This window comes from Rana temporaria, chromosome 8, assembly GCF_905171775.1.
Source record: "Rana temporaria chromosome 8, aRanTem1.1, whole genome shotgun sequence".
In the NCBI taxonomy this organism is placed as follows: domain Eukaryota; kingdom Metazoa; phylum Chordata; class Amphibia; order Anura; family Ranidae; genus Rana; species Rana temporaria.
The window spans coordinates 70,764,834-70,909,012 of NC_053496.1; the positions used below are offsets into that span (position 1 = coordinate 70,764,834).

Here is a 144,179-nt window from a genome sequence, read left to right on the forward strand (position 1 = left end):
AGCAATGGACAGGTAATAATGTGTAATAATAATAATAATGATTATGTAAAGGAAATAATGGATAAGTAATAGTGTGCAGGTAATTATGGGCAGAAAATAATGGGCATGTATTAATGTATAAGCAATAGTATATAAGTAATAATGGACAGATATTAGAAGGTAACAATGTGCAGGTAATACCTGACAGGTGATATTGTATAGGTAATAATGTACAAGTAATGTAATAATGGGCAGCTAGCTAATAGTGTATAGGGAATAATTACAGATAGTAATGTGCAGGCAGGTACTAATGTAAAGGTAATAATAGACAGTCAAGAGTGGATGGGTAATAATGGGCAGGTAAAAATGTATAGGTAACAATGTAAAGGTAATAGTGTATAGGTAATAATGTAAAGGTAATGGTGTATAGGTAATAATGCAAAGGTACTAGTGTATAGGTAAAAATGTATAGGTAATAGTGTATAGGTAATAATGTACAAGTTATAATTTAAAGGTAATAGTGTAAATGTAATAGTGTATAGGTAATAATGTAAATGTAATAGTGAATAGGTAATAAGGTAATAGTGTATAGGTAATAATGTAAAGGTAATAGTGCATATGTAATAATGTATAGGTAATATTGTAAAGGTAATAGTGTATAGGTATGGTAATAATGTAAATGTAATAGTGTATAGGTAACAATGTAAATGTAATAGTGTAAAGGTAATAATGTACAGGTAATAATGTAAAGGAAATAGTGTATAGGTAATAAGGTAATGGTGTATAGGTAATAATGTAAAGGTAATAGTGTATAGGTAATAGTGTAAAGGTAATAGTGTATATAGGTAATAATTTAAAGGTAAGAATGTATAGGTAATAATGTAAAGCTAAGCGTGTATAGGTAATATTGTAAAGATAATAATGTACAAGTTATAATTTAAAGGTAATAGTGTATAGGTAATAATGTAAAGGTAATATGTATAGGTAATAAGGTAATAGTGTATAGATAATAATGTAAAGGTAATAGTGTATAGGTAATAATGTAAAGGTAATATGTATAGGTAATAAGGTAATAGTGTATAGGTAATAATGTAAAGGTAATAGTGTATAGGTAATAATGTAAAGGTAATATGTATAGGTAATAAGGTAATAGTGTATAGGTAATAATGTAAAGGTAATAATGTAAAGGTAATAGTGTATAGGTAATAATGTAAAGGTAATATGTATAGGTAATAATGTAAAGGTAATAGTGTATAGGTAATAATGTAAAGGTAATATGTATAGGTAATAAGGTAATAGTGTATAGGTAATAATGTAAAGGTAATAGGTAATAATGTAAAGGTAATAGTGTATAGGTAATAATGTAAAGGTAATAGTGTATAGGTAATAAGGTAATGATGTACAGGTAATAATAGACAGCAAATAGTGGACAGGTAACACTGTATAGCTAAAAATGCACAGGTAATAGTATACAGGTGACACTGTATAGGTAATAATGTAAAGGTAATAGTATATAGGTAACAATGCCCAGGTAATAGTTTACAGGTGACACTGTATAGGTAATAATGTAAAGATAATAGTATATAGGTAACAATGCACAGGTAATAGTATACAGGTGACACTGTATAGGTAATAATGTAAAGATAATAGTATATAGGTAACAATGCACAGGTAATAGTATACAGGTGACACTGGACAGGAGATATGTGAACCTCCATGACCCTTCCACCTGTTCTGCTGGCTAGTTTATATCTTTCCCTATCCAGAAGGAAAGTCCCACATGAAACCGGGGGGGAGGGTGAGTGTCATTTTCGTCAAGCCGTTCAATACTGAATGTATTGGGTTGGTACGAAAATCACACATTAATGACATAAATGACTATAACGATTGGTAGGATTTTCTCTTCTCTCGGAGCTCCCAGTAATCACCGCACAGTGGTACGGTCCGCCTTGTGGGAGGCGGGGCCTCGTGTGTCCTGCTGAATCCAAGGAGTGGGTGACGTCACCGGGACAATGGAGCAGACGGAGCTCGGAGGGGAGCGGCGCCAATTTCAAATGTTCCGCCGTAGTGAGCGTTATCGGGCCACCGTGTCCAAGTGTTCCGCCCTGGAGATGGAGATCAAAAGGAAGAAGATCCGGGAGAGCGCCGTCTTTCCTACACAGGAAGTGAGTGTCTCCTGCAATCTGACCTGATACAGCTCCGTCTATTATTTATTATTGTTGTGTGTGCAGTACAAGGAGCCCTGTATACATCATGGAAGCCTGGCATCACAATGGCATGCTGGGGGTTGTAGTGCCACACTCTAAGGATAACCCCCTCCTCCACCCCTTTTCCTTGTCTTAGGTTTGGATAGAGTGGTGAGAGGTTGGAACCCCTTTATTGTCTTTTGCTGTCTGTCCCCATTGTGACCTTTGCACACTGTATTCAGAGGAATGAATGAATAAAGAATGTCTTCACATGAGGGGGGGCAGATTCATGTAGATACGCTGAGGTTGGGGTGTACATACAGACCAATGTCCTCTGTGAGCTCCCTCCCTCCCCCACACACAGAGGTGCTTTTGCATCTACACATCACAGGAACACCCATGTATTTTTCATACAATGCACATACGTCAGCCCATTAATGTAAATGAGCTGCCCCTATGTGCCACAAACGTGCCAAAGAAGCTCTGGCACCTTTCTGGGCATTGCAACTTGTGCATCATTGCATGAAACATGCATCTGCTGGCTGCATTTGGGGTGCCATTAACCACTTCAGCCCAGAAGATTTGGCTGCCTAATAACGGCCCATTTTTTGTGATTCGGCACTGCGTCGCTTTAACTGACAATTGTGCGACGTGGCACCCAAACAACTCTGTCCTGTCTCTAGGCAGAATAGGGAAATGCCTTGTTTACATGGGCATCTCTCCATTCTGCAGCTCTGTCACATGATCGCGGGACGTGGAGTCCACGGGTTCCGCTGGCACGGTCACAGCTGCTTTGTCTATTGACGTCCTGCAGGATTACATGCCGGGGCGCGCGGCGATCGGTGATGCGGGTGTCAGTCTGACACCCTGCATCTTTACCACGTGATCAGCCGTGTCCAACCACGGCTGATCACGATGTAAACAGGAAGAGCCGTTGATCGGCTCTTCATCATTCGCGCCTGACAGACGTGAGTAGAGGAGAGCCGATCGGCGGCTCTCCTTATCAGCGCAGCCCCCCCTCGGATGCCAACACTGGACCAACAGGGAGTGCCTCCTGGTGCTTAAGAAAAAATAGGCACAAAAAAAAAACAATACAATTTTTTTTTAACACAATCTATGCCAATCAGTGCCCACAAATGGGCACTTACTGGCAACATGGGCACTGACTGAAATGATGCCCAGCAATGCCATCAGTGCCACCCCTCAGTGTCCATCAGTGACACCCAGTGTCCATCAGTGCCACCTCTTAGTGCCCACCTATCAGTGCCCATCTGTGCCACCCATAAGTACCCATCAGTAGTGCCGCATACCAGTGCCGCCTATCGGTGCCGCCATATCAGTGCCCATAATTGAAGAAGAAAACATACTTATTTACAAAAAAAATAAAAACGTAATTTTTTTTCAAATTTTTTTCGTTGTTGCGCAAAAAATAAAAATCGCAGAGGTGATCAAATGCCACCAAAAGAAAGCTCTATTTGTGGGAACAAAATTATAAAAATTTCATTTGGGTACAGTGTAGCATGACCGCGCAATTGTCATTCAAATTGCGACAGCGCTGAAAGCTAAAAATTGGCTTGGGCAGGAAGGTGCGTAAGTGCCTGGTATGGAAGTGGTTAAACTTTACATATTAAGTACATTTATACACCACACTTTTGTTAAGGTTATTATCCGATTAATCGAAACAATAATCGGCAAACCAATAGATTATGAAAATCGCATAAATGGGTTGCACTTGTAGGTAAGCCAATAACGAGGCTTACCTATTAGTAAGCGCCTGTACCCAAAGCCAATTGATAAATCACAAGCACATATCGGGAATATGAAATGTTGGGGTAATACTTTAACGCTGAACTCCATGCACAAATACTTTCATTTGAGTACCCTCAATACCCACAAATTAAATAAATCAATTTGGTGTGCACCCAATGGCTTTGCAAACCCAGATATTACCATTTAAAAGTAGCAGTGACATCATCACTGTGCTGTACAGACCGCAGAGCTGTGGGAGGGACCCAGCAGGCTCCACCCACTCCAGGCTGCCTGCAGAAAACTACAAGCGGTGTGGATACAAGATCAGTCGCACTGCACGAGGAGAGAGCAGCAGTGACCGGTCTGTATTTGGGCCCTTTCACACAGGTGCGCTTAAATCCATTTAAAATTTTTATTATATAATTTTCATTGACAAACAACTATCATTGACATAACATTCTTACACAATATATACTAACAAACATGTCACAACACATACATGGTCTCCTTACAGTCCCTTTATTTTGGTCAGGATATAGTGCCCCTTCTTTCGCTCCCTAGACCCTTCCCTATCCCCATCTCCCGCTTCACCCAGATACACAAGGGCAACCTCCCTGGGAGATACACAGTCTGACACGACAGATTCCCTGATGCAAGTCCCCCTAGAAAGAACAGGAGAGTAGACAGAGGAGAAAAGAGAGGACGGAGAGAGATAGAGAAATAAAAAGAGAAGAGAAAGAGAGGAAAGAAAGAAAAAAAAAAAAAAAAAAAGAAGCCCTCCCTGTTTTTTACTATATCTAAAAGAAATACAGGTGCGCTTAAAAATGCTGCATGTGTTTTGCAAATTTTTTTATTTTTACCTGTTTTTGTTTTCTCATTCCCGACTCCCAGCATCACCTGTGAAACTTGGAAATGTGACATAAAAAAATACAGAGGCTGCATTTTTGATGTGTTTTCCATTTAGTGGGGTATATGTGGTGCACTTTTTAAATCTTCACCAAAAATGCAGCATGCAGGACTTTTAAAAAACGCACCTCGTCTGCAGCGCATTGGTCTGAAGAGTGCCATAGGATTTAGGGGATATATTTTTCATGCGTTTTTTTGTTTTGTTCTGCTTCTAAACCCCAAAAGTGCTCAAAAAAAGATCCGCGTGAAAGGTCCCTTACATCGAATGCACAGAGGAAAAGCTGTACACTGGATTACTGCACAGATCTGGAAGGAATACACAAAGCACGCCGAGATTCTAACAAGAATACACATGGCTCTTGTATTTAGACAATATTTGCTTATGCCGGAGTCTAACTTTAATTACTTCAGTTTTGTTATCATGAAATGGAGGTAATTATTTTTTTTGAATTTTGTGCAATAATATTGCTGCTTTGGTCAGAAGAACTGAAAGGATAGGATTATCTGGAAGTTCGCTTATATGGAATTTATTGTGTTTTGCAAAGATGTTGATACAAAACTTGTTTTTGTTTTCATGTTTGTTTATTTTTTTTATAACAAAAGCTTCTTTGTATTTATTTTGAGACACAGTTGTTACAGATTTATAGGTACATGTTATACAGGATTGCACAGTTTGGAACTAAAGGCACTTTTATGATCAGGGTTTCACTTTATGCACATCGTTTTATCGTTAATTATGTTTTACCTATATGTACAGCATAACTGATTATGTTTCTCTAGCACAAGAGTTCTTGTATGTAAATGTTTTATTGAATTTCCCTGATTGTGTGCTGGCTGGTGTATGTTGTGTACAATATGTGCAATGTTTTTCTGCACCTTTTCTTTATGCATCTGACCCCAACTTTGCTCATTCTAATAAATAAAAAGCTAAGCAGTTTTTTTTTTTTTTTTTATACATGGTGGTGTGAGCGAGCCATAACAGAACATATGTGCCAGACTTCTTGTAAGGAGAACAGGTGTGTTAATCATCAAGCATTTGCCTACCTCCCATCCGTACGTTGTAGTTAACCTCTTAATGACCGCACATGCATATAGGTAAATCTGATTCCTCTTGTGTTCATTGATGGACACAGCTCTTCCATAATTCTTGACTGTAGTTACAGTGCCGCCTTCAGGATTGGGACATAAAAAAAGAACATGGCAATGCCTATGGGCAGTCCTAGCTGGTCGTCAACTCCCTGTCTGCTATAAACCGCTCTGTTTTATTTTTTTCTGCCTAGTGTAGGAGTAAGGACCTATAGGTGGATTCAGGTACAGTTACGCCGGCGTATCAGTAGATACGCCGTCGTAACTCTGAATCTACGCCGTCGTAAATTTAAGATACGCTTAAATTAGGCTAAGATACGAGAGGCGTAAGTCTCCTACGCCGTCGTATCTTAGGGTGCATATTTACGCTGGCTGCTAGGTGGTGCTTATGTTGAGTTCGACGTAGAATATGCAGATGACTAGATACGCCGATTCACGAAGGTACGTGCGCCCGTCGCAATTAGTTACACCGTTTACGTTCGAGATACGCCGGCGTAAAGATAAAGCTGGTCTCTAGGTGGCGCATCCCATGCAAAGTATGGACGTCGGAACAAGCGTATCTTTTTACGTCGTTTGCATAAGTCGTACGCGAATAGGGCTGTGCGTAAATTACGTTCACGTCACAGGCATTGAGCCGAAGTATCTTTGGGCGTAAATATAACGTGATACTGAGCATGCGTGCACATGCGCCGTTCGTTCGGCCATGCATCTACATGGGGTCAAGCCTCATTTAAATACAACACGCCCCCTACAGCCTACTTTGAATTACGCACGCTTACGCCAGCCCATTTACGCTACACCGCCGTAACTTAGGAGGCAAGTGCTTTGTGAATACAGCACTTGCCTCTCTAAGTTGCCGCGGCGTAGCGTAAATACGGTACGCTATGCCCGTGCAACGTAAATCGGCTGTACGTGAATCTAGGCCCTAGTCTCTTGCTGGAAGCTGTGACTCCATATTTTTTTTCCCTCCCTGATTTTTCCTGCAACAATCTTCAATGGCTGGGCGACAGGCTGGATTATCTTGATCCAGTATTCGCTGCAGCCTTGCCAGGCAGTGCATACAGACCATTAGCTACGCGCTGGGTCGGCTTTGACAGCCCTATCCTGGACTGGGACGCCAGCATGTTAAACGTCTTGAGAATTGAAGAAATGACCACACACCACTGTAGATCAAAATTATTTTTATTTGGACATCCCAAAACTAAAAGAACCAGAATGCTGGATAGACGCGTTTCACACACTTCACGGGCGCTTAGTCTTTACACAGGTACAGTTAGGTCCATACAGTGATGAAAATAAGTATTTGAACGCCCTGCTATTTTGCAAGTTATCCCACTTGGAAATCATGGAGGGGTCTGAAATTGTTATCGTAGGTGCATGTCCACTGTGAGAGACATAATCAAAAAAAAAAAAAATCCAGAAATCACAATGTATGATTTTTTTTTAACTATTTATTTGTATGATACAGCTGCAAATAAGTATTTGAACACCTGAGAAAATCAATGTTAATATTTGGTACAGTAGCCTTTGTTTGCAATTACAGAGGTCAAACGTTTCTTGTAGTTTTTCACCAGGTTTGCACACACTGGAGGAGGGATTTTGGCCCACTCCTCCACACAGATCTTCTCTAGATCAGTCAGGTTTCTGGGCTGTCGCTGAGAAACACGGAGTTTGAGCTCCCTCCAAAGATTCTCTATTGGGTTTAGGTCTGGAGACTGGCTAGGCCACGCCAGAACCTTGATATGCTTCTTACAGAGCCACTCCTTGGTTATCCTGGCTGTGTGCTTCGGGTCATTGTCATGTTGGAAGACCCAGCCTCGACCCATCTTCAAAGCTCTAACTGAGCGAAGGAGGTTGTTGCCCAAAATCTCGCAATACATGGCCCCGGTCATCCTCTCCTTAATACAGTGCAGTCGCCCTGTCCCATGTGCAGAAAAACACCCCCAAAGCATGATGCTACCACCCCCATGCTTCACAGTAGGGATGGTGTTCTTGGGATGGTACTCATCATTCTTCTTCCTCCAAACACGGTTAGTGGAATTATGACCAAAAAGTTCTATTTTGGTCTCATCTGACCACATGACTTTCTCCCATGACTCCTCTGGATCATCCAAATGGTCATTGGCAAACTTAAGACGGGCCTTGACATGTGCTGGTTTAAGCAGGGGAACCTTCCGTGCCATGCATGATTTCAAACCATGACGTCTTGGTGTATTACCAACAGTAACCTTGGAAACGGTGGTCCCAGCTCTTTTCAGGTCATTGACCAGCTCCTCCCATGTAGTCCTGGGCTGATTTCTCACCTTTTTTAGGATCATTGAGACCCCACGAGGTGAGATTTTGCATGGAGCCCCAGTCCGAGGGAGATTGACAGTCATGTTTAGCTTCTTCCATTTTCTAATGATTGCTCCAACAGTGGACCTTTTTTCACCAAGCTGCTTGGCAATTTCCCCGTAGCCCTTTCCAGCCTTGTGGAGGTGTACAATTTTGTCTCTAGTGTCTTTGGACAGCTATTTGGTCTTGGCCATGTTAGTAGTTGGATTCTTACTGATTGTATGGGGTGGACAGGTGTCTTTATGCAGCTAATGACCTCAAACAGGTGCATCTAATTTAGGATAATAAATGGAGTGGAGGTGGACATTTTAAAGGCAGACTAACAGGTCTTTGAGGGTCAGAATTCTAGCTGATAGACAGGTGTTCAAATACTTATTTTCAGCTGTATCATACAAATAGTTAAAAAATCATAAATTGTGATTTCTGGATTTTTTTTTTTGATTATGTCTCTCACAGTGGACATGCCCCTACGATGACAATTTCAGACCCCTCCATGATTTCCAAGTGGGAGAACTTGCAAAATAGCAGGGTGTTCAAATACTTATTTTCCTCACTGTATATATTTGGATACAGGCAATTTTTTTTTTTTTTAGGTATTTACCAAAACATATTCAACCTATAGTTATGTAATGGATATAGGCTGAAAGTGCACACTCTCAGGCTTAATTTGAGTGTATGTACATTTAAATCAGAGGAAGGGTTTAGGAATTGCAGCTCTTAAGAATAGCCATTCCCCCCCCCCCTTTTTAAAAGGCCCAAAAGTAATTTCATGACCAGGTGTGGGATACTCCTTCCTTATGTCTTCATCAATTAAGCAGGTAAAAGGTCTGGAGTTGATTCTAAGTGTGATATTTGCATTTGGCCTCTATTGCTGTGAACCTACATTGTGCGTTCAAAGGAGCTATACATGTAAGTGAAACGGCCTATTGTATGGCTTCAAAAAACAAATCCATCAGAGAGATAGGAGCAACATTGGGAGTGGCCAAATCAACAGTTTGGTACGTTCTGAGGAAAGAACACACTGGTGAGCTCAGCAACATTTAAAAAGGCCTGGACGTCCATGGAAAACAATGGTGGATGATCGCAGGATCCTCCTATGATAAAAAAAAAAAAGCAATACACTACATCCAGACAAGTGAAGGACACTCTCCAAGAGGAGAGCAAATAGAGAGGGTGCATATACAAGGTGCAAACCATTCATAAGCCTGAAGAATAGAAAAGCCAGATTACACCCGCCAAAAAACATCTAAAAAGCTAGACCAGTTCTTGAAATGCATTCTTTGGACAGATAAAACTAAGATTAATCTGTACCAGAATGAAGGGAAGAAAAAGTGTGGAGAAGACCTGGAACAGATCATGATCCAAAGCACACAATGTCCATCAGTAAAACATGGTGGAGGATGGCATGGGCATGCATAGCTTCCAGTAGCCCTGGGTCATTGGTGTTTATTGACGATGTGACAGACAAAAGCAGCTGGAAAAATTCTGCAGTGTTTAGAGATATACTGCCAGCACAGATTCAGCCAAATGCAGCAAAGTTGATTGGACGGTGCTTCACAGTACAGATGAACAATGATCCAAACACACTGCAAAGCAACCCAGGAGCTTTTGAAGGAAAAGAAGTGGAATATTCTGCAATGGCTGAGTCAATCACTTGATCTCAACCCAATTGAGCATTCATTTTACTTGCTGAAGGCAAAACTAAAGCCACAAACAAAGAACAACTGAAGACTGATGAGGTTAGAGCCTGGCAAAGCATCAGAAAATATGAAGCCCAGTCTTTGGTATTGTCCCTGGATTCTACACTTCTGGCAGTCATTTGTCTTGACAAAATATAAACATTTTATTTATGATTATATTTGTCAAATTATTTTTGAGCCCCTGAAAATGGGGGGACTGTCCTGTGTATAAAAATGTTTGCAGTTCCTACAATTTGTACTTGATATTTATGTTCAACCCCTTGAATTAAAGCTGAAAGCTTACTTCAAATTCATTTGGATTGTTTGTTTTGTGTTTTAATTTTATTCTAGTGGCATACAGAGCCATAAGTATGAAAATTGTGTCTATGTCCAAATATATACCTAACTGTATGTTGGCAAAACAATTCTTATATAGCCCCACCTATGACAAGTATCACCAGGTACTAATTAGACTTTCCTGTTACATAGAATGTGAAAGAGAAACCCATGAATATATAATTATATTGTATATAAACAAAAATGTGTGTGTGTGTGTCAAAATATTGCTCTATACAACTGAATATAAAAACATTGACATAAAACACCATATGTGTCAACCCGTATCCTTATACTATAAGACCCCTTTCACACTGGGGTGCTGTGCTGGCAGGACATAAAAAAAAAAGTCCTGCCAGCAGCTTCTTTGCAGTGCTTTAGGAGAGGTGAATACACCGCTCCTAAAGCACCCCTGCCCATTGACATCAATGGCCAGTGCTGCCGAACTGCCGGCAAAGCGCACTGTAGCGGCACTTTTTCACCCTTTTCCAGCCACTAGCGGGTGTTAAAAGCACCCCACTAGCGGACGAAAAGTGCTGCAAAAACAGTAATGGGCTGCTAAAAATAGCAGCGTCTTACCGCCGACACCTGATCGCTGTGAATGTAAAAGCACTCTAGCAAAAAGCTAATAAACGACTGTTCCTCCTCCCACTCTAATAAAGTCAACAATCAATATATACATATCGATAGGGGGGGGGGGGAAATCTCCTAAAATAGGAGTGGGAAAAGGCAAATGGCACAAGACACAAAAAAAGACAATTGATACAGATATAATGTATATTGCAAAACCCATGCATATGCAATACAGCTCACAACTGTGAAGAACTGATCTAGCACGCCACGGGATTGGTGGAATAATTGGCTTAAAAGCGGACAATGTAAATGCGTGGCGTCATTTGGATAAAATGCACATTAAACCACAATATTGCCGCCCATCCATCTGTCCCTCGATCCACAATCTAAAAGCTGATGGCCATCTGACTGTGTAAAGGATAGATGGAAAAGGAATATAATCCCAGATGCACACCTGGGCATTATCTCAATACACAGAACAGATATCAGATGGGGCACTATACATACTGATGAATCAAAAAGGCAGATGTAGGGGACACCACACGGAAAAAGATTGAAGACCAGAAGGATACCTATCCATAGATTGCTCAGAGAATCTGGCATACTTATTTTGGGGGTAGAGAACCCACTTCTATCTCAATCAGGCTCGATGATCATACTTCAAATACTAATAAAGTCGTGTTTTACGATGGATAAAAGGAATGTTCATCAAAGAATCTCCATCAATTTCAGCAGGGTTGGATCTAGCGAATCCCCATGGAGGACATAGAGACCACGTATTAGCTGGACGCGTCCACCCAGATAAATTGCCAGTCTTCAGCTTAATATGCTGGCTGGAGCCTTTAAAGCTTATGTCTTTAGTTTTCCTCCTATTTGGGGAGGCTATAGAACTATAACCACAGCCAGACCAAACCCCAGTACGGTATAAGGTTCTAGTATTCAAAGAAGTGTATCGATCTGGGGTGTCCCACTGGTTTCATCACATCCTTCCTGAGGAGTTGAAAACGTCAAACTTATGACGAAACGCATCTGGGACGGCGTGCAATGATATCGCCGCATTCAACGCAAGGAGGAAGGGCTCCTATTGTGCCGGCCGGCATTTGTCTGTATACATGCTTGCAATTCACGGATGTCTGTGAGTAAGATTTTATACTTATTAAACCTATTTTTTAAACGTTATTACGCTATGGTCCGGTTTCTTTCAATTACATTTATGACCCACGGATAGATTGCATGATACGAATCTGAGTCTCCATGTTTTGATGACAACCGTACTGTGGCTTTGAAATACCCTGGGTTTATTCGCTGTTGGATTATCATACATTGCTGTTTTTATCTGCAATCTGGTAAACTGGTTTCCATGTGATGGTGGTTTCCACGGATGTCAAGTGCACCTGGGTGTTCGTCCTGATTCCTACTATCTAAAACGTCCATTCAATACTCAACATTAATTTGGACTTTATTCACCCTGTCATATTTATACCGGCCTTGCTTACTGAGTATATGTATTAGTTGGTGCAGTTTGGTGCTCAGAACTGGAAGGCATACTCCAGGTGCAGCTGGACCAGAGTCTTGTAGAGTGGGAGAATTATCGTTTTATTACTGGAGATAATCCCCTTTCTAATGCATGCCAATATTCTGTTTGCTTTGTTAGCAGCAGCTTGGCATTGCATGCTATTGCTGAGCCTGTCATCCACTAGGACCCCCAGGTCCTTTTCCATCCTAGATTGCCCAGAGGTTCATCTACATTAAACCTCATTTGCCCACCCCCTTAATTTGTTCAGATCTTCTTGCAAGGTTTCCATATCCCCTGGAGAATTTTTTGCCCTGCTTGGCTTGGTATCATCTGCAAATACTGAGATTAAGCTATTTATCACACCCTCCAGGTCATTTTTGAATAAATTAAATAGGATTGGTCCCAGGACAAAACCCTGGGGGACCCCACTTTCCACACCGGACCATTCCGAGTACTCCCCATTTATTACTACCCTCTAAACTCGCCCCTATAGCCAGTTTTCAATCCATGAACTCACCCTATGGTCCATGCCAATAAACCTTACTTTTACAGTAAATGTTTATCGGGAACTGTAGTAAATGCCCTTGCAAAATCCAGATACACCACGTCTACGGGCCTTCCTTTATCTAGATGGCAGCTCACCTCATAGAAGGGTAATAGATTGGTTTGGCAAGAACGATTCTTCATGAATCCATGCGGATTACTGATGATACCATTTTTCATTACTAAAATCTTTTATATAATACATTATCATCCCCCTCCAAGAGCTTACAAACTATTGACGTTGGGCTATCTGGTCTGTAGTTCCCAGGGATATATCTTGGTCCTTTTTTAAATATTGGTGCTACATTGGCTTTTCTCCAATCATATTGTACCATTCCAGTCAGTAGACTGTTTGTTTGTAAAATTTAGGAACAATGGTCTGGCAATTACTTGACTGAGCTCCTTAAGGACCCTTGGATTAAGTTTTTCAAGTCTATTCCTATTTCTATCCTATGTTGGCCATGAGGGTGCTTCCTGTGATATGCCATGAGGATAAACCTTGCAGTCTTGATAACTGAATTCTGAACCCCCCCCCCCCCCTTTTCCTCATGAAGACTGAGGAGAAGAATAAATTAAAAACCTTCACCATCTCTCCATCCTTTGTAACCAGATTCCCTTCATCATTCTTTTATATGATCTGACCTCACTTTTTTTTTTCTACTTTACTCTCCTCCGCTATGTGTCTTTTATCTTAGATCTTAGTTGCCCTGATTGCACCCTTACATTTCTTATTGCATACTTTGTAAACTTGGAATGCTGATGATGAAGCCTCATCCTCATATTTTGAATGACTTTTGCTTTTATATGCATTTTTACGTTGAGTTAAGCCACTGAGGACTTTTTTTCGCTCTTCGTTTTTTAAAAAAAAATTCCCCATTGAAATGCACAGGGAGGGTAATTTCTACTACCATCCATGTGTTCAACAGTGTTTTCTGTTTTTGCAGCTTAACGGGGGGGGGGGGGGGGGAGTTGAGGGTGGTATAAGCACAGTTCAACCACGTGTTTTTACCACCTCCCCCAACCGTAAACGTAGCCAGTTTGTTTTCTTTAAAAAATTATCCCCAGCCTTAGTAGAAAAGTTTGTCCTGGTTGGACACTTAGTGCGCATAAGCAATGGTCTCAAAGCAGACCCTGTTGGCGCTACAGCTTTTCAGTCAGTGGGGGGGGGGGGGTTGGTGATTGTAGAGCTACAGGTCTGACTCAGCCGGGGGTGTGTCAGACCTCTGCAAAGAGACCACTGTTTCCACACAATGAGGGTGTCCTTTCCCCTTCCCAGGGGACTGTCTTCTCTACTCCTGCTGCGGCTGATTAAGGAAAATTAACTGTAAGCCTGGCCAAATGCAGTGGATGAAAGAATTCCCAAAACCCCCCCAGACATTGCATGCTGACAGCAGCACAGGCCCATTTCAAAATACACCAATCAGTTGCAGCTGATAGACGGATATGTTTTAAACCTGTTCCTTTCACATAGGTCTGTTACACCCTCTGTTAAAGCGTAACTCCACTTTAGTTGAGAAAAAAACATTCCCCTCTGGGTGATCTCTGTACATTGCAAGGATTATACCAACCTTTGTTACAGATTGCTACCTTTTTGTTCTGAACATATCCATGTGTGTTTGTCTGTGCCTCTGTACTGATTGGGTCTAATAGGAATGGTTTCATAATTAACTGTCGGGTGTGCAGCTGCAGGGCACTAATGAGGACATCTGCTGGGCCTGCAACCCTTTTAGACATACTCCTATTGAAAATATCTCTCCAAAAATGTAATTTTTGGTGCAGAGGATGCCTGAAATCTGACTTGTATCTTAGGCAGACTTCTGGGAAAATTTGTGAGCCAATCACACAAGCAGGAAATGTTTCTGGGGAGTGGTCAGTACACACTCTGGGTACAGCACAACTCCAGGTAGCCATATTGCAATGCATTCTCAGAAAATTACAGTGGCTGCAGATTGAAAATGAAAGGTAATTTTATAATAACATTCAATTACAATATGATTTAGTGTCGTAATTTTTATATATGCTATAATATTTATTTTGCTATAAAAAAAAATGTACCCACAAAAGTGGAGTTACTCTTTTTAAGCAGGGGAGCCCACACACTGATCAAAATTGAATTCTTATTATTCTATTTTCAGCATAAAGTGATTGTAAAGGCTTGTGTGTGTGTTTGTTTTTTGTTTTTTTGGAATTCCAGGGCTCAGGTAAATTAAATTTGGGGGGGGGGGGGGGCGGTCACTGCTAGGTGTTTTTTCACCTTAAAGTGGAGGTTCACCCGGAAATGTTAATTTTTAACCTTAGATTCATGCTCATTTTGTCTACGGGAATTGGGTAGTTTTTTTTAAAATAATCGAAGCGGTACTTACCGTTTTAGAGAGCGATCTTCTCCGCCGCTTCCGGTTATGGGCTGCGGGACTGGGCATTCCTATTTTGATTGACAGGCTTCCGACGGTCGCATCCATCGCGTCACGATTTTCCGAAAGTAGCTGAACGTCGGTGCGCAGGCGCCGTATAGAGCCTCACCGACGGTCGGCTTCTTTCGGCTACTCGTGACGCGATGGATGCGACCGTCGGAAGCCTGTCGAAAGACTGTCAATCAAAATAGGAACGCCCAGTCCCGAAGACCATACCCGTGCTCTATAACGGTAAGTACTGCTTCGTTTTTAAAAAAACTAGCCCATTCCCCTAGACAAAATGAGCAATTTTTTTTTTTTTAGGGTGAACCCCCGCTTTAATGCATAGGATGCATTAAGATGAAAAAAACAAGGGTTTACACCCCCTTTTAAGGCGCCCTTTGCACCTGGGCAGAAGGGGGCAACAAGCTTGCCTGGAGAGGTGGGCTTTAATGGATTTGATTTGTTTTTTTACAGTTGAATGTGGATTGTATTTGCTAATAAATTGTTGTGTTTATGGCCAGCTAGAGGAATATATTGCTTGGATCATGTACTCTCAGGTCTCTAACTTTTTGAGTTTTAATATTTGGTGCTCTGATGCTGTAACTCATCATGGTATTATAAATCATGGGTGCTTGACCTGTGGCCCTTTTAGCTGTTGCAGAACTAAAAGTCCCATCATGTCTCTGCCTTTTTTAGAGTCATGCTTGTAACTGTCAGCAGCTTGCAATGCCTCATAAAACTTGTAGTTCTGCAACAGCTAGAGGGCAGCAGGTTGAACACCCATGTTATAAATGGACCCGTTAATATAGTGCTGTGCTTTCTGTAGGTCCTATATAGTGGAGACTTTCATACAAGGTGCTCAGATGCTGTATGCTGGTAGGAACGTTTATACATATGCTCTTAATATTATAGTTGTTTTATAGGAAACGGTAATTGCAATTTCAAATGTTGTGTTAATCTCAAATTTGTGTTTTTGTTTTCCTATGTGTTAATGAAATAATTTTATCGTTTTTTCTTAGGACAGCTGCATTCAAGAAAAGCTAAACTTTGAAGTTCGAATGCGGGAAGGAATCTGCAAGTTGTTATCGGTCAGCACTCAGAAACCTCAAATATTGAATGCGGTGAAAAATCTTATGATTTGCAATGCACGTATTCAGGTTTATATGAAACGGCTCAATTCTCCTCAGGAAGAAAGCAGTGTGATGAATGCTGGACGACGGTGAGATTTCTCTTGTGTATGCTTGGCACAGTGTTTTGGCTGTATCTTGCCCACAGTTCATAGGTGCAAAATTGCAATCCTGCTATAATCGCACTAACTATGATCAAAAAGAATCTGTCAAAAAGCAACTTCTTACTGTGTGGGAAAGCTCTGACTGCAAACATTGACAAACTTACAATTTGCATACTAGCAAGGGCAGTGGGCTTGAAACTATTTATCTTTACTATTATTATACAGGATTTATATAGCACCAACAGTTTGGCCAGCGCTTTACAACATTTGGGCAGACAGTACTGTTACAATAAAATTCAATACAGGAGGAGGGTTTTACTGCCTTAAGATTAGTAGTGTGTTTTCTATCAATGATTTATATAGCAGTTGTTTATTTTGTAACGGTCGGTTTCTTTTAAATGAATGATTCCAGGAAAAAAAAAAAAAAAATTGTTGGGTGTATGCCTCCTAGATGGCTGTCTGTTATTCATGATTTACAATGTTACTGGTGCCAGGAAGTACTCCTGACTAAAGACTTGCAGCCCTGATACACAGACACCATCATGGTTTACTTTGTATTTTGTGAGTAGACAAGGGGTGAGAAGGGATAGGCAAATGACAAGACAGCTGCTGTATATGAGACCTCTCCTCAGAGTGGCAGAGTTGTAGCAAAAGTTATTGTTGTTGTTTCTGGCATCAAAAATCAAATGTAAAGAACAGACACAGTGATTCAGGAGGTGACACACACCTTCCGACATGCAACTATTTGTAACCCAGCAGATTTAAAAAAGAAAAAAAAAAGAAATTTAGAACTCGTAAGAGAAATGTTTTGGAAAAAAAATAGTTGTTGGGTTTACTGCTTTCAAGTCCAGGGGCAACATTTTTTGCAAAGAATAAATCAATTCTGCTCACAGGCGTTTCATCCAATTATGGTCTCTGATTGTGTTCTGTTGTCTGCTGTTACACTGCTAGTGGGTACTTTTGTATTAGTTCTTAAAACAGGCCTAGATCTAGCCTGTCTAAAGTGTGTGTGTGTGTGTGTGTGTGTGTGTGTATAAAAAAACATTCAGGGGCAGAGGTTTGGAGGTCAAAAATTTGTAGGGCAGGGTGGAGGACGGATCAGAAGGGCAGTGTACAGGTTCGGCGGAGGACAGGGGTCAGAAGGGCAGTGTACAGTGTGTCCGCAGGGAAAAGGACAGGGGTCACTTTTGGCAGGTCTTTTTAGAACACAAGAACATAAGTTGGGCATTCCTGCCTTTTTTTTTAAGGGAACCTTTAGTGTCCCTTTTTAAAGGGACAGAGTGCAGGGGTTCATTTGTAAGGGATGCAAAGGGTCAATGGAAGGTGAGGTGGGGTTCAGGGGTCAGTAGCAGGCAATGCAGACGTCAGATTTTGCCTAACAGTCGTCCTACCTCCTCGTCCCTAACTCCTGCTTCTAGCACAAATCCACTTACACCTCTCTTCCCAAACACGCATCTTTTCCACCCCTAACCAAATCGCCCTATTTTCTAGTGCAAATTTTATAATAAATCCTCAACCCCCCCCCCCCCCAACTCCAACATAAACTGGTCATAAAGTAAACCTTTGCATTGCCCAAGCATGTACACCCAATACCTTTTTTATAATATGTTACAGTAGCGTTCATCCCAAGAGGGCCCAAGGGTCACATTTTTGTCCGCACTTCAGGCAGAAGCCACATCTGTAGCCACGCTTCAGGTGGCCACTTCTAAATCCTGTGTGTGTGTGTGTATATATATATATATATATATATATATATATATATATATATATATATATATATATATATATATATATATATATATATATATTATTGTAATAGACCAGGGTTCTCACTTTCTCTTCTGGTTTGCGGTTCTGATTGCAGCTTTCTGGCATAAAAAAAAAATGCAAAACCCGTCTAAACTATGTACAAAAAAACGCTCTGTATGGTCGGTCGTTTTGTTTTTTTTCTGCCAAAAGAAATTGCTTTTTTTTTTTTTTTAAGCCCGGTGTGCATGGAGCATGATTTCGGTCTGCTGCTGTCAGCATGAGTAAATTCTGACAGGTTTTCCTGACAACGAGAGAAAAACGGTGACACGAGAGGGGTCTCCAGGAGACTGACAGCCTCGGCTCTTTCTGTGAGCTGTGTGGATCTTTTAGCAGGGAAGTTGAAATAAAAAAAAAAAACATGGCTGCATAAGTGTACACACCCTCTTATAACTGGGGCTATAGCTGTGTTCAAAATTAAGCAATCACATTCTGACACATGTAAAATATGGGTCAGTACACATCTGCCATCATTTAAATTGCCTCTGAATAACCCCAAATAGTTCAGCTGTTCTAGTACGTCTTTCCTGAAATTTTCTTAGTCGCATTTTATGGCAAAAGCCATGGTCCACAGAGAGCTTCCAAAGCATCAGAGGGATCTCATTGTTAAAAGGTATCAGTCAGGAGAAGGGTACAAAATAATTTCCAAGGCATTAGATATACCATGGAACACAGTGAAGACAGTCCTCATCAAGTTTAGAAAATATGGCACCGTAGTGACATTACCAAGAACTGGACATCCCTCCAAAATTAATGAAAAGATGAGATGAAAACTAATCGGGGAAGCTGCCAAGAGGCCTACATTAAAGAAGCTGCAGGAATATCTGGCACGTACTGGCTGAGTGGTACATGTGACAGCAATCTCCCGTATTCTTCATATGTCTGGGCTATGAGGTAGAGTGGCAAGACAGAAGCCTTTTCTTATGAAGGAAAACAACTGAAGTCTACCAAAAGCACGTGGGAAAATGTAATGGTCTGATGAAACCAAGGTTGAACTTTTTGGACATCATTCCAAAAAATATGTTTGTTGCAAAAACACTGCACATCACCAAAAGAACACCATACCCACCGTGAAGCATGGTGGTAGCAACATAATTCTTTAAGGGCTGTTTTTTTTCTTCAGCTGGAACAAGGGCCTTAAAGGAGTTGTAAAGTAAAAAAAAAAATTCACCTTAATGCAATCTATGCATTAAGGTGAAAAAACATCTGATGCTGCCCCCCCCCGAGCCCCCGTTGTACTTACCTGACCCCTCGAAAGTCCCGCGCTCAGTCCCGAGATCCTCTTCGCCTTTCAGCCTGGCCACTGATTGGCTAGAGCGGATGGATTGAGAGCAGCGCAGCCATTGGCTGACGCTGCTGTCAATCACATCCAGGGACGCGGCGGGGCCGAGTGATACAGTGAGCGGCTATGGCCGCTCGCTGTATCACGGGAGCGTGCCCGCAATTGCTCACCACCATGCAAGCTCTCTTGCATGACTGTGTGGTCAGTACTTGCGGGGAGGACCAGAGACAGCCGCCGAGGGACCCCAGAAGACGTGGATCGGGGCCACTCTATGCAAAACGAACTGCACAGTAGAGGTGTATATATATAACATGTTTGTTATTTTAAAGGAAAAAAAAATAATTCCTTTACTAACCCTTTAAGATGGAGGGAATTTATGAACCATTCCAAATACCAGCCAATATTTGCACAAAACCTTCAGGCTTCTGCTAGAAAGCTGAACATGAAGAGGAACTTCATCTTTCATCATGACAACGACCCAAAGTGTACATCCAAATCAACAAAGGAATGGCGTCACCAGAAGAAGATTAAAGTTTTGGAATGGCCCAGTCAGAGCCCACACCCGAATCCAGGTAACATTTTTTCGGGGTGATCTGAAGAGGGCTGTGCACAGGGGATGCCCTCGCTATCTGACAGATTTGGAGTGATTTTGCAAAGAAGAGTGGGCAAATATTGCCAAGTCAAGATTTGCCATGCTGACTCCTACCCAAAAAGACTGAGTGCTGTAAATAAATCAAAATGTGCTTCAACAAAGTATTAGTTTAAGGGTGTGCACACTTATGCAACCATATTTTATTTTTACTTGCCCTGTTTCATATGATTTTTGTAACGGAAGCGACGTTCCGTCGCCGCCATCTTGCTGCACCCTGCACTCGTCCGCAGTAAGGATACAGTGAGAAGGCGGCAAGCGAACATCTTGTTACACCCACCGGAGTTTTGCATTTCACACTTATTTTTAACAGTAAACTGAGCTTTTATAGTGAAATACAGTATTTAAAAATCCGTTTTACTGTTTATATGTTGAATTTTAAAATCACTGGCAAGCCTGCTGATCTCGCAGGTTTGCTAATCTGGCAGAACACCACTGCTTTGAAAAATCGACATCAAAACAGTCGGATGGATTTCAAAATACTAAGTTTTACTATATAAACTGAGTTTACTGGCAAAAATAAAGCCTCAAACACACAATACGATTGTTGGCAGGGGATTGTTTGTTGTCCTAAAATCTTATTGTTGGTACGCTCCTTTTGACAATTGTTGTCCAACTATCGGCCAACAAATGTTAGATGACAGGCTAGTAAATTTTCAGCGGACAATGATTTGTTGTCAGATTGTTTGATGGTCAGTACACAAATCTGTCACATAAAAGTCGAAAGTACAAACGCGCATTCTCGGAATCAATGCTCACCGAAAGACGAAATTGGCAGAGGGGGCCCAAAGGGGAGAGGCGCTCGAGAGCTGAAATTTCTCGTAGTACATCACTATGTTCACGTTTGTGGCGCGACAATTGTGTACGTTAGTATGCAAGACAAGATTCTGGCACACACCCTTTTGACACAAATCAGACACTCGGTTGGAAAAACAATTGTACTGTGCTTATGTGCGTAATGCAAGTCTCCAGTGGGTGTAAAAAGATGTCCGCTTGCCACCTTCTCACTGTATCCTTACTATGGACGAGTGCAGAGTGTAGCAAGATGGCGGCGACGGAACATCCCTTCCATTTGAAAATCAGACGGGTCGCCAAATCTGACAAAACGCCTCCACCTAAAAGATTTCAGTTTATTGTTCAACTGAGTTGTACATTTTATAGGTCGCATTAACCACTTCAATACAGGGCATCTATGCACCTTCCCGCCCAGACCAGCTTTCAGTGCTTTCACAATTTTAATGACAATTACTCGTCATGCTACACTATACCCCAAAATTTTTTTTTCACACAAATGGAGCTTTCTTTTTGTGGTATTTAACCACTTGAGCCCTGAAAGGTTTTACCCCCTTCCTGACAAGAGCACTTTTTACAATTTGGCACTGCGCCGCTTTAACTGGTAGATGCGCGGTCATGCTATGCTGTACCCAAACAAAAGTTGGGTCCTTTTTTTTTTTTTTTTTTTTTTCTACAAATGGAGCTTTCTTTTTTGTGCTATTTGATCACCTCCTGTTACTTTTTGTTTTATAGCTAAAAAAAAAAAAAAAATTACATATATATATATATATATATATATATATATATATATATATATATATATATATATATATATATATATATTATGTAGAGAGATTACTATTTTTGGTAATTTTTTATCAATAAGCGTATATTAATTGGTTTGCGCAAAAATTATTCAAACTATGGACATTTTTGACATACAGCGATCAGTGCTATAAAAATGCACTAATTACTGCGTAAAATGTCACTGGTAGGAAGGTGTTAACACTTAGGGGTAATGTGTTTCAACTGTATGTTGATGGGACTGAGTAGGAGAGGAGACATATCGCTGTTCCTACTTACTAGGAACAAACGACATGTCTCCTCTCTCTGACAGTTCAGGAATTTACACACACATAAATCCTTGTGCTGGTGCTCATGCATGATGACGGGCCTGTGTGTGGTGCACAGTAAGGTGTAATAAATGCAGACCGCTTTCTACTTGTTGATCCCTACTCTTTCTTCACACGATTTCATTGGCTGTTTACCCTGATCCGGAATGCGCGAGAAGTGTCATTGTCGCGGTGCTAACCCCAGGGATGCGCATTAGTGGCGCATCCTGCTGGACGTCGTGACGTTTTGTCAGGATCATTTAACCACTTTGCGCACATCATTTTGTTATAGGGCAGGATGTGGTTGTAAACCCTTTATTAAGGCTTTATTATAAAACCCTTTATTAAGGCTTACCTGTAGCTACCCAGGATATCTCCTAAACCTGCATGGTTTAGGAGATCTACTCTGTCCCCTGCATGTGCCGATGTCATCGGCACATGCGCACTGAAGCAATGGTACGTATGTGCCGTTACTTTAGTCAGCATGCCGTTACCGGCGGGCTCCCATGTGTGGGAGTGACATCATCGCGGCTCCGGCCAATCACAGCGCTGGAGCCGCGATTCCCGGAAATAACCCTCTGGGAGAGATGCCGGAGGGGGGTATGAGGATTGATGCGGGGGCTTCGATCTAAGGTAAGTAATTCATAATGAGCTAGTATGCTATGCATACTAGCTTATTATGCCTTTGTCTTGCAGGGTTTTATTTTTAACGGGTTTGCAACCAATTTAAAGATGGAAAACAATTAAATAATTTCTCGGCCTCCCTTTTTTTTAATGAATTTTTTTATTTCCACTGTATATAAATGAATAAGCATGCAAACTGTAGAGAGCCTCGGGTTTTAAGTGGGAGTAAACTCCAATGCATAATTTGTACCTCTAGGTAAGCCTATAATATGGCTTGCCTATAAGTACTGTAAATATCTTCTAAATTTGCACCATTTAGGAGATACTTAATGTTAATGCAGCCAGTGATGATGCCGGTGCATGTGCTTTGAATGAATAGCCTCCCAGGCTGTTCCTTCAGAGTCCTGTTCCTTAGACGAATGCTCCCGCATGCATGTGCAGGAGTGACGTCATCGTGGCTCCGGCCACTCACACAGCCGGAGTCCACAAACCCGGAAAGAAGACTGGGTGAAGATGGAAGCATTGTCGGCAGAGAGAGCGTTTGCTGGAATGGCTTTGTTCTAAATTAGGATTCCCATAACGTGCTAGAATGCGATGCATACTAGCACATTATGGCTTTGCCTTGCAGGTTAAATTTAAAAAAAAAAAAAAACGCCCACACAGCGGTTTACTACCAATTTTAAGAGTGAAGGCATCGCATACCTTGGGCAAACTGAACCTGAATGTATCTTGGTGTCAAAAAGATTAGAAAGCAAGAGAGCGAAGGAAGATTAGAAAATGGGAGAGGAGGGATGGGGGGTCAAGAACATACTGGAGCAGGGAAAGCAGAAAGAAGGGGTTTCATGCCTGCTCAGGACAACCAAAGCCATATAACAAAAAAAAACTAATTTGTTTTAATTGTAAGACGTTTGTCAAATGTAGGTGGAAGGCAGTGTTTGATTCAAGAAGCCCAGATCTTGTCGATGGTGGCCATTCTTTCCACCAATTTCACTGTCATTTTCTTACAAATCGATCTTTTTAATCCTGTACTTCACGTCATGGAAACTCAGAGGCAGAGATAAGTAATGATGGGTAAAGCAAGATGAGACCTGGATAAAAGTGCGTTGTTTTGACATTTCCACTCTAATTGCTTGAACTTGTAACAGGCATGTTGGAATTTAACAATGTTTTGAATAAAATTCCTAATCTGAAGATGTTGAAATAATTCAGCACGGGAGCTCAAATTTTTGTCTCGGGAATAACCTGAAAGGGCTTGATGTCGTGAAGGAGTAGAATTTATAGAAACAAGTGTGCTTGAATCCAGCGTTTAAATGTCTTTCCATGCCAAGAGAGGTGAGGAAAGTAGAATTTGTGTGAGAGAAGACAGCCTGAGTACTTGGTGGCCTCTCAAACTCTGAGGGAATGAAATAAAATAATTAAATTTATTCTCAATGCTCACCCACAAAGGAGTTTGAACAGTAGAATTTATATTTTGTTAGCTGGTTAATCTGGGTGGGCAGATAATTTAAGAAATTGGGTATGCCTAAACCATAATCTAGTGAGGTATGACGTGTGGGTGGGTGAACAAGGTTTCCTTTGGTGCCAAATAAATTGACAGTGTTTTGTAGCCTTTTAATTATATGAGCAGAGACATGGCCTGGGAGGACACGGAAAAGAGAGAGCACAGGGGTAGGCAACCTTAAAGAGGAAGTAAACCCCGGCCGATTGTTTACTTATTTTTTCAATTTCCAAATACCATAGCTCATTACAAAGGATAATACATTAAAATCGGCCTAAAACGAGGTCTGTAAACACCTTTTTTAACGTCTTTATAAAATCTCAATTTCTGGGTATTGGCCGCGCCATTGCTTCTACTGTTTTCTGATTCTATTCTGGACGTCACTTCCGCACGCAATTACTCTGTTTCCCTTTGGAAATCTTGAGAATGCGCAGTAACCAAACCTCTATCTCAAGTGCTGTTACTGCTGCTCTGATTCACTCCCCTATGTGACGTCTTATTCTGTGACAAGGGGGAGTAGCAGGAAGGAGATGATCAGTGGAGCATCGCAAGACTTCCCTGTGTGCCGTTCTGAGGGGAAGCTTGTTCATACAAATGTCCCGGGATGCAGGGGAGATGGAAACGGCACATTTTGCGCCGTTAATGAAAATACCTACTGTGCAATCGCGCATGACGTCACTTTTGATTGTTTTTGTTTCCATGAAACTCATCCTGCAATGAGTACACCTTCACAGGCAGCGATCATCTGCCTGTGCGGTCTACATTACTAAGAGATAAAGTTGTCTTGGAGGGTTTAAAACCACTTTAAAGAGGTGGTCTACCTGGAAAAACATGGGAGAAGTCAAAGATCACCGGGTATAGTGTTTCCCAGTGTCTCCTCCTTACACCTGATTTAAACCTCGAATTGCTGTACTACTGTATCACAACAGCATGCATTGCCTTGTAATCATGTTTTTAAATCAGGTGGTGAAGAGGTAACATATTGCTTCTTTTTAACCAGGGCTGTGGAGTCGGAGTCGGGGGAAATTTTGGGTACCTGGAGTCGGAGTCGGCAAACAATGCACCGACTCCTACTAAATTTAGATTGGAATTAAAAAAAAAAAAAAGCAAGTTTAAATGTCCCAATTCACAAAAAGTTATAATTAATGACTTCTCTACTGTAAGAATAAAGACCAATGCATGCAGTGCCTCACGTAACCGCAAAACGAACACGTTAAGTGACCGTGAAGAAGCATGCTTTTCATGTGCTTCACTATATGGCACGCAACGCACAATTAGGAGCTGCAATACTTATACTTTCCATAGTGTTGTGTTCTGCTTTTACAGGGAACGCAGCGTCCATGTGTAACCTAGCCTCTCACTGATAAGGGATTAAATAAATATGTTTTTTGCAGGACTAGAGAGTGAAACACTTGTATAAGTGAAGGGAATGGAGGGCCAATAGTTCAAGACTAAACTGTAAACCATTGGAAAAACTGCTGTCATTTAGCTAAGGCTATAAAAACTTGTAAACTCCGATTGTTAGCTTAAACTTTAAACATGACTATGGGATTCTCCTAGGAAAATCATGTTTTAGAATAAAAAACTTTGTTTTCATTGTGTTTGTCTTTTGCTTAAACTGTGCAATACAGTAGACTGTTGGCTTCCCAGCCAGTAGTCCTGTGGTAGGTTGCGTTTCTTTCCCTCAAGGAATGTATAAAATACATTTGCATATTAATACAGAGGAGTCGGAGTCGGGGAGTCGGGGAGTCGGAGTCGGGGAGTCTGAGTCGGAAGTACATAAAACTGAGGAGTCGGAACATTTATCTACCGACTCCACAGCCCTGCTTTTAACCCCTTTTTGCTGTGCTGCACCAGGTTGCAGGGCACTTGCAGAATGGCCTCATTCACTTGAATGAGTTATGCTTGGCAGGTGCTACACCCACCAACAATGATGGGGTGTATAACTCCTGCTTTGACTGGGAGATGTGTACACCTCTGGCCACTGCAGCTGAAGGGGGTGGGGTGGTAAAACATGTCTTAACTATGCAGTTTTATCACCCCCCCCAAACTGCAAATGAACCATTGCTGTTCTGAGAATCCTGTAAGGTTGCTTTTAAACTTTGTGGGTGCAGCACAGTGCATTTTTAACTTTCCTGGGTTAGCTGTGCTTTGCCATAGACTCCTATTATATCCTGAAGGTGTGGTCACTTTCTGAAAGCACACCAAAACTCCAGTATTCAGAAGTTTTTGTGCGCTTTCAGAAAGTGCACCAAACCCGCAGTCGATAATGGCAGTCTATGGCCAAGCGAAGCAAACCCCCTAGGAAAGCTGCAGGTACACTACACCCACGGTGTGGGTAAACCTCAGCATATCAATGTCAAAGCAGCCCTATACTATTATGCCCAGTGTATTGCTTCATAATGGCTCTTCTTTTCTGCTGCTGGCACCACTCTGGAGACCGTTAGCCAGGATAAGAGGTGGCGTACAGTTGGTATCACTCCGCATGGAACAGGAGCCAGGATTAGAGAGGAGTAATCAGTTTATGTGGCTCTTGTTCTCTACTACAGCTTTCATTTTATTGCTCTGTGATGGTGGGTCAGCAAGCCCAGACCACAATCTACCAGTCACCTATCCACTATCTACAGGTTGCTGATCCCCCGATTTATAGAGAAATTGTAGCTGGGTTGTTTGCAGTTTGTATCACCGGCAGGGCAGGAGACCAAATTTTCCTCTGCTGCAGTTAAGTAAAATTTAAAGTGGTTGTAAAACAGAAGGTTTTTTTATCTTTTTTTTTTTTTTTTCAAATAACAATTTTATTAGACACAGGGTAACCCCCGAGTCAGAGAAGACAATACAACATTTTTTATCTTAATGCATTCTATGCATTATGATAAAAAGCTGCCTGTGTGCAGCAGCCACCCTAAAAGCCTGTACACATGATCGGATTTTACGACAATAATTGTCTGGAGGTGTTGTCGGATAATCTGACCGTGTGTATGCTCCATCAGACAATTGTTGGCGCAATTAATGACAACAAATGTTGGCTGTTCATGCTCATCAACTGTCTGACAATAAATCTGTTACATCTGATTATCCGATCATGTGTACACAAGTCCATCAGACTAAAATCCGAAGTACAAACACGCATGCTCCGAACCAATGCTAACCATCAGACATTAGCAGAAGTTGCCCAAAGGGTGGCGCTAAAGAGCAGAAAAAACACGTTGTTTCGTGAATGTTGGCTGAAAATGTTGGGCCATGCGTATGCAGAACAAGTTCACGGCAACCCCCTTTTGGACCAAATCCACAGTTTGGTCTGACGGATATCTGATCGTGTATACGAGGCTTTAGACTTACCCGAGCCCCATCTCGAACCAACGATGTTGCAAGAGAGACTCTGCTGTTCGGGCTCTCCTTCATCATTGGCTGAGAAAGCAGCGAAGCGCCATTGGCTCCCGCTGCTGTCGATCAAAGTCAGTAAGCCAAAGAGGGGAGTGAGGGGGCCGGGCAGGTCCGCGGCGCCATGTCTGAATTGAAACAGGGTGCTGTGGCGGCACTCGGGAGGAGCCAGGAGCATCAAAGAGGGATGTGGGCTGCTCTGTGCAAAACCATTGCACAGAGCAGGCAAGTATGACATGTTTAATTTTAACAGAAAAAAAGAGACCTTTTTAGTATGACTTTAAGATGGCCATAGACCGAAATTTAGCTGGTTCAGGAGGCACCAGCTGAATTTCGATCCATGTATGCATGCCTGTTTTTTTTTTTTTTTTTTTTCGATCAATGTTGGCAGCTATATGCGTAAGCAGTAATCATTAAAAACAAATGGCGCACTGTGAAGATTAACTGCCCATAAATAAAAGAAAACACTAACATTGCCAAGTGGTATAGTAATTATTTTTTTGTCTGTAGAAGCAGCTCAATGTTATCCTATGTGTCCATGCATTTTAGGATGTTTAGAGGTATATTTTAAGCTCAATGTTTTAGAGGTAGAAAAAATACCCTTCTGTTTTGTGTTTTTGTGAGAAGTTTTCTGTCAGGAAAAACGCTGACTGCACCTAAACTCTCCTAGAGCCTAGGCTCACATTGGAGCGATTTTGTCATGCATATTGGAGGCACTGGCAATGTTCCAATCGGTGCGACAACAATTTTGCGGCGCCACACCGATTTTTCAAAAGTAGTTCCTGCACTACTTTTGCCGATTTCAAATGAAGTAGTGTAGCATCAAAGTAGCATCAATGTGAACCAGGGCAGAAGATCCTAAATTCCTGTACAAAAATCCTCTAATATGAAGTTTTTTGTTCTGGCAAGGAACTGTGTGTGTGTGTGTGTGTGTGTGTGTGTGTGTGTGTGTGTGTGTGTGTGTGTGTGGTTCTAAAGACAAACAAAAGTCAGACCTGCTTGCTCTGTGTGGGTTTTGCACAGGGCAGCCTCAATCCTCCTCTTTTTTTTTAGTTCCTCCGTTGGCGCTCCTGGCTCCTCCCCCTTGACCAGTACCCACAATAGAAAGCTGCTTGCTAAGGGGCACTGGTGTGTGCTCTCTCCCAAGCCCCACTCTATGCATCCATAAGACACATATGAGGGTGGCTCACTCCTCCATTGGCTCACTGGCTGTGATTGACAGCAGTGGGAGCCAAAGGCTCCCACCACTGTTTCTCAGCCAATGAGAGGGAGACCCGGGATAGCCGAGGCTCCCATGCACATCGCTGGATCAAGAGGGGGCTCAGGTGAGTATAAGGAAGGGGCAGTGGGGGGAACACAGGTTTTTTGCCTTCATGCATAAAGGTAAAAAAACCTTCAGCCTTCACAACCACCTTTTAAGCTCAGTGTGCATGGCCCTAAGACAGTTTTTGTACGCAGTTTTCGACATTTTGTAAGTGGGCTATTTTGGGGTGTTTGGTGCAGATGGCTAAAATGGCTAAAACCTTACCAACACTACTGTGATGTGTTAAAACAGGGATCGACAAATCCCGGGCGCCAGGTCGCCATGGCGACTAGAAATAGTGTCCTGGCGACTTGGCTTGGAAGGTGGGCAAAAACATTATTTTTTTTTGTGAGCTGGTGCCATCTGGTGGTGAGTCGTTGGTATTACAAGTTATTTCCACCAGATGTGAGCTGGTACCATCTGGTGGTGGCCGTTGGTATTACAAGTTAAACAGCAATTCTAATGTCATTTTTCACTATTTTCACTGCCATCTTCTTCCCTCTAATTAGAACCCCCAAACATTATATATATTTTTTATCCTAACACCCTAGAGAATAAAATGGCGATCATTGCAATACTTACTGTCACACCGTATTTGCGCAGCGGTCTTACAAGCGCACTTTTTTGGGAAAAAAATTACACTTCTTTTAATTAAAAAATAAGACAACAGTAAAGTTATCCCCATTTTTTTTTTATATTATGAAAGATATTCATACCCAACATGTCACGCTTCAAAATTGCGTTTGAACACCGTTTACATATGCGGGCGCTGCTTCGGGACGGGGTGCGTTTTCTGGCTCCTAACTTTTTTAGCTGGCTCCTAGATTCCAAGCAAATTTGTCAACCCCTGTGTTAAAATATAAACACAATTGTAGTTTTTACTATGGATTATTTTTCAGGAGGTGTTGACAAATGTAAAGGGCAATTGCGATCGTTCAGGACTCCCAGGTGGACGGTTACACAATCGGGAATTATGGCAGGGAGATGTTGATGTACTGTACTATAACACCTAAAACAAGGCCTATATGGAATTAATAATTATTTTCAGTAATTATTTTTTACCAGTTTGTAGAGAACATGTATTTTAAAACACAAAATCTGTGAGCTCTCAAAAGACAAATTGCTTTTTGTAAATATTTCTGCTTATGGATAACTTTTTGTTAAAATCCATGCAGTTTTATGAAAGAATGGTTGTTTGGCACCATCTGCTGGCCACATTTTTCATTACATATTGTGTACAGCAAACGTGTATGAAAATTCTTGTATGACAAAGGTAAACGTAGCTACATGCTAGCATCTTCCAGGTCATTCTTTGCTTCTGACTATATGAATGGTATTTTCTTTTTGATTATTTCCATACGATTACTGGACACATTAAATGAAAATCGGGCATTGTGTTAACTCACGATAAAAGAATTCTACCTTGCCTCTTCGCTTTTTTTTTTTTTTCTTTTGAAGAATTGGAATCTGCGGTCAAAATTCCTATACTAACGAACAGATAATCTATGGATTGTGTCTCCTTAAGAAAACTCCTCTTACCGTATGTTACTGTCCTTTTAATGCCATTTTGATATTTTCTCTCACTTTCTGGGCCTGTATATCTTTTCATGCAATTGCCAGTTAACTTGCAGTATTGGAAGGAATAGTAAACCCCATATTAATCTGGCATGTTTCCTTCCTTTTTTGAATATATGTGTATAAAGCTAAACCTTATATTTTTATTTATTTTTTGCCTTTTCACAGAGGCACAACTCTCTCCAAAATGAGAGTAAACCCCCCGCGACCAGAACAAGTCTCTGTATTTCACCCACCTCCTGATTCTGTGACTGCTCAAAAATTTGGCATAATAGTCACCAGGACTAGCCAAGCAGAGGGGGTGAATCCCAGTCAGAACATTCATGGTAGGGTTGTCCTGATGCCACTTTTTTGAGACCGAGTACAGATACTTTTTTCCAAGTACTCGCCGATACCGAATACCGATACTTGTTTTTAATATCATGTGACAGTGGCGTTTTTTACACTGATTTTTTATTTTATTTAGGGGGGGGGGGGGTTGTAGTGGCTTATCAGTGTGTTTTGTTTTTGTTTTTTTATTATTTACATTTTATTTTTTAAATTATTTATTGCATTTTTTTTTTAATCAGCCCTGTTGGGGGGGGGGCTTTGGTGAGATATCGTGGGTCTTAACAGACCTCTGACATCTCCCCTTTAAGACAGAGAAAGGGACTAAGGACACAGATTCCCCATTTCCTTTTCTCTGCAGCCTCAGCTGAAATGAATGGAGAAAGCTCCTCTCCATTCATAAACTGAAGCATCGTAATCACAGGTTACGATGCTTAGTTATGTGAATGAACAGTCTGTGATCACTGACTCTGTACATTCGGAAAAGGTAGGAGCCGGGTTTAGCGCTCTCCTTTCTGACAGATTGAGGGGGGAAAGCGGCATGGAGGGGGGGGGGAAGACGGCACGTGGGAGAGAAGATGGCACGGGGGGAGCACAGCACAAAGTTGGACAGAAGACGGCAGGGGGGAGAGAAGATGGCACTGGGAGGGAAGCACAGCACGGATTTGGACAGAAGAGGGCAGGGGGAGAGAAGATGGCACGGGGGACGGTACGGGGGGGGGGGGAAGAAGATGGCACGGGGGAGCACGGCACAGGGGGGGTGCACAGCACGGAGTTGGACAGAAGACAGCACGGGGGATGAGAAGACGGCACGGGGGAGAAGACTTGTAACTCCCCCCACCACCCAACACCTGACTACCCAGGTATTGGGTGAAGCATCAGAGCATTTCCCCTGAATACAAGTACTCGGGAAATGCTCGGTATCCGGACATCCCTAATTCATGGCAATAAAAGTGTTTCTCAACTCGTCCTCAATGCGCCAACAGGTCATGGTTTTTAGGATTTCCCTCAGATGAAACAGCTGTGGTAGTTACGAAGGCAGTGAAACTGATCAAATCGCTAAGTGCAAAATAATAAAAAACCTGAAAACATGACCTGTCTGGGCCCCTTGAGGACTGGAGTTGAGAATTCCTGCAATAAAACCTGATGTGGGCCCTAACACATTCTCAAAGTTTTTACTTTTACTTACACTTGAAGCAAAACTTTTCAAATTAAAGTGGTTTTAAACCCTTACAACACACCTTTTGCTACAGGTAAGCCTATATTAAGGCTTACCTGTAGCTACCCTGGATATCTCCTAAAATTGCACTGTTTAGGACATATTCCCTGTGTCTGCATGTGCCAAAGTCATCGCTGTGCCGTTGCTTTAGTTAGACTGTGCCGTTACTGCCGGCTCCCGCGCACATGCACAGGAGTGACATCATCGCGGCTCCGGCCAATCACAGTGCCAGAGCCGCGATACCCGGAAGTAACCCCCGGAGTGATGTCGGCGGCCGTTGCTGTGTCGAGTACCGCAGCTTTGATCTCAGGCGATTATTGCATAATGAGCTAGTATACTATGAATACTAGCTCATTATGCGTTTGTCTGGCAGGTGTTATATAATTTTTCCCCCCCAAAAGTGGGTTTACAACCATTTTTAAGTTTCTGTTTGTATGCCTATTTCCTGGTGGCCCTAACACCGAGTTGGGTAGGATACCCAAACTCCCAGGTGTTGGAAATTATGGCAAGGAGAGGTCACTTGGAATATTAAGCAAAGCCAGGGGCTGACACGGCCCATCAGGATCCACCTAGAAGGCCACCTTTACACCCGAGTGTTTCAGGAATGCAAATTCTGATAAATGTTTGTATCTCAACTGTGATAAAACCGCCTGGGATCAATAATGAATCTGTATGAGTGAGTAGGTGAATGCAAGCAAAGAAAAAAACTAAATATTAGCTGAAGTCCATGTTTAGTATATGTAAAGCCTAAACCACCCCCCCCCCCTTTTTTTTTATTTTTCTTTGTTTTGAGTGGGGAGCTAATTTTTCAATGGCCTTTAAATGTTCACTTTATGGGTAATTTTTGTATTAATCGTGTTTTTTTTTTTTTTTCTTCCTAGGTCATCAGATGCTGGTACAAGGGAACGCTCTGTCTGTCCAGGAAAGCTGGCCATATCAGGTACTATAATACAAACATTTATCCTATATTACACTATAACTACTTTAAGGCCTCATATACTGGGTATTAAATAATCCTTTTAGGAGCGTCTGACTTTTTTTTATTTTTTTCGCTCTGCAAGCAACCCTCAGTGTTGGCCTATGTATCCATGCACACACAGGTGTTTACAGGTGTGTGTCAAAAAAGAAAAAAACCCAATGTTAGTGTGTTCAGGAGCAGCAGCGTTTTGGCTGATCAAACGCTTGCTGCACCTTAACCACCGCCTCCTGCACATATACGTCGGCAGAATGGCACGGCTGGGCACATGTACGTCCTGTACTAGTACCCAGCCGTGGGTCGCGGGCGCGCTCCCGCGACCCGGTCCGAAGCTGCGGGAGCTGAAGAACAAGGAGAGCCGTATGTAAACACGGCTTCCCCGTTCTTCACTGTGGCGGCTGCATCGATCGTGTCATCCCTTTTTATAGGGGGACACAATCGATGACATCACCTACAGCCACACCCTCCTACAGTTGTAAACACACTTCAGGGAACACATAACCTCATCAGCGCCCTCTTGTGGTTAACTCCCAAACTGCAACTGTCATTTTCACAATAAACAATGCATTTTAAATGCATTTTTTGCTGTGAAAATGACAATGGTCACAAAAATGTGTCAAAATTGTCCGAAGTGTCCGCCATAATGTCGCAGTCACAAAAAAAAAACGCTGATCGCCGCCATAAGTAGTAAAAAAATAAAAGTAAAAAAATAATAAAAATGCAATAAAACTATCCCCTTTTTGTAAACGCTATAAATTTTGCGCAAACCAACCGATTAAACGCTTATTGCGATTTTTTTTTTTTATTTATTTTTTTTATACCAAAAATAGGTAGAATACGTATCGGCCTAAACTGAGTAAAAAAAAATGTTTTTTATATATTTTGGGGGGATATTTATTATAGTAAAAAGTAAAAAATATTATTTTTTTTTTTTTTTTTACAAAATTGTCGCTTTATTTTTGTTTATAGCGCAAAAAATAAAAACCGCAGAGGTGATCAAATACCACCAAAAGAAAGCTCTATTTGTGGGAAAAAAAGGACACCAATTTTGTTTGGGAGCCACTTCGCACGACCGCGCAATTATCAGTTAAAGCAATGCAGTGCCGAATCGCAAAAAGGGGCAAGGTCCTTTTAGCTGCATTTTGGTCTGGATCTTAAGTGGTTAACATTAGTTTAAGGCTAGGTGCGTTTAGCACTTGAACATCAATTAATTTCAATGGCCAGAATACATTATTATTCTGGCCAATAAAATGAATGAGCACACAAGTGCTTGACTTGCCTACATGCGTCTAAACGCATATACAAAAAACGCAGCTTTAAGTGTCTTTGATGCTGCTTTTCTCCTGGCAGGAGAAGGCCGTTCAGGAAGAGCTGGGCAAACGCCCAGTGTGCATGAGGCCTAACGAAGTCTCGCCAAAGTTGTTCTTAGCACTTTGTCCCCTTGGGGAATAGAACTATGTGCATGCTTTTCTAAATGGTGTGGATTCTTAAATCGTGTGGTCAACTCCCTACAGCGGTTTGATCACACTACTTACAAGGAGACCAATATTAAATTTAGTTCAAAGCTTGTCTCAGGTATGTGACTGCTGCCAGAGACAAGTGCAGTCACTTTTCATGCAGTGGGAATGACAGCAGGAGGTGGGGGAGGAAAGTGACTTTGGGGGCATTCTGATTGAAAACAGATGGCGGGTGAGGATGAGAATAGGGTTTGTCAAAGGAGTTTGGGCTAGACCAGTGGTTCTCAAGATATTATAACCAGTTGTAGGTTGGGCTAACTTCAATGCCAATTTAAATAATATCTTTTTGTGCCAAGAACATAAGTAAAATATATAGGTAGATAAATATATCCTATTTATTGTGAGGGTGCCCTTGGATAGTGCTCCCAATACCTACTTATCAATCAATATGATATACCAAACAAATCAATACAAATACTTTGTGTTCAAATGTGCAATATTCCCACTGAAGTATCAGTTATTAACTCAACAGTGCAGATGCAAAAAAACTGTGCAATGTTATCAACTTTTTGCCAGTGATTAAACAGCAAAGTGCAAGTGCAGATCAAAAAGGTATAAAACAAACCAATATAAGTGCATATGGTATCTTCCAACTTATTCCAATGAGTCCATAAAGTGAATTTTTTTTATTCATTCATTTTTTTTATTCATTATAATGAATGTCCTTAGTGAGTGATCACAGACTGATCTCCCTTTCAAATTCCATCAGGGCGCAGCACTGAGTGTTGGTTTTCGCATCCAATTCATGTAACTGTGGTACATGGATTGGCTTGTGTTTGCACTGGGGAAGAAGAGCACTGCCACCTCACTGGACACTCGTTCCTCAGTGCACTCTCACTACTGCACTTATACTGACAGGCACTTGGCTGAAGGAGTTTATACTAGGGGTGGGTGGAGCTTAATGGGGAACTGAGACTAGTTCCCCATTGGGTCCGCTCCACTTTGATTGACAGCCCTTGAGCAGACAGCGGCTGTTCAGTCAAATAGCGGCTTTCAAAACTGTCCACTGCTGTACAGTGTCACTCAGAAGTAAAGCGGATCTCATGGGGAGCTAATCTCTGTTCACCATTAACAAGTCATTGCCCATATTTGGGTAATGACATCACCTGTAACCTCCACCCTTTTGTTTTAAAGGGGTTGTAAATCCTCGTGTTTTTTCACCTTTAATGCACCCTATGCACCCTGGTGGTGACTATGACTGGCCCCCCAGCCCCCCCCTCTGTTTAAATTAACCTGAGCCCTGTATTTCTGTTGGCAGAGACACGATTGTCCTCTCTCCATGGGTTCCCTGCTCTTGATTGGATAGATTAATGATAGATTAAACGATTGGCTGCTGTCAATCAAATCCAATGAAGCGAGCGCCGGGGGCGAGCCATGTCCGACATTCGCGTCTATAGACAAATGCTGGACTCGGGAGCTTGCTCACAAGGTGACCCCCCGGGAGAGCGCTTCTCCTAGGGGGGTTATCTGATGCGGGGAGGAGCCGCCGGGGGACCCTAGAAGAGGAGGTTCGGGGCCACTTTGTGCAAAACAAGCTGCACAGTGGAGGTAAAAAAAAAAAACCCTTACAATCACTTTAATTACCACCTGTTTCCTATTCTGAAAACTGGCGGTGATCCTTGAATTTTTTTTTTTGCCACTCATATGCAGCATTGGATACATTCACTATACTCTGCTCCTACCGCCTGTGTCAGCATAAATGGGGTTCTTTAAGTCCCCTTTCACATCGGCAATGGGGATGCCCACTTTCCCCACTGATATTCATATTAACTTTAGAACCGATTCTGTGATCTGTTCAGTGGCCTAACATCAGTGGCATTACTATAGGGTCCCATATCCCAAATCTCGACCTATGCAGACTTGTTGTTCTTTCTTAACAACCCGATCACTACCCTGCCAAATCATAGAATGGAGATCAAAACATATGGAGAGCTTTCAAACTTTCATATCAACCATTAAAAATCCATAAATCTTTGTCAACATCTCCAGGCGAAATTTCCCTTTTTAAATGGACCCCTTTCCACTTCCTCTATTTGGGTATTCAACTTCCTAACGATCTGTCCAAATTATACGTTGACTTCTTTCCACTAATTCCAATAATACAGGCAGAATTCTAGTCCTGATCTTCTAAAAATTCTCGCTTGGCTGGGAAAAAGCAATGCTTTTAAGCAAAACCTCCTCCCACAGATACCTAATTTGTTTCAAAAGATTCCTATCCAACTGTAAAAACAAGCTTTTTGAACAACAGCTCTAGCTGTAGGTGAAAGAAAAATCCTGGATCGCCACACTCCTCAAACAACGATGTCTTTATTCAAAACATGAAAAAACAACAACAATTCAAATAGAAAAAACAGCCAAAATTCATGCAGTCAAACAAGAAGTGGATTAGGAAAAAAGAGCTGACATGTTTCGCATCCTATGATGCTTACTCAGCTACGAGTAAGCATCATAGGATGCGAAACATGTCAGCTCTTTTTTTCCTAATCCACTTCTTGTTTGACTGCATGAATTTTGGCTGTTTTTTCCATTTTAATTTTCGTTTTTTGAGGAGTGCGGCGATCCAGGATTTTTCTTTCATCTCATGGTAATTGAGCACAGCCAGCACCCTCTTGGTTTGTTGGGACGGAAGCAATGGGGATTGATTGTTTTTAGAGCGGTATACTTTTCTTCAGCTCTAGCTGTAGGCCTTTTCTTCTATTCCAATGTAACACAGTTGGGAGACTTAAACGTTTTGGGTTACATGCCCCCCTCCTCCAGAGCTCCATGATGGTTATTGCTCAAAAGTATTGGTCAGTGAAGGCCAGCAATGGCAGACTCTATTTTTCACATGACAAAGGATTAATGTGTTTTTTTTTTTGTAGGCCAAACTATGTTGCTTGGTTTTGTTTTTTTCTTTTTGATTAAATTTTTTGAGGTGTGTGTTTTTTATATATATATATATATATATATATATATATATATATATATATATATATATATATAATTACACCTCATAAAATGTGAATATCATTAAAAAGTACATTTTATTTTAGTAATTCAATTCACAAAGTCAAAAGATGACTTTGGACCACAGAGCAACAGTCCAGTCCTTTTTCTCCTTAGCCCAGTTAAGATGCTTCTCATGTCTCTGGTTCGGGAGTGGTTTAACACAAGGAATGAGACAGTTGTAGCCCATGTCCTGGATACATCTGTGTGTGGTGGCTCTTGGAAAAAATTTACACCAGCCGCAGTCCGCTACTTGTGAATCTCTCCCAAATTCTTGAATGGCCTTTGCTTCACAATCCTCTCAAGGCTGCGGTTATCCCTGTTATTTGCATCTTTTTTTTTTTTTTCTACCACACTTTTTCCTTCCACTCAACTGTCCATTAATGTGCTTGGATACAGCACACTGTGAACAGCCAGCTTCTTTAGCAACTTTTGTTGCGCTACCCTCCTTGTAGAGGGTGTCGATGACTGTCTTCTAGACAACTGTCAAGTCGGCAGTCTTCCCCATGATTGTGTAACCTACTGAACCAAACGGTGAGGCCATTTAAAGGCTCAGGGAACCTTTTACAGGCGTTTTTGAGTTTATTAGCTGATTAGAGTGTGAAACCATGAGTCTACAATATTGAATTTTTTTTTTATTGAATTACTGAAATAAATTACCTTTCTTTATCGTACAGCACGGGACACAGAACAGCCATAGTAATTAGTATGTGGGTTATAGGCCACCTTCAGGTGATGGACACTGGTGCAATCAAAGAAGGAAGTCTCTCCCTATATAACCCCTCCCATCCAGGGAGTACCTCCGTTTTTTTCACCAGTGTCTAAGGTGTTGGTCACAGTTAATGATGTGCTCCATAGATAGCATAGCTCCCAGACACTGTTCAGGCTATCGGATCCATTCAAAGAGCCAAAACAAAGGCTAAAGTGGATGGTACCCGAGCCTTGGTACGGAAGAACAAGGTTTTGCCTGTAGCGCTTCTCTTAGGAGAGCTGGTCCCTGGGATCCAGAACCTTGGTCACATTGCTATACCACAGATTTTCTCTGGCAGGGAGCTATACAGGTCCAAGGCAGTGGACCCTACGTACAGCGGGGACCCCATCCTTTGAAGATCTGGCATGACATCAGCCAGCCGTGATGGGGGAAGATTGGGTCGCTGTGATATTCCAGCAGTACCCTGCGACGGGAAGAGTAAGTCTGCATTTGTTTGCAGTTTCTCTTTTAAAAAAGAGAGATCTGACTATATGTTTTTCCCAGTGGCCACTGGGAGCAGTGTGCCATTCTATCATGCTATGTGCTCTTGCTCATGCATGCTGCTGTTTCTTCCCCAGCCACTAGAGGGCACGGGTAATTTCTTGGGGGCCGGGTGCAGACAAGTCATGACTACATGCTGCATATTTTCTGCCTATCCGAGGGGCATGTACGTATGTAGATACACTACTGGATGATTAGCAGTTCACTTTAAAAGCGCAATTATCTGCTTGTGGGCAGGAACAGCATAATATACGTGCTTGTAAATGTATTGCTTAATTACATGTTTTTAAAATAATGTTTAAAAGACATGAGCGTGGGTGCATTTTAGGGAGTTGTATCTCCAACATAGTGCATATGTGCTTGGTATCCTGCAGGTCTAATGTATAGGACCAACTGCAGTTGAGCAAGTGCTTGCTTACAAAGTTGCTGCTAAAACGCACAGTTGCTGGAGCACACGGTTGCTGAAGATAACTGTTTTTTACCAGTTCACATGTTTGCATAAAGATGCATGATCATGGGTGTACAAAATGCATGTTTGTGTAAAAAAACAAAAAAGGTTCATTATTGATCACATAAAAATGCATAATCGCATAAGTTGACAGGATCGCTTAACCACTTAAGCCCCGGACCAATATGCTGGCTAAAGACCCAAGGGGTTTTTACAGTTCGGGACTGCGTCGCTTTAACAGACAATTGCGCGGTCGTGCGACGTGGCTCCCAAACAAAATTGGCGTCCTTTTTTCCCCACAAATAGAGCTTTCTTTTGGTGGTATTTGATCACCTCTGCGGTTTTTATTTTTTGCACTATAAACAAAAATAGAGCGACAATTTTGAAAAAAATGCAATATTTTTTACTTTTTGCTGTAATAAATATCCCCCAAAAACATATATCAATTTTTTTTTTCCTCAGTTTAGGCCGATACGTATTCTACCTATTTTTGGTAAAAAAAAATCGCAATAATCGTTTATCGGTTGGTTTGCGCAAAATTTATAGCGTTTACAAAATAGGGGATAGTTTTTTTTGCATTTTTTATTTATTTTATTTTTTTTACTAGTAATGGCGGCGATCAGCGATTTTCTTCGTGACTGCGACATTATGGCGGACACTTCGGACAATTTTGACACATTTTTGGGACCATTGTCATTTTCACAGCAAAAAATGCATTTAAATTGCATTGTTTATTGTGAAAATGACAGTTGCAGTTTGGGAGTTAAACACAGGGGGCGCTGTAACATTTAGGGATCACTGTGTATGTGTTTACTAGTGTAGGGGGGTGTGGCTGTAGGACTGACATCGATCGAGTCTCCCTAATAAAAGGGATCACTCGATCGATGCGCAGCCACAGTGAAGCACGGGGAAGCCGTGTTTACACACGGCTCTCCCCGTTCTTCAGCTCCGGGGAGCGATCGCGACGGAGCGGCTATAAACAAATAGCCGCGCCGTCGTCCCGGATCGCTCCCCGAGCGGACCCGACCTCCGCATGTACCGGGGGGGTCCCGATCGGACCCCCCACCCACGTCTAGGCAGGCACGTACAGGTACGTTGATGTGCCTGTCCATGCCATTCTGCTGATGTAAATGTACATGAGGAGGTCGGGAAGTGGTTAAAGTGGGGGTTCACCCCAAAAAAATGTTTTAACATTACATTCAGGCGAGTTGTGATAATGACATTAGGCTGTTTTTTTTTTTTTTTTTTTAAATCCTTGCCGTACATACCGTTTTATGTACATTTTCACCGCGGCTTCCGGGTATGTAATCTGCGGGACTGGGCGTTCCTAATTGATTGACATGCTTCCGACCGGCGCATACAGCGCGTCACGAGTTGCTGAAAAACGCCGGTGCGCAGGCGCCGTATAGAGCTGACTCGCAGTCCGGCTTCTTTCGGCATTTCGTGACGCGCTGTATGCGCTGGTCGGAAGCATGTGAATCAATTAGGAACGCCCAGTCCCGCAGATTACATACCCGGAAGCCGCAGTGAAAATGTACATAAAAGGGTATGTACGGCAAGGATTTAAAAAAAAACAGCCTAATGTCATTATGACAACTCGCCTGAATGTAATGTTAAAACATTTTTTTATGTGAACCCCCGCTTTAAGGTTACATGATCACAGATGCGTGTTTATGTTTGTATAGATATGCATGTTTTTTTCAGTCGCATAAAAATGCTTTATCACATAAAGATGCTTGGTCGCATAAGATGCTCGTTTGCACAAGGGTGCTTGATCGCATAAAGATGCTCGATCGCATAAGGATGCATGATCGCCTAAAAGTTGCATGATCGCTTAATGAGGCATGTTAATACATGTTTACTTAAATATACATGATTCCTCGTGATCCCGTAGGAATACATGTCTGCATAGATACGTGTTGCAGAATCAGGGCTCAAGTCCTGTGGGAACGGAGTTCCTGCACTTTTTTCACAGCAGGAACTTGGTTCCCTTTGCAGGACTAGAGCAGCCGAGCCAATCCTTCACTAAGCGGCGATGCCCAGCTCGAGTCACTGTCAGGGGCAGGCGAACCTTAGTAATCCTTTATGTTACTGGCCGCTTCCTGTATATGGATTCATCGGGTAGCGTGCGGGTATTCCATCACTTCCTCGATGCCGCAATGTCTCCTGCGAGCTTTTGTCATTGTTCCCAGGAGACATTGCGGAGGTCTGCTGCAAGTTATCGCGGGATTTAGAAAGAACTTACTAAGGTACAGTGGATCAAAAAAAAACAAAAAACATGCAGTTTAGTAATTATGCATATGAGCGTATCATTTTTTTTTTTTTGGTGGGGGAGTGGATCTTGGGTGGGAGTTCCCACACTTTTTTCTCCAGGAACTTGTCTCTGCTGACAGCCAAGGGTCAGGTGAGTTAATTTCGTCTCCTCTTCTCTTTAAAGAGGTCTGCGCCTTAAAAGACCTCACAGATTTGTTTATTGAGTCACATCCTTGTCCCATTGACCCAGCAGATGGTCCTTGTACCATTTCTTTTAAGATGAGATCTAACTTTTACCCACTGGGTTCTAGGGGCAAGGATCTTGACTCTTTCCAATCACTGGTAGAGAGGGACCTCACACGCCTGGCCCGTAACTGTCGCAGAGACCAGCTCCCCAACAATCTGTCTCCAGAGGAAACACAAGCCTTGAACTCTTTGAAAACTGATGTTAACATTGTTATTAGGAATGCCGATAAAGGGGGCTCTGTAGTTGTTTTAGATTCATCTGTGTATAAAGAGGAGGCGGTTCGCCAGCTGTCTGATACTACCACATATCAGCTTCTCACCATGAACCCCACAGTGCCTTTCACCAAAGCATTAACCTCTGTCTTGGACAGAGGTGTACAGGCTGGTTTAATTACGGAATCTGATAAACTACTTTTTATTCCCAGTCACCCCGTTACCCCAGTCTTTCATCATTTACCCAAGACACACAAGGGACTAAACCCTTTAATAGGAAGACCTATCGTGGCAGGTATTGGGTCACTTAACGAGAGACTGGGTGAGTGGGTTGACGGCCAATTACAACCCTTGGTAGTCGAGCTTCCTGGCTTCCTACGTGATACCCAACAGCTCCTTCAGAAGCTTAATGGGTTTCCGTGGGAAGAACAATACAAGTGGATCAGTTGTGATGTGACGAGCCTGTACTCGTGCATCCCGCATCATCTGGGTCTCCAAGCTGTAGGCTACTTTTTGAGGGAGTCCAACAAGTTTTCATTGGCATTAGAGGAATTTATCATTTTGTCACTTGAATATTTACTTACGCACAATTTCTTCATGTTCGATGGGGACTACTACCTCCAAAGATGCGGGGCCTCCATGGGAGCCAAGTTTTTGCCCTCCCTTGCCAATCTCTACATGGGATGGTGGGAGAGGTCCCGCATCTTTGGATGTGATAGTCCCCGTCGGCAGGACACCGTGCTTTACTGTCGCTACATTGACGACTTGTTGTTCATCTGTTCTGGTGAGACCGTTAACCTCGATACGTTATTGCTGTATCTTAACGATAATGGCCTTAACTTGCATTTTACTGGTAAATTGCAGCTCTCCACCATCGACTTTTTGGATGTTAGGCTCACCGGCGCCAACGGTTTTGTTTCCACTAGCCTGTTTAGAAAAGACACGGCGGGAAACAATCTTTTGCGTGCTGACTCCTCTCACCCCCAGCATACCATCAGAGGAATCCCTTTTGGGCAATTCCTCAGATTGAAACGCTTGTGTAGTAACACTGATGATTTCATTCGGGAATCTTCTGATATGGCGTCCAGATTTAAAGATAGGGTATACCCTGCTGGGACCATCAATAGGGCACTCTCCAGAGTCAATTCCATTCCCAGGTCATCTCTGTTTGACAATAAACGGCGTATCAAAAAATCAACTTTCAATGACACCATCCCCATATTCTCCACACCCTACAGTCCAGAATTTAACGGCATTAAAAACATCATTAACAAGTACCTTCCGGTCCTGTTTGGTGACACCACGTACCAGTCGATTCTGACACAAGGGGTTAAAACAGTCAGCAGAAGGGCCCCGTCTCTAGGTAGCATTCTGTCCCCCAGCCTGTTTCTCAGCAGGCCGACTGGAAACAATTGGCTTTCATTCAAAGGCACCTTTAGATGTGGAGTAGGGGGATGTAGGTATTGCAAACATATAACAACTGGTCCATCTGTACACTCCCACTCCTATGAACAAGAATTATGACATTCAGCAGTTTATTAATTGTAATACTGCACATATAGTTTATGTCATCAGCTGCGATCTATGTCATGTTCAGTACGTGGGCCGCACGATTAGACGGTTAAAAGACAGGCTTAGAGACCATCTTTATGATATCAGTCAAGACAACAACACTAATGTAGCAAAGCATTGGAATTTGGTCCATCACAAGGACATCTCCAGCCTATACATACAAGGCATGGAGAAAATCGCCCGCCCGGTTAGAGGGGGAGACAAATTCCGCTTGCTCTGCCGGCGAGAGTTTTTTTGGATTTTCCTTTTAGGTACTAGAATGCCTGAGGGGTTAAACTTTCAATGGGACGTTTCCCATTACTATGACTAGGGGGCTATATCTATTACACCTGACATTGCTCTAACAGTGACAATGCACTATAAATCATTCCTGTGTATAGCACCCATCCTAAGTGCCCCAATAACCATCTTTTGAACCACCCCAATACCGTCTTCTGTTCATACACACCTGTAAGCTACACAATACACCCATGATGAGTGCCCCTTTAAACATCACTATATTTTGTCTGGCCATTTCCTTCCATTCCCATTCCCATTTTTACTGAACCCTCTGCGTTTATTATTACTCTGTCTTCATATATGCCCCGGACTTAAATACATAGTAGCCTTGTGTTATTACACAAACTGGCTATTTTTTACATAGTTTCATTTTTTGAGGGGCCCTGCTTTACAGTGTCCACATTTAGCGCGAATTAATATGGTTTCGTTTGGCTGGCTATTATAATTGCTTTTTTTATCTTTGTGCATATATTTGCAAGAATTGATATGACCGATTAGTGGCCAACGATAACGGCAACAATCGATGTGTTATTTATAACATTAGAGATATTGGTCTCATATACACAACATTTCTTTTCATTAACCAATGCACATCCATTGCCATTATGTCAAAAGTCTTCAATGACCATGCGCGCTATGTGGACACAATTTCATGCATTTTTCTGTTTTTATAGATCTTTTTGTATATGTGCATGTGCAGTTAAATTTTATTTTTTTACATATCTGCACACACAAACATGCACATTTTTCAATGAAATTTTACTTAAGACATATCTTACCAGAGCCTATGTCATGGTTCCTCTAGCGCGGCCACACTCCATATGTCAAAGGCACATGCCTGTATTCATTTCATGCGACATTTCTTTTAGAGTTATTTTACTACAATTATGCATTTTTAAATATTTGCATATGTGTATGAGCCACATTCTCTAGTCTTGATGCTCACTTTGGCCCATTATGTTTCTGTTAGTGTTTAGTCCGGGCTCGTGTTTCCATGACATTTGTCTCCCCCCCCCCCCCCCCTCCCCCCCTTTTTTTTTTTTTTTCCTTCCCCTCCCCCGTCCTTCCCACGCTCCCCCCCCCCTCCCCCCCTTCCCACATTTTTATTTTTATTTAATTACATATGACGGGACTCACAGATCCATTAATATGCAGACACAGACAATCTCAATGTTTAATATTTCCATGTTCCATGGGGTATTATACCACAGGGCTTTATACTACGAGTGCATCTGTAGGTCGCATATTCATTTTTGGAACTATTTAGTTTTTGGATTTTCATACCCATTTTCCGTTATACACTATAATCGTCCTTTTTCATATGTTGTCCATTTGTGCTTTTCCACATTTTCACAGGACGGTTCGTCACCGCTCTACACTGCTTTATTGAGCATTTTTTTCTCAATTAATAAATTAACAAAAAAATGAAAAATGTTTTATATATAAAAAAAGATTTTCTCCACTTGAATATACCATAGATATACACTGCATTTTTTTACTTACTTCTTTAGAATGCATCACTTTGCATCAATACACACTCACATATCACTGGGTTTACTAGTTAATAAGAGGATCTATAGTACACCTCCTTTATTATTTTTTGAATCATCATTGGGATGAAGGTCTGCTTAATGGACACACCATTGCAACCATAGATACTTGAGTTTATACACTCATACAGCTTAACCCCCCAAGATATTCACATACTTTTTGGCATATATGGCCAATGTGGCAATCTAGAAATAGCATTTCACCACACGTGTATTCGTGTTTTATATTTATTTCATCGCTTTATTCTTCTATATTCACGATCTATTTTAACCTGTTGCCACATCTATACTGGCATATATTGTCTTGTTAAGAGGTTTGACAGTATTTATTCTCACTATGTTTATTTTACTCATATATGCTTAGTCTAAATAATATTTATGTGGATCACATCTGTTTTTTGGCACCTTGGATTTTTGTTCAACAACATTTCACATTTGTTTTTTGTTTTTTTCTTTTTATGTTCCCTTGGATATGTATAGGCAGTCTGTGATCTGATATTGACTTCTGGTGTGCCCAATGATTGCGGACAACCCTCAGCCAATTATTCAATCAGGTCACACACTAGCCTCTGATCTCTATATATACTGAACAGTTTCAATGCATGTTAGCCATGAATAAGCACTGAAGCCAGTGCGAAACGTCGGTATTCTCCTGTTCCTATTGCTGTGATCTGCTGTGTTCTTGCTGTTGATTTGAATAAAGACAACCTGTTTGGTTTGGAGTGCGGCTGTCCATCCCTCATCTTTTTACCAATATTTGCCTTAGTGCATTGCCTGCACCCTTAGAGTCCTATATTTTTAAAAACGACCCTACAATAGACCTACCTTGAGCGGTGATCTTCTCTCTCTTTTTTCTCCAGGACTTGACCCCTGTGCGGAATGTTGCATAAAACGTTTCATAAATGCATGCTTTGCAAAGATGCTTGTTCCATGGCACACATCACATGCTACGTGAATGCGTGTGTACAGCACACACTTCATATTTTGCCTGAAGGTATATTTGTAAGGTCTCATGCTAAAACTATGAACGCATGCTTCCATAGAGGCATATTGCTTTAACACATGCTGCATACGTTAAAGCTGTATACGTATGTACTTGTTTTTCTGGAACCATTTTACCTATGTGTTTGCATAGGACTGCAGAAGTTTCTGAGGGCAGAAGCCTACAAAGCAGAGTCCCAAGGCCTCCTCATGAAGGGGTGCCTCTGCTCGATCGAGGTGGAGGGAAGACTTCTGTGGTTTTCAGGGGCTTGGCAAGAACAGTTTCTTGACATATGGGTCATCTCTGTGGTAGCCCTGGGCTACTCCCCAAAGACCTAATGAAAAGAAGGTCTTTATTTCTGATGCTGGAAAGATTGATGTTTTAGGAAATCGGAGACCCCCTCAGAAGTGCAGGGTTGGGGTTTTATTCAAATCTCCTTGCAGTACCGAAACCAAATGGACATGCAAGACCCTTTTTTTAGAGCTCAAAGATCTGAATCGCTTCCTAAACATTCGCTCTTTCCGAATCCACCCTATGGGGAGGAGAAGTTCTAGCATCGATGGACATCAAATATGTCCGCTCATCAGAAGTTCTTGCGTTTTTGTGTTGGAACAGAGCCACTTTCAGTTCATGGCCATACCCTTTTGGGTTAGCCACCACTCCTGGGTATTTACGGAAGTTTTAACCCCAGTACTAGCAAGACTAAGGGGCCAGGGTATAGCAGTAATGGCATACCTAGGCGACCTGCTGCTGCTGGATCAGTCAGTAGCCCGGCTAGAACAAACTGTGTCCAGCATGGTCAAGTATCTGGAACACCTGGGTTGGGTTCTCAGCCAAGGAAAATGATCCTAACATTCAGTGGGAAATAGCCCGAAAAGTGTCTCTTGGCCTGGGACAGAAGTCAGCGCTATAAGAGAATAAAACAATATAAAAAGCCGCGCCAAATATCAAAAACAAATGAATATAGTAGTTAAACAGTCCACAAATGGTATAAGTAGTAGTGGATTTTAGATTGGTTCTCCAGCAGAGACAGAATCACTGTATTGATCAGAGGCTGATTTGCATGTAGAGATGTTAGCTTTCCAATGCACCAGGTGACATGCATACAGTGTGCGAGATCCCACCACCGGAATTGTATATCAGCTTACCAGATAGCAAGCCTTTAGTGCAGTTGGCTATAGCCCAGCCACGGCCTTTAAATCCCCTGGGCTAAGATGTTTCAAAATTCCCAATCAAATGGCAGCCTTGATGTTGAAGGTGGTGCGTGTTTGCGATTTAGGACGCAACGCAACTCCTCAATAACCGCGGTAAAACGACAAGCGTAACCCAATCCGGCTCACATGCAGGCAGGAAGATAGAAAGGGACGCAATAGCGTGATATCGTAGGTGTAACAGATTTATTAAAAAAGTAATGTACTTACACTTAAGCAGTATAAACACAGCATGTAAATATGTAAATATGTAAAAAAGCCGGCCGGCTTACGGAGCCCTCCTCCTAGGCGTGGTGACGTCACTGACGCTGCCTCCAGACGCGTTTCGTCCTATTGGACATTCTCAATGGGGCCCCATTGAGAATGTCCAATAGGACGAAACGCGTCTGGAGGCAGCGTCAGTGACGTCACCACGCCTAGGAGGAGGGCTCCGTAAGCCGGCCGGCTTTTTTACATATTTACATGCTGTGTTTATACTGCTTAAGTGTAAGTACATTACTTTTTTAATAAATCTGTTACACCTACGATATCACGCTATTGCGTCCCTTTCTATCTTCCTGCCTGCATGTGAGCCGGATTGGGTTACGCTTGTCGTTTTACCGCGGTTATTGAGGAGTTGCGTTGCGTCCTAAATCGCAAACACGCACCACCTTCAACATCAAGGCTGCCATTTGATTGGGAATTTTGAAACATCTTAGCCCAGGGGATTTAAAGGCCGTGGCTGGGCTATAGCCAACTGCACTAAAGGCTTGCTATCTGGTAAGCTGATATACAATTCCGGTGGTGGGATCTCACACACTGTATGCATGTCACCTGGTGCATTGGAAAGCTAACATCTCTACATGCAAATCAGCCTCTGATCAATACAGTGATTCTGTCTCTGCTGGAGAACCAATCTAAAATCCACTACTACTTATACCATTTGTGGACTGTTTAACTACTATATTCATTTGTTTTTGATATTTGGCGCGGCTTTTTATATTGTTTTATTTTCTTGTTATCACACGCTAGCCGCTGCCTGAATTTACGGTGTTGTGATAGCGCGGTTTTTTGGTGTATATAGCGCTATAAGAGAGCTGGTCCATGTGGTCAAGGCAAGAAAGAGTCCTTCCATTCGCCTTGGCATGGAATTGCTAGGGAAGATGGTGGCTTCTTTCGAAGCGGTTTCCTATGCTCTGTAAGGCTGTTGCAAACAGAAGTCTGTCTATTTTGGAACAAGAAAATCCCAAGCCTTACATTATCCAAGGTATCTGGCCCCAAAGGTATGCCAGAGTCTCAGTTGGTTGGTAATCAAAAGATTTGAAGAAGGGAAGATCCTTCATACCGGTTACCTGGAAGGTAGTGACAACGGAGGCCAGCCTCTTGGGTTGAGGAGCAGTCCTGGAAGAGATCACTGCCCAGGGCAAGATCCGAGAAAAACCTGTACAACATCCTAGAGATTCGGGTGGCACGTCTGGCTCTAATAGCCTGGATGTTCAGGTTGCAGAATTGTCCTGTCAGAATACAATCTGACCATACCACAGCAGTGGCTTACACCAATCACCTAGGGGGTACCAGAAGTCACGCAGCCAGACGGAGGTGAACCATGTTCTGGCTTGGGCAGAGAAGCATGTATCTTGCCTATCTGCAGTGTTTATTTCGGAAAGTGGAAAATTGCCAGGCAAATTTTGTGAGCCACCAACAATTGTTCCCGGGAGAATATTCTCTACATCCCGAAAAATTCTGGCTGTATGCCAGAAATGGGGTATTTGGGTCATGGATCTATTGGCGTCCAGTTTAACACAAAGTTGGATAACTTTGTGTTAAGGGCAAGGGACCCACTTGCATATGGCAGATGCGTTGGTATCCCAGCAGGTTCAGTTTTAACTGATTTATGCATTCCCCCAATGCCGCTTCTACCGCGGCTTCTATGCAGGATCAAAAGGGAACAGAAGTTGGTAATACTAGTAGCTCCAGCATGACCCAGATGATTCTAGTATGCAGAGATCGTGAGGGTGGCAGTAGGGGATCCATGGACTCTTTCTTCTTGTCCAAACCTACTTTTGTAGGGGCTATTTCATCCTGCCTCGCAAACGCTGAATTGAGTGGTTTGGCTGTTAAGCCTACATTTTAAAAGAATCGGGGGGGCTTTCAGGGTCGGTGGTAACTACCCTGATTAATGCAGGAAAACGGGCCTCTGGGACCATTTAATATAGGGTCTGGAGGGTCTATGTTCCTGGTGGAAACCAAGGACGGCATCCTCGGAAGTATGTCATAGGTAGAGTTTTTGACTTCCTAAAATTAGGAATGGAAATGAAGCTAGCCTTGAGTTCTATAAGGGTTGGATCTCGGCCTTGTCGGTGTTTTTTTCCAAAGGCCACTTGCTTTGCACTCTTTGATTTGGGCCTGTATAAAATCCGCCACTTAGGTCACTCTTGTGCAAGTGGGATTTTGATCTAGTTTTGTCGGCGTTGCAAAGGCAACCCTTGGAACTGATGTTCCTTCTGATAAGGAAATTGGTGTTCTTGATTGCGGCAACCTCAGCAAGAGTTTTCAGGGTTTGGCAGCTTTCTTTTGTAAAAAAAACATCCTTAATTATTCATAACGATAAGGTGGTGTTGAGTCCTCACCCATTCTTTTTTGCCTAAGGTATCTAATTTTATCTGAATCAAGATGTTTCCCTACCTTCCTTTTTTTCCCAGAACCTTGTTCTGTGGAAAGGAAGGTTATTACATTCTCTCCTTGTAGTGGGAGCTGTTACGGTCTATCTAAAGAGTTCAGATACAGAAAATTGTTAGGCTGCCAGAAAGCCCTAGGAAAGGGCAGGTAGCGTTGGAATCAACTATTTCAAATGGATTTGTCAGGTTGTTATTCAGGCTTATGTCAAGTTAGTGGAGTTGTTATATCCTCTGTGTTGTGGGAGACACAAGACTCTGGGCTGGAACAATGGATGTTTATTCAGTACAGCTGTACACTGCAACATGCATCTCAGGACATTACATATCTCTGCTTCCTACATGTGGTCTCTCTAAGATGGCTACTATGCCCCTTGACCCTTGTCATCACTGCTGGGTGGAGCCAGCCTTAAAGTGCCAGTACATGTGGAACCCTTCAGGTATAACACCTTCCATCCATCCCTAAAAAAAACCCAAAAAAACAAAAACAAAACAATAACAGGCACAAAACATTAACTGATAACTGTCCAATAACAGTCCTCCAAACACAGGAGAATTACGGGACTTCAAGCTTCCAGGAACCGTTGCGGGGTTAATATGTCATCGGATCACTTCCATCGGCCACGTCGAAAGTCTCGTAACCGCTCTTGCAACTGAAACCGGTCAGGAGGTCGACAGTGTCGTTGAGGCCGGGCATCCAGCGATTCGGGACCGGAGGAAACAGGGCTGGCCGGAATGGGTACCGGCGGGGCCAAGAAGGGATCCCCCAGCTCAGAGGGTAAACAGACCTCCGGACCAGAGCTGGAGGGCTCTGTTGGAGCTGAGTTCAAAAGTTCAGAGTCCCCGCAATCATCAGTCTCTGTGCATCCTGATTTGCTGGGAGCAGATCTTTGAGACACTGGTGGTTCAGCCGGCATCAGGGATTCGGGCAGTTGAGAACGAGGACGTAGTTGGTCCGCATGACGTCTGCAAATGGAACCATCTTCCAGGCGGACCTTGTACATCTTGGGTCCCAAGGTCTCTGCAATGACAGCAGGAAGCCAACGGGTGTTGGAAGCCCCATAAGATCGGGCCCATACCTTTTTGTTGGGCTGTGAATCGGGGGAGCTCATTGTGTTTGACCATCTTGTCTTGGGACTGTAGTACATGTTCCTGGACTGTTTGAGGGCGGAGCATATCCAAAACAGTCCATGGCTGCCGCCCCAGAAGGAGTTCTGCTGGAGTTTTCCCAGTGGTTGCATGTGGTGTGTTTCTGTAAGCAGAAAGGAAGGAGTCCAGCTGCTGGGGTGACAGGGACTGTTGTTTACTTGCAGCCACTGTAGCTTTGAAATAGCGTTTAAAAGTCTGTACAAACCGCTCTGCTTGACCATTTGTAGCCGGGTGGTAAGGTGCAGTCAACTTGTGCTTGATGTTGTGGGCAGTCAGGAAACGCTGAAACTCCTGACTGGTGAATTGTGCACCGTTGTCTGTGACGATTTCTCTGGGGTATCCAAACGTAGCAGCGAGATGTAACAGTATGGAAACCATTGCCTTAGTCGTTGGCTGAGTAACAGGAATTACCTCAGGCCACTTTGAATGGGCGTCCACTATGATCAAGAAGGTGTGTCCTCTGATCGGGCCTGCAAAGTCCAAGTGTAGGCGAAACCAAGGAACCGTGGGCCAAGTCCAGGGCTGGACGCACCCTCGAGGAGGGTCTCTTGCCGTTTGTGCACATCCAGCACAAGCATTCACATATGTTGTGATATCTGAGTCTAGGTTTGGCCACCACACATAGCCTCTGGCCTTTTGTTTCATACGTGTGCTCCCGGGATGACCAGTATGTAGCAAGTCCAGAATGTGTCTCCGGAGGGTCTGTGGAATGATCACTCGGTCTCCCCATAAAACACAGTTGCCAGCCACAGTTAATTCCATACGCCTACGGAAATAAGGTTCATACTCCTGTGTGACAGTTGCAGGCCAACCGGACCGTACCCAGGAGAGTATTGTTTTCAGAAAGGTATCCTTGTTTGTATGGGCTGCTATCTCCCCAGAAGACAAGAAGGACAGGCTGGTGTAACGACAACTCTTGACCGGTGGAGAAGAGTCCATGGACCTCCCTGTCAGTCGGGACATAGCGTCCGCATTAGCATTGGCATCATGACCACGATACTGAATTCTGTAGCTGTATGCCCCCAAGAATAGGGCATAGCGTTGGAGGCGGGCCGTAGTAGTCTGGGAGATGCCTTTGTCAGGGCTAAAGATCTGAAGGAGTGGTTTATGGTCCGTCAGTATGGTGAATTCCCTACCATACAGGTAAAGATGAAACTTCTTAATTGCCCATATCAGCGCAAGAGCCTCTTTGTCAATGTGTGAGTAATTGCTTTCTGCTTTTGTCAAAGACCTGGAGGCAAATGCCACTGGTTTTTCTGACCCATCTGGTAAGATGTGGGATAGTACCGCCCCCAGACCATAGGGTGAGGCATCACAAGCCAAGGTGAGAGGCTTCTGGAGGTCATAGTGCACTAGCATGCGTGACGCCAACAGCTTCCGCTTAGAAACTTCAAAAGCACGTTGGCATGCAGCCGACCAGTCCCATCTGGAGTGTTTCTCCAAAAGCTTGTTCAACGGAAACAAGGTGTGTGCCAGATCTGGCAGGAATTTGTGGTAATAGTTCAGCAAGCCAAGGTATGATCGCAGCTGCTGGACGTTGGTTGGGGCTGGAGCTTTGACTAAAGCATCAACCTTGGCTTCCGTGGTGTGTATACCTTCTGCATCCACAAGGTGGCCACAAAACTCCAATTTAGGTACCATGAATTGGCATTTTGCTAAGTTCACTTTCAGACCCTGTTCTTGGAGTCTCGCCAACACAAGCTCCACATTCTGCTTGTGTTCCTGGTCGGTCCGTCCTGTAATGAGCATGTCATCTAGCAGGCACTGAGTGAAAGGAATGTCCGCCAAAATCTCGTCCATTTTTCGTTGCCAAATGGCTGGGGCAGAGGCTACCCCAAACACCATCCGATTATATTGATACAGTCCCTTGTGGGTGTTGATGGTCAGAAACTTGCGGGAAGAAGGATGGACCTCAAATTGTAAATATGCTTGTTTGAGATCAAGCTTGGTGAACTTTTGACCTCCTGCAAGAGAGGCAAAAATGTCATCTACTCTGGGTAGGGGATACTGGTCTATTTCCAGTTGAGAGTTCAGTGCCATGCGGAAATCGCCACAAATGCGCAAGTCCCCGTTCGATTTCTTTACCGGTACAACTGGTGATGCCCACTCGCTGTGCTCTACCTTTGAGATGACACCTTGTTCCTCCAGCCGACTTAGTTCTGCTTCCACACCTGCTCGGAGTGCGAAAGGTACTGTCCGAGCTTTGAAGAACTTAGGCTGAGCGTTGGGTTTCAGCTTGAGTCTCACACAGTCATGCTTTATTTTTCCCAACTGGTCATCAAAAATATTTGGGAACCGCTGCTTCAGGGATACCACCCATCCCTCATTATCTCCTAATGGAATGGTAACGGTGTTACAGGGACTTATGGCGATGTCTGGCATACCAAAGTGAGCAATCCAGTCTCTCCCAAAGAGAGGGGGTCCCCCATTTTCTAGGATATATAATGGCAGTCTCTTTGTCTGACCCTTGTACAATACCTTTACTTTTGCGTAACCCAGTGGGTGGAGTATCTGCTTTGAGTATGTCTGCAGTTTGATTGGTGTTGGGCGGACAGTTTTTCGGGTCTGAAGTTGTCTCCATTGTTTCTGGGTGATAACTGAAACTGCTGCTCCTGTGTCTACATCCATCTTGAGTCTCTTTCCCTCAATGGTTACATCTACAGTCATTGCGGAGGGTGCTGAATGCATATGATGTATGTCTAATCTGTGGAGCATTTCCTCATCCCCTGACTCAGATGATGATGTATATCTTCCCACCATATATGTCTTTGTCTTGGGGTTCAGAGGTTGTTTATCTTGCACCTTCTTGCTACGGCAAACTCGTTTCAGATGGCCGGTCCTACCGCAATTATGACAGGTCTGATCCTTAAACCGGCAGACTTTGTAATCATGGTCTGTATTCCCACAATGGTAGCAAGCTGACTCCCGGCTTGGTGGGGGTGTGTATTTCCAGTTTGCAGCAGTTGGCTTGACTGCTGTCCTGAAAACTTCCTGCTTCACCTCTTCCCTTCTGCTCTGGGGGTTCAATTCCTCTGTATCTTTCACAGCCATTTCCATCACTGAAGCTATCTCAATTGCCTTTATAAGGGTAAGGTCTTTCTCTGTTAACAGTCTCTTTTGGGTGGACTCACAATTCAGTCCCATAACAAACTTATCTCTCAGTGCAGTAGGTAGGTAGTCCCCAAAAGAACAGGTAGAGGCTAGTCTGCGAAGGGCGAGCACATAAACTTTAATCTCTTCACCTGTCTGCTGCTGCCTCTGATAGAAGCGAAATCTTTCTGCAATCTCTAATGGTTTAGGCTGGAAGTGATCCTCTAGCAGTGTCATCAGCTCTGCCAATGTCTTAGCTGCTGGTTTTACAGGGGAAAGGAGATCCCTCAGAGTGTCATATGTCTTGGCCCCAACCACTGTCAGAAACACTGCTACTTGCCTGTTGTCTGGGATGGCATTTGCACTGAAATACTGTTCCAGCCTCTCAACCCAGGATGTCTGTTCTCCATCAAACTCACTTAATGTCCCGATTAATGACATTTTCCTGCTGGGATCTGTGATTGCTTTAATCCAGGTGACAATCCACAATGTCTTTGTCTCTCTCTCAGACTGATAGACACTTTGTAAATCCCATCCTCGTCGCCACTGTTATATCCTCTGTGTTGTGGGAGACACAAGACTCTGGGCTGGAACAATGGATGTTTATTCAGTACAGCTGTACACTGCAACATGCATCTCAGGACATTACATATCTCTGCTTCCTACATGTGGTCTCTCTAAGATGGCTACTATGCCCCTTGACCCTTGTCATCACTGCTGGGTGGAGCCAGCCTTAAAGTGCCAGTACATGTGGAACCCTTCAGGTATAACAGGAGTGCACTCTACCAGGGAAGGAAGTGCTTCATGGGCACTGCATCACCAAGCCTCTATGACTCAGATTTGCAAAGCTGCAACTTGGTCGTCGGTGCATACAATCACTAGATTTTATCAGGTGAATGTTAGACGGCACAAGGATACTGCCTTTGGGTGCAGTGTACTGCGGGCAGCAGTATAGGTCTTCGCGTTTGGCGGCCTGCTTTAATTGTTGTCTCCCTCCCCTCAGAAGGCATTGCTTTGGGACATCCCACATAGTAATTACTATGGCTGCTCTGTGTCCCGTGATAAAGAAAATAGGATTTTTATAACCGCTTACCTGTAAAATCCTTTTCTTGGAGTACATCACAGGACACAGAGCAGCCATAGTAATTACTATGTGGGTTATGGGCCACCTTCAGGTGATGGACATTGGTGCAATCAGGAAATTTCTCCCATCCACTGAGTACCTCAGTTTTTGTAGCCAAGCAATAAGTATTCAAACAAGATGGGAGGGACCTCTGTGTCCCGTGATGTACTCCAAGAAAAGGATTTTACAGGTAAGCTGTTGATATCATATTTTTTTAAGATGCAGGTGTGTGTGTATATGTATATATAATATTGTGTGTGTGTATTAGAATAGGTCTGCATTAAAATGCATGTTCAAGCTTGCCAATTGCATCAAAGCGATTCAAGTGTATGCTTGTATTTATATTCTGCTTTTAACATAATTTAGTGTCAATATAGGGGTTAACTGACACTGTAGGAGGGCTGCAAACCCAGGTCTAGTCACTGACCCACACTATACACTAGAACTGGAGACTTTTTTTTTTTTCAAATTGTGTATGTGTAATATATATATATATATATCTATCTCGTGAGGGTGGCAGTAGTGGGTTAATGGTGCTGGCTTTTTATGTTTTGACAAGCGGTTTCCTTTTAAATGTTGGGGTACAAGTGAGTTATGGGTGCTGGCAAGCTAACTTGTATTTGTCTTTAGTACTGAACTGCACAACATATACTGCTAGTACTGAAAATGAATGTACAGTTGCAGATCAACCCTGTTTGTGAAACGCCAGCTGTTCTGCTGTGGGGGTAGAAGGCAGGTAGTGAGCAGCGATTGTATTTCATTGATGTCAACGTTCTGAGACATCAAGTCTCTGCAAGGTAGCAATGGGTTAAAGAATTAATAGCAAGTAAAAAATTAAATAGAACTGGCCTAGTTAGTTACATTGTTTGTTAGAAATATATCAACTGCATCCTCTGAGACATGTTACATAATTACCTTTTTGTAGCAGAAATGATTAAAGAAAAGGCAAAGTAAAATGGAATGTTTCTGTTGCTTTAGCAACACCGGATGAGATCATTCCTAATTCTGCCAGCTGAAATCCTAGCTGTGGATGCAAACAGTCTGCTTTTCACACCTGTGATTTATCTAGAGTAAAAATACCAGCTCAATCATAATGGTCATAAAAAACAGAATTAGAATGAATTCGCACCTTTTGCCAAATGCCAAGCCAGAGCTGTACTGTGATCATAGTGTAATCTCTTAGATGTAATTTAGTTTCTTGCTGTCAACAGGTACTGAAAATGGTTTATAGGATTTTAAATTGAGTATATTTTTACTCCTCTCTCTTAACCTCGCTGGTCTCTGCACAGAAACCCACTGTGTTGTATATTGTCGCCTTATTCCTTAGGATTTTCAAGCAGTTGTTTGAGCGTTATTTGCAAATTTGTCATTGTGTAGACTTCTATTGCAACACTGAAAATAACACTGTTGTTTAAGTATGATGTATGTCTATAGAAATTTAACACCACCATTCGTGTATTTCTGTATGGACGTTTTTTTTCCCCCTCCTTTTTTCACAACTCTTCCTTCCTTCCTTCCTTTTTTTTTTGTTGATTGTTTTCAAAAGTACACCACTCCAGGTGATCGCCTCATGGCTCCATAAATGCTATATAAACGGCTTCCACTGTGTAGGTTGCTAGTCTGATTTGCTGTCCAGGAATGTCTGAGGCCGCGTACACATGACCGGTTTTCTCGGCAGAATCCAGCAAGAAACTCGATGGGAGAGGTATTCTGCCGAGAAAACCGGTCGTGTGTACACTTTTCGCCGAGAAACCCGTCGAGCCAAAAAGAGAGCATGTTCTCTATTTCCTCGACGGGCAATGGGAAAATTTGGCTCTACGAGTTTTTTGACAGCCGAACAAGGAACACACCGTTTTCCCCGTCGAGTTTCTCGGTCGTGTGTACGCGGCCTGACAGTAAAAAGAGGTGAACACACTCCAAAAACAATGCTTTATTGAAAATCACCCCCCCAAAAAGTGCACAAACAGATTAACAAATAACATTGACGTGTTTCATTTAGGAATGCGCTTAATGGTTAAGATTAAGTGCATTCTTGCGTGAAACGCTTCAATGTTCTGCTTGTCTGTGCACTTGGATTTTTCAACAAACCATTTAGGATCTTTCACTTTTTGGAGTGCGAAATTGTACATACTAAATCAATGCAAGAGAGCTTCCTCTGCAGTTTCAGTATCCATTTTGTGTGTGTATATGTATATGTGTGTGTGTGTGTGTGTGTATGTATGTATATATATATATATATATATATATATATATATATATATATATATATATATATATATATATATATATATATATATATATATATATAATGTCCATATATTTATTTCGACACAGGCTTCATACTTGGCTCTGTATTCCACCAGAATAAAAATAAAACGAGAGCAGCTAGTGTTTTACCGCTGATATAGCGATGCTTTTGGCACTCTAGTGGGGCACTTTTAACCCCGCTAGTGGTCAAGGAAAGGGTTACTAGCGTCTGTGTTGCTGCACTGCTAAATTGCTCTGCGGGCGCTTTGGCAGCCCTTCCCATTCATTTCAATGGGCAGGGGCGGTAGAGGAGCACTTTGTATATCGCTCCCGCACTGCCCCAAAGATGCTACTTGCCGGACTTTTTTTTTTCCTGTCCTGCAAGCGTACCACCCCAGTTAGAAAGCACCCGGCTTTCACACTGGGGTGGCTTGAGGCGGTTTACAGGCGCCATTTTTAGCCCCAAAATTTGCCCCATTGTTCAAGGGGCCGAAAAGCTCCAGGGTTGCTTTTGCAATTTTTTGGATCATTGTTCATACTGTACTGTGAATCCCCGTCCAATCAACTTTGCTGCATTTGGACAGTATATCTCCATCTCTAAACACTGCAGAATTAATCAGTCTGCTTTTGTCACATCAATAAACGCCAATGACCCAGTGCCATGCATGTCCATGCCATCACACTGTCTCAACCATGGGTTACAGATGACATTGTGTGCTATTGGATCATGAGCTGTTCCAAGCCTTCTCCAAACTTTCTTTTCTTCCTGTCATTCTGGTACAGATTAATCTTGGTTTCATCTGTCCAAAGAATACTTTTCCAGAACTGGTCTGGCTTTTTGGATTGTTTTTTTGACAAAGTATAATCTGGCTTTTCTATTCTTCAGGCTTATGAATGGTATTTGCTCTCGTGAAGTCTTCTCTGGGTTGTAGACTTTGACAAGGATACGCCCACCTCCGTTGACGTCCAGGCCTCTTTATGTTGCTGAGCTCACCAGTGTATTCTTTCCTCAGAATGTACTAAACTCTTGATTTGGCCACTCCTAATGCTGCTATCTCTCTGATGAATTTGTTTAGCTTTTAAAGCCTTATAATGGCCAGTTTCACTTGCATGGACAGCTCCTTTGGTAACGCATGATGTAGGTTCATGACAATAGATTACAAATGTAAATACCACACTAGGACCCCTTTCACACTGTGACCGCCAGCCATTAGCGGGAAAGCGCAGCATGTTTTAGCACCACTTTTCGGCCGCCAGCAGGGTGCATTTAACCCCAAAAAAAGGGTTACAAACTCCCATTTTGATGCGCTTTGAAAGACCTGCCCATTTATTCCAATGGGCTGGGCGTTTTGGGTGCGCTATATACCGCGCTTGTAACCTGCCCCAGAGATGCTGCTTGCAGGACTTTTTGAAATGTGCTGCAACGCACTGCCTGAGTGTAAAGTCACACTGGAATGAATGGAATGCAGAGATGAAATATATATTTATGTATGTGTGTGTGTGTATATTTATATGTGTGTGTGTATATGTGTTATACATATATATGTGTACAAAATGATTGAGCACCCCCCCCCCCATATTTACCCATGACTATACATCCCCATAATTTCACGCCAATTTAGGGATTGCATTGTTTTGCGATACAGCAGTTGTGGATCTTTTTTATGTCAATATTACTTAATTTCTATTTCCTTCTGAAATCTTTCTATGAAAGATTGTGAATGGGCTTAATGGATGACCACTCTACATCAAGCTTTTAGTAATTCTGTTTTCTGTGATTACTTGATGTAGATCCTGCTGTTTTAAAGTGGGCTGCCTTTTTTTTTTTTTTTTTTGCAATAAATGTACATTTTCCCGAATAACCATAATGTTTTATTGTCTGTTCTTCCTGCAGGTATTCGAATCCCACTGATGTGGAAAGACACCGATCATTTTGGCAGCAAAGAAAGTATGTGATTAGTCATATGATTGTTTCTTAGAATATTCTCATCTACATCTTCTATCTAACAGATTTCGTGTGTGTGGTGTTTTTTTTTTTTTTGGTTTGTTACACAGTACATCAATCATGAGCTTGTTAGTGAACCCTTAGAATATCCTAACACACATACCATAGATGGTATAATGAGTGAGCGTATTCACCCTAATGTGTAACTGGCAGGATTGCCATGTAAAAATAAAAGGGGGGGGGGAGCCTGAAAGGAAAATTAATGCAGCCACCACATCTGAGGACTGGTGAGCTGCAATATGTACAATTTTTGGTCTTGGTGTTAAATGTTTGTTGTCACAGACCTACAATGTGCATACCACATAGTGGGAAGAATAGTGTCTCGTTATTGTCGGTGGAAAAAAGTTTCCCATCATTGGTTTCAGTGGCAGGAATTGTGCCCCATTATTGGTATCAAAAGGAGGAATAGTGCCTCCAGTTGGTGTTCCAGTTCCCCAAGGCCAGAATAAAGGCAAGCAAAGAGCTGCAGTTTGGAGATCACTGACCTAAAGTAACAGATCATCAATTAGTCCTAAGAAAGCACTGTATCAGATGATTGCCTTGATTCTTCCCAATCCCATTGCTGCTGATATCCAGCCTCTGTCGGACACCTCCTGTCTCTATGCTACATGTGTTACCTTTTGGGATGGTTACATTAAAGTGACAACTGTGTGTAGTGTGTGTCTGCACGGCTTCCTGTAGTCTACACTAGGGGTTCATGTGGTAGGGTTACAATGCAGGAACGCAATTGTGGGACATGTTTTCATCCCTTTACAAAAAGGGCATAAGCAAGGACTTTGATGGCAGGATTGTGAGGTATTGTCAATCTGGTGGTCAGTTGATCTTATCTTGCAGCACCACCCTTCTTTTCAGACATCCTCCTCCTTTGAGACAAGTTTTTTTTATTGCTCTTGGACTATGAATTTTATTAATTTTTTTCATTTTGATCTCCCAGACATTGTTCTCATTCTCAATCAGCACCCAGGCTAGTGCTACCATTTTTGTTTTTTTCTGCTATGTTATAGGGGGCATTTAGAAATTGCCTGAGAAGTACACGTAAAATGCAGCTTTGTCTTAAAACCATTGACAGGCAAAAGTTTTTCTTTTTTTTTACCATAATGCATTCTCTGTAAACCCAAATTATTATTTTTTTAATGTCACAATGTACAGTATAAGATTTATTATCGTCTGTGCCCTGTCCTGCCACACAGTTAATCCAGCTATGAGCAATCCTCTTTTATTGTTCAGTGAAATAAAACGGACTTACAGAGTATAACCTTAGTCCGTTCCGCCCCCCTGCTGCGAGTGACAGCTTATTTACATATCTCATGCACTAGCTTCAGACAGGCATTATTTTTAATTCCCGCCTACACTCCTTTTCTGGAGTCATGTGGTTACTTTTCTGGATTTTGACTGGATATTTGTGATCATAGCAGAATTTAGTGTAAGTGGAGTGTAGAGGTAGGCGGGGAGTCTACTGACATCACAACTCCACCCACAGAGCTCCAGACAGCAGATCCACCCACAGAATCTGCAGTTTTTCAGGTCTCATAACCGACATAGGGGAGACATTTGACAGGCAAGGATACATGCAGGAGGCCTGTATATCCTTATAGATCAGCACTATTTCAGTAGTTTAGAAAGGATGAGAGTGGGTTTACATCCACTTTAAGGTAAAAACAAAGCCTTCTGCATTCGGCTCCTCCCTAGCACCCCCTAAATAATTACCTGAGCCTGATCTCGATCCAGCGCTGTGCCCAAGAACAGCGGCTCTCTCCTCACTGGTAATGGAGGCAGCAGCGTGAGTAATTGGCTGTCAGGAAAGAGTGGGGGAAGGTGCCGAGTCATGCCGTCTGTTCCAGTGGACACACATAGCCTGGCTCATGATCAAGCCTGCATTTGAAAGAGGGGAGGAGTCGGGAGAGGTGGGGGGGGCGGAAGAGGAGGATCAGGGCTGCTCTGTGCAAAACCATTGCAAGGGGCAGAATACTGTAGGTATGACATGTTTGTTATTTTTGAAAAGTTTATCTTTTACAATCCCTTTAAATTCTTACTGGAAAATAACCATGCACTTCCTGGTATGTAGGTGTGCCTAGGTGTACAGCCTCATGTTTTTTATATGTAGAGTATGAGATCATCTGACTGCTTGAGATTTGGTAATGTCACTACTGTAATGCTCACTGCTGTGCTCTGACCTGAGGAAGCAAACCCCTGCTTCTAGCAAGATTGCCTCCTCCATTTAGAGACACAATTAAAAACTAGGCATTGTAAGGCAATATTGGTGACTAGTGTGCTTTGCCTTCTGCCTACCTTTTCCAGATTGCAGAGTTCAGTTCCTCTTTAAAACCAAACCTGAACCATTCTATTTTTATTATGATATAAACTGAATCTCAAAGTTATAGGTTCCCTTTAAACAATTCTGTTTGCATAAGTTACTAAGTTGCTAGGTGATGACAGCTTATCAGACAAGATCAGTATAAGTCACTCTTTTGATGTGCATCACTTTGCGCATTAGCACAAAATTTGCATGCATGACTATATTCTGGCTTAGCGCTTTTCTCCAGTGGTTACATAAGAGCTCTTTATACAGTCTCTGAAGCTACTTCAATGTTCCACGAAACCCTTTAAATCATCGTTTATTTATATGTACTGCAAATCAGTCCGAAGATGACAACCTGACTTTAGCAATATTGCAGCGTTATGTTTATTAACCACCGCATGTGTGAAATGTGTTGTTTTTTTTCAGTTTTAATTCACAGCTCACATTATTTCAGATTCTGTGGAAATAAAGTATGTGAAAGTTTGTGTTTTATTTTATTAGTATTTTCTTAATACTTTCTCCAGGCTCAGCTGCACTTATGGCAGCAGCCTTTCTATGAAGCCAGGCACATGAAAAACTCTTGAATGTATAATTAATGAAAACGAGCGCACATTGTATTTGGCTTAACAGTTTTATTTGAAACCTATTCTAGTTGCTTTACATACAGAGAATGCTGAAGCACATTTATTTAGGACAGTCCGAGAAGCTGGGCATTAAAATAGAAATCTAGAATTTTATGCCGGTTTCTTTTTACTTTCTGAGGGTAAAATGTCACAAATGATTACCTACTTTAAATTGCAATTGGCAATCATATTGAATATATTCTGCAAATTTTAGGAGCTTATCACAAATGCTATTGTATCTATATGTAGATGATTGCACGTTTTGGATGTCTTGCTTTGGCGAGGGTGCAGGTGAAACCATAGCCTTACTGAATTTTGCTAATCATACCATGTTCTGTGCTCGATCAGTGGAATGAGAGAGGAAACCCAAATTGTACATGCACCATTCTTGTATTGCTGCTTTTTTATTTATTTTAGTTGACAGAGCACTACAGTGTGCACAGAACATGCAGACAACCTTTTAACCAGTGTGGCTATGGAAAGCAGTGGTTTTACTTTTGATCTTTTGTTACACTTTTGTGTGTGTGTGTGTGTGTGTGTGTGTATTTTCCACCTACAAACATGTCCGTTTTCGCACATGTATACCTGCTAGCAATGGAACATTTTTTTTATCTTGACCTTTTAATACTTCAATAAAGAAATGACGTTTCCAATCGAGTGTGTGGACATATCTTCAAATACACTATATTACTAAAACCAGGTCCATAAAGACACGGATGAGCGAGTTTGGGGTGGAGAAACTTGACTGGCAAGCACAGAGTTTCGACCTCAACCCAATAGAACGCCTTTTGGGATAAATTTGAGTGAACACTGTGAGCCAGGCCTTCTCGTCCAACATTAGGGCCTGACCTCACAAATGCACTTCTGGAAGAATGGTCAAACATTCCCATAGACACACTTCTAAATCTTGTGAACAGCCTTCCCAGAAGAGTAGGAGCTGATATAGCTGCAAGGGGTGGGCCAACTCAATATTGAACCCTAAGGACTAAGACTTTGATGCCATTAAAGTTCATGTGCATATGAAGGCAGGCATCCCAATACTTTTGGTAATATAGTGTTTCTTACAGGCCCATTGGTTTGGCACACATTTTTATTTTTATTTTTTAAATATCCTTTTCATAGTTTGCGTTTGGTTTTACAACTAGTGTTCTGTTTCTGTATATGAAGAGCATACATTTTATTCTATTATTGGAAGAGTTTATGGTTTGAAATTGTAAAAGCAATTCTCATTACTGAAAAAATATAATGTACACAATTTTTCTTTTTCTTTTCTCTCAAAGAAAATATGTTTAATTTATAAATGCTCATTTAAGTAGATATACATATCACTCTAATGGATCTGCACTGCAGTGGCAGCAAACAAAACTAATGAATATGTTTAGAGTTGTTCATGACAATATGATCAATAGCAGGCAGGATTTTTATATAGCCGAGTGCTGTGTCTTTATTATATTTTCCGTAGAAGTTGCCAAGAGAACATGGGGAGGTCCACTGATGAGCTGAGGATGTATTGGATTTGTAATAAGGGGGGGGGGGGGGCAATTACATGTATAATCAAAGCTACAGTTTTATATCTGATGCTGAGCTAAAGAAAATCAAATGGTTCTTAAATACAAGAAAGCAGTGGCTTTAATTACTTGCCCTGCAGATCGGTGTACTGAGCATTAAGGCTGATTTACACATAAAGTTTTAAATGATTTTGTCCAGACTTTTGTTTTTGTTTTTTTCATGTAGTTTTACGTTTTGAATAAACAAAAATCAAAGTGGATAATTTTTTTTATGGCCCTACAATTTTTTTTTTTTGGACCCCCCCCCCCCCTTCCATTTTGAGGTTGTGCGATATGTCCATGCTACAGTTTAAAGAGTCCCCCTACTTTAAGGATCCTGACAACCGCAGAGCAGGATTGATTGACCTTGTTTACTATCACCAGGTTGGCGTTGCAGCTATTGTTGGCCAAGGTCCAGTGTCTCGGGCAGTTCCCGAGTGGTCTAAGGTTGTGTAGTGAGGTTCGAACGTTGAACAAGTGTATGTGAATCTGGCGGTCCAATTGGTCTGTGGCCTGACATACATTTGTGATGTACCCTTGGATGCTTTCCTCTTGGTAGTGGTGTTTTAGCTGTTCTTTGGCTCAAAGATTGGCCTGCTGAGGATGGCTGCCTCTCTTGCTACTATATTCTATTGGGTTCGACACACACTTGTTCAGGCGTACACCATTGTAGGTCAGGTTTCCCTCTCCCTGTTGCGGAGCGCTCCACAAGGGTGCTTAGTTTATCTTGGGCATTCCGATGCTAGATTTGTGTCTTAGGTTTGCACAGAGGTTACCTGGCTACTCTGTGCACATTTCTGCAACATTCTACAAAGTCTTTTCATCTTCGGAGACTTGTTTTGCCCACAATTTTTTTTTCATGGCTGCAGTTGAAGGTTCCCTTTTCGTCCCTTTGTGGTGGTTTTGGGTGGTATGTTGCTCCAGTTGTTTTTGGTTTGCTCGCCCGTCAGTGTTTGGTAAGGATGGATGGATGACTTCTGGTCCCAGACCCAGTGGGTGGTGGATGAAAAAGCCAGGTGACACCAGGAGAAGGTGGAGTTTTGGCAGCTGCTGGGGTCCCGGAGGCGACACTCGGAAACTGGAGATTACATAAGGGGCTGGAGGAAGAGCCCAAAGGAACTCCACTGGTAACGGCACTGATTGACAATGGAATACTTCCCAAAAGCTGCTGGAAACCACCTTCAGGTCACATGATGCAAGTCGTCAAAAAGAAAACGCAAGGTCCATAAAGACATGGATGAGTGAGTTTTGGGGTGGAGGAACTTGACTGGTTCTGAGTCCTGACCTCAACCCGATAGAACACATTTGTGATGGAGCTGCATGATTCTGGCTAAAATGAGAATCGCACATTTTTTGCTTAGAATAAATATTGCGATTATCGCGGCATAACATCTTTCACATTATACAAATAACGCTGAATGAATGACACTTTGCTACAATGTAAAGTAGTGAGTGTACCGTTTGTATAACAGTGTAAATTTGCTGTCCCTTCAATAACTCAACACACAGCCATTAATGTCTAAACCGCTGACAACAAAAGGTGAGTACACCCCTAAGTGATAATGTCCAAATTGGGCCCAAATTTTCAATATATTGTGTGGCCACCATTTATTTTCCAGCACTGCCTTAACCCTCTTGGGCATGGAGTTCACCAGAGCTTCAAAGTTTGCCACTGGGGTCCACTTGCACTCCTCCATGATGACATTACGGAGCTGGTGGATGTTAGACCTTGCACTCCTCCACCTTCCAATGCTGGGCATCTCATGCCACCTGCAGTAGTTGAAATGTCAGTGTCAAACCTTGGGGGAAATGGACAAAACTGAGGTCAAACAATCCAGCTACTATCCTTAATTCTATATTTGTAGGTTGCTTAGTCAGATTAGTCAAAAATTTCCATCCAATTTCTGTTCAGGAATTTGTGGGGGGACTCTTTGCTGTTCTTGAGACCAACCATTTGCCATGCATGCCTTTTGATGCTGAACTTGTCTTTAGTGCCTCTTTGGACATCCTCAAAAAGGATGTAGCTGAGGGTAAAAGTACTCATTTGCCACAGCAAAAGAAGCCTAAACCAAAAAATGTTCAGACACATTTCCCCCTCTGGGGCCAAGAAGGATTCCTTTTTGTTATTCCCAGGCTTCAACCTGTAGGACAAGATTCAATCCAGGGCCCCAGTTCAGCTGCAAACACTGTGCCCCTAAATCTCCTAAACTTTCAGACAAGTACTCTTCGTCATTGAAGGCCATCCCCCCACCCCCAACTTACCAACACCTGGACAGAAAGCATCTCGGGTTCATCAGTAGGAAAATTGGTTTTCATAAGCTACAAGCTGGCGTTTCCACTCTTCCCTCTCCTCATGCTGTCCACCCTGTCTGTACCTGCACAGACTGGCAGACCTTCATGCTGCTCTTGCAGGTCTATTGAGTCAGTTGTCATTGCTTAGAAGTCTTACTATTAACCCTTTCACTGTTTATAAACCAGAAGAGCATGCTTGCCTTCTTGGATCTGACGGCTTTAATGGTTGTCTTTTGATTTAAAAAAAACAAATTGCTTGGAATCCTCCAGTTTTGTAATAGCCTCCTTCCTTCAGGGAAACTTTCTAAGCTTCTTTGGGCCATAAGGACATTTTTTTTTTCAGCACATCAATGCTATATAATATATAAAGAACATTTTTTAACTCTCTGCTCCCAAACTTGGCCTCAACAGCCCCAGGGGTTCCATTCCAGATCCCCTAAACAAAACAACCATTTTTTTGTCATAGAACAAATCTGTTTGGTCTCTAGCCAAACCAAATTGCGTGGTACAAAAGACCAGATTATCTTTATCTCTGGCCTAGTGGCTCAGGAATTGCACTCTGAAGCTGAGGAAATCCTTTCTCCTGCTGCCTTGGAAGGTCCTAATGGTTGCCAGCCTGAAGGGCTGGGGAGAAGTCCTACTAGTCTTGTGCAGGGGACTTTATTGCCAGCAATGTTAATTTTTCTGACTTAAATGTTTTTGTTGGCTAAAACAATTCAGATTAATTAAACAAAAATTGTATTTTTGTTACAAGCCTATGACTAAAACTAAATTGCACTTTGAACACTGCACTTCCACATACGAATAAGTAGGGGACATCTACTAAGCTGCAGGGCCAAAAAGAAAAATTAAGAAAAAGGCTTGTCTTTTTTTCTTAATAGTTGATGTTGGTATAATATCAGCAATGGCGTTAAAGCCAATTGATTTTTACAGTGTTTTTTGCTTGTCAAACTATTTTTTTTTTTTTTTTACAAAACTTGGTTTTGTTTATAAAGACGTAAATCGCAACAGTTGAATGTGCAGTAACCACCAGAGAGGAACCTGAAATCTACTTCTGGCAAGAGAGGTAGACAAGATTCCAGCCTGAACAAAACTCCATGTTCCGGCCTTGTCTATCATTTTACATTTCAGGTGTGGCCAATTGCAGCAAACTACTACAGCTGTCAGCTCCTGGCAATGGTTCAGGGGTTGGGGGAGTTGAATGTGGACCACCTGGCCATAAATTCAATATAACAAACTTGTAGCTTGATCTATGCCTTTTCCTATTTTGTTCTACAGTATAGAGATGGAGGGCATTCTGATGGGTTGCATGTGATATTCTGATCTGATTAAACTTCTGGCACATACCCTGTAGGCTCTCCAGATGCACCAGGACCAGTTTACCCTGCTCCATGATGTTGGCAAGCTGCACATGAAAACGCACTGATAGGTGGCTTTGAAATCGCAATGAAGTAGCGATTGCCAGTGCCTGATTCCTCCTGAACGTAGTATATAACAGTTGGTGCAAAAAAACTGAATCTCCTGTTAATGAATGCCAGTAAACAGTTTTTTTTAAGGCAGGGCTTGACAAAACCCATTCACCAGGTCACCAGGTGAATGGAAATTGGGCATTTGTAGAAATTGGGCATTTGTCAGCCCATTCACTGTTGGCACCAAGGGCAGGGATGCACATGTAGTTCTGGCGACAGGTAGTTTACTTGTTGGATGGAATGCATTTACATCCAAGCACATAACCCCCCCCCCCCAAAAAAAAATATATATTGAGGCTCCCCCCACCCCCACATATAAGCATGTACAAACAAAAATGCACGCCTTGGGACGCCTATGCCTGAAAACATTGATTGCGATACACATGTTGCATATCGCCACGCCATCGCCACGCATGCCGAAATGAGAGCAGTATTAATATGGAAAATACAGGGTACTAAAGTGTGTTGCCATTTCACAGGCAAAAGCAATGTTAAGGTTTGACCTGTTTATCCATTTACTCGGTGCAACATCAGCTATTATATTTAACAAAAAAGTTGGGCAATTTATTGCGTTTTTAATGTGTTTGTTTACTGAAATGTTGCCTTTGCGATTTTAATATTGTGTGACATAAAATTAGAACTACCACTTATTTTATTCTCTAGTGTGTCACAGGGCTACATAAGAGAAGGAGTTTTGTCTTTGAGAGTAAAGCTTTGTTAGTTAAACAAAAAACTGACTAACTTTAGCTTGCTCCTAGATTGAAATTTGTCAAGCCATGTTTTGTCGTAATTGCAAAAATCCTGTGTTTTCAATCTTCTTTTTTTCACTCTTGTCACTAGCATTTCTTGTTGCTAAAAATCACAAACATGTTTACATGTATAATACATTTTTACTTTTGACTGGGGTAGAAACAGGGTGACATGAGTCAGGAAATATAAATCGGGTCCTGCCATCTGGTCTTCCTGACACTCCCTGTAGCATCACCTTTTCACTGTTCCAAAAAAATCTGAACTATCTATGAGCAAATAAAATGTAGATGCACTTTAATGGGACTGTTTTTTTTTTTTTTTTTTTTTTTTTTTTTTATAAATACTGTCATTAAAATTGATTATTTTGTTGCATATTTTAAATGTTGTCTAGCAACAAACTTTAAATGTGTTTTATAAACAAGAGATCTATAAATTTTAACAGCTTAATAACCATTTTTTTTAGTTTTTAATTTATAGTGTTTCATTGCAGTATAAGCTGCTTTTACTTGTAACAAGCTTTTTATACCCTGCCAGCAGACATAATCTTTTAATACTGCCAAGAAAATGTTTCCATTAATGGCTAGCAATGCTTTTTGATGATCTTCTCTTGATATACTTCAGCTAGTTGATGTAAAAAATACAAAGCTGACCTTTTGCATTGTGATAGACCTAGATGGAAAGCATCATATGAAGCAATACATTATTGTGAAGCAATCTTGTCTTTTTTCCTATAATGTTCCCCAATGAAATGTGTAGAAGATAGGATGGTTGGTAGGAAATGCTTAATGCAACATAAAATGTTCTAGTTTCATCAGCTTTGCTATGCAAATTGACTGACTTTTACATTTAAAACAAAAGGTAGGCTGATTTTCAATTGCCACATAATCAGTTGTTGTAAAGTTTGTCTGCAAATTATTTTAATGTGCCCTAAACACTTAACGTGTGCATTATTACATTTCATTCTGGCATTTTATATATAGATTGTAGTTTCTTCTTTGTGACTGTTCATATATAGTCTGTATCCTTGCAGAGTGAGGCCTTGTACACACGACCGAGAAACTCGACAGGCGAAACACATCGTTTTCCTCGTCGAGTTCCTTGTTAGGCTTGTCGAGGAACTCGACAAGCTTGCTTTGCGTACACACAGTCAAGCCAAAATCTCCTCGTTCTCAAATGCGGTGACATACAACGGCAGGGGAAGTTCGATTCCACTGGCTAAACTCTTGGGGCTGCTTTTGCTAATTTCATGTGGTTGCGTGTTAAGTAAAAGTTTGGTAAGAGACAATTTGCACTTTTCAGTCTGTTACAGCTTTAAAAATGTGTTATCTCCATTACAAATGCTACTTTTACTCCCGTCTCATACTTTAATCTGAGCAAGCGCGGGTTTTTTAGCATACAGACGTTCGAGTTTCTCGTCGAAAACCAGCCCGACCAGAAACTCGACGAGCCAAATCAGACTCCCGTCGTGGAAATAGAGAACTTGCTCTCTTTTTGGCTCGTCGAGGTTCTCGACAGTTTCCTCGACGAAAATGTACACTCGGCAAAAAAATATCTCCCAGCAAGGTTCTTGCTGGTCGTGTGTACGAGGCCTGACTGTTGACACAAAATCCATTACCAGATGAGAGGCATAGAGATTATATTACACAGAATAAATATGATAAATGATGGTTGGGATAATTTTTTTTTTCAGGTAAGTTTCAGGTAAGTATGAAACCTTGCATATCAATATTGTGTTCTATCCAGCTAACAGGTGGAGCTCTAGTCTCCTTTTCACGGACACACACTGACCACTTGGGTACACCTTGCTAGTTCCGGGTTGGACCTCTTCAGAACTGCTGTCAATCAAATCCAATGACGCTTGAGCGGGGGGTGGGCCCGAGTCCCGCTGTATGTGTCAATGGACGCAGCAGCAGGACACAGATGCGTGCCCGCACAAGTTCCCCCAGGGAAAATGCTTCTCCATCTGGGCACTCAATGTGGGGAGGAGCTGGGAGTGCCGCTGGGGGACTCCAGAAAAGGAGGATTGGGGCCAACCTTGCACAGAGGTGGTAAGTATGACCAGTTTTGTCTTCATTTTGCAAAGAATACTCAATCACATGCAAGGAAAATTAAACATGATTGGATGATCGAATTCAGCATCGCTTTCCCATTTCAGAGCTTCCACTCAGATCTAGAACAATTGCACTTGGAGTGCAAAGTATTTTTGCCTTTAGTAAATCAACCTCCCTGTCTAGAACTGTACACTTAATCCTCTAGGTCAGGGGTCGTCAACCCCCGGCCCACTACCGGGCAGTGGCGCTTCTGCAGTCGGGCCGCGGGTGCTGGCGGCCGGCAAGGGAGATGCTCGGCTGCCCGTGTCCTGCCGAGAATTGTCCCCCGGCACATAATACCCGCAGAACACCAGCATGAGAGCGCTGTGTGGATGGGAAAAAGCGAGCGGGCAAGCAGAGATGATATCTCTCTCCGCCCCCCCGAATCACCCCTCTTCCGCCCTCAAAGCCAGTGCCTGTCTGTGTCGGAGATTCGGCGGGGAGCAGAGAGATGACATCATCTTACACTGCCCGCATCACCGCTCTTCTGCAACTCCTCGCTGTGTGAAACTTGCCGGCGCAGATTGCCTCTGAACAAGGGAAGGGAGACCAGATCAATAAAGCTATGCTTTATTGATCTGGTGACAGGCAACATGGCTAGTGACAATCCACATCTGGTGACAGGCAATGTGGCAGGTGGCAATCCACATCTGGTGACAGGCAATGTGGCAGGTGGCAATCCACATCTTGTGACATTCCCCATCTGGTGGCAGGCGACAATCCACATCTTGTGGCATTCCACATCTGGTGACAGGCAATGTGGCAAGTGGCAATCCACATCTGGTGACAGGCAATGTGGCAGGTTGCAATCCACATCTTGTGACATTCCCCATCTGGTGGCAGGTGACAATCCACATCTTGTGGCATTCCACATCTGGTGACAGGCAATGTGGCAGGTGGCAATCCACATCTGGTGGCAGGTGGCAATCCACATCTGGTGGCAGGTGGCAATCCACATCTGGTGACAGGCAATGTGGCAGGTGGCAATCCACATCTTGTGACACTCCCCATCTGGTGGCAGGCGACAATCCACATCTTGTGGCATTCCACATCTGGTGACAGGCAATGTGGCAAGTGGCAATCCTCATCTTGTGGCAGTAAGCATGGCAGGTCATGTGGCAAGTGACTATCCACATATGGTAGCAGGTGACAGTGGCAAGTGACATGTCAGGGCTCCCACTGATTCTACATTATGGTGAGCTGAACTATTTAATTTATTACTACAATGTAATAATAGAAAAAATGTGCTTCAATCACCCTGACACCATAACAAGCATGGTGCCGGGATGATTGAAGCAGTAACACCAGCCATTGCCCGCGAAAAATTGTGACCCCCCCGGTCCTTAGCACAATTTTCTTCCACGCAGCTGGTCCCCGGTGCCAAAAAGGTTGAGGACCACTGCTCTAGGTATCAAAGGGGCATTCTTCATTTTATGACATTTTGTGCAAGTTGTGTAGTTGGTCATTTGTGCAAACGATCATTTGTACCTTTTGTGTGCAAGTGTAGGTAATGGCCTTATCCAGCACCGCTCATGCCCACTGATGTGTTTCATCCTGCTTACAGGGGCTTAGTCATGGTGGTGCCCTCTGATGTGGCCAGTGGAACGGTGCTGGCTGAGCCCACTACCTACACTTGCGCACACACCGGGCTGGGTTGAGTGGCATCCCACACTTTTTACTTGTTGGTACTTCTGGATGAGTGAAAGGACACCAGCTCCTCACCCCCCCCCCCCCCAGGTGGGTATGGCCTACAAGATTGGCAGGGCAGTAACAGGTTTTTCAAGGCAACAGTGGCCATTGGTAGTTTAGAGCATCTAGTAGCATGTGAAGCACAGTCAGATCAGTAAAGTGTGGCCCAAACATAAGAGCCTGGGCTATAAGCCCCTTCTTACTATTCCTGCGCCTCTTTGAAAGGATGCCCTATACAGTACTTGGTCAGTTCCCGGCTTGCATCTGCCTCAGTACTGTGATTTTTCTGTTGGCAAGCAGCGCCTGTAATTATCAGCTTACCTGTAGGTTAAAGTGGACAACCACTTTTAATATACAAATAGATAAAAATATAGATCAACTAAATATTTGAACGCATGACTATCAACACCGCTGTGCTTTGGATGCAGCTATTTAGGAATTGGGGTGTATTTGCTATTTTATTTATTCAATAAGTACCAAACTCGTGTTGAGGGGCGGGATTTGGTGGAAATCAAAACTGTGCCCCTTTCACACCATCGGACCGCCTGTCTGTTTTTTAGGCGGACCCAATTGGGCCACACTTGCCTGGCATCCAATCTGTCAAAATGTGCAAAAAACAGGCGTATGTCGATATGTTTGCCATCCATCCAGTGTTTTGGATCGGATACTAATTTTATGGAAATGGACATGCAGTTCGTCTCCATCTTACCCCCCTCCCCCATAGAGGAGAGCGGGCTCTGTCCTTATCTGCATAGTGGAGTGGACAGGACCTGTCATTCGCCCACTCATTGGGGATCAGCTGGGAGATCCCACGCGGAGCAGACAGTTTCCACTCAGATGGATATTGGATATTGCTGAAAAACTTCTCTATCTAGCCTCAAGCTTTTTTTTTCCTGCCAGATTGGTTCTGTCTGCAGAAAAAAAAGGACACACAGATCATAGTAAATACAAGGGAAAGGCAAATGGGTGAGCACCGCTCCAAAGGCTTTCCTGTGAGATCTTCAGCTGCCAAAAAATCCTGGGTGCCTACCTGGGTACACAAACCCTATATGCAGGTAGAAAAGAAGATAGCGACCCTTCCAGAGAATAAAAACGGCTAATTTTTTATTGTGCAAAAAAATTAAAATGAAAAATGCCACCGACACTCAAACCACAGAGGGTCAGCAGACATGTTTCTCGCTTCTGTGCTTAAAGCTGACTTTCAGTTATTTTTTTCAACTTTCCATCTATTAAATCGTTTGCTCTTGTTTTAACTTTGGATAGTAAAAAAATGTCTGCCAGTAAATACAGTACATTATACAGCCCACTTCCTGTTTCTTGTCTGGTAAAAAGCCTAGGCTTTTGACCTCATGCACAACTCTCACTCTCGTGAGAGTTTGCCAGAAAGGGAGGAGGGATGAGTCATAAGAGGGCCAATCAGAGCTGCGAGCTGTAGGTGTGCCTCTGTGTGGTTGTGTAAATTCATGAAGTGAACAGGCAGCAGCTTCAGATGCCCACAGTTAAAATGCTTGCTTTCAGCCAGACTCTGAAGATTTCTGCAGCATATTTGGCAAGTACACAATCACTGTGTGTGTGTGTGTAATAAATATATAAATATATATATATATATATATATATATATATATATATATATATATATATATATATATATATATATATATATATATATATATATATATATATATATATATATATATATATATATATTAGGGCTGTGCAAATAACTTTTAATCGATTAAACTTTAATTTTTTTGATCGATCAAAATCGTTTTGATCGATTAAAATTCTTTTGATTGTTACTTAACTCTCCGCCGGCTTCTGGGCCTTCAAGGAGTTCTGTCGGAGATCAGTAACGTCACGGACACCGGCGGGGCTTGCCGTGTCCATCTGAAGGGCTCATTTGCTGTGCCTTTATATCTGCATGCCGGCGGGACCTTACTATCTGCCACACGCAAGGGCTGTTACACTTCCCTCTATCACTTCCCTCTATCAACCTGGGATTCTACAGCCATCCACTGGGAGTTGTGATAGTTCCCTTCATGGGACATCTACATGCCGACGGACTGATGTTAACCTCTCCTCATCTGGATTCAGCAGTGGTATCGTTGTACACATTTTTATACCAGTATCTTACTTGGCTACATGTTTTTTTATGACTGCTTTTGGTACCGTTTGGTATTACTCACACCATTTTTACAGTTTATGTAGCTACATCGATTTTATCTCCAGTGCAATATTTATTTGGTTACCTACTTGAAGACTATAAAAGTTTTAATGTTATTCCCGTCGAGCGCTGCCTTTTTGTGTGTTTTGTATCCTGCCATCCATTTTTCCAGTGGTTGGTAGCTGCACTGGGAATCGGCCTGCAAGGAGATCAGCTAAAAGTAGTTGGATCTGTATGTGCGTTATAATTAATCGAAATTTAGTCAATTAATCCATAAAAAAAAAAAAGATTATATTAGTTGGAGGGAAGCTTCAGAATGGCAAAGATGGTTTTTATTACAAATTATGTGATCAGACTGCAGTTCCTCCTTAATCCTGCCGCTATCTTCTTTTCTACCTGCATAGTAAATACAAGCCACATAATTCATAATTCAAGGAATCAAATATGTGGGGTTCTTCACACAGTAAATTTACAAAATTTCAAGATTGTTCAAATAAATGAGTAGGCTAGAAATAACCGAAATGCACAAGGGCAGTGGTCATCAACCCTGTCGTCGGGGCCCACTAACAGGCCATATTTTACGTATTACCTTGGGGATATGCAGACTAGAATACTGCAATCACTGAGCAGCAAATTATATCACCTGTGATGTATTTCAGTTATCTTGCAAACCTGGCCTGTTAGTGGGCCCTGAGGACAGGGTTGATGACCATTGCACTAGGGTAATGAATAGATTTTTTTTTTTAATCAACCATAGAAATAGTTTTGTTTTTAGTAAATCTGAATCACAGAAGTTGCTCCAATTTGCTGCATGCACAGTTTGTTTCTGCCCCATATAATAAGTAGTGATGACTGCGAGAATTCTTTCATCCTCTACCAAAGATGGTTGGGGTTTGTCAAAGGAATTTAATTAACTTGAATATGTTATAGGTGTAACAACGAACAGTGGCGCCTCTGGATAATCCCTAGGCCTAAAAGAGTGTTTCCCTGCCGTTTGTCAGCATGATGCCTAATTTAAATCCCATCTTATAGCTTGTATGCATGTGGCCATGCAGATCCCTGTGAGCATTTAAATTATGATTCTTTTCTTTCTCTGCAGAATCACAATCCTATGCAGTTTTTTGCATGTTAAAACTGGACCATGAAATATTTGATACAGACATGGTCATCGTGGACAAAACGATGACGGACATATGTTTTGAGAACCTAATTGTATTGTAAGTACCATTTTTTTGTTTGCGTTTTAGGTTACCTGGCCCCTACATAAAAAGATTTGCAGCAAACTGGAGCCACCTTTTGGAAATTGTCCCATTTTTTCTTTTTCTGAGCCCTTACTAGTGAAAAAATATAAGTAATCTAATATCACTGACACAGTGATATAATCATGACCGCCTAAATTTCACTAAAATAAAAAACCAAAAAATCGGCACAGGCGAACAAAACTTTGTTGCTATCATGTGTCCCTTATTTGTCTTGTTTTTTAGAAGAAATCTTCCTCTTTCCTACCCCTAGCCCACCCCTCCACAGTAATCTTCTGTGGAAGTGGGGGGGGGGGGGTGCAAATAAACTAAAGAGCTGTCAGGAGCTCTCGGCAAGAGCACTCGACTATGCATGCCAGTTCTGCAATTCATAGAATCTGTACCACAGCTTCCATGAATGATATGTGAGTAGGGGACGGACGGATAGATAATTGATGGCTCCCCTCCATTCACAGATCGTGTTGTCATTCATAGTAGCTGTAGTACAACTTTGGATCTGGCAGGAAAAGATGGACATAATCAAAATGTCTCGATGAGGGCTGCTGACAACCCTTTAGATATATTAACTCTTGCTGGGAAGGGGGTGGTAGGCTGGAGTAGGATTTTTCCTAAAAGAAGAATTCGCACAAAGGACACATCTGTAAGTTTTATATCCTTTGTGCTTATTTTGAAATTTTTGATTGTGCCTAAAAGACCCCTTTTACACTGAGGCGATTTGCAGGTGCTAAAAATAGCGCCTGCAAAGCGCCCTGAAAGAGCGGCTCCTTTCACTCCAATGTGAAAGCCTAAGGCTTTCACACTGGAGCTGTGCGCTGGCAGGATGCACTGTAGGAGCCGTGATCACAACGCTCCCGCTAGCGAGGGTTAAAAGCGCCCCCCTAGTAGCCGAATAGCGCCACAAAAATGAGGGTAAAGCGCAGCTAAAAGTAGCTTTACCGCCGATGCCCCAACCGCCCCAGTGTGAAGGGGCTCTAACATCATATAACATCATATAATTTTGTTTCAAAACTCTCAGCCAGTAATGCAACAAATAAACGTGTAACAAATAAATGTGTGTGGACCCAACAAGTCTTTTCCAAGGCCTTAAAAATATAATAAACTCTGTCTCTCTCTTTTTTTTTTTTTTTCTTCACAAAACCCTATAATGTAGAGCTGCACGATTGGTCATTAAAGCGGAGGTCCACCCTAAAAAACATTACATAAAATGCTCCAAAGAAATAAAAAATTGAAGATTTTTTTTATTTTTTTTACTTACCAGAAATTGTGGCTGCTAGGCAGATTTTCCTAGTCCGTGGCAGGTCTTCTTCCTCATTCTTTGCATTTTCTGCTCGGTATGTGTGTATCCCAGAGAACAGCCGCCCATTCAGAAAACGCTGCGCGGCTCACGCATGCGCAGTAGGAAATGGGCAGTGAAGCAGCAAGGCTCCATTGTCTGTTTCCCTTAGTGAGGATGGTGGCGCCAGGACATGCCACGATCGACGAATTGGCCTCTGGGGGGGGGCGACCATTGCGGGGCCTAGGACAGGTAAGTGTCCTTATTAAAAGTCAGCAGCTACAGAGTTTGTAGCTGCTGACTTTAAAAAAAAAAAAAAATCGTGGCTGGAACACCGCTTTAAAGATTCAAAATTCTACCCCCCCTTATCTTAAAACGGCATTTCCCCTGATTCTATGTAACGAGTGCAGAGCGTTCTCTGCTCACTTCCGACAGCTGACAAAAAAATAACTATAAACAAAGTAACATTTTGTTTGTGAATGACCTTCGGTCTGTAAATGAGGTCAGCTCAACCTCTTCAAAACTAAACCTTTCTCTTGACACTTGTTTCTTACAAGTTAACTCGGTATTCTTTGCTAGAAAATTACTTGAAACCCCCAAACATTTTATATATTATATTTCGAATATTTTATCTCGCGCTGCATTTATGCAGCGGTCTTTCAAATGCATTTTTAAGGAAAAAATCTCTACACTTTAATAAAAAAAACACTAAATCATAAAGTTAGCCCAATTTTTTGTATAATGTGAAAGATGTTACGCCCGTGAGAATCATGCTCTTTATTCTAATATAAACAATTGTGATTCCCATTTAAGCCAGAATTGTGCAGCTCTACCATAATGTGAACATCACCCAGAAAATGAAATTGCAATGTTGTCCACACCAGTGCTCGTCAGAAATAAATGACCTCTTTGTTGAGAAAGATCTGAAGTCCTGTTTTTCACCGAAAACAAAATGTAACAGACGTTGCGTACCTGAACCCTGCCCAATATATTTTATCATAAGGGTCTTTCTCAAGACAAATTATGTTGGAGGACTTCAGGCACTTACTAGCTACTCCATCTTGTTTTCGGATACATGGAAGCGCAGGAGACATTTGTTTTGGATTTCGGGCGTAAAGAGAAGCCAGTGCAGTCAAGGCTCTCTGCTCAGAGCAGAGGGGAAGAACTGAGCAATCAACAGTGTTTGATCTCTGTTCTCACTCAAGAGACGGCGGGGGACAGTTTCAGCATCGGATCGATGCTACATCTACCTAGGTGAGTATAAATGTGTCTTGTTTTTTTATTTTTTTTCACGAGTGCGCCTGTATGGGTGCCTCCATAGCACACAGCTTGCTATGGGGGAGAGTGTCGGCGGGTGATCGCCAAACAAAGAGGTAAGGGGCCATTTCTGTGCAATATCGATGCACGGAGCTGGTAAATATAACCTATTTTTTTTATTTTGAAAGGTTGCCTTTTTATAGGAGTTTTTTAATTTTTTTTTTAAAAAAGTAATATCCCTCCAGACCTCCATTCCCCCATCCCAGCATACATATGTAAAAATTTGTACATTTGATGATGCACATTTAGCAACTGCCTGACACGTATTTGGTATCGCTGTACACACCAAAGTGTGGGAATTAATTCTAAGGCCATCATGTATCTAAACTAATGAACTATACATTTTTTTATTTTTTTAAAACCTCACTTATGAACAATATTGGGTAGCCTAGTTTGCAGCCTTTATGTGGATGCACACAAATTTTTAGACCTGGCGAGTTTTCGATCTATTAATTTAACAATGTCATATTTTTAGATTTACATAAAAATTGGTGTTTTTGTTTGTGTACACTAAAATTTTTGTTTGTTTTAAGCCGCTTGATAAGCTGGTGAGCAAATTTCATGCAACATAAGTTTTCAACTACCATCTCTTTACTTTACAGATTTTCTGCTTTCCAAAAATATGTTTTGGGGGTTTTAAGTAATCTTGGGACCAAAGTGCACATTTAAGTAAACTATCTGAATGCATATCCATATCTTTTTAAATGAATATACAGCGTAAACTACTACATGCGTTAGAAAATGGCTACAACATTCTTATCCATACACAATTTTACAGTTGATTTGGTCCTTTTTGTATGTAGTATCTTATGTTCTGTCTCCCTTATAAAAATCCCCTTAATAAGGAAACATTGATTAATCCATCTCAGCTGTTCATGTACTTTAATGTGAAGTGGACATTTGTTTTTATGATGATATATAACAGATGTTTAATTGTGTTTACAGCACGGAAGCAAGACCAGACTTTCAGTTAATACTTGAAGTATATAGCTGCTGCATGGAGGAATCGTCTATAACAAATACTCCCAAGAAACTTGCACGGAAGCTCAGAAACTCAATTGGGAAATCTACTGGGAAGAAATTGAATTCAGAAACAGAAGAATCTGAGCCAGAAGCTTTTGTGTTCTCAAATCTTCACATGCCGTGAGTTATTTTTGCAACCTTTAATGTTACTATTAAAGTATATATGCCGAACTTTGTTGTTGCTGTGAAAATTAATGACTAGCTTAGTAACTTGCTTTTTGCTTCATGTCTTTGCTGATGGTAATGGTAAATCTTACGCAGAGTAGTACACTGTCAATACCTCTAGATGTCACCATTGGGATTGTGCTTCATGGTTTTGTTTTTGACATAAAGGCCTCAAAAGGTAATGTTGGTACTGCTTGTACGATTACCTTTATATATACTTTAATTTGCAAACATTTAAAGACTGCATAAATACATTTTAATGGTAAAAGTCATATTTTGAATTATTGTAATGTTTATTTCTTATATGTTAATGAACACTGGTTCATGATGTTGCCTTTAGGAGACTGGAAAATTAAAGTATTTAAAACAGTCCAGTATAACCCCACCGACACACATCATATATATATATTTTTTTTTTTACTACAGTCAGAATTGGGACCATGTGCCCTTCATTTACTGGGCTGTGCTTTTGTGCTCTCCTGGACACTTTGGGGTTGATTTACTTATGGCAAATAGGATGTTCACTATGCAAGGTTATTTGCTCCAGAGCTTGGTGAATGTGGTGAAATAAAAAATTATAGAACATTTTTTATTTATTTTTTGCATATTAATGGATGATTGAAGTCTGCAGAGCTGCACCTCAGTCACTAAGCTCTAGGGCAAATTACCTATTTTTTCTTTAGTAAATCAACCAGTTTATGTAAATTGTGAGTTGCCGCAAAGCTCTTACAAGTCTGGTGGAACTTTTAAGTTTAGGGTTTTGCCTTTTGAAGGGAGCCTGAGGTGTGCTTACTACTGTATTCCACATGTCCCTGCAGGGATCATTGTGGCAGCGGCACATTTGGTACTAGGCTGGTTGCTGGAATTGAGCACGGCACCATTTTTAAAACTTTGCACCCAGTTGTCCACTTTTCTGAATCTGCCAGGCCAAGTAAATGTGGTGTTTGGCTGCTTTGTTGCAGTCTACACAGCCTCTCCTGTGTCATTGGCCAACACATGGGCTTCCTGTTGCGTCTAGTAGTGACAGAGTTGGCATTAACCCTTCCTGCTTCTGCAGAGGTTTTGTGAGTACCCCTTGTGGAAAATTCCTTATCTTCTGGTGGATCATAAGCACGAGGGCAGTGGTTGTGTGGGCCTTGCCAGCTTGCAATCCATTAAAAGTTCGAGGGGCTTACATCCTGGTAAAGGACCTGACACCGATAGCCAAGATCACTGTTCCCTGCTTGATTCCACTTGATTTTTCTTTTTCAGAAGAGGCATATACTGTGACACCGAGACAAGGCATCCAAGCTCTGCTGTGTCACTGGCACAACTGTTCCAAAAGTTACTAGCATGGATCCTCTTGGAAGCCCCCAGCTTATTAAAATGTTTCCAGTGCTCACTATACAAAACCAGTAATGGCCTAAGCCAGATGGTGTTTACCCCATTCCAAGAGTTGTCCCCAACAATATCTTATAGAAGTGAGATTCAACAATATCTTATAGAAGTGAGATTCAACTAGGTCCTCCCTCCTAGTTGATCAATTGAGAGAGCATTTTCTTCTTGAAAACCAGCAAGCTAATGCAGGGCAAAAGGCTTTCAGAATTGATGAACCTGCTCATATGTCCACTAGTAATTGTTTTTACACTTCATTGAACTCGGAATACTGTTAGTTCTCCCATGTGGCTGGCATGTTCTGAGGCATATATGATACTTGGCTATAGTGCTATATGCAGGGGTCAAGTCCTGGGGAAAAAAGTGTGGGAAATCCCACCAAAGATGCACTTCCCCACCCCCAAAAAAAATGATACACTCATATGCATAATTACTAAACCGCATGTTCTTTCTAAATCCCGCGATAACTCGCGGCAGACCTCCACAATGTCTCCTGGGAACAATGACAAAAGCTCCCAGGAGACATTGCGGCATCGAGGAAGTGACAGAATACACTACCTGATGAATCCATATACAGGAAACGGCCAGTAACATAAAGGATTACTAAGGTTCGCCTGCCCCTGACAGTGACTCGAGCTGGGCATCGCTGCTTAGTGAAGGATTGGCTCGGGCGGCTCGGCTGCTCTAGTCCTGCAAAGGGAACTGCGTGCCTGCTGTGAAAAAAGTGCAGGAACTCCGTTCCCACACATTCCCACAGGACTTGAACCCTGGCTATATGGGATTAATATATGGACATGGCCGGCATGTTTAAGTGGATTTAAAATATATTATTCAATGCAAAATGGCATGCTCATTCGTATCCTTTATGGCTGCATCTTTGTAATACTATTAAACAAGTGGATCCTGAAGAAGCCATAAGGCGGAACACATCAAGCCTACAGTGCTATCTTTGGGCTATTTTCACTGTATATGAGATGCTGGAATCTGCAGCTGTGAATACTTGCTTTTTATGCTTTTAAAACATGCGTTTTTTTGCTTTTATGTTTGGGCGTATCAAATATCCCCGTTTTTAGGGTAAATAAGGAAATGTAATTCTCTTTTGGCTTTGATGTAGTAGGAGATAAGGCCCTGTATGTGTGACAAGGTCTCCCATATATTATTTCACTGATTTATTCTACATGAATATCTAAAAATTAGAGATTTCCTCTAAAGGTACACTCCAGGTAAAACTGAAAATTGACCAAAGCTTTTATACAGAAAGCAGCCCACCAGCTCTGTTCTTTAGATTTACATCCAGACATTGCAGTTATATACCAGCCCTCTGCTCTCTACGTCCATTAGTAATATGGACATCTGAAAATTATTGCTAGTAATGCTGGTGACCTAATCCTAAATATGCAGATTACAGATGATTGGCCACTGGTGGGTTATTTTAGGCATTCTGGATGGTAATCTACCTATTATGAACATGTTGACTAATAATGCATATTTTAAGTTTCAATCTAACTAGTGAACACTGGTCCTGTCTGGTAAGCTCTCACCTGCTAATACCTTCTAATCCTCTTTGTCATCTCTCAGGGGAGCAAAATTCAATCTATTGGCTCATATAACATTCGCTTTGGATAGTGTGGAGGACAACTTTAGTACCCATACTCTTACTGTGGCTGGGCACGGTAAGTAGCACTGTACTAAATGTTTGTTGCAGTCCATGTTTACTTCACAGCATTATCTGCTTTAAAGCATTTAAATTTAAAATGGAATGTCTAGTAAAAATAAAACCTGTATGCAGCACACCTTTGCAATGCACAGTATACACATTTCCCTATGTTTAATCGTTTTTTAAAATAATGCAAGAATTCCAGAACACGAGGGTGGTGGTCTTACAGATTTCTCGCCCAAAGTCCATCTACAGCAGTCTCGTTTCTAGGATGTAAAGTGTTGGCTCCGAGTCCAGCACCTCACTTACCCATGTTTATACCCGACACGTCTTTGTGTGGTGGGTCATGACCATGTCCATGTCTTTAACTGCTTCAATACTAGGCACCACCTTCATGCCCAGGCCAATTTTCAGCTTTCAGCGCTGTCACACTTTGAATGACAATTGCGCAGTCATGCAACACTGTACCCAAAAAAAGATAGAAAAATTGGAAGGAAAAATAATTTATCCTTAGTTTGTCAGAAAATTTAGTAAATAAGAAATTTTTCTCCTTCACTTATCTGTGCTGATGGGACAGCACTGAAGGGTACTGATGTGGAGGCAGTAATATGCAGCACTGATATGGCACTGTTGGGTGGCATGAGTGGGTGGCACAGAGGTAGCACTGACTGGCATTTCTGATGGGCATTTCTGCTGCGTACTGTTGGGGCTGCACAGATAATCAGAACACTGATGATCAGTGCCCAGATTATCTGTACAGGTCTCCTCTGTGACGAGATGCCACTGAATCGGGTCTCCTCTCCTCATACTCTCGGTGTAAGGTGAAGAAAGCCAATAAACGGCACTTCCGTGTGTACATATGATCGGCAGTGATTGGACACAGCCCATCACATGGGTAAAGAGCCATCTCATTGGCTCTTTACCGATATTGGGGTTGCGGCATGGCTCCGAACACTGACCCAGTTTGATTTTTACAGTGGTCCACTACACATTTACCTTTGAGGACAGTTGCTGAATTCCTACTATGACTGTATTTTTTCAGGACCCTCCATTCCTGGATTGACAAATTTTTACCCTACGTCAGCCTATTTTTTTTCTCCTTATCGCCTGCATAATGGAGCCTATCCCTGCCATGTGCTGCGCTTTGGGCACACTGCTATGGTTAACCTCTACAGCACTTTGAAAGAGTGGTCACCTTCTTAAAACCTCACTCTGGTGTTTGTTTTTCTGCTGGTTACTACATGTGACACTTGTTTTCATTTTTGTTTTTCCCATTTTGTATCTTTGTTTTATGGGAAGCATGCTCCCACCGAGTTTGGTGCAGAGCTGGGATGGAGTGATTGTTCTGTTACTCACTGACATACTTACCTGACTTCCTCTTGTATGTTTTTTTTGTATTTGGGCTTTAGTCCCAGAATCCTTTCAGTTCACTCCCCCTACTGGATAACTCTTCAGCATATATCCCCCTATGTGGCGTTTAAACCCTTTCTGGCTAATGGCTTTCTGAGCAGGAAGATATCCTACAGGAAAGGCAGTATTTAAAAAAAAAATTGTATGTGAACCAGGGGACAGCCCCACTTGGGTGGTATGGAAGACGTTTAAACTACATACCCATATGCTCCTTTCTACCCGCATTACTCGATTTAAGGCCTCATCCAAACCTATCCTTCAAAACGTGCCACAACCCATTTACATTTCTGAGGCCCCATACACACGAGAGGATTTATCCGCAGATACGGTCCAGCGGACCGTATCCGCGGATAAATCCTCTCGAGGATTTCAGCAGATTTCTATGCGATGGCGTGTACACACCATCGCATTGAAATCCGCGCTGAAATCCTCTGGCGATGACGTGTCGCGCCGTCGCCGCTATTATGACGCGGCGACGGGCGCGACGCTGTCATATAAGGAATTCCACGCATGCGTCAAATCATTACGACGCGTGCGGGGAATCCCTTTGGACGGATGGATCCGGTGAGTCTGTACAGACGAGCGGATCCATCCGTGGGATCCGATTCCAGCAGATAGATATTCTGTGCATGTCGACAAATATTTATCTGCTGGAATTCGGAAATATCCGCGGATAAATATCCGCCGGAGTGTACACACCATAGAATCTATCCGCAGAAACCCATTCGATGGGATTTATCTGCGGATAGATTCTATCGTGTGTACGGGGCCTTAGAGATGACGTTTGCCAGGGACCCCTCCCCAACTAATGCTACCTCTTTAAAATTGTATTCTCAAATGTTTGTCATCCGACTAGCTTTATGGCTGTTTAAAAACACTGCTTTGAACAAGCTTCCTATGATGTTGGCACTCGAGTGGTGAAATTTTGTGCCGCTAAAGCCTTTGTCTCAGTGGAGTGGGGATACCTCTTGGAGTGTCTGCAGTGTTTCAGCTTCAGTCCTAATTTCATCAAATGGGTATAACTCCTTTATCAAAATCCAGTTGCCAGGTCTTGGTTTATAGTTGGGTGCTTGATCCTTTTCCTTTGGGGAAGGGCACACATATGCCCTGGCAGCGAAACCCCTTGATAGAAACGATAAGCATGTATGCCAACAATCTTTTATACTAAGAAGGCCCAGGCCCCTCACATATGGCTGCACATGAACGGACTAAGTTCTCAAATCCTTCTTCTAGACCATTACCAGTGGCGGTGCGTCCATAAAGGGAGCAGGAGAACTGCCCCCTCTCTCCTGCACCGCTCTATTACCATAGATAGATTTATGCAATGCATGAATCTATGGTTGCAGCGGACACCCCCTATTCAGGTGTCCGCCCCCTTTTCAGGGACACATAAATTACACCGGCAGGGGTGTTTTTTGAAAGTGCCTGATTAGAGCCATCGGCTCTAATAGGCGCCCAAAAATGTGAACAGCAGGTGCCATGCTGGGCGTTTGCTGTTCACTCAGCTGTTCAATCGGGTTGCTGGCTCTGTTACCGTTCACCTGACTGGCTGAAACGTCAGGCGCTGTGATTGGACGCCTGAGAGAGAACGGAAGAGGACGTGCAGGAGACTGCTGCTGACCCATTCTGAGACAGGTAAGTGCCTGGCGCCATCTGATGGGGCACACTGGCGGCAATTGATGTGTTTTTGTTTGTTTGCACCCCCCCAAAAAAAAATTGAGCACCAGCCGCCACTGATCATTACTCTCCCATTTGTATACAAACTGCCCTTTCCCTTACTAGGGTTGCCTCCTTACAGTATGCCCATGTACTGTACATACTGATCCCGCTCCCATGTACATACTGTTGAAATTCTTCAAGACTATAGACTCCATTCTGAATTCCTTTGTGTTGGACATTATGCTAAAAAAGTGACTTTGGGGGGAGCAGCCCTTCCATATTTCAATATCTATTATTTGGCTGCCCAGCTTGTCATTTACTATCTGGATAAATCTGATCTAACAAGATACCAAACCCTGGTCTATAGATGACCTGACCATCCAGCCCACAATCCCCTAAAATCTATCATGCGTGGGGGCGTGGCCCTGGTCCCCTGCGGGGCAAAGATGGTATCCTTTTACACCACCAACACTGGGAGCTGGCCTATAGGATAGTGTCTCTACATTCCACCTCTGTACCCTTGTGGTATTATAACTGCCTGCCCGAGGTACACTCTGTCCCAAGTCTCTTGTGTATCCCGGTGGGTGTCCCATGGTATTTTGTATCTCCACCAGGTTTTGACTGCAATAGACCTCAAGACTTTCCAGGCCCTGAAAGACTAATATGATCTCCCTAATCATATGCTATTTTGTTACCAACAACTTTGCCACACCTTGTGGGCTCAGTTCCCAAAATCGTATCGGACACTGTCCTGGATACTATTATTTGATGTTATTTTGGGGAAAGATCCCACTAAGTTGACATCCTCCCTATACAATATTCAAGTTGCACCTTCTACCTCTAAACTTGCATCCAGTATTAAAACTAGGTGGGAAGCAGATGTAGATGCCATGGAAGACACGGACTGGGAGGAAATTTTGAACAATTACAAATTGGTCTCTCCAAAAATTTCTAACCGATTTAATGCAATTATATATTTTGCAAAGAGCTCATCATACCCCTGTTCACATAACTAGATATCACCCTTCTCATAGTCCATTGTGCCCGTTATGCTCTACTACACCAGGTACATTCTATCATTTGATCTGGGCGTGTCCAGTTATACAAGCATATTGGATTCAGGTGATACAATGACATGTTCTCTCCATTATGTTGGAACCTCTGATACCCTAAACAATATCTACATGGTCTTAACCCAAATCCTGATAAATTCCTCTTTTTATTTATACACAAAACATTTATTGCAAGGAAAGTAAGGCCCCTTTCACATTGATGGACCAATTGGGTCCGCCTGTCGTCTTTTCAGGACAGGATTGGACCATACACTGACACCCGCCGACATCTGATCTGATCCGATCCTGTCCACTAAGAACCGGTGGCTGGGTATCTATTCCCCATCCATTCGGCAAATCGGATTGGGTAACGGTTGGATGGAAATTAACAGATGGTCCATTTCCATTCAGCAGCACCATAGAGAACAGTGGGCTCTGCCGTGTCCACTCTGCTTCTGTGGAGCGGACAGGGACCTGTCATCTGCCTGCTCAGTGGTGATCGGCAGGGAGATGACCTGCTGAGTGGCCAGATCCACTGGCAGACTACCACCAGTGTGACAGTGCACTAATGGCATGAACCTGGATGCCTACCTTAGAGGCTTGGTTGAGGTATGTTGGCGCTAAACATGTGCAATTTGTTTTGTAACTATTTGAAATTCAGCCAAATGTTGCATCATTCGGACATCCAGATGCATCCGAATGTTGGACGAAAAAAATAACACATTTCAACTAATACGAAAAAAATTATAATAAATTAATGCAGCATGATTCGTTAGGTCGCTAAAGGTCTAATGAAACGGCATATTGTCTTGGAGTAAGTCTTGCAGCCCAATCGGCTAATTAATTTTGTGCTCGAGGTTGAATTACTAATACTGGCAAAGTGCATTCCTGAGAGAAGGGTGTTGTATTTATGCAGAGAAGCATCAGAAGAGATATTGTCATTGTGTGTTAATGGATTCAAGTTCTAAACATCAGGTTCCTCCTGGTACCAGCAGCAGTGACACAACACAACCACTGGCAAAGTGCATTCCTGAGAAGGGTGTTGTGTTGCATTTGAGCAGAGGAGATACGTTTTGAGAAGCAGCAGAAGAGACTGTGTGTGTGTGTGTGTGTGTGTGTTAATGAATTCAATAAACAACTTTTTGAATTATGATTCGTTATCACAAGTACATATACATAAATAACAAATTATCAAAAAACAAAACAAACATGAAATTAATCCATTCATTTTAACTAATAATCTCTACTCTACAGAATAAACAAATTATCCAAAAAGGAATTAATGTAACAACGAATATAACATGACAAAATGTAGTGTATTTTACGAATGAAAACTAAACAATTTTCTGCCGTGCACAAGTCTAGTTAATGCTACCCTCCCCTATAAGAAACTGATTTCTGTACATAGAGGTTGTCCCTCTAAATACAAGATTTAGGACTGCTGGTTGACTCAACTGAACACCTGTGAGTGACCCCCAACTGAAATATTCTATTGATGTTTACCCTCGGGTGTATTATGTACCACTTGTAATCCTCTTTCCCACTTCTATTTGGGTGTGGCTGCTGGACTACGGAGGTGGCTTTGATCTTTTAGGGGCACTAATGTCCCCCCCATCATCCTCTCCAATCTTGAGCCTGCCTGAAATGCAGTAAACTTCTAAATTCTTGTTGTGAGTTTTTATGCCCATACAGTATATCACAATCGGTGTTGTCAGCCCTGTTCTCTTCTGGTGCCCTTATCTGTCCCTCTCTGCCTTTCCCCACCTAAAGCCATTGATTTTTTTTGTCTGGAAAACATAGGCGCTGCCTTGGTGCCAAGAGTCTGACTGCACACAATGTTTGTAGGATAGGGCCTTTGGGAGATGTAGTGCTGGGGGGGGGGGGGGTAATGTCAATTGGAAGTGAGCTTCCAGCAGCTGCACCTGCAAGAATTTCACAAGACTGGTGAAGTCAGAAGATGTAAAAACAATTCTTTATTGCTACAGGAACAACGTAAAAAACAAAAAAATCTAGGATAACTAGCCAGCACAGTTGATTGAAGAAGAAACTGGATGCATTCCTAAATGCATAAATTATACTGTAGCTAGCTATTAGTGTTTATTAGCCCCAAAACATTTCTTTGCCTGGTTCCCTTAAAGCATGGTATACAGCATAGTGCTTGTACTGTATCATTTGACCTTCTGTATCGCCTGAAATACCTGGCTGACCCTGACTATTTCTACCCTCCCCTCTGTACACTGACCATAATATATCGGGGCTGCTGAGCCCTGAAACCGTGGTCGGTGTACTTGCCTCAATCATGCGCTGCTATCTGCAGCTTTTTTGTGTCTCCCTCTTTCCTCCTCCCCCTCCCCTCTCTGCCTGTCAGATCTCACTAGCACTGCTCTGCTCCTCTCCTCGCTGTTTTAAAGCTAGATAGATCTTTATATCATCCCCTCTGTCAGATAAAAAGTTGTATCCTAGCGCCTGTGCTTTCATAAAAAATAATATATATTTTGTACCTGTTTTAACAGCGTTTCCCAGCGAACACGTCACTCCAGGCTCTCTCCTCCTCCCTGGCTGACGTCAGCAGGGGAATGTCGGCCCTGCCCACTGGAGCTATCAGATGGGGAGATCAGAGAGCCTGGAGTCACGTGATCGCTGGAAGATTATGTTAAAACGGGTAGAAATCTTTTTCTACCCGTTATATATATATATATATATATATGTAATTATTGACACCAGAGATTTATGATACAGGGCATATTCATTTGAATTGGGATCAGGAAGCACCTTTTTCCCATCTGTTTGAGCTAATCGGACCATATTTTATAGTAGAATTCCTGCCTAACATAACTAGTGTAAAAAATAAAAAATAAATTGTGTCTTAAGTTCACTCCGGGTCCAGTCATGGGATTTGCCTCCCTTGTGTCAACCAGCAGTGGCTGTAGGGGAGAGAATGATGTACCGACAATGGTTGAGACATGAGCCTATGGGTGAAATTGCTGCTTCCGTGATTTCTCATTGTTCAGTGCTCTCCCCCCTCCCCTGCAACTACTGGCGGACGCAGGGGATGACGTTACCAGAGCAGGCCGAAAAACAGGTAGGTATACATTTGCCCTTTTCCTTTAAAAGAAAAAAAAGAATTAAAAAATTACAAGTCACACAAATATCCACATACATACATAACAGCAATACAAAGCAGAACTTATAAATTCCAGATTCCAGCATAGTAACCTAAGTCAGAAAGATATGTTGCAAAGACCAGGCTGTATTGTCAACAAACAGGAGAGGTTCAAAAGAAACATATAAATGGTCTACCATGGTACCGCCCCAGCCCCCAAAAAAAGGCAAATGGAAACATAAGAAGTCATGTGGCAGTCTGACTCATTGGGGGAGGTTCTAGGAAGGGATGAAGAGGTAGATTTAAGGGTAACTTTGGCTAATGCCTTACATAGTAAGATGCAATAGGAACCTTAGAACTGCTGGCAATAAAAAAAATCATCTGCTGGTAGCCTTGCAGGGGATTTTTGAGATCAAAGTTTATGGTCCTTTTATAAAACTCTGAGTTAAGGCTAGTGTTTATCGTGAATAGTTTTAGCAAGAGTTTTATCATGAAAACTTTAAAATGTAAGCTTTTCATTTACATTTCATTGGGAGAACCTGTAACAGTAAGTTGTCCGTGTGCAGCAGTCTGTGCAGACGATTAGATACTCAGAACTTTTTACTGGTGACTACAATCTTGTGTATAATGCATGGCTTACAATTTCCATCTCATCTGCAAACAGCCTTGCTAGCTGATCTCTGTGTTACTAGAGAGCTGTGCAAACCTTGCTGGTGCCACGTCATTGTTATGCTTGTGTCCCAAATATCCTACATTGCTTTCATTTTGTAACATTGATGTGTATGGTTAACTTTTAGGTGTGGTTTAATTTTTTGCTATTAAAAATGTATTTTCCTTTTTTGTTATGCAGAGGAATGCTCATTTTGGCTGCCTTTATATGGCAGCCTGTGCTGCCGTTTGGTTGCACTGCCAGCCTGTTTGACAGATGAAGTCATGGTGGGGTTCCTTAACCAACAGGTAAGAACTTGTTTCAGTAGGAAAGAATAATCTGTGTAAATATGGTTGGTTGCTTCAAATTTGTTACCTCTAAAATGAAATGCCTAAATATTTCTTAAGTATCCATGAGCTATTTTTTTAATCATTCAATTAACTGTGTATAAGACTTTCAGCTCTGTAAAGGAAATATACTGAGTATTGAGATACAGTTGTTATACATTTGTTAGTGTGTATGAATACTGCTTTATTGGCTAGAAAATGAAAGCCTAAAATAATTTATTTTAATTTATTATTTAATAGTAGGCATTCTATGCATTAAGGTAAAAAAAACTTGTCAGTGCCGTTACCCCTTACCCAATCCCAATCCAGCACTGTCTCTTTCTTCACTAGCTCAGATGCAGCAGCAGGAGCCATTTGCTGTAAATTACAGCCAGTAAGGAGGGGACAGGTGCAGGGCCAAGCCGTGGGCTGTGTCAATGGACACAGAGCATGGCCCGAATAAGTGCCCCCATAGCAAGCAGCTTGCTATAGGGACACTCGGCAGGGAGGAGGAGCCAGAAGCACTGGCAGGAGACCTAAGAAGAGGATTGTTGCTGCCTGTTTTTACTGCCACCCATCCGAGTGCCAAGTCATTGTACAAAATAACATATAACAGAGGTTTACAGGTAGGATAGGTACACAAACCGGCCAAAATGTCAACCTGAGTAATCTACTTGAAGAGATGAGTTCTTCTGGGAAGACAGTGGCCACAATGTATATACACGGGGTATAGGTATGTAAATATGTCAAGGTGTCCACCCCAGTAATATGCTTGAGTGAGAGGTGGGTTCTTTTGAGAAGATGGTGAACCCAATGGAAAGGAATAAGGTCCCAAAGTATGCATACAGTACAATGACCCTATTTGCCTTCAGTAGGTTGGCAAGATGCATACAATGTTGAAATTGTGTGTTAGTTGAGGGTTTTGAGTAAAATGCTCTTCATGTGTAGCATGTTTTGGGGTTTTAACTAATTTCAGGCCTACAAATGCATTTTAACATGTGTGCAAAGCCTGAAAAACTACTCTGGTAGAAAAGTGGTTAATGAACAGACATCACTTTCTAGCATGGACTATGGTAATTATTCCTATCAAACATCTCTAAAAGATTATAAGTGTTTTGGGGGAAATAATGTTAATGCCAATACAACCGAATATGTAAAAGGGAAATCAAGGCCGCAAAAATTCAAAATGAATGGCAGATTGCAAAAGATAGGATAAACCCTAAAAGATTATTCAAATATATTAAGAGTAAAAAGGTCAGGTCTGAGCATATAGGCCCTTTACAAAATAATCTAGAGTGGGTGACTGGGGACAAAGAGAAGGCACATTTATTAAATACCTTCTTCAACTCTGTATATACAAAGGAGCATGTGGGAGCAAATGTCCATAATGGGGATAATATTGGCACAGCCCCAAATGAGTCACAATGGATTAAAATTGATATGATCCAGAAATATTTAGATGGCATAAAGGTTAACAAAGCTCCTGGACCAGATGGCATACACCTACGGTCATTTCAGAGCCATTGTTTCTAATTTTTACGGACTCGTTAATAAATGGGATAGTACCACTGGATTGGTGTACAGTGGGGATCGAAAGTTTGGGCACCCCAGGTAAAAAATGTTATTAATGTGCATAACGAAGCCAAGGAAAGATGGAAAAATCTCCAAACGGCATCAAATTACAGATTAGACATTCTTATATGTCAAAAAAAGTTAGATTTTATTTCCATCATTTACACTTTCAAAATTACAGAAAACCAAAAAATGGCGCCTGCAAAAGTTTGGGTACCCTGCAGAGTTAATATCTTGTACTGCCCCCTTTGGCAAGTATCACAGCTTGTAAACGCTTTTTGTAGTCAGCCAAGAGTCTTTCAATTCTTGTTTGAGGTATCTTTGCCCATTCGTCTTTACAAAAGTCTTCCAGTTCTTTGAGATTTCTGGGCTGTCTGTCACGCACTGCTCTTTTAAGGTCTATCCATAGATTTTCAATTATGTTGAGGTCAGGAGATTGTGAAGGCCATGGAAAAACCTTCAGTTTACGCCTCTTGATGTAATCTCCTGTGGATTTTGAGGGGTGTTTAGGATCATTATTCATTTGCAGAAGGCATCCTCTCTTTAACTTCAGCTTTTTCACAGATGGCATCAAGTTACCATCCAAAATTTGCTGAAATGTTATTGAATCCATTTTTTCTTCTACTCGTGAAATGTTCCCTGTGCCACTGGCTGCAATACAACCCCAAAGCATGATTGATCCACCCCCATGCTTAACAGTTGGACAGAGGTTCTTTTCATTAAATTCTGTGCCCTTTCTTCTCCAAACGTACCTTTGCTCATTCTGGCAAAAAAGTTCTATTTTAACCTCATCGGCCCACAGAACTTGTTTCCAAAATGCATCAGGCTTGTCTATATGTTCATTTTGCAAGGTTCAAACACTGATTTTTGTGGTGAGGACGTAGAAGAGGTTTTCTTCTGATGAATCTTCCATGAAGACCATATTTGTACAAGTATCTCTTTATAGTGGAATAGTGTACCACAACTCCAGTGTCTGCCAGATCTTTCTGGAGGGATCTGGCAGTCAAACGTGGGTTTTGAATTGCTTTTCTCACAATCCTGCGAGCTGTTCTGTCTGATATTTTTCTTGGTCTTCCAGATCTTGCTTTAACTTCCACTGTTCCTGATGACTGCCATTTCTTAATTACATTCCGAACAGAGGATATTGACATCTGAAAACGCTTTGCTATCTTCTTATAGCCTTCTCCAGCTTTGTGAGCGTCAACTATTTTCAGTTTCAGTTTTCTAGACAACTGCTTAGAAGAACCCATGGTGCTGATTGTTGGGGCAAGGTCAGATGAGTCTGGGCATTTAAAACCTTTGAGATTGACATCACCTGGTCTTCCCAGACAATGATTGAGAACAATCCATGACACTGGTAGGTCTCAGCTTTGCAAAGGGGGCAGTGCATGCTATAAATTCTGCAGGGTGCCCAAACTTTTGCAGACGCCATTTTTTTGTTTTCTGTAATTTTGAAAGTGTAAATGTAAATTGTTTTTTTGCCATATTCTAAGAATGTCTAATCTGTAATTTGATGCCTTTTGTAGATTTTTTCCATCTTTCCTTGGCTTCGTTATGCACATTAATACAAATTTTTACCTGGGGTGCCCAGGTAAAAATGTGGCCAATGTGGTGCCTATGTTTAAAAAGGGATCAAAGTCTTTACCAAGTAATAATAGACCTGTTTAACTGTCATTGTTGGGAAGATACTGGAGAGTTTAATAAAAGACCACATGGATGAGTTCTTGCTGGAAAAAATATTTTAGTCAACAGACAGCATGGATTCATTAAAGACAGAAGTTGTCAGACAAACATGATTTCTTTTTACGAGGAGGTAAGTAAAACCTTGGACAGAGGGGTGGCTGTGGATGGGGGGTATACTTGGATTTTGCAAAAACATTTGACACCGTTCCCCACACACGGCTAATGCGCAAGGTAAAGTCTACAGGCTTGGAAAGATCAGTTTGTAAATGGGTAGAAAATTGGCTAAAAGACCGTACTCAGAGTAGTGGTTAATCGATTCTTACTCTGAATTATCTAGGTTGTTAGGGGTGTACCACAAGGTTCAGTGTTGGGACCCATACTTTTTAATTATAAATGATATATGGTCTGGGATTAAAAGTACAATTTCAGTCTCTGCAGATGACACCAAGCTATGCGGTGGAATAACGTCCTTTTATGCATAAATGTAACCCAATGTTGTAAGGAAAATTCAAATTTATAGACCAATCAATAAATCAACTTCCAATCAAAACATCACTCAGTGTTCATCGTATCAGTGTCCAGGCAGTCTCTAATATTGTTTTCAAGCGAGAAATCGGTGAGGTTCCCTGATGAAGTCCTATGATAAATGATAGTACATGTAGGGCAGGGCCAGGTGACATTTACATTTGGGAAGTTATGTTGACAGCGCCGGAGAGGCACCCTGCAGGCTTAAAGAGCTGTTTTAAGTGCTGATTCTTCCGCAGTGCACCAATGTAAGTACATCATTTGCTTTTAATGAATTATTCTGTGAGGTTTACCACGCAGTGGGAGTGTTTTCTCATTTTGAGCACTTTGCCATTTGGAGATGGCAAAGGAGGAGATGTAAAAGGCTGAGGAGGAGAGCTGAAAGCAGAGGGAAAGGCATACTGAGACCTATTTTTAAATGAGGAAAGAATGTATCATCTTGCAGAGTGGTACTGCGGATACATAGAGATAAGTGTGCCACGTCCTAATATATGTTGAGAGAGAGAGAAATGCACAGGGCTATTCATGGACTTTATAGGCACAGTAATGCACAAAAGAGATTATTTTTCAAAAAGTATAAAAAGTTTTATTAATACAGTTAGCATTGGAAAGTGGTTCACAAGGAACATAATAGAACATTATACTTAAACAGCCTTGTAACACCAAACAGAGAACATGAAGATAGTGGAGCAAACCATAAACAAAACCCTCCAGAAACCAACAATAATAAAATTATTCGTATACACCGGTAGCCTTAGAGGGTTAATTGACCACTATACTTGATGTATGTTGGGGCGAAAAACTGAGTTGACTTGACATGTTTCGCGTATCAATACGCTTCTTCAAAAGCCTTCATTAAGTATGCTATATAGAAAAGAAAAAAGGTTTGAGACCATCCTAAAAATATTTTTACAGGGAATAAAGTGTATGTATACATAGACATGTGGACCAGAAAGGCACTGGGTGGGTTCTCTGCGTAGAAGGGCACAAAGGGCCCCTGGTGGGGACATCCAAATCACACATGGCCACAGAGGCACCAAAATGAACACTATGGGGACCTGAAATATATTGTAGCAAGGTTTTAAAAAAAAATCTTACATAATTAATAAGGAGATTATAAACATTGATAAACAAGAGGTGCCTTATTCAGTAAAAGATATCCACGGTAAACAATGATAAACCAGTACAATTGAGGTATTGGTAATGGAAAAATCAAAAATGATACTCGCTAGAAATATGATTAGTATTAAAGTCGCAAAGACAGTAGGTATCAGGGAATACCGTGTTAAAAACACATAGAGGTAGAGCACGCGAGAGGCTTATAGAAAGCCAGTTATTCATCTATAGTGAAGGAGATTAGGAACTTGCTAAAATATAAAATATTAGGACCGGGATCCTATAATACAGGAATAGTTTAGATTAGATTCCTTGGTGATGAAGTCAGCCAGGAAATTAGCAGAGGCGATGATGGTGTAACTTACCTAATGGTAATCAATGGGTTAATACCAAACAAAAAGACCAGGCTGGAGAAGCGCCAGGATAGTTGGATAAAGGTAGTCAAGGATGACAAAGTTAAATTGTATCCTAGTGTAATATAACAGGCATCACACTGATAAATACTGAGCAAGTAGTCCACAGATAAGCAGTGCGGAAATGCTGTAGATAGGAAGAAATAAAAACCCAAATCAGGCGCTGCAATATAAATAGAACCAGAGACCTGCTGTGAAAAAAATACATGGACTGACCTGTAACTGGTGCCAAGCGGCAAGAGATGAGAATAAAGCTCCCCTGAGAGCTGAAGCGACTACACGCCAGTACTAGCGTGTTTAAATAGATAAACGCGTCCCGCTCTTCTGACGTATGGCCGGCGCAGCCGGCATGACGTCATCTGAGCTGGCCGCTGAGATCTACTGCGCATGCGTCGCCCAACAGCGCAGACCCTATGGGTAAGGCACTGCTGGCTCGCCAGAGCAGCAATATAGTGACCAAAAGGTGGAATATAATCTCCACCTACTGGTCAATATTGACATTGCAGGTTGTAAGAATGGAAATACAAACACTGCCAATGTCAGCAGCGGTCACACAGTGATCAAAGGACATCCGATAAAGAGCCAAGGAGTGACAGGGGATACCCGCACTGGCCAGAGTACCCCAAACAGAGAATCGGAACCCCGTGAACACAGGACCGCATAGTCATATATACAACAAATAAAAAATATATTATATATAAAAATGGAAAACTAAATGCATAATAATATTGTTATTGGACAGTACAAATTCCAAATGGTTTACACAGGTTATTTCTCTTTTTATAATGACAACTATTACAGAGATAACCTCAGTGATAGGGATATCTGTTATGTGTCAATTATTAAGTTAGATTACAGGAGAAAATAGATACATGGAAAATGCAAGTAGAATAAACTAGAGAAACTTGTTATATAGTTTGCAGAAAAACAAAACAATGTTAATAAGGTAGACAAAAGAAAACGCCTTCCCCATAACATTTAATTGCTAGATCTGCAATGATAACATGAAGATAGAGTTGAGACCTATAACTTGCATAGGTCCCTAACAGAAGGTGAGTGGCTAAACACACTGGAGGTGGAGTACTTGTGAATTGTGTCATTTCTCACTGGAAAAATATATCAGAGACTGTCTGAACATGGATGCTATGTATATTGAGTGATGTTTGGATTGGGAGTTGATTGATTTGTCTAATATATGTGAATTTTCCTCACACCATTGGGCTACATTTATGCATATATGGCAATATATTGATCGTGATACAGAGTTTTATTGTTGTTTTCTGTGTTTGCTTTTACATATTGGTTTCGGTCAGAGCAGCACGCCACTTACACTTTACAGGATGCTTGAGTTATATACATGTAAGAATTTTCTTAATGGCAATTTAGATGTGTAATTACTCATAAATTGTGTGTGATTTTTATTACTCCGAATTCACCCCATAATGCTGTGGGAGATGCAACCAAAGATAATCTGCTGCAGGTATGATACATCTTCCCTGTTGTCCATGTGCAAGACATTGATTACTCTATCAGCAAGAATCTGAGCAAAGCAACAGCATATATCTGCACTTGTGACAGAAGATGTACAATCGTTAATGTGCATTTTATGTGGCCAAGATAAGAAAATGATGTGAAGCAACGCGCCGTAAATTTTGTATTCATGTCCATTTGTCTTTAGGCTTTTATTGAATTTTTTTTATTTATTACTCTAGACAGACATTCTTTGATTTTCTCAATGCAGAAAGCGATATTGTATAGCAATCTGCAGCCAACAGCTATAGACTGAATGAAGCGTGTAGCTTATTAGCGTCATTGCTTCTAACACCATTAGGACTAGGCTAATAATGACAGTAAGGGATTTTTATTTCTAAAAATAGCTAAAACATAAAGATGCCTATAATAAATAAAATATATATATATATATATATATATATATATATATATATATACACACACACACACACACACACACACACACACACACACACACACACACACACACACACACACACACTAGGGTTATACCGATACCAGTATCGGGACCGATACCGAGTATTTGCGGGAGTACTTGTACTCCCTCAAATACCCCCGATGTCTAAATAGAATACTTCCCCCCCAACCCCCCCGCCGCCGTATATCGCAAATCCGCCGCTGCCGCGTTAATCACCGTGCGGCGAACATTACAGGCACCTTTCGTTTGAATAGCTGTTTTGCCCGCCACGCCGTGTATAGACACTCCCCCTTGGACGGATCTGTCCAATCCCGAGCAAGGGGGAGTGTCCTTTACACGGCGTGACAGGGAAAACAGCTATTCAAACGAAAGCTGCCTGTAATGTTCGCCGCACGGTGATTAACGCGGCGGCGGCGGCATCATCATTAGGTATGGGGGACATGGCTGTATATGTTTGGGGACATGGCTGTATATATGTGGGGGGACATGGCTGCATATATGTGGGGGGACATGGCTGCATATATGTGGGGGGACATGGCTGCATATGTGTGGGGGGACATGGCTGCATATGTGTGGGGGGACATGGCTGCATATGTGTGGGGGGACATGGCTGCATTTGGTGACACATTTTAAAAAAAGTATCGGTATTCGGTATCGGCGAGTACATAAAGAAAAGTATCGGTACTTGTACTCGGTCCTAAAAAAGTGGTATCGGGACAACCCTAATATATATATATATATATATATATATATATATATATATATATACACACACACACACAGTGCCTTGCGAAAGTTTTCGGCCCCCTTGAACTTTGCGACCTTTTGCCACATTTCAGGCTTCAAACATAACGATATAAAACTGTAAAAATGTTTTTGAAGAATCAACAAGTGAAACAATTTAATGGATATTTCTAACTTTTTTAACAAATAAAAAACTGAAAAATTGGGCGTGCAAAATTATTTAGCCCCCTTAAGTTAATACTTTGTAGCGCCACCTTTTGTTGCGATTACAGCTGTAAGTCGCTTGGGGTATGTCTCTATCAGTTTTGCACATCGAGAGACTGAAATTTTTGCCCATTCCTCCTTGCAAAACCGCTGGAGCTCAGTGAGGTTGGATGGAGAGCGTTTGTGAACAGCAGTTTTCAGGTCTGGACTTTGACTTGGCCATTCTAACACCTGGATATGTTTATTTGTGAACCATTCCATTGTAGATTTTGCTTTGTTTTGGATCATTGTCTTGTTGGAAGACAAATCTCCGTCCCAGTCTCAGGTCTTTTGCAGACTCCATCAGGTTTTCTTCCAGAATGGTACTGTATTTGGCTCCATCCATCTTCCCATCAATTTTTACCATCTTCCCTGTCCCTGCTGAAGAAAAGCAGGCCCAAACCATGATGCTGCCACCACCATGTTTGACAGTGGGGATGGTGTGTTCAGGGTGATGAGCTGTGTTGCTTTTACGCCAAACATAACGTTTGCATTGTTGCCAAAAAGTTAAATTTTGGTTTCATCTGACCAGAGCACCTTCTTCCACATGTTTGGTGTGTCTCCCAGGTGGCTTGTGGCAAACTTTAAACAACACTTTTTATTGATATCTTTAAGAAATGGCTTTCTTCTTGCCACTCTTCCATAAAGGCCAGATTTGTGCAGTATACGACTGATTGTTGTCCTATGGACAGAGTCTCCCACCTCAGCTGTAGATCTCTGCAGTTCATCCAGAGTGATCATGGGCCTCTTGGCTGCATCTCTGATCAGTCTTCTCCTTGTATGAGCTGAAAGTTTAGAGGGATGGCCAGGTCTTCGTAGATTTGCAGTGGTCCCATTTCAATATTATCGTTTGCACAGTGCTCCTTGGGATGTTTAAAGCTTGGGAAATATTTTTGTATCCAAATCCGGCTTTAAACTTCCCCACAACAGTATCTCGGACCTGCCTGGTGTGTTCCTTTTTCCTCATGATGCTCTCTGCGCTTTAAACGGACCTCTAAAACTATCACAGTGCAGGTGCATTTATACGGAGACTTGATTACACACAGGTGGATACTATTTATCATCATTAGTCATTTCGGTCAACATTGGATCATTCAGAGATCCTCACTGAACTTCTGGAGAGAGTTTGCTGCACTAAAAGTAAAGGGGCTGAAAAATTTTGCACGCCCAGTTTTTCAGTTTTTTATTTGTTAAAGTTTGAAATATCCAATAAATTTCGTTCCACTTCATGATTTTCATGATCCCACTTGTTTACGATTCTTCAAAAAAATTAGTTTTATATCTTTATGTTTGAAGCCTGAAATGTGGCAAAAGGTCGCAAGGGGGCTGAATACTTTCGCAAGGCACTGTGTGTGTGTGTGTGTGTGTGTGTGTGTGTGTGTGTATGTATGTATGTATGTATGTGTATATATATATGTGTGTGTGTGTGTGTGTGTGTGTGTGTGTGTGTATATGTATGTATATATATATGTGTGTATATATATATATATATATATATATATATATATATATATATATATATATATATATATATATATATATATATATATATATATATATATATATATATACATACACAAAGAGAGAGGGCTTTCTGCATTATCACTCGAACAACCAATTGGCTCCTGATTTTCCTGTTGCCTAGGATGTTTAAAACATGTAAGGGAAACCCTGAATCATCACTACAAGGAAAACACAAATCATTCTTTAGTTATATACACAGAGCATAATGGGTTTGCTTGGATTGTAAAAATAGCAACAGGATAATAAATAAAACATCTTACACTCTCACGTGTCCACTGTAGCTAATAGGGCATGACATGGTCATCTGTTAGATGAGCAGAGTAATTGTCTAACGAATCTGTGTCGCTGTAAATACGAATCCTGCCATAAAGAGTTGTTTCTAAATATGTTTTAAACATTGTTATTAGTGGGATGTAGCCAGCTGCTTTACTGCCCCCCCCCCCCACCTCCCTACATTGGTTCGTTTTATTATAAGACTGAATGTCCTTTCTGACAAACATTTAAAGCCTTAGAGGTCGATTCATTAAGATAAATGCTGTATTCATTCATGTGGTCTATTAGATGCAGGTAATTCACTAAACGAGGTGTTAAATGCGGCATGCATTTTTTTTTTTTTGTAATGCATTTTACACCTCATTTTACCTCAAACTGGACCTCCTGGCTGTATCAGGAAGGAACATTTAGCAAAGGTATTCCTACCACTGATAAATGTGACTGTTCCAGCTCAGTTATGCTTTTTGTCAGGGATCTGACACCCACTGGCTTCCTAACCAGTGATTCACCCCTGCCCTGCTCATTCAGCTGTCAGCCAGGGATTGTTAAGAGCCTGGACAGTGTTTAAAAATGTCAGGTTCCCGCCCACAGGAAAATGGGGGTGACAAGCGTGTGCCCCCTCAGAACTATACAAGGGCTTATGCTCTTACATTGGGGGGGTTTCCTCACCAGTAGTCACCCTGCTAAAGCCTCTATCTAAGGCATCTGGCCACCACCCTTGCCTGGTGGCTATGGGGGCTGTGGGCAGGGAGCCTATTGGAGTCTGGAAGGCGGCTTTAAGGAAAGGCACCCAGATACTGGCCTCCCTATGTAAATTAGTAAGGGGTACTATGCACCCCTCATTCCGGAAAAAAATATATCCTAGAAATGAACACTGAAACATTAGAAAAGTCCTTTAAAAAAAAAAATGTCACTAAGCGCATATTTATTGGTTTGCGCAAAAGTTATAGCGTCTACAAACGAGGGTACATTTTCTGGAATTTACACAGCTTTTCGTTTGACTGCCTATCTTATTTCTTGAGGTGCTAAAATGTTAAGGCAGTACAACCCCCCCCCCCCCCCAAATGACCCCATTTTGGACAGTAGGCAATGGAAATTGCTGAGAGGCATGTTGAGCTCATTGAATATGATTTTTTTTTGTCCCAAGTGATTGAATAATAACACACAAAAAAAGTTGTCACTAAATGATATATTGCTCACACATGCCATGGTTATATGGCATGCTTCTCCTGAGTACAGGGGATATCACATGTGTGGTACTTTTTGGGAGCCTAGCCACGTACGAGGCCTGAAAACCAAGCACAGCCTTCAGGATTTCTAAGGGTCTAAATTTTTGATTTAACTCCTCACTACCTATCAGTTTTGAAGGCCATAAAATGCCAAGATGGCACACCCCCCCCCCCCCCCAATGACCCCATTTTTAAAAGTAGACACCCCAAGCTATTTGCTGAGAGGCATGTTGAGTCCATGGAATATTTAATATTTTGCCACAAGTTGCGATCTCTTCCTGGAATTTAAGGAAGGATCCAGTCCATCCTGAAGCTCTGTATAGCACATGAGCGTTCAGCAAAGCAAATTGAACAGGCAACTAGGTACAGGGCCAACAACTGGTCGTTGAGGTCCACCCTCCCATATTTTGGTTATATTAGTTTCTTCTCAACACCAGTCGCCGTAGGAATTTGGACAGTTGTGTCTGCGTGAAGGGAGGACAAAACGAAAACATTCTTATTATCCCTCCACTTCACAGCGAGCAAATTATTACACTTGAAGCAAGCTCTCTCCCCCAACCTAAGACAGGAATCTACAAGCCTCTGGGGTACGCCCCGGCGATTAGGTTGCAAGGTGCCACATGTGCCAATTTGATCAAACAAGTGACTAAAAAGTGGCACACTCGTGTAATTGTCCACATACAAGTGGTACCCCTTTCCGAATAAGGGTGACACCAAGTTCCACACTATCTTGCCAGCGCTCCCTATGTAATCTAGGCAGTTCGCCGTCTCTTCCTTTGTAAACCATAAAACTAGATGTATAGCCTGTGGCCCTGTCGCAGGGCTTATACATCTTAACCCCATATGTGGCACGCTTTCTGGGAAGATACTACTTAAAAGACAAGCGTCCAGAAAATTTAATCGGGGACTCAACGCAGACAACTTGATGGGGAGTAAACAAGGCTGCATTTGTTGAAGTGGTTTACGAGGGGCTACATTTTGTAGAGCCGATCGTATCCAGGTGTCCTGGCCATGGAGGCAGAGAACATGGGCAAATGGTAAACTGAGTCAATGGACCAATATGACCGCAACTTACTCATTTTAACTATGCCCGTCTTGAGGAATAGGTCTTAAATTCGGAAACCGTGATTGGTTTCCATTCTCTGGCAAGGGAGGACTGGGGATTGGTGGCGATGAATTGACCAGCATACAAATTACTTTGGTCCACAATAGATCTATAGAGATCTTCCGTGAAAAGCAGCAAATAAAAATCAAAGTGACTTAAAATCAACTGTTTCCACCAGAATTCCGGGTTGGCCAGTGAATGGGGGAAGTAAGGCTGCTGCAGAAGTGGTGGGCTACCAATTGGGATTGGCGAATTCTGCAGGAAGGACACTATGGGGACGACGGGCCTGTCTGTCTTCTTGGTGGCAGCGGGACACTACTTGTGCTTACCACCTCACCAGCTTGAACTGCACTTATGGGACTCGCCACGTCACCAAGTGTTACTGCAGTGCTGGATGTACGACCAGGGTGTACTAGGCCACTGGTGTTTGCTAGTTCACCCGAAGGATGAGCGGCACTTATTACTTCTCTGCTCCATACGAGAGCCCTGCGGTTTTTGCACCTCAACAAAAGAAGAATGGTGTCTGGTACGCCTGACCTTGGCAGGAACCTCAACTTCGTCGTCAGAGCTATCTGTCATGGAGCCGCGGTCTACAGGATCATATTCTGTTTTACAGGATCATATTCAGTTGCCTGTTCATCTGACAGATGAGTGACTTCCTCTTCACTATCTGTCATGCTCAGAAATGTGTAGGCCTCTTCACTAGTGTACCTTCTATTTGCCATTTTGGGCTCTAAATTTACTGGTACACTAGTAAGATTCATATGAAAAAAGCACCTGACTGTCAGCAACTGTATCAAATGCTACCAAAAAAAACTGAAAGCTATCGCAGGGATCAGGCCTGACTCTGCGAACGCTGGAGTTTGTTCTTAGTGTTTTGTAGATGACCGTGATCGATCGATCGATACTGCACTAGGGTGAAGAGCCAAAATGCAGGTGCTAGCAGGTATCTGGGCTGATCCTGCCATCACTGCGTTTTTGGGAACCCTAAACTGCTGAGGACGCTAGCATAGATCTGATCAGATATTGATTAGTTTAGATACTATACCACAAGGGAGGTTATGCAGCGTGTGTGGGTGTTGGCGATACTGGCACTAATCTGACGCTGCCTGGGGCGTATAACCTAACTTATATCACCCGCCGGGCGATCGGGGGGTTAAACCTTTATTGGGTAATAAATGGCGGGAGCCCTGACGCTATAAAAAACAAACTAACCAACGTCACCCGTAACACTTATACGGTGATCACTGGTGAAAGGATTAACTAGGGGGTAATCAGGCTTAAAACCTTTATTGGATAATATATGGGGGTACCTGACGCTATAAAAACCTGACGGTGAACCTAAATAACTGGCCAACCAGTGACACTTATACGGTAATCGCTGGTGACTAGGGGGCAATCGGGGGTTAAAACCTTTATTAGGTAGTATATGGGGGTACCTGACGCTGTAAAAACCTGACAGTGAACCTAAATAACAGGCTAAATTCCGTCAACAGCAACACTAATGCGGCGATCAGAAAAAAGATCTTAGTGACACTGGCGACACGGGGTGAAAGGGTTACCAGGGGGGCAATCAAGGGGTTAAACCTTTATTGGGGCGGGGGGGTTCCCTACACCTAAAGGGCCCTACTACTAACTGCCCTAACACTTTTTACAGTCACAAATTGCACCAAATGCAGTGATCGGTAAATAAATGAGCACTGCAATCGGTGACACTGTGACTGGGGGTGCAGGGGGAGAACATGCAAACTCCGGGCAGGTAGTATCCTTTTTGGGATTTAAACCAATGCCCCTAGTGCTGCTAGGGGGAAGGGCTAACCACTTGCAGCCTTATTGTGTCATGACTTTAGGCCCATCAACCCTTCGCAATAACGACAATCTGGTGGCAGCTTGGAGTTTAAAAGTTTAAAGGGTTCTTTTGTTCATTGTTGACCAAATCAGCTACGATCACTCTGTCAGTCTGCTGGCACGCCCGACAAGCCCTCCCTGCAGTTTAGAAATGCTATCTGTTTACATTTCCTGTGTGTGTGTGTGTGTGTGTGTGTGTGTGTGTGTGTGTGTGTGTGTGTGTGTGTGTGTGTGTTTGTTTTTTTTTTTCTCTTGAGTAAATATTTCTTGATGATCATACTTGCATAGTAGGTGAGGTTGAAAAAAGTCCAAGTCCTACCTATGTGTGTGATTGAATGTCAGTATTACCTTGTATATCCATGTATGTTGTGGTCGTTCAAATAGTTTCTTGAAACCATTGATGCACCCCGCTGAGACCATCGCCTGTGGAAGGGAATTCCACATCCTTCCTGCTCTTACAGTAAAGAACCATCTACGTAGTTTAAAGTTAAACCTCTTTTCTTATTTTAATAAATGTCGCCACATGTCTTGTTAAACTCCCTTCCGCAAAAAAAGTTTTATTCCTATTGTGGGGTCACCAGTACGGTATTTGTAAATTGAAATCATATCCCCTCTCAAGTGTCTCTTCTCCAGAGAGAATAAGTTCAGTGCTCGCAACCTTTCATCATAACTAATATCCTCCAGACCCTTTATTAGCTTTGCCCTTCTTTGTACTCACTCCATTTCCAGTACATCCTTCCTGAGGACTGGTGCCCAGAACTGGACAGCATACTCTAGGTGCGGCCGGACCAGAGTTTTGTAGAGCAGAAGAATTATCGTTTTATCTCTGCATTTAATCCCCTTATTAATGCATGCCAATATTCTGTTTGTTTTGTTAGCAGCAGCTTGGCATCATGTTATTTTGTATCTCCTGTTCAGGTAGTGTGGTTTTCCACCAGTTTTCTTTTTTTATCTGTCCCTTTCTGTCCCTTTCTGTGACATGGCTCTTTGTACTGCTTGCTCAAAAACCGAGGCATGAAGGTTAAAGGCGGGGTTACACAGGGACTGGTCTAATGGTTTTGTGATGATGTCCCAACCCTTATGTAGGCAACAATTTTACCCGACTGTTTAAGAATTCTTAAATTCTTGTGTCCCTCAAACTTCAAGAAAATTATTTTACAGTTAAGTGCTCTTTTTTATATTGAGTGGATTTTGCCTAGGCTATGCTGTTTCAATTTTGATTTTGGTTGTTCCAGGAAATGGTTGGTGGTGTTCGCAGCTGCGTCAAGCTATACTGTGTACTGAAAGGTGCTAATCTTCACTGCTACTATACTCCAGCAGAGATTGAGGCAAAAATTGAACCGACAATGACCATTCCTATCAACAAGGTATGCTATTTGAGTTCCATGCAATTTTTTTTCTTATTTGAAGTCTAAATTTGTGTAGTCAAGTTTCTTGGGTTACTGGGCTGTTGGAATGCCTGGAAGCTATGTAAAGTTTTATATGCTAGCACATCTAGGCACCTGCATACTTGTGGCCAGGCTATGGATATTTAAGTATTTAGACATTCTTAACAAGTTCATAAGCTTTACAACAAGCTCTCCATGACCACTATAATTGCTGACCTTGTGGATCACTTCATCCTCAAAGTTCAAAGCCGAGGCTTGCAAGTACAAGTCTTTGTCTCAACAGCTCAGCTCACTCTGCTCTCCCCTCTCATAACGCTTGCACTATTTTTACATAAGAAGGCTTGGAAATGTATTGCTGGTAAATATTTGAATGTCTAATAAGCACTCCTATTTTTTTTTTTCATTGGTGTTTCTTTTACAAAAGGCTATTGTCTTTAAAAACATACACAACAGAGCCGATGGTATGACAATTGCATAACATACAGAATGTACTCAAGTATAGAGATTGCAAACCTAACATTTACGTGGATCCATACAACTAAAGAAATAAGTAGATCACAACTGCGCAATGTTATAATGAGCAAAACTGCACACCATCTAAATGGAGTGACCCTATTAAGGTTAGTTGAGACATCAAGCCAAAGGCATTGCAAATCCTTGAACGAGCACCCATATTTTTAAAGAGATACAATCACATCTCATTATTTGGCAAATACTTGGTCAATATTGACATTTTATATGTAAAAGGGGCAGCCGTATTTCTCTGAAAATGTATTGGTGACACAGTGTGCACTGGGCTTAAAATAGATGCTCTGCCTGGAAGTTCTGAGGAGACAAGCAAATTCATTCTAAGAATAAGCACAGGTATAATTTGGGCATATCGTTTTGGGGTCTAATTTATAAATGTTTTCACCCAAGATACATGTCTATATAAATATTTTTTAAAAATGTGTGGATTTACGGTAAAATAATTAATACGTAGACTCCAAAATGTTCTGTCGAAATTGTTTTTTTGGAAGTTTTTAACATTCATGTAAGTATTTATATCCTTGAAATATTTTATTTGAACAAAATGCCTGTATTTCAGGAAACCAGAATCAGAGCTGTAGAGAAAGATTCCAAGAAAAGGGCAAACAGTTTTTCTATAATCAACATTGTATCTTGCGAAGCAATAACTAAAATATTTTCAGCTGATAGCCGAGAAGACCTTCAGAAATGGATGGAAGCTTTCTGGCAGCATTTTTACAACCTCAGTAAGTGAATCTATCTGCTGATCTTTGTCAGTTATTCCAGTTTCTCATATAAGAACACTTGGGGGCCTAATTATATAAATGTTTTCAGCCACGATTGAAACATTTGTAAAATTGAATCCAAATCTTATGTAAAACCTTTATAATTGGACCTTAAGACCTTGTTTCCCAGCATTTCTGATTTAAGAACCATCTGTGTTTCCTTTTTAAGGAAGATTGGTGGTCACTATGAGTGGGTAGCAGTGTAATTATGTTGCCACACATTTTAGTGAGCTGAGATGGGAGGTCTCCAACTCCAGATCTTCCCTTCCCTTTTGGTATGTGTCGATTGACAGGCCAGGGGTCTCCTGGTCTTCCATGCCTGCATGTACACAATAGGCTATGCTAATGATTAGGAAAATGTGTATATCCAGGGCGCTCTAAGCATTTGAATCCTGACAGATAAAGTCTGTGTTGGAGAGGGTAGCAAATCTTCACATACTTTAGGCAGCACTCAGGGAGACAAGCAATCTCTAATGGAAATGGAAAAACAAACAAGGCACCTCTAATTGCAGAAGTATAAAGGGGTTAAAACACTTACAAGATGGTGGATGAAACAGGCATGTAGCAGGTAAGTGCGTCCAGAAGATGTTCCAGTTGCAGGGCAGTCCCAGTCTGATTTTAAAGCTTCCAGGGAAGTCCACGAGATAACAGCTAACTTTGTGCTGTGGATGTTCAGGGGACACAATAGTGCAGGACAGGAAGTGTGTCCATAGAGGCGGGAAGCGTTTCGGATTAGTCATTCGCTCAGAGGGTGTTCCAAGGTGAGGCCTCCATGGTCTCAGGTAGCAGGGTTCATGGCCGTCACCTTTTTTGGCTTTGGATAGAGATAGATCTCATATATATATATATATATATATATATATATATATATATATATATATATATCTCAATCCCAATTTTAGGTTTCTTGGGGGTTAAGGATGAGGAGATAGAAGAGGCCACAAAATTGTTTCTCTGACTCATTTTCTTCTATGTCCGTAAACTTATTGCAAGGAGATGGATTTATACGGAAATTTTTACTTTGGGGATGTGGAAAAGATTAGTTAATGCGGATGTTCCTCTACACAAAATGACATATGAGGCCCGTGGATCCTCCCAAAAATGTAGGAAGGTTGGATTGATTCTACAGAAACTTTTGAGGATGTATCTGAGGACTGAGTGAATATAGGGAGGAGATATGGAGGGACTATGGAGTCATAGCTGGATAGTTCCAATGGGGGTCTTGACCTGTATATTGTTATTATTTTTTTATTTTTTTTCTGTTTCCTATTGGTTCTATTATATTTTTCTGTGCTGAAAAAAAGAAGAAATATTGTTTTTGGTGTACTATAGGAAGTATTTGAGAAAATTTGGCTGTGTGCCTAGATAGATATTTTAGGTATTGTAAATGATGGTTTACAAAACAAAGATTTCTGGGTATGTTTTCTACTCTCTGAAATTTTCAGAATAATCCTGGGCACTTAATCCCTCCTCCCTTAAATTTCAGAAAGTTTTACTCTAAATAACAGACTTCTGTGCCAGAAGTTTGTACTCCACATAAGAGACTTAATTTTGTTGCAAGTCTTTTATTTCCGTGTAACGGGGCCATTCACTGTGTTTATGGAGTTGTTTGAGTGATTGTTGGCTTTCACACTGAAGCCCTGCTCTTAAGCCCTTCTATAAAACCTAGTTTGTGAAAATAGTGTTAAAGACTTGAGAAGGAAGCAGTGTTATACCTTTCCTGTATGACTGCCCTTCATTTAAATGTGAAAGAAAAAATATGCCCAGTTTATGAGTAACATTTGTATTTACTTTTTTTTTCTAATCTAAACACCTGGACTTTCTCAGGAACATTTCTGCTCTATTGGACAGGAAAGATTGCTCCACTATTAACTTTTTCAGCCAAGATAAAACAGTTTGTAATTGATTGACTAATTTAAAATGGGGCCCCTTGTTGTGTGACATAGCAAAGCTGATAAACTTTGCATAGAGAGGAAAATTCTTTCATTACTAAATGAGGTGGAAAATTATACATATTAAGTTATTTGTGGATTACTGGTATGCATCAAAATAATTATAAATATTTTGATTTAAACCACCCTATAGCCTTGTCTACACAGGCGGCTTGTGGCAGTAAAAAAGGTCACTGAGCCTGTGTGTGTGTTTGTTTTTTTTTTTTTTTTTCTTTCTTCCCAGGGCTCAAACACGTGAATAAGGCCACACTGCAACCTCATGAAATGCACATGGTGGTTGTTGTAAGGGGACATGGCCTTTTAAGGAGTAAAACCAGCATCCAGGAGGTGACATATCGCACTTAAAGTGGTTGTAAACCCACAAAAAACAACAACCTGCAAGACAAAGGCATAATGAGCTAGTATGCATAGAATACTAGCTCATTATGAATTTCTTATTTTTGATAGAAGCCCCTGCAGCAGTCCTTGTACACCACTCTGGCTGGTGACGTTGCTCCCAGGGCCGCAGATAACGGCACACTACCTGAAGCAACAGCAAGAATGTGCCATTGCTTCAGTGCGTATGTGGCAATGACGTCGGCACATGCTGATAGAGGGGATATCTCCTAGGAGATATCTGTGGTAGCTACAGGTAATTTTAGGCAAAAAGTGGTTGTAAAGGGTTTACACCACTTTAAGCTGGCTATCAAATGCCTCTAGAAAGCTATCCCGCGCATATCACCTTTCATAGGGGCAGAGAACAGTGCTGAGACAGTAAAGAGACCTAACTGATGGGAGCAAAAGGGATTACCCTGCCCACACCCAAAAATTAACAAGAATCCCCCACTTTTTTCACTGTTTTTTATAAAAAAAAAACGTACCCACATATCCAGCGGCGTTCTATAATCATGACTCCACTGTTGCACACGGTCATACACTGCCATCTACTCTGATTCTCTTTTACCGGGAGCCAGCTGAGTCTTTTACCCCTGATGACGTGCATGTGCCTTGACACATCCTCAGGGGCTTGTTACAAGAAACGGAAAGAAACCACCAAATCGCTGGTCACACACCACAAGGCATGCTCTGTTGTGTGCCTTCAGGAATACATGTCAGTATCTTAGGGGGCTGTGGACAACTTGGACATCATTCTAACCTAGGCAAAATTGCAGGAGTGCCTGAGGGTTCTCCAAAAAAGTATAAATAAAATCTGATTTGTTAGAGGGAAAGTAGAGTATGAATGTAGTTATGGAAAGTGGATGGTAAAAATTGAGAGGCGCTTCTAAGTGCAGTAACACCAGTATTAAAAAATGCAATTAAAAACACTGACAGAAAGGTAGTGTAAATTAAGCTCATCAACCCACACAGACGTGGCAGTAGGTCTCTTGTCTAGGCTCTCCTGGATCCTCACTAGCCGACCACCAGCAGTGGGAAAGACAGATGCCAGAAGCAAGATGTCCGACTGCGAGGACCAGCTTGGAGCACATGCAGTTAAAGTGATGTCAGAAGGATGGTTACATGTTTCGGTCGTGTGCAATAGCTCCTTTGTCAAATCTGAGCCCCTGGATATGGAACTATAGCGTTGGACAGATGAAGGACGAAAATTCCCAGCATAATTTTAAAATATTGAAAAAAAAAGTATGGTATGTGTGTGTGTGTATGTGTATATATACAGTACAGACCAAAAGTTTGGACACACCTTCTCATTCAAAGTTTTCTTTATTTTCATGACTATGAAAATTGTAGATTCACACTGAAGGCATCAAAACTATGAATTAACACATGTGGAATTATACATAACAAAAAAGTGTGAAACAACTGAAAATATATTTCATATTCTAGGTTGTTCAAAGTAGCCACCTTTTGGAGCAGACACATCTCTAGAACTGTTAAGAGGAGACTGTGCGAATCAGGCCTTCATGGTAGAATATCTGCTAGGAAACCACTGCTAAAGAAAGGCAACAAGAAGAAGAGACTTGTTTGGGCTAAAGAACACAAGGAATGGACATTAGACCAGTGGAAATCTGTGCTTTGGTCTGATGAGTCCAAACTTGAGATCTTTGGTTCCAACCCCCGTGTCTTTGTGCGACGCAGAAAAGGTGAACGGATGGACTCTACATGCCTGGTTCCCACCGTGAAGCATGGAGGAGGAGGTGTGATGGTGTGGGGGTGCTTTGCTGGTGACACTGTTGGGGATTTATTCAAAATTGAAGGCATACTGAACCAGCATGGCTACCACAGCATCTTGCAGCGGCATGCTATTCCATCCGGTTTGCGTTTAGTTGGACCATCATTTATTTTTCAACAGGACAATGACCCCAAACACACCTCCAGGTTGTGTAAGGGCTATTTGACCAAGAAGGAGAGTGATGGGGTGCTGCGCCAGGTGACTACCTCTTGAAGCTCATCAAGAGAATGCCAAGAGTGTGCAAAGCAGTAATCAAAGCAAAAGGTGGCTACTTTGAAGAACCTAGAATATGAAATATATTTTCAGTTGTTTCACACTTTTTTGTTATGTATAATTCCACATGTGTTAATTCATAGTTTTGATGCCTTCAGTGTGAATCTACAATTTTCATAGTCATGAAAATAAAGAAAACTCTTTGAATGAGAAGGTGTGTCCAAACTTTTGGTCTGCACTGTATGTGTGATATATATGTGTGTGTGTGTGTGTGTGTGTGTGTGTGTGTGTGTAATAATAAAAAAAAAAAAAAAAACAGATGTACAGTATATAGGAAAAAACATATACCAAATAACCCTGCTGTGAATCCTAAATAAAGATGACCAAGAAGGTTAAAAAAATGATATGGAAATTACAGTATTATTCAAAATTGGGGAGAGGGAAATGCCTGTGGTACCGTTGTCTGGTGAATATAGGTGAACATTCAGTGCATCAATATTCTGTGATGACAACAGGGGGAACAAAATGGTGTATATACCAGTCAGTATATTCCAATTATACAAAGAAGGGATTCAATTTTAATATAGAATAAACTAGGGCAGCTCAGTGGTAAGAACCTTCGCCCAGAAGCACCAAGGTCTCCAGTTTTAATCCAAACCAAGATGAACTAAAATATAATTTTTAAATGTAACTTTCTCAAAGCAAGCACAAATCAGAATTTGCAGTATGGCGCTCTCTTCAGTTTCCCCATTTAAGCCACCTGTGGAGCAATAAGTCAAGAGCGTATATCCATTAGGTTTCCCTTTGGCAGATTTGCTGATGGCGTTCTGCCGTTTGGAGACTCCTGGACATGGCTTCAATAACCCACACTCTCAGGTCATCCGTGGACTTGCCATGATGCTCGAACAAATCTCTGGGCATGCTTTTTATCCATACCTTCAATTAGTGCAGTTTCTTAGCAGCCAGATCTCTCAGATTTCCAGGGACCGTGTACAAGAGAAAGAAGGGCAATGTGGAGGGGAATGGAGACAAATGTGTACAGGGAGGGGGGGCATTATGCGCAGGAGGGGGCAGTGTGTACAGAGAGGGGGGAAATTATATCAGCAGGAGGAAGCAGTGTGTGTCAGAAGGGGGGAGGTAATATGTGCAGAAGGGGGGCACTGTGCAAAGGGCGAGGGGATTAATGTATGCAGTAGCAGCAGTGTGTACATTGAATGGGGTCATGTGCGCAGGTGGAAAAGTGTGTTCATGGAGGGGGTAATACGTACAGGAGGTGGCAGTGTATACAGGGAGAGGCAAAGCTCCCAACCATTCTGGATTTAGCAGGGCCATCCTGAAATTTTCAAGTAAATCTAAACGTCCAGCCATTCCCGCCTAGAGTCCAGTGCTAGAACATATTCCGGAACTTGGTTCTGCTGATTTTTGCCTGGCAGGCACCTAGGACACCTGCCTTGTCCTAGAGATTTTCGATTAGGTAGGCAAAGGGAGCTTTTTTTTCTTTGTGCTAAGGTTTTTATATCCTATCTATCTATCTATCTATCTATCTATCTATCTATCTATCTATCTATCTATCTATCTATCTATCTATCTATCTATCTATCTATCTATCTATCTATTTTGTAGGTGCAAGAAAGCCTGGGTTTTGTTTAACCATGCCCATTTAGCCCCTCTCACTGTAAACCGTTCAGCTACACCCACCCACTCTAAAGTGGTGAGGTATGCTGCCTTCCATTCTGGACACAGTAGACCACTTTTTCACTCTGACAGGGCTCAGTCTGGCCATTTCTGACTGATATTTTGACTTGACTTTTGCACAGTCCAACTTAAGTGGTTGTATGTGCACCAATACACCCTGAAGAAGGTCCTGCAGGGCTAAAGATCATTTTCAAATTTGTAAACTCCGGTATTGTATACGTTCTTGTTCTGGGTAAGTGACTCAAAATAATAAAGCCATTGGGGCTAGCTTGACAACCAGCAACTAGCATATGCAGCAATGTCGCTCATCGGGCTTCTCTCAGGAAATGTTTGTTTTAAGTGTTTTTTTTACAGTATATCCAGAAAGAAAACCATTCCTGGTTACTTTGAGGATATCTTTGCTTCTATTGTCAATGAGAATTGTTGTATGTTTTCCATGTGATCGCCATTGGGGGGATATGTACTGCTGCCAAGTAATTACTTTGCTATACTTGGTACATGTACTAGAAAGTCTAGTCCAGCAACAGATCATTTCCTATTTCTTCCTGTATTTCATGTTTTGCCATCTTTGCACATATTGCACCATAACAAACTAGATCTATCAAAAAAAATCCTTGGTTAGGTTATGTTTCTCTACAGCTGCAGACCATGAAGCAATAAAATGGGTCGAACTGTTTTGATATGCCAGTGTTTTCTTTAGTTTCTGCCTTGTGTTTAATATTCATTCAATGGTGGTAACACAAGATAAGGAAATAATACATTTGTGTTAATGACCTGTTATAGGCAGCTGTCAGCACCATATGAATTGGATTGGAACAGCTGTTGGACAAGTTCCTGACATTCCACAACAGCTGCCTGCAGATCACATAAATCATGAAAACAAATACATATTTAAAATTGAATAATGTTGTAAAGCCCTGTAGTTTGTGTATAGCACAGTATTCTGATCATATGAATTTACACATTACGTAGCTAAATATTTTCACTGAAATAATGTTTCCAAATGGCTAAAGTTCACAATTATCGAAAGCTTGCATTTTTTTTTTAAATATATCTAAAGCCAAAACTGTTTTTAATGGGGGAATGGTTTAGACCCATCAAGGTTTATTTTTCTTTTGCTAGTTGTAGGGATATTTCACTTCCCTGAAGCTGGCCATACATGGATAGAAATAAATCCGTTTCAGCAGGGACCAGCTGAATTTTGATCCACGTTATGGGCCTGCTGGTTGTACACAAGTTAATCTATCAACCTACTTCTGTACAACCAGGCTGTGGGAAACTGTCTACACAATCAGTGCCACTGGCTATAGTGGTAGCGTTAATCAGTGTATTTTGAAGATGGGGTAGTCTCCCCACTGTCAGTGCAAAAACAAAATTGAATGTATAACCATTTTATGACCAGGGCGTTTTTTTTGCTATTCAGCAGTGCACTGATTTAATTGTTAAGTTATGCAACACTGTCTGCAAATTAAATGTACACCATAGAGCTTTCTTCTGGTGGTATTTGAACACCACTGGGTTTATTTTTTCCCCCCCTATAAGGCAAAAAAAACCACAACATTTTGAAAAAAAGGATTCCTGACATTTTTTTACTCTTTGTTATAAAATATATCCAGGCATTTAGTATATAGTAGGAGGCATTAAGAGTTTTTTAAAGTTGTAATTTTTTTTTTTAATGATTATTTGGAAAATTATGAAATTAAATCAATTCCTCCGCCACTGTCCCAGTCCCTCTCTCCCCCACCCCCTCTCCGGTGTTATTCAAGTAGATCTCCATATCTCGACGGTTGCCTACCCCTGCGTTAAAGGGTCTCTTAAAAAATAATTGATATTTTTTTTTCTTTTTTTTAATGCCAATAGGTTGAGTTTTCCATCTGCTTTTTATGCCTGTGTTTTCAGCAATATAATCTTCCCACTTAAAGGGGTTGTAAACAGTCAAGGTTTTTCACCTTAATGCATTCTATGCATTAAGGGGAAAACCCTTTTGTAGTGCAGCAGCCCCCCTTTTACTTTCCTGAACCTGGTCGTTATGGGCAAGAGCAGAACAGCTCCAGCCTCTGTCTCAGGTCCTCATTGGCTGGATTGATAGCGGCAGGAGTATTGGTTCCCACTGCTGTCGATCACAGCCAGTGACATGGGGTGAGCGGCCAGGTCCTGCTGTCTGTGTCAATAGACGCAACAGCAGGACTCGGGAGCACGCACGAGTGCCCCCTGGAAATGCGGGTTTCTGTGAGTGCACTCAAGAAGAGGAGCCAGGAGTGCAGATGGGGGACCCTAAAAGAGGAGGACCGGGGCTCTGTGCAAAACCCTTGCACAGGGGAGGCAAGTATGACATGTTTGTTATTTAAAAAAAAAAAAAAACTTTACAATTCCTTTTTTAAGGTCCCCTTTTCATCCACTTTTATTTGATTTACATATTGCCTCTTTTTGAGAGCTCTCGTCCCTAGATGACCTGAAAGATAAGAAACCTTACATTATTTGATTATCTGTATTGGTTGGATTGCTCCTTTAACAGTATGCCATGTTTTAAAAATCTGATTTTAATAATGTAGAAAAAAAAAAAAAAGAAAATCTGTGCTTTTGCTAGGGAGCCTATAAAGGTACCTTTTTAAAAGAGCTCCAGTAATCCCACAATGCACCTTTTCACATATGTGGGGGAAAAAAACATCAATAAGGGATGTGGTGTACTGATCCAGTACACCAGCTTAAACAATTTAAATTGTATAATTTGGGAAAAGAAGTGTCCAAAATAAAAGTTAGATTGTTACTCCAAATCCCCTTTCAGATGTTTTGTATTATTACATCAAAGGAGTTTTCCACACCTTATCCTAACCATTTACTATGCTACAAACACGTTTTTTGGTTTACTGTATGTAATTCTGTATTTTTCACAAAAATCTCAAAGGAAACATCTAGCTTGCACTGAATTTTTGCAGTGTACATGAAAAGGTCTCCCTGCTAACGTTGCTTTTCCTCTCTCAGGTCAGTGGAAGCATTGTTCTGAAGTACTTATGGAATTAGAGATTATATCGCAGCGAAAGCCACCATTGTTTTCAACAAAAGAGGCAACTTCTGTGTATCATGATATGAGTAAGTTGCATTTATTACATAGGTTATTGGTTATATGGAGCTGTAAACTAAACTATTCTGGATTGTATGTATTTTCATGAACATTAATCAAAGCCCTGTGTAATTTAAACATAAGCCCCCTCCTGCTGCCTGTGTATTGTCAGTTTGCTGCCTGTCCTAGAATGCTCCGGAAGTCAAGTGGCAGTCAACTGCGCATGCCGGATGCGTTCCAATGGATTTACGACAGAGCACACCAGTGAAACCTCGGTCGGCATCCAGGCTCTTTCCTTAACATCCCCGTGGATTGGAGGATGTTAACAAAAGAGCCAGGAGGCCGAGCGAGCGGAGCGAGCCGTCCGAGCGAAGCGAGGACGTAAGGCTGACTGGCCACTTTCCTCTAAATCCACGTTCGCTGGTGTGTACTGTCGAAAATCCATTGGAACGCATCGCACTTGCGTTTGGAACGCATCACACATGCGCAGTTGGCCGCGACGTGACTTCCGCAGCATTCTAGGATAGGCAGCAAACTGTGACACTACACCTGCGCACTGACTGCAATTACCTTTTTGGGTGTCTAAAAACCTGGCCTCCCCTGTGTTGTACAGCTTCGGTTTCCCCTCTAGCCCTACATTTGCTTACATAATCCTGGGAGATTCTGCAAGACATTGTAGTCTGTAGAGCAAAGTGAGCCACACAGCAGGTGTTGAACTATGCATTTTTCTGCATGCATAAGCATGTTTGTTATGTTTTTTTTTTTTTTTTCCAGCTAAAGATTTTTGTTAACAAGCTGGAAGATTATTATTTTATATATCTGTCCACTAGCTTTCTGATATGGCCTTCAAGCGAGAATGCTAGTTTTTAAAGGAGTTGTAAAGTCGGACTTTTGTTTATCTCAATGCAGTCTATGCATTACCACAAACGTACTGCGACAAAGTGGTGTGGCTGCATTTTTTGTGCACTAGCTTTCATCGGCGTGCGCTCCGATTGGTCAGCAGGGGAGCCCATCAGCAGTTCCAGGGGACTTGATCGATCTGTCCGCCTCATGTTGCAGCCCTTCTAAAAATCACTGATCGCTGCGATTACTAGTAAAAAAAAAAACAAATAAAAATGCCATAAATCTCTCCCCTATTTTGTAGACACTAAAACTTTTGCTCAAACCAATAAATATACGCTTAATGGGATTTTTATTATGAAAAATATGTAGAATACATATTGGCCTATACTGATAAATACATTTTTTTTTAGATACATTTTTTAAATTGGCAGTCTTCTTTTTTTTTTTTTGTTTATAGCACAAAAAATAAAAACTGTAAAGGTGATAAAATACCACCAGAAGAAAGCTCTTTTTAAGAGGAAAAAGGACGTAAATTTTGTTTGGGTACAATGTCGCACAGCCACGCTATTGTCGGTTAAAGTAACGCAGTGCTGTATCGCAAAAATTGCCTGGCCATTAAGGGGGTAAATCCTTCCAAGGCTGAAGTGGTTAAGATAAAAAAGCCTTCTGTATGCAGCAGCCACACCAGCCCCCCCCCCCTAATATTTACCTGAGCCCTATCTCTGTCCAGCATTGTCCACGAGTCTCTGAGCCATCCGTGACTCTCCCTCCTAATTGTCTGAGACACAGCAGAAGCGCCTATGGCTCCTTTGGCTGTCAACCAAAGTCAGTCAATCAGGGTAGAAAGGGGGCAGGGACTGAACGCCAGCCCCGTGTCTGAATGAACACCAGGACCTGTGACTCGACTCTGGTGCCCCCATAGCAAACTGCTTGTTGTGGGGGCACTTGACAGGAGGGAGGGACAGAAGCAGTTAAGAGGGACACTAGAAGAGAAGGCAAGTATAACAAAAAAAAGGCTTTACAATCGCATTAAGTTCACTCAGCCACAGCAACCAAGCCAAATTCATTAAATACTGATCTGCTATCATAAAGGGGAATTCTAGGGGTCTCGAAGTGTAACTGCAATTAAGAAATAGGGCCCCCCCCCCTTTTTTTTTTTATAATAAGGCTGCACATGTAAAATAAAAGTATGTATTCAGCCTGTCTTAAGCCCTCTTAAAGGGTATTTTTGAAGTTGGCTTTCAGGATGGCTAAGAAAAGGGCAACGTCCACATGTTGGCGCACACATCGTTTTATGTCCTAACATCTGTTCATTGTGTTATAACTATACTTTTAGGTATCGGTTCACCTATGAAGTTTGAGAGCTTAACGGATATACTGCACAGGAAAATTGAGGAAACCAATGGGCAGTTCCTAATTGGACAGGAAGACACTGCTCCACCTTCTTGGGCGGCATTATTTGATGGTAACCACCAACTACATGTTGAGAAGAACACACTTTCTCCACCTTTAAAAGGAGAGGTAGAAAATGTTACGGATGTCAAGGGGAAGAAGAGAAGGGCTCCACCACCACCACCAAATAAGACACCATATACAGTTGGAGAATCAAAAATTTCAGACCTATCAGAAAAGGAGAACATTTGGCCAAGATCAAGCTTTTCTCGCCAGTCTCTTGATGCAAAATTGAATTCCATCATGCAGCAGTTCCAAAGGCCAATGGCCATCCCACAAAAGCCAATATCCTCTGATAAAAATATCTCAAATAATGACCAGCTTCAGACAAGCAATGAAGAGATTTGTCCTTCCAGACCAGTACCAGCGCCAAGACAGAAGTCCATAAAAGAACGGTTGGATCCCAGATCATGGCGTCAGATACAAGAGTGACTTCATCCTGCCTATAATTCTGCACGAGTCATGTCTGTGCAAATAGTTTTTAATTGAATTTTTAATTCTATTTTAGATGTTAAAACTGGAATAATCCACAGAAAATTGACTTTAATTTTCTACAAAGGACTTTGTGAAAATAGTTTTATTTTTTTCTGTCCCTGAAGCAATTTGTTACATAGCATAATTGGCTTATTATTTTTAATCACAATCCTATCCTCGTGTTATTTGTAATGTTCTCAGCCTATGTATAAGAATTTTTCGAATACCCTGAAAGAAAACTGGGCTCTTAATCTTCAAAGAAAGTTTTCTTTTTTTATCATTATCCGCTGGATTGCAGACGGTTCTGCCTCATAATTACGCACAGAACACAAAAGTAAAATGTCAGTTTAAGTTGACTCAGACATAAATTCTTATCTGTGCCAAATGCCGTCCTGAGCTCAGGCTACACCATCATTAGCCTTAGTAATAACTTCTATTACAGTTCATGATCTCTACTAATGAAATATAAGAAAATAGTATGCAAACATGGAATGTAAGAACTGTATTGTGATGGTAACAATGGTTGATAATGAAAAGCTGGTTTATGAATACTGGAGATGATGCTTATAACAAGCAGTGATTTTACTTATTTACATATTTAATGTATTTCTGTAACTTCACTGGGAAAATTAAGTTAAAGCTGGTTGTTATGAACAGCAGTTTCACTCATTAGAAATTACATGCAAAGTATTCTGTGCCTTTATTTTTTGCTAAACTTGTTTTTTTTAGATCCTTACACACACCTTTTTTAAAAAGGTAGATATGTCGCACAGTGAATCTTCCTTTTTTTTTTTTTTTAAATGAGCAGTTATTTTAACTGACCATACTTATGTTTACCTTTTTGGTGATTTTCCTGTTTTTAAAACTGTACTTCAAGGTACAGCCCAGTCAAAATAGAAGGCTAATTCGTGTTCCCGTTGAGGAAATTCTGCGCCTCCTGTTTGTGAATGCCATTATATTTTTTGACAGTCACATCCAATGGGCAATCGGTCCCTCCCCCACACCCATTTTGGAGAGATTTCTACTTGCTTCCTGTTGTTCCTCTGGGGGGAAAAAAACAGGGGAATCAAATGGAGGGAAAAAACCCAATGGGCTTAAACCACTTTTATAGGCTATCCAAAGCTAGAAGTGATGGCTTTATATATACTTTTACCACCATGCACCAAAACACGTGTGTGATGGTAGTGCCTACAACTAGGCACAGCTGGACCAGACCAATGTCCTTTCATTCTGGGATCTGGTGATTAGGGATCCCTTTTTCTTTGTTGCCAAAAAAAGGGATCTATTTATGAAAAGTGTGTTGGACATAGTCATTCTCCCATTTATGAAGAATTCCAACCAAATTTTGCTTAATCTGACAATTTCCTTTGATTGCCAGCCATAATAATTTTCCTTAAATACCGTATTAATCGGCGTATAACGCGCACCCCAATTTCAGAGGGAAGTTTCAGGTGGTCTAAATGCAGCCTATGTGCCCCAGCTCCAGCCTAAATGTGCCCAGCTCCAGTCTATGTGCCCCTAAGTTTTATTTTCCTAGATGCAGCATATGTGCCCATTTGCAGCCTCACCTTCTCTCGTGGAGTGAGGGAATCACCGAGCCGTCATCTCCTGTTCATCCTGTTCATTCGGCGGCAGTCACATACACAGTCCCACTTCCGCCATCGGACCAGCTCCTGTGATTGATAGAACACTGGTCCAATGCAGGTGGTGGAAGCGGGACTGTGTGTGTGACGTTGGAGCAGAGTAAACAGGAGAGACGGCTTGTGAATTCCGGCGGCACTCGGCAGTGCTCGTTCCCCTCCGAGCCCAAGGTACACTATCGGCGTATAGCGCGCACCCGTGATTTTTCCCTTATTTTCAGGGGGAAAAAATGCGCGGTATACGCCGATAAATACGGTACTTAAATCTGAAAAATACTGTATTATGGCCACCAATGGAGCTGCTGATCAATGTATTAAGCAAAATATGTTCAGAATTCACAGCTGGGCAAATGCTTGTTACATTGGTCCAGCAGAGTTTTTTGTTTTTATAAATAGGCCTCTTACTGTAGGCTCTGTATTTTCTCATGTGGAATGTACAGAATATTTTAAGTATTATGCCCAGCCAATGTATGATACCGTAAACTTGGCCTAATTGCAGGAAGTCTTCAATTTATTTTCAGGAAATCCAAATCTGACCTTTTTCAATGGACTGCTTTACTTTTCACCTCACAATTTGCTGTGTTTTAATGAGTAAACTGTATTTGACTATTTACAGTACAACCATCCTCTGTGTGAAAGTGGTACAATATAATCAAAGAAGCGGAGATTGGATTTGGCTGTCATTGTTGCAAGACTAAAGGTATTGGAACATTTTAAGGCGGCCAGTACGTTGGTCAACTGAGTTATCATGGTGCAGAAATAGATTTCTTCCTCCCTGTAGGGGGCACATGTGGATGCTAGCCTTCAGCAACTGATGGAACTAAAAGGGACATGGGTCTTTTTTTGCAATCGGGCTGAATGTAAAGGTAAACATGGTCACACTGAAGGAACAGCCCTATTCTAAAACGGCTGAAACCTACTATATTTTGCTGCTTGTAATATCTTCCACTGGATCAGTTGATATAAGATTCCTTCAACTTGATGTGCACTACATCTCATTCATTGAAGCAGCATTATCGTATGTTTAATGCACATTCGGGGAACTGTGTATATTTAAAATGCAAGGGTTTGGAGACGTAGTATGTTGTACTGGTTTTTATTTTTATTTTACTGCTTTCATGATCTAACTTCACCATAAAGCAACTTAATAATTTATTACCGTTTTTTTCCGGCGTATAAGACGACTGGGCGTATAAGACGACCCCCTAATTTTCCAGGAAATCCACGAAACACATCAAACTTAACAGATTTTATTTAAACACAGTAATTTTAATGAAAACTGTTGACTTTCTGGTACTTAAAATCCTTCAAAATCCTCTTCAGGTTCATCCTCTGACATCAGAAGTTCCTCAATGACATCTTGTGTTTCATTTGTAAGACAGTCATCATATGGATCTAGTTGCACATCAGATGGTGTGGATTCAGTGTCAGCTTCCCCTTCATCTTGCCACAAGTACTCGTCCTCCATACCATCCAATGAATTTGATATGCCACACTTCTTGAAAGACTTTATTACTTTTTCTGCATCAATATCATTCCAGGCTTTTATGACAAAGTTGCACAAAACATCCAACTGTATCATTCCCATGAATACACAAGGAAGAAAACAATCGCCATACATTTTAGGTATTCTTATCTTATCCTAATTTCCTAGCGGGATCCCCATGTCCCGCCAGAATCAGGGCAGTTAAACTGTCTCTCTCTGTTTCGCTTTACTCTACCTCCCTTATACCCCCCTTCCGTAATCTGTCCCCCCCAAAAAAAAAACAAAAAAAAAAAAAACAAAAAAAAAAAAAAAAAAAAAAAAAGCAAAGAAGAAAGTTTGTCTCCCCCCCTGACCCCACAGCGGCCACCCCTTCTCAATCCGCATCCATCAGGGCCTTTCCCTCCTCCGAATATCTAAATATATTCCATTCCTCCCATGTTTCTAGATATATCTTCCGCTTCTGCCTTGAAGTCCATACTAGGTCCTCCATTCTATTCAGGTCTTCCACTCTAGTAAGCCACATCTTTACGGATGGAGCCCGTGCCCGCTTCCACAGTCCTGGGATGCAAGCCCGGGCCGCGTTCAATAGATGGCACACGACTGATTTCCTGTATTGCCTCACTGATATCTCCACATTTTGTAATATAAAAAAAGACCACTCCTCTGGTAATTGTTCCCTACAAAATCTTTGGGTTATTTCCCTGACCTTTCTCCAATAGCTTAGAATCTTGGGACAGGCCCAAAAGATATGCATTAGGGTTCCTCCTTTCTTACCACATCTCCAGCACCTGTCTGTTGTTTCTGGGAAACATTTATTCAGTATCTCCGGGGTCCGATACCACTGAGATAGTATTTTATAGTTCATCTCTTGTGTCTTTATACACATGGATGTTTCAAAGATATTTCTTACTATCTTAGTCTTTTGATCTTCTGTGAAGGGTTTTCCCAAATCCCGTTCCCACCTATTAAAGAAGGGCATTTGATCATCCTCTGTTGGGGTATTTAATAATTCACCAATTCTTGATAGGGAGTGTCGTAAGATCCCTCCCCCACTACAGTATCTCTCAAACCGTGTCATTCTTCGACCATATCTAGCTGCCGGTTTTAGAGAGTCCAGAAAATGACGCAATTGGAGAGATCTCCAGAAATCCAACTGGTAGGGAAAGACTTCCCCTTCCAACTCCTGCCTGGTAATCCATCCACCTTCCCTCAAAAAGTGCGATGCTTGGAACCACCCTTGCTCCATCAGTTTACTAAAGGGTCCGTTCATTAACCCTGGTTCAAACTGCGGGTTTCCCAAAATTGGATAAAGTGGTGAGTCCTCCGTGGACAGTACCCCCCTCACGAACAGCCTATGTGCTACCCGCAGGGTGGGGCCTATCAACGGATGGCTCTTGGTATCTGATGGAAGCCCCCGGTAGCACCAAGCCGCCCGCTGCAAGTTACTGTCGCATTGATCCTGCTCCAGCCCCGGCCATAACTTTTCTCCAGCATGCCGACTCCAATCAATAAGTCGGCACAATAATGCCGCTTGATAATAGCGATAGATGTCTGGTGCAGCTATTCCTCCATCCCGTTTGGCCAGTGAGATTATACGGGCCTTAATTCTTGGACGTTTGTTTGCCCATATAAACCCACTAATAAGGGACTGTGCTTGCCTAAAAAAAGATCTGGGTATTTCAATCGGGAGGGTCTGAAAAAGGTACAGAAATTTAGGTAGTATGCTCATTTTAATGATGCTAGATCTTCCAAGCCATGAATGGAATCCCCTCCGCCAACCATCCAGGAGGGCCCGTGTTTTGAACAGCAAGGGCAAAAAATTAAGTTTAAAAACTTGTGTTAAGTCCGCCGGAATAGAGGTCCCCAAGTACGTAAGAGAGGTATCGGACCATTTAAATCTAAATTTTGATTTCAATATCCTTAATTCTCTCTCCGGGATCGCCACTCCCATCGCCTCTGATTTATCGTAGTTGATCTTGAAATTTGACAGCTCTCCATACACACTTAGCTCTTGTTCCAGGTTAGGAAGGGATTCCATCGGGCTGGTCACACTAAACATCATGTCATCAGCATAAGCTGAAATTTTGTATTCTGTACCTTTCAAAGACACCCCCTTAATATCAGGGTTCAGTCGAATCCGACTCAGCAGCGGTTCAACAGTCAGGGCGAACAATAACGGTGATAGGGGGCAACCCTGCCTTGTCCCGTTTGAGAGTTTAAAGGGAGGTGATAGTGTTCCATTCACTCTAACCTGGGCCGTTGGTTGTGTATAATTACTTACGATCCATCGCTGCATCTTCCTCCCGAACCCCATGTGTCTTAGTACCGCAAACATAAATTGCCAGTTAATCCGGTCAAATGCTTTCTCTGCATCTGTTCCTAAAAAGACACAAGGGGTTCGGGTGGTACCCACCAGGTGGATCAAATTCAGGGTCTTGACCGTATTGTCTCGGGCTTCCCGCGTCTGCACGAATCCCACCTGATCTTTATGGACAAGTCCTGATATCCAGCCTTTTTCATTCACATGCACAAAAACTCCAACAGGGAACTTGATTTTTGGCATTGTTTTTCTTTTGAAGATAATCATGGGTCTTAGTTTGGCACCATCAGCTGTACATGCTAGTACCACTGTAAAACTGGAGTTCTCATGTCCTGTTGTTTTGATTAACACGGTTTTTGCACCTTTTGCATTTACGGTTTTATTTCCAACCATATCAAAATTCATTGGAGTTTCATCCATATTTCCGATCTGACTGAACGCATAGTCGTGTTTCTTGCGCTGTTTTATTACATAGAGATGGAAACTATTTACTTTGCAGTCGAGATCTGCTGGTAATTTTTGTGCAATTTTGGTCTTTTGCCTCAGTACCAGATCATGCCTTTCCAAGAACCTAGTACACCAGAATACAGTGGCCTTAAATCCTTTGCTGTGATCTGGGTGAGATTTGGCCCACTGAAGTGCAGAAATCCGTATGCTGTTTCGGGTCACTACATAACCATTGCCGCGATGCTCATGCACCATGTCTGCTACATGCTTCTCGAGTTCTGGCCAATGTGGGGTGCCTCTTCTAAATGCACACTTATCCCTAGGCATACTCATTAATGCATCTTCCTTTGATTCCAGTCTCGGACCATCTTTTCCGTTACACCATATTGTCTTGCAGCAGCGCAGTTATTAGTTTCCTTTGCAAAGTTTACAACTTTGAGCTTAAAACTGGCTTCATGTTTCCTTCTCCTTGCTGGAGCCATGCTGGGGCCCTGTCTATCAGCCATTTCTGAAATCTGTCAGGTATTACGGTATCACTTTTTTAAATCAAAAAGGAAACTGGTGAACTACAAGTCCCAAAGATCCCACAATTGGTAGGCAGCAACAATAAATCCTCTCCTCCAAAGCACCATAAATCCTACCCGTATTTATTATATGAAGGGGAAATCTGGAGCTGGATGTGCAGTATGGGTTGTATATGATGCTTTACAATACCGTATACAGCAGCGCAGGTACACACAGTATACAGTAATATGATGCTTTGTTGGTAGGTACAGTACGGTTCCAGGTAGATCAAATGCCTTTGTTGGTACAGTATTTTACAGTACAGTATTTGTTAAATGTTAATTTGAATATTTCTGCTTTCTATGTGTCCGTTTTCTACAGCAGAATACATCTATACAGTGTGCACCACTAAGAGCCAATCACGGCAGGCAATGCATTTTACTAATTTGTTGCTAGATGCAAAGCCTGCCTGGATTGGCTGAAGCTGTGACGTCAGCGGGCGCCGCTCCTATTCGTGAATATCATGCTCGGATTGGTAGAGGTATTTTGTCCAATCCGAGCAGGCGTAACAAGCGCTGCATGCAGCAGCAGCGAACATCCGCAGCAGGGATTGGCCGAGCGCCGCACACAGTGTTCCCATACGACTGCATTGCCGCACACACGGCGGAGCACTCGGCGGGCATTAAAACTATATTTCGGCCATTGTACCCGGCGTATAAGACGACCCCCAAGTTTTGGCAGTATAATTTGGGTCTAGAAAGTCATCTTTTATACGCCGGAAAATACGGTACTAGATAACACTTGTAACACAAAATTGATATTTCAGTTTGATATAGTTCCTATCAAGTCAAATCAGATGCAGGGTTTTCACCCAGATGGGGGTCACCTACCTTCAACTCATTCTCTATAATGTAAAATGAATAATTAGGGAGTCCGGTTATGGCAGTGACATTGTGAAATGCTGCAAGGATGCCAAATTTCACCACTATGGCATTTTGAGAGATGTAAAAAAAAAAAAAAAAAAATCAGTTAACCAGTGGCTAACTTGAAAAATTGGGTTTGTGTGGAGTTGACATTTCAGCTGTTTGACTAGACATTTCTACTAATAATGTTGAAAGCTGGTGTTGTGTTTTTTTATTGTGCTTTTATATGGTTAATGGGTTTCATTTCTGCGCTGGAATGAGTATGCAACCCCAGAGTGAATGACCACTTCTACTAAATAACTGTTCAGTTTTACCACCCCTCCACTGTTAATGTTGGATGGACTTATTTTAAAAGAGGAAGACTATTCCAAACTATATAAAATGAACAAAACGCAGTGCTAATGAAATGACAGTGCACACACCATTATACAAAGTAAGGTGGATATGTGTCCAGTAAGTGACGTAGATATGTGCAAACAAATAATACAAGTGTATGTGTGTGTGTGTATGTATGTATGTATGTATGTATGTATATATGTGTGTGTGATATATATATATATATATACAAATATAATTATAAAAAAAAATTAATTGCATAAAAAAAATCGCATGAGATGGATCAAAAATCTATATAGGGTAAAGGTCAATGGGAGTGTGTCTGTATTTGAGATGCACAACAGAATGAGACAAGGATGCCCGCTCTTGCCCATCCTGTACGTTTTGGCACTAGAACCATTGTTGTTGAATATATGGGATAATGGGTATATAGGGGGGATGATGGTAGGTAAGGAAGAACATAAGGTAGCTGCATATGCAGACGACATACTCATAACCAAACAAACCAAGGTTGTCATTGCCTAACGTAATAAAAGAAATAAAAAAATATGGAGATCTTTAAATTTCAAGATAAACCCAATTAAAACGAAAATATTGAATCTGGGGGTCGATAAAAATTAAGAGATTTTTTCAGAAAGAATTCCCATTTACATGGAAGACAAAAACGTTAACATATCTAGGAATTAAAATAACACCAACCCTAGAAGAATTGTACCCGATTAATTTTATTTGGTTAATAAACGAAATTCAACTAGAATTAAAAAATATCTCTCGGAGACCCATCTCATGGATGGGAAGGATCAACATATATGGAAAATGATGATCCTACCGAAAGTGATATATAGGCTCCAGATGCTTCCAATAGACACTCCACAATTTGTTTTTAAGGTGATTAAACCCTTAATCCTGAATATATATATATATATATATATATATATATATATATATATATATATATATATATATATAATGGTAAAAAGGGAAGAATAAATTATGCATTGTTAACACGGGAAAAAAAAGAATGGGGGTACAGCATTACCAGACATAAAAAGATACTATAAGGCAATTATATTGGCAAGATTAGTGGAATGGGCAAATCCATACACAAGAAAAAAGTGGGTTCAAATGGAAAATACACTAAGCACGACACACCTACAAAAAAAAATATGGATATCTCCGAAATTGAGAGCACTGGGCATAGACACCCATCACATAACTAGGAACGTATTAAAAATGTGGGATACAATATACCGACACGAAAAATGGAAATATAATTCCCCAACGGGGCAACGGGAAACGGGTAAATGGAAAACTTAGGAAAAATGCATGTTTATCTAATTATTTATTGAGTTTGTATATATTAATGTGGGTGTTTTTTGTATAATAATAATTTACCAATAAAGAATAAAAAAAATAATCGCATGATTAAAAAAATCGCATCACACTAAGGTGCATAAGTGAATAAACATGCATGTTAAATAATAGTGTTAAATAGTCCAATCCTTAAAAATGACACACAAGTCCATATAAAAGTATTCTAAGGTGCTTCAGTGTGGATAAAACATTTATGAAAAATTCCACAGTGCTTTAGTGCATGTAATCAATAGCAGAAATCGGGGTGTCGTATCTTCTTTCCCCTGAAGAAGATACGACACCCCCTGTATCGTCACGTGTAGGGGATGGGACAGGACGGCAGGAGAGTCTGTGTGAGACTGAGAGGACTGTTTACCATATCCCAATCTGTACATCTCGCTACGAGCCTGTTAGAGTCGGTTCACACTAGGGCGACACGACTTCCAGCGCGACTTTCAGAGGCGACTCTGACACGACTTGAGCATGAACCACAGGGCGATCTGGGGCGATTTACAACACAACTTGAAGTCGTCTCCAGGACAGGAGACTTTCCAGTTCCAGAGAAATGTATGTTATCTTCCTGGAAAGTCGCTTCAGTTAAGACAGTGATCCGACTTCTGAGGCGACTTCCATTGAAATCAATGGGTACAAATCGCCTACAAGTCGGATTGAAGTAGTACAGGAACCTTTTCTGAAGTTGGATCGCCTTGAGTCGTGTGTATTAACACCGCTTCCATTCACTTCCATTGTTTTTCTCTACAGCGCGACTTGGGACGACATGAAGTCGGATCGCAAGTCGCCCCAGTGTGAACCGGCTCTTAGAGTGGTGCACTGTCACACCTGCAGTATATGAGTACCCAGGCAAATGATCTTTCTTTTTATTTAAATACATATTGTTAAAACGTTACTTGCACCATCATGTTTTTTTTCTTATATATATTCTATGATCTGGAGCTGCCTGCCAAGAAACCAGGAACCCAGGATTATCCATTAGAACCCAGGTGTGGTTTATAAGCGTGCACAGACCAAGCTTAGTTGCAAGGTCGCACGCTCTTAAGGTGAGCATTCATTACCATAGGGGAGCACCTGTGTGACTACACCTTGTCATGACTTTTGGATCACTCACTGGGCTGTGTGTTGTATGAACTGTATTATACATTACCCTTGGATTGCTGCTACTGAATTTTTCATTCATTTTTTTTAATCCACACTGAAGCACTTTAGAATACTTTTTATATGGACTTGTGTGTCACTTTTAAGGATTGGACTGTTTACCACTATTATTTATAATGCATGTTTATGCACTTATGCACCTTAGTGTGATGCGTTTTTCTTTAATCATGCGATTTTTTGATGCAATTTATATATTTTTTTTAATCATTACTTATATATATTTACTTGTACTATTTGTTTGCACATATCTACATCACTTACTGGACACATATCCCCCTTACTTTGTATAGTGGTGTGTGCATCATTTCATTTCATTAGCGCTGCGTTTTGTTCATTTTATTTAGTCTTTGGCACGATTTATGAGACGTGTTTTACGCTAGCAGCTTTAATTCTATACCTTAGCTGATAGGAATGGTGTCTCACAGGATTGTTGCATTTTATACCATTCCTCACTACATAAAAAGCTCTATAACTGTACTGTCCTTGTTGTTTTTTTGTTACGTTTTTTCCGTTAAATAATTTTGCAGCATAAAATGTATTTTCAGGATGTGCAAAAGCATATTTTGGTAAATGTTTATTGAGCTGCTTTATCTCCCCCCCCCCCCCTACAGAGTGGTATAGCAAATACTTTAAAATCATCCTATTTAAGCTTTTATTCAGCCCATTTATGTTGTGAAAGGACGGCCACTTTATATACCGCTATAGATTAAGTAATGGTAGGATTTCTATTAGTTTTACTGATTTTGCATTTCTATGTGCTTACACTTGCTGTGAAACACAAAACTGCCTATTAAACAGTAAGTGATAAACTGCCAGCATGACCATGTAACAACTGTGTTCAGTGGCTGCTTTTTGGTCCCAAAAGTGGTTGATCTCAGAAAATGTGCAGGTAGTAAAACTGAAGAGAGACACATTGCTCATTTGTTATGTGTCTGTGAACTTTAATATCTCCTGTGTTTCTTCATAAGACTCAGAATGTTAAATTGTGTAATGGCTAGTTTCAAACAATCATCAATCACTTGACAAGTTAAACTACTTGCCAGACTTTTTTCAGAGTGTTCTAAAAGGTATGTCAAACAATCCTGTGATATAATGTGATTATTTAACAATATTTTATGGTGTAACATTTCACTATGTACATATGTTTATATATTGTATGTGTGTACATATAGTGTGTGTATTAGGAGTGCTTTCAAAAATGGAATTGTTAATAGTTTTTTTTTTTTATCAATTAACAAAATGGAAAGTAAATGAAGAAAAGAGAAATAAAATCAACATTTCCTCCACCCTTTGCCTTCAAAACCGCATCAATTCTAGGCTCACTTACACACAACTCAGCAGGTAGGTTTCTCCAAACAACTTAACCACAGATCTTCAGTGGATGTAGGCTGCCTCAAATACTTCTGTCTCTTCATATAATTTTAGACAGACTGGATGCTGTTGAGATTGGTGCTCCGTAGGGGCCAAACCATCCATTTCAGGGCTCCTTATTCTTCTTTATGCTGTAAATGGTTCTTCATGACATTGGCTATATGTTTGGGGTCTTTGACCTGCTGCAGAATAAACACAGGGCCAGTCGCATGCCTCTCTGATGGTATGGTATGATGGATTAGTATCTGCATGTATTTCTCAGCATTGAGGGACACTATCGATCCTGACCAAATTTCCAACTCCATTTCCAGAAATGCAGCACCAAACTTGTAAGGGACCTCCACCATGCTTCACTTTCGCCTGCAGACACTCATTATTGTACCATGCTCCTGCCCTTTCACAAACAAACTGCCTCCTGCTACGGCCAAATATTTAAAATTTCAAATAGTCCAGGGCACCTGCTACCATATTTTTGCACCCCAGTTCATATGTTTGTACATAATTAAGTCGCTTAGCCTTGATTCCACTTAAAAGGTATGTTTTTTTTTTTTTGGCCAATTCTTCCACTTCTGGCCAGACTTCTTCAGTCAGTAGATGCTTGTACCGGAGTCCCTTTTGGTTTCTGACTGTTCTATGCTGATAGCACTGCTGGACGTCAGCCAATGTCAAAGGGTAGTTAACAGGATGAGTCTTTGATCTGCAGCATTAAGTTTCCTTGACCAACTACTGCCTCTACTGTCTTCAACATTGCCCATTTCTTTGTGTTTCTTCAAAAGAGCTTAAACAGCATATTATGGAACTCCAGTCTACTTTGAAATCTTTGCCCAGGAAAGACTTTGCTGATGCAGTAAACCTACCTTGTGTCTGGTTTTGTCATTTGTGCTCAGTCTTGCCATGGTGCATGACCTGTTAAATTGTCTTCCACAACCTCCCCTTAGTAGCAGAGTTTAGCTGTTCCTCACCCAGTTTTAATCATCCTACACAGCTTTTTCTGTTTCACCTAATGACTGTTTCAACTAGATATGAAATGGATGATCATTGGCACCTGCTTGGTATAATTGGTTTATACACCTGACCCTAATCCTACAAAATCCCTGACTTTGAAAGTGTGCAGGTGTAAGAATTGATGCTGGCTTGATGCTAAAGGGTAATCGGCAATCTAGGATGACACCTTTTTGGATGGATCTCTCCTCACTCTCGCTCTGCAGCACAGGGGTTGGATTTCACACTAATGCACTCATGCCGAGGCAAAATAAATTGTACCCATAGCGTAATTCCATTTAAAATTATTTAATCCAAACAAACTGAGCCCCCTTTTAAGAAATGCACTTGCTATATTTAAAATCACAGAAAGCAATTTATCATATTGTCATCCATATACATCCAGACGGGATAAGCAACCAGGCGGTGTCGCCTACCTCGCGCTGTACTGCTGTACTACTCGCTTGCAGCCGTAAGAGCTTTTGTCAAGTCTGTGTACTGACGTCACTATTGGCAGTCGCTAGGTCCAAATCTCACGCGTTTTGTCATTATCGACATCTGAGGGTGTGGCCTAACGACGCGGCTTGACAAACTTATATACTGAACTAATCCTGGTTGTGTAAACCAAAATCTTCAGGGTTAAAAAGTACAACAATCTTAAGACATAAAATTACATAAAGGCTAATATATTAACCACTTCCATACAGGGAATTTTCACCCCCTTCCTGCCCAGACTAATTTTTAGTTTTCAGCGCTGTCGCACTTTGAATGACAATTGCGCGGTCGTGCGACGTGGCTCCCAAACAAAATTGTCACCCTTTTTTTCCCACAAATAGAGCTTTCTTTTGGTGGTATTTGATCACCTCTGCGGTTTTTATTTTTTGCGCTATAAACAAAAGAGCGACAATTGTTTTCCCTGAGTTTAGACCGATACGTATTCTACATATTTTTGGTAAAAAAACGCAATAAGTGTATTTGATCGGTTTGCGCAAAAGTTCTAGCGTCTACAAAATATGAAATAGAATTATGGCATTTTTATTTTTAGTAATGGCGGCGATCTACGATTTTTTTTTTTTTTTTTTTTTTTTTATTGTGACCATGACATTGCGGCGAACATGTTGGACACTTTTGACACATTTTTGGGGCCATTCACATTTACACAGCGATTAGTGCTATAAAATGCACTGATTACTGTGTAAATGTGACTGGCAGAGAAGAGGTTAACACTAGGGGGGCGCTGAAGGGGTTAACTATGTTCCCCAAAGTGTGTTCTAACTGTTAGGGGGACTCACAAGGGGAGGAGATCGATGTGTGTTCCTCTGTACTGGGAACACACATCAGTCTCCTCACCGCTGACAGGACATGGATCTGTGTATTTACACACAGAGCCATGGTCCTGCTGTGATTGCGGGCACGCGCACCAGGTCCCGAGGAATGCGGCGGGCATGCGCGCGCCCCGTCGGCCAGAAATATGACGTCCAGTCTGAAGGACGAGAGGTCCCCGCCGACGTCATTTTACTATGGCTCGGTGGGGAAGTGATTAAACAATGAAATGGCATAAAATACTCAAGTTCCTAATTGGGGAATAGTTAGTGTTTCTATAGTGCTTGGCATGTTCGCACTGGTCCCTGAACTAGGGTAAACCAACGCATTTCGAGATTTTTTTTCCTCTTCAGTGGTACAAAGAGTGCTATAGGGGAGGTAATATTCACAGGTTCATTATGTACATATTATCCCAATATCTAAAATACAGCTGATGGGTAAAAGGGGTAAGTGCCGCCAGGTAGCAGCCATATCTATATTCTCTCATACCTTGAGTATTTTATTTTTTATTTTTTAAACTGTATCCATATAAGATAAGGATATACAAGTGCTTTCACATATGGCTACCCATAGATATATGTAAAGAAAATAGTAGTGCATTCACATTAAGGTACATGTTGGGCTCACATGGAATAGAAGACAAGGAAGTTTTGATGCTTATGGATTAACCCTGACGGGATACGTACTTGGTGTTTGGAGTCTTCATATTCAACGGGATTTAACGTGCGCATTTGACCATATTATGTGATGGTCCACAGGATCTGGTAAGAGGCTCATTTATCTGGTGTCACCCGTTGGTGGAAGCACTGAATTTTGGGAATGTAGGACACTTATGGAATAATTGGAATGCAAATTGATCTTTTCTGAACTTTATTTTTCAACATATCTCCTCCAATGCTCTGACTGATTATTTTTGTCACAAATTAGTTTAGTGTCACTTATAATTTGTCACAAAATACGTTTTTACATTTTTTTTAACCACTTAAGGACCACCCCACGTACATGTTCTGCAAAAGGGCGGCCCTTAAGCGCATAATCGCGTACCTGTACGTCATCACTGTCGGCTCTGGGGCACGTTCGGCTGAGCTGCTCTCCTGACGTAATTGGACACAGCAGGAGCCAGTCAGCAGGTTTGGCGGCCGCGATGGCCATCTGTGATTTGTTCAGAGGAAAGACTGTCTGCCTATATAAAGAAGGCAGAACGCAGTTCTGTGAGGGAGGGATTTTGATTTTTGTGCTGCTTCCATACAATATTACACAGGATACCCCATGCAGTCATAGATGCCGACCAATGGTGTGGCAACATGTATCCTGCCTTGACACTTTTATAGGGGCTCTGCCCATGTATACAGGAGAGCTGGGTGATCCAGGATTCCCAACACTGGCAGTTAAAAAGGGGAAGGTCAATCAAGGGGAGGGCATTAAGTGGAAGGGAGGGAGAATGTGGTTAGGAGCCTGCAGAGACTAGATATTTGCATCAAATGCCCTATGATGAAATTTAAATTTTTCTCTATACCTCCTAGATGTGAAACTTTTCAAAACGTAAACGGTCCCTGCAGAGACAAGGGTATGTTTTTTTAGATGTGGCACATGTACATACTGTAAATACATGAAAGTAGGCAAACTAATTCTTTCCCTTATGGGGAAATTTTTAAAACTGCACATTTGGGAGTTTTAGGCCCACAGGGTTTGGTATACATACTTATGTGTGACTGCGGTTCCTCTTGCCTCCAGAAGGATGAAGCTGGGATGCTGGAGAGGATTTTTTCAGCTATATCCAGAGTAGAAAATTGGAAATTTAGACCTACCAGTGGATCAACCTGTTGCCAATGTGCAGTTATGTCTTAGCAAATGTAAAGATTTTGGCATCGGATAGAATCCATCCCTGTCCCAGCGAGGGAGACTAGAACAAGTCTCTCTTCCAGCAGGAACTGAGATGTATTCACCACCTGAGCACAACTACTCCTGGCTTAAACCCTATTTTGGAAGGTTTCATCTCTAGAGGTATAGAGAAATATTTAATCAAGTGAGAATTTGACGCTTATATTTTTTTCTTCTTGAGTTCTACCAGTTGGTCACAGCCTCATCTCATGCCAGCTTTGTAAGGTCCTTCAGGTAGCTCATGTGCTGCAGGCATTCCCTTGTTTTCTATGTTTTACATTGGGCCTGTTTTTAGTGATTTGTTGTGTTGCCCATCCCTCAATTGGACTGCTTTTGAACAAAAGAATAATAATGGGAGATGGCAAAAGACGAGGCATTATGTGAACATCATTATGTCAATATGAATAAATATTAAAATGCAATAAAGTAGATCCATTTTCCAGAAAATTTTTAAATCCTGGAGGGAGATGAAAACATTTAAATAGGCAATGATGAAATATGATATATTTTTCCCCAAAAAGATGGGCTAAATGAAATTAGGTGAAATAACATAAACATTAATTTAAAGAAAGGGGTTGTTTTATTTTAATAGCAATTAAGTTGGGGTTAAATAACTCTGGAGTAGACATACATATTAGTAATGTGTGGCAAAATGTATTTTGCTAAGCATAAACTGTCCCTGAACAGATAAGAAAGAGAAAATACTCCTTTTCTTGAAGGTCCCACTTTTTCCATTCCCTTTTTGATCATGCCTTCTGTACTAGTTTGCTACAAAATAGAGGCATGCTAGTGGAAGCAGGAGTGGCCCACTGACAGGACTAGCCCACAATTTTTTTGTTGGCCAGTGTCCAATCCTGTTTTCAGCAGTATAACTTGTGAAGTATGAAGTGAAGGCTTCCCGTGTCCCTCCCAAGAATAAAAAAATAATAAATCGGGGTAAGCTGCAGAAAGCTAACAGTCTCTTGCTGCTTCATTGGAGATTTGGAAAGAATAGGTGGTCCCAATTTCTTTGATATATTCCGGAAGCTAATATTCTTCTAATAGAGGGGGGGCTCGGCTCCAGCCTGGAGTATATCCATAAGGTTATTTAATCAAGAACAATCGTTTTGCTAGCGCATCACTCCTGCATAAATGAGCAACAAAGAGCAGAAACGAGCATGCTGAATCTTATTCCCCGTCAAGATTTTTATTTTTAATGGATTACATTAAATCTTTGTGGTGCTCGTAGCCATAAATATAAAAATGGCACAGTGTGCCGGGGACAAGATTAAAAGGATAATGAAAGTGTGTTTTTATGAGGCTTAGAAACCAGATGCTTTAGTCTGCTTGATGCATTATTTTGCCAAAATATTTAGTGACTAGCATAAACTGCGAGCTTTGAAAGGTTTTAATGGCCTCGGTGGGAACTAATTTCACTTCACAAAACAAAAGTAAACATCTGGTAAAGCAGGGTAGCCCTGCTGTTGGCCCACACAATTTAGTACCATTTGCTTGTTTTTTCTCTGGATTTTTTTTTTGTGTTACTAGTGGAAAAGTGTGATTGTAGTCGTCCCTTGAATGTCTATGCCCTCTATACTGTAAACATCAAAGTAAAATGTAAACCTTTACAAATTTTAATAAACGTTTCAATGAAGAACACAACAGTGCTGTGGTCACAGGGATACCTCTGAAAGTTAAAGAATCCCTGTCACCAACTAAAAAATATAAATTACAAGTATTTTAAACACTTCCTTAAAGGAGAAGTCCAGCCAAAGCTTGTTTGGCTGAGTTTTTCCTATGGGTTACAGGAGTGCAATTCGTATGACCCGTTTTCAGCAGAGAGCGAACTGAAGTCTGCTCTCTGCTGACATCACAGAAATCTGTCCAGGCAACGAGTCATCCAGACAATGGAAGTCTCGATCCTCCAGGTGCCTGAATTGACACCCCTTTCAGCGAGCTCCTGAGAGCCTGAGATGGCCCCTGCCTGCTCCTCCACAGCTCAGCACTCCAGTGAGCATGGAGGAGCAGAGTAGAGCTGCTGGTTGACAGTCAGCAGCTCTCTGCTCAGGGAACAGTGAGAACTGAGCCATCGGCGATGTTCGCTGGCTCGGTTCTCAGTGCAGAGACGTCGGGGGACAGATGCAGCATTGGACCGATTGTAAGTATCATACTGAATTTACAAAGTGAGTTCAGCACTATACGTAAACCTAATGATAAACAAATGTGAATGAAACTTGAAAAATAATAATACAAATATATCAGATAAAGAATAAATTGAAAAAAATAAAACTTAAGGCAACGTCCCATTCAAATTCCAATCAAGAGTCTGTGAAAAGTTGATATCCAATCAAATAAAGGTAAATTGCAGAAAAAAGGTTGTGACACAAATATTCCCAAAAATCAAAAAGTACGTTCAGGTTGACACCCAAGTGAAGGTAGCCTGCTTACCAGAAAGCCGTGACTGCCGAAAGCAGTCTCACCCAGCACAGCAAAATAATGGTCTCCCCAAAACCAATGAGGTATCCGGAGCAGCAGCCAATGCTCTAATATTATTCAAAGATAAAAAAGAAGGCTCCCATAGTGCAATATATCGATTCAAATGGTTTACTAAAAGAATAGTTTACACTTACAGGAACAATGTATGTTAGTCAGCAGTTGTGTCATTAGAGAGCTGCGGCGTCTCTATTTGCTTCTCCCTATTTCCTGTATGATTCGTCTCACCGTCTTGGAAGGAAAGCATGATGACGTCACTGTCAGAGGCTCCTTTTATGTGTTTCGTCACAAGTCTGTCTCCTTTTTATGCCCTAGGGCAGTGGTCATCAACCCTGTCCTCAGGGCCCACTAACAGACCAGGTTTGCAAGATAACTGAAATATATCACAGGTGATATGTGATTCAGTATCGTACTTATTTTTTATTTTTTTATTCCCATACTTTTAAATATATTATTTTCTTTCCACATATATTTTATTCACTTGCTATTAGAAATTTTGACTACTCTAGGAGAGTCCATTCCCTAGCACATGCCCAATTCTCCTCTGGGAGTACCCAATTTATTGCCCTCTGTGTTGGCCCAGCTCCCCACCTCCCTACATTACCTTTGGTTATCTGCCTGGGAGGAATGAAGGTGATTACTCTAGAGCTGTGTTTCTTAATCTTTTTACCCCAGAGGAACCCTTGAAATAATTTTCAGGTTTGAAGAAACCCTGGTAAGATCAGTATCAGGGGTCATTTAGAAAATGTTAGTTATGTTGGTGGGAAGAGTGCCCCCTGCTGTGGTGACCAGAACACCCTTGTAGTCATGCTGTTGGCGCTGCCAAGTTGCCTTTGACCTAGAACTATTCTGGCACCATCAGTTGGTAGGTCCGTTATCCACAGGTCAAGGAACTGGTAGCTGGCCCTGGAGGAACCCTGGTTGAGTGGCTGCTTTACAGGGTCACTTGAGTAACAACGTTGAGTCTGCTGGGGCTGCTGAGATGGCATTCAAAATGCCGTCGAGGTGGGTTTAATATCTCACCCCCTGACCCGTCCGATAGTAAGGATGAGTCCTTTGCAGTCTCAGCAGCTCGTGAAAAAGCACTGGTGGACGCACTTGCTGCGGTGCGGGAAACTCTAAGGATGGAGGATGTGACTGATAAGGCCACAGATGTGGCTGTGTCCTCTGGTACGCATAAGTCACTTCGCACACCAAGGGTGTTATCTGCCTTATTTTGATAGGTTTACCTATAATTAATGGGAACAACCAAAGTCACACTTTGTGGTCCCCAAACGTTTTTCAGTACGCTACCCCTTTGGAGGATCACTTTTAAAATAGTGGACTACCCCACCAGTGGTGGACCCTCCTGTTTCTAGGTTGAATAAAGCAACCATGATCCCAGGCGAGGAATCCCTGTCCTTTAAGGACACGGCTGACAGGAAAGCATGTTTACTATGGCTGGGTCTGCATTGCTTCCAGTCTTGGCTTCGGCCCTGGTGTCGCAGACCCTAACTGAATGGGCCAAGCCAGGTGTTTTTTGTTCTGCCTAGTCCTACTCCTGCAGAGGTGATATAACCCAATGGTCAAGATTAAGGAGGCACTGTGTCCGTCAAACTCAGAGAAACGGATTTTACGGTGAGTACAAAAATCCAAAATACATGTTTTTTTTTCTCAAATTGTTCGGTCTTTTGTTTAGGAAAAAACCCAGTGGTGTGTTTTTTTTGGGGGGGGGGGGGGGTGATGAGATTGAATAGATATTTTGGGAATAATATGAGTAAAGGAAAAAGGGTGGGGAGAGCACTATTTTTGTTGTGGCCCCCACGATCGGATAGCACCTATATATGTGTGTGTGTGTATATGTTGTTAACCGTGTCCTTGTCTGTGTATGTTGTCCTGTATGTTGATTTATGTGCACCTTTTGGAGTATATTGGTATTTTTACCTCCCCTTCTTTTTCCTCCCCTGTCCTTGTTTTCCATCACCTTCATAGGGGGGACCTATGGGAGATTGGGTGATGGAGATGGCAAATTGGGGGGGGGGGGAGCATGGAGGCATGGGTTGGAGTGAAAATGTTTGTATCTGCTGTATTTGGTTTGATATTTTGGCATGTTATGGAATGTTAGGGGTCTTGACAGCCCTTCTAAGCGGCAAGCAGTGTTTACCTCAACAAAGAGATTTTCCCCCTCAATATGTCTACAGTTTCCATACTTGTATCTAATGGACTGGATTTTTTATGTAGACACATTAGGAAGGATAGTAACGCTTTATTTATTTTTTTTGCACTGAACATTATCAGGCCGACCATACGGTTGAAAATATATATATATATTCCCTCGCCTTGTTTATCGGAAGTATTTAAAGAATATATTACGTTTGTATCTGACAAACCAGAAAGTGCAGGCTTATTGGTCGGAGATTTTAATAATCATATGGATCCTGCAATAGATAAATGTATAACGGATAAGCAAACTTCATTGTGGCTTATGACCTTTGCCATATATGTAGCGGAATTGTGGGATTATAGATCTCTGGAGACAGTGTAACAAATAGACAATTCTCATGCTTTTCAAGTACCTATAAGACTTTCTAGAATAGACTTGGCACTGGGAACCCCTTGCACCCATATCTTCGTGAGATTAAGTATGAGGTCAGGGGTAACTCGGACTATTCCCATATAGTGTAAATTTCTCTTTTGGGACTAGTCCAGGATGTACTCTATGGAAGGTGAACCCATACTGGATGTCACTTTTTCCTTCATATGAAGGAATTATCACTGAATGGGCCAAGCCAGGAATGTAAATAGGATTTCAGTCTCACTACTGATATACTGCGATTAATTGAAAGCTCATCTCTGAGGTCTCCTTATTGCGCAGATATCGAAAATTAGGAAACAATCTAGGCAGTGGGAAAAAACCCTAGCTGATATGATGCAGGCCGAATTCCTATATACAATTAATCCAAAGAAGATACTCAAAAAGAATGGCTTCATAGCCAATTACATTATGGAGCATTAGCTAGTAAGAGGGCAGAAAATAAGATTTTTTTTTTTCCAGCAACAACCATATTTTGAGGAGGGAGAGAGGACAGGGACACCTATTGGCAACTATTGTAAAGGCTTAGAGGTATTCAGGGAATTTTACCAGGCCCTATATAAGAGTAGGGTATCTTATCCAGAAGAGTCCTTGAATAGATTCTTTGACACTTATTGATTTACCAAGTATTTCATATGATGAAAGGGTGGCACTGGAGGGCACACTAACATTGGTGGAGCTAAGAAATGCATTATCTAATTTACCTAATAATAAAACACCAGATAGATGGCCTTTCAGGGGAAATATAAAAAATATGGGGATGTGATGTTACCTGAATTGCTGGATGTCTTTAATTATGCCATGGAGGTGGGTTCACTAATCCCCTCTGACTGAAGCTGTAATTGTTTTATTGAAACTCTGTAAGGATCCAAGTAATCCTGATTCATATCGTCCAATATCTTAACGCCGGACATCAAGTTGTTGGCGAAGGTATTGGCAATTAGATTATCAAGATGCATTGCAAAATTAATTCATTGTAATCAAACATCAGGTTTTATTCCTAATATATATACAACAAATAATATCAAGTGTTTATTTCCAAATCTACAACTTCCAACAGACAACATAGGAAATAGAGCTATATCATCACTTGATGCGGCTAAAGCATTTGACAGTATAGAGCGGGTCTTTTTTTGTGGAATTGCTTAAAACGATATGGGTTTGGCCCTAGATTTATAAAATGGATACTACCTTTATATAATTACCAAAGTGCAAGGGTCCTTTTTCATTGACTTGAGGAACGAGGCAGGGATGTCCTTTAATCCCACTTCTTTTTGCTCTGGCCGTTGAACCACTGGCGGAGGCCATTTGTTCATCTACAAATATTGTAGGATTCCGGAGATCTACAGGTGAAGATAAGATACCCTAGTGTTTTGGGGGGGATGCAGGTTCATCCTTGTCCGCAGTTATGTCCTTAATATGTGTATGGATCCTTTCCAGGATTTAATATTAATTGGGAAAAAGTCCGTAATGCTGCCTCTGGACCCCTGTGCGTTTGAAGCTCCCACACCAGGCTCATCGGATTATTATTATTTAGGTACTTGTATAGCGCTGTCAATTTACGCAGCGCTTTACATATACATTGTACATTAACATCGGATGACCCTGGTCACATCTAAAATATTTGGGAGTGATAATCACACTGACTATTACACAATATACAGATAAGAACATATGTCCTCTTATTGTCAAATTTAGACAATTGAGTAAAACCTGGAGTAAATTCCCGTTGACCATGATAAGGAGAGCGAATTTGGTGAAGATGGAGTGGATGCCCCAAATGTTGTATGTATTGCATAACTGCTGACGTTACAATTATTCTGGACTATCCATTCGGCTTTTAGGGATTTTGTGTGGAAGGGTGAAAAACCTATAATTTCGATTTGAAACTTTACAACAGGCCAAAGATAAGGGGGATTGCGATGCCCAACGTAAGACTATACTTTATTGCATCACAACTGCAACATTGGCACGGTGGGAGGTAGTGGACATGCAGGACCCCATACAGAAGATAATATCCCAATTTAAAAAGTACCCTTTAGTTCAATTAATAGTAGCTCATCACTTTTATAATAAAAGAGAATTCCCTACTTTTTATTTAATTCATGGAGTATGGCAAGCAGTGCAAACTATTGCTCAGCATAAGGGTTATACAAACCATATTCCTAAATGGAATAATTGCTGCTTTTATGAACTGAATAGACTGAAATAGACAGACTTATTAGAATGAAAAAAGCTGATCTAGTATTTTTGTATCAGTTATATGAAGGTGATGTTCTATTACTTTTAATAAATTAAGACCGCTATCGGTTAACAAACAATAATTTATTTTATATCAATACCTCCAATTATGTCATGCACTAAGAGACAAAACTCCAAATACAGTATAAACATTCTAAAATATTATCAAAGGCAACTTCGGTAACCTGCACAAAACGAGGATTAACAGGAGACCTTTATTCTAATTTACAAACGATAGAGAATACTGGAAAACAAATAGTTTTGTTCGTTGGCAAAGGGACATGGAGGATCTAGATGAGGAGGACTGGAAACTCTACCAATGACATTCCTCTCGCCTTCCCAGAGGTTATCTCAGCTTTTTATTTTACATAGGCCTCATTATACCCAATAAAAACACTATGCTTGGGGAAAATATATAACACTGCTATGTCCTCCATGCTCCCTAGTTAACCACTTGAATACCAGGCACTTAAACACCTTCCTGCCCATGGCAGTTTTCAGCATTCCGCAAAAAGTAAGACGAACAATTTCGATTTTTTTTCTTTTGTTTCTGTAAAAAAAAATTGTAAATTAAGTACATTTTCTTTAATAATGGGCACCAATGGGCACTGGTATGCAGCACTGATGGGCACTCATAGGTGGCACTGAGCACTCATAGGCGGCACTGATGGGTACTTATGGGTGGCATTGCTGGGCATCACTGAATTTGTTCCATGATGCCAGTCAGTGCCCATTTGTGGGCACTGATTGGCATAGATTGGGCATGCATTTGCATATGTGGATGCCCATGGGAGATGTACCTGGCCATCCACATGTTGGGAGCTTCCCTGGTGGTTTAGTGTGGGTATCTGTGGGGGGGGCTGCGCTGATGAACAATCAGCGCAGACCCCCCCCCCTGTCAGGAGAGCTGCCGATCGTCTCTCCTCTACTCGCGTCTGTCGGACGCGAGTGGGGAAAAGCCGATCAACGGCTCTTCCTGTTTACATCGTAATCGGACATGGCTGATCAAGGGGTAAAGTGCCTCCGTTGGCTCCAGTGTAGCGGTGAGTCAGACTGACACACCGCACCATTGATCACCGCATCCAGTCAGGATAACACAACCACCGCCTGGCCGTCATTTTGCTATAGGCCGGGCGGGAAGTGGTTATTGGATCTCTTATCCACATGCTTTAACGCTGTCCAAAGCTTCATCGATATTGGGGAAAAAATATTTATAACCCTAAATTTATTATGCTCCACTGAGATATCGGGAGTGCCCAAACTTGAACTATTGGGAATAATCCCTGATGGAGTGTTACCAGTAGAGATGCACACTGTGGCCCGGATTCACAAAGCACTTACGCTGATGTATCTTGAGATACGCCGCGTAAGTCTATCTATGCGCCGTCGT

At 41.6% G+C, this 144,179-nt stretch overlaps 1 protein-coding gene across 1 annotated transcript; it reads left to right on the forward strand.

Moving 5' to 3' along the window:
* Positions 1–1,892: 1,892 nt before the first annotated feature.
* On the forward strand, positions 1,893–120,816 carry RTKN2 (rhotekin 2). Its single transcript, XM_040361995.1, has 12 exons — positions 1,893–2,144; positions 16,300–16,499; positions 32,943–33,001; positions 59,703–59,756; positions 75,836–75,953; positions 79,531–79,728; positions 82,726–82,820; positions 90,879–90,985; positions 106,465–106,596; positions 107,705–107,870; positions 116,919–117,026; positions 119,177–120,816. Exons 1-12 carry the CDS (start codon positions 1,992–1,994, stop codon positions 119,722–119,724), a joined length of 1,938 nt encoding a protein of 645 aa, XP_040217929.1. The 5' UTR covers positions 1,893–1,991; the 3' UTR covers positions 119,725–120,816.
* The last annotated feature ends 23,363 nt before the right edge of the window (positions 120,817–144,179 follow it).

Bases quoted from the DNA above. Each gene is read 5' to 3' on its own strand.
- RTKN2 (XM_040361995.1), top strand. From the start codon at position 1,992: ATGGAGCAGACGGAGCTCGGAGGGGAGCGGCGCCAATTTCAAATGTTC. The intron at 59,757-75,835 runs GTATGTGATTAG...CTTTCTCTGCAG, and splicing joins TCATTTTGGCAGCAAAGAAA to AATCACAATCCTATGCAGTT. The intron at 107,871-116,918 runs GTAAGTGAATCT...TTCCTCTCTCAG, and splicing joins GCAGCATTTTTACAACCTCA to GTCAGTGGAAGCATTGTTCT.